Source organism: Oryctolagus cuniculus, chromosome 6, assembly GCF_964237555.1.
Source record: "Oryctolagus cuniculus chromosome 6, mOryCun1.1, whole genome shotgun sequence".
NCBI lineage: Eukaryota > Metazoa > Chordata > Mammalia > Lagomorpha > Leporidae > Oryctolagus > Oryctolagus cuniculus.
The window spans coordinates 9,332,521-9,476,699 of NC_091437.1; the positions used below are offsets into that span (position 1 = coordinate 9,332,521).

At 43.4% G+C, this 144,179-nt stretch overlaps 1 protein-coding gene and 1 pseudogene across 1 annotated transcript; both read left to right on the forward strand.

Annotated features, from left to right (window-relative positions):
- The first annotated feature begins 6,847 nt into the window (after positions 1-6,847).
- On the forward strand, positions 6,848-98,624 carry HSD17B4 (hydroxysteroid 17-beta dehydrogenase 4). Its single transcript, XM_008254935.4, has 24 exons — positions 6,848-7,005; positions 9,624-9,677; positions 22,964-23,071; positions 25,689-25,748; positions 26,969-26,990; positions 27,097-27,143; positions 28,696-28,780; positions 30,271-30,458; positions 38,467-38,558; positions 43,457-43,481; positions 46,322-46,450; positions 48,577-48,680; positions 51,053-51,289; positions 54,242-54,293; positions 58,365-58,436; positions 60,401-60,504; positions 61,172-61,237; positions 64,825-64,894; positions 67,328-67,434; positions 75,125-75,211; positions 79,381-79,467; positions 80,918-81,056; positions 90,724-90,851; positions 98,198-98,624. The coding sequence occupies exons 1-24, from the start codon at positions 6,948-6,950 to the stop codon at positions 98,285-98,287; spliced, it is 2,211 nt and encodes a 736-aa protein (XP_008253157.2). The 5' UTR covers positions 6,848-6,947; the 3' UTR covers positions 98,288-98,624.
- Positions 98,625-133,747: 35,123 nt separating this feature from the next.
- Positions 133,748-134,625, forward strand: LOC100355771 (R-spondin-2 pseudogene; annotated as a pseudogene).
- Positions 134,626-144,179: the final 9,554 nt, after the last annotated feature.

The window sequence follows — 144,179 nt, forward strand, 5'->3', positions numbered from 1 at the left end:
CCAACAGGAACCACGAGAAAACAAATAAGACAGATTATGGGGGCTGGCGCTGTGGCACAGTAGGTTAAGCCTCTGCCTGCAGCACCAGCATCCCATAGGAGCACTGGTTTGAGTCCTGGCTGCTCCACTTTCGATCCAGCTCTCTGCTAGTGGCCTGGGAAAGCATGGAAGATGGTCCAAGTGCTTGGGCCCCTGCACCTATGGGAGAGACCCGGAAGAAGCTCCCGGGACTCAAACCAGCCCAGCTCCGGGCACTGCGGCCATCTGGGGAGTAAAGCAGCAGAAGGAAGACCTCTTTTTCCTCTCTGTCTTTCCCTTTCTTTGTAACTCTTGCTCTCAAATAAATAAAATAAATCTTAAAAAAAAGGATTTTGAAGACATTTATAAAAAAATTAAAAAGATTATGAAAACAGGTTTGATTTTCCCGGTGCCCAGTGCCAGGCAGGATGAGGCTGGCTACTCCATGACTCAAGTGATCATCTGAATCTGGCTGTCATTTTGGGAATGCAAGGACAGAAAGGGGGTGGCTAGGCCTCTCAACAGCTGAGAAGCAGTCTTGTCTGGCTTGTTGATCCACGTGATAGAAGGAGGAGGAAGAAAGCACACGGTGTGGGCACAGGTAGTGTAAGAGGAATGGTGGAGGATATTTTTGGTCTACAGATCTGTTACCTGACGCTGTTAGTCTATAATGGGTAGTGATTACTATAAATCCCTCAATCATCATTATGAATAGCAGCTGATTGGTTCTTGGTTATTTTTAGCCAGATACAAAAGCCAGCATGAAAAGTCTTTGTAAGATGGGAAATGATGTGGAAGACCCTGAAGGAACATTCCTGGGCCCATCTTGTGTGCAATTAAACATGACCTGAAGTACATGGGTATTGTTTACTTTGGGAAGGAATGACAATATTTAGGCTGGCAATGTGGGCAATGCCAAGCTCTACATCTGCAGATACTTGTCTGTCTGTTGCGAGCCACTCATCTTGTGGTCATCCAGTAGTTTTAGTCATACTTGCCAGCAAATGCATCTCTACAGCGTCAGCCAGATTTCTTGGAGACTTTGGCACTTCCCCATTACATAGTATGAAAACCTTTTTCTCCTTTGGCTAGTGTGCTGCAAAAATCTAATCTGGGAATATGTTTATCCCAATGCTCTAATTCACTTAGATTACAGTAGACCTTCAAATGTTCATCATTCACGTTATTGTGTTTTCTTTTGCCAGTTGCATTCATTACTGAAAACTCATTCACTTATATTCTATCTTCAAAAGGATCTTAATTTGGCTTTTTAGGGTCTGTGATAAAGACCAAAAAGTAAGAAGTAAAAGTAAAGAAAAATTGGATTTGGAAAAATAATGATTGAAAAGTGAGTTTAGCCTCCAAAAGGCCCATCATGAAGCTTTATACCATTGTCAGAGGTGGGCCACGATTTGAGTCTTAAATCTTTGAGCAGCTGACGACAAAGAGGGGGAAGTATGACCTAAACACCCTTCATAGCACCAAACCAATGAAGTGGAACAAGTTACTTCTCAGACTGAGCAGAAGCACCACCCCTCCCAAACTCTGCTTGTGTCCTCATAGGACACTGGGAAATGTGATAAAAGGCAACTGAGATAATGTTGTTCCTATCCGACTACTGATTGCTTAAGTACCTTGTTTTCCACAAGGTTCGAGTTCTCATAATTCCCCCCCCCCCCCAAAAAAAAAAAAAAAGAGAGAGAGAGAGAAATGGTGGGGCCCAGCTCTTGTGGCCATCTCTCACACATCAACAAATAAGCTTCCGTGGATTTCTCCGACTCTTCAATCCGACTGGCCCTGTCTCCTCCTCTTGGGAAAAAGTGGGTTTGTATGAAAGACGGATAAGATAGGCCCTCTGCCCACTGTGGCCAAGGTGCAGACATGTCCCCTTCTCCCCAGGTGGTGACTGACTGCAGATAATCCCGTCCACACAATGCTCCACCCAATCACGCTTCTGCTTCAACCTCTGCGCTCCCTCCTCACCCTCGGGTCATTGTCACAGCTCACAATCCCTCTTCCTCAGTCTTTACTGTTGCCTTTTTGGGACCTGAGACTGAAGTGTGAACTCCGCCCCTTATCCCTATCCCTTCCCCTCCACATTCTGGCAAATTAATTTCATTTACTTACAAAACTTCAACTCCATCTTCATGTTGGTCTTCTGTATATTAATCTCTCATCTCTCTCTTAATTTCAAAGCCTGATTTTTCCAACTGTGTCCTGGATCGTCCTCAAAAAGTCCTCGCTTGCATCTTCATATATTTGCATCAAACTGAATTTATCAACCTCACTCCTGTTTTTTGAAATTTTCTTTTTAAAAATTTTTAACAGTTTATTTTATTTATTTGAAAGGCAGAGTTAGAGAGAGAGACAGAGAAAGAGACAGAGAGAGGGAGGTATCTTGTATCCTCTGGTTTACTCCCAAATGGCCGCAACAGCTATAGTTGGGCCTGGATGAAGCCAGAATCAGGAGCTTCTTTCTGGTCTCCCACATGGATGCAGGGGACCAAAAACTTGGTCCATCTTCCAGTTTTCCCAGGCACATTGGCAGAGAGCTGGATTAGAAGTGAGGCAGCTGGAACAGAAACTGGCACCTATATGGGATGCCGGCATCACAGGAGGCAGCTTTACCTGCTACACCACAGCGCCAGCCCAATTTTTCCATCTGCTGCTGTCAAGAGCCTCCCTCTTCCTCTGGGGCTCCCTATTTCAGTTAATGGCAATGCCTACCGAAATCCTGCAACACCAGATGTCTGCTCCTCCTATGCCACGTTGGTTAGAATTACAACCTTTTTCTTTCCACAACAAGTTACTACTTTTTCTTTTTAACATGGATTTGTGAGGGATCTGAGATTGAACCTTGGCCGGTGCCGAGGCTCACTAGGCTAATCCTCCGCCTGCGGTGCCGGCACACTGGGTTCTAGTCCCGGTTGGGGCTCCGGATTCTGTCCCGGTTGTTCCTCTTCCTGTCCAGCTCTCTGCTGTGGCCCGGGAGTGCAGTGGAGGATGGCCCAGGTGCTTGGGCCCTGCACCCATGTGGGAGACCAGGAGAAGCACCTGGCTTCTGGATTCAGTTAGCGCTATGCGCTGGCCGCAGTGGCCATTTGGGGGTGAACCAATGGAAAAAAAGAAGATCTTTCTCTCTGTCTCTCTTTCTCACTGTCCACTCTGTCAAAGAAAAAAAAAAAAAAAAAAAAGAGAGAGAGAGATTGAACCTTACTTGCATTAGCCTCACATAGATCAATGGATTCTGAAATAAGATATAAGATTCCAGAGTCAAAGGCAAATGATATAATTGCTCACAGCACAGCCGGCTCCATGAACTTTATGTTTGCCTGGGTTTTCTTTTCCCTGCCATGTTCCATGACAAAGAGGCAGAGGGACCTAGGTGGACACTGGTTAGCCAGTGATTTTGTGCTGTATCTGAAGACACCATAGCTTAGGACACTTTTATAAGAACTTGCCTGGGGCAGTTATTTGGTACACGGGTTAAGATGCATGCATCTCATATCAGTGTAACTGGGTTTGAGTGCCAGTTCTATTCCAGCTTCCTGACAATGCTCACCCTGGGAGGCAGCAGATAATGGCTCAGGGACTTGGGTTCCTGCCACCCACTTGGGAGACCAGATTGAGTTCCCAGCTCTCAGCTTCACTCTGTAGACATTCGAGGAGTAAATCAACAAGTGGAAGATCTCTGTCGCTATCTTTCAAATAGAATAAAAATAAATAAATAAAACTTTATAAAAAGGGACCTGCCTGACCTTAGTTCTAGAGGGAGAGGTTACATTTATTGTCCAAACATGAACTTTGCACTGTGAGAAAACATTGTCTCTATCTCTTAATGCATTATCTATTTATTTATGTAACCATTCTTGGACAGATAGTCTGGGATAAAAGGGCAGTTGGTGGCTCTTGTCACCTGATGAGCAGAAGCATCAGAGGTGTGTGGAGAATTCTCTGAACAGGATTCATCCAGTCATGTATGAACTATTCACATGATTTTTTCTGTATGTTCCAGATATAATTTCCTTTATGTCAGAAACTGGTTAATTCAGGAGGATTTTAAAAATTCAGATTTGTTTGAGAGGCAGAAAGGATGAGAGGGAGGGAGGAAGAAAGGCAGAAGGGGATTCCATCTACCAACCACTGGTTCACTCCCCAGAATGTCCACCACTGGCCCCTTGTTGGGGTCAAAGTTGGGAGCCAGAAATCCCGCCCAGATCTCCCTTGTGAGTGGCAGGAACTCAATTGCTTGAGCTATCGGCACTGCCCCCCAGAGTGTGCATTAGCAGGAAGCTGGAGTCTTGAGTGTAGCCAGGTGCTCTGATATGGGACCCAGGTATCCCAACTGGTGTCTTAACTGCCAGATCAGATACCTGCCCCATCTTAGGAACACTTTTGATGAAAACAATCAACCAGATTCCTCTGTGCCCAGATGAAAGCTGTTAATAGCACAAGGTGTCATTGGCAGATGCTAGGTCACTGGGACAAGGCTGGAGGAAGTGTAAAGCTTAGCATCTATTTAAAACCAAAACCATGGCTGCAGCCTGGATGAACATAAGGTAATGCTTTGGAAATGCTGCGTCACTCAGATTTCTTATTTACAGTAAAGAAAAACTGACTCTGGCTGATTCAAGTAGGGTAGGATATAGGGAAGCTGATGCTATGAGTAGGTGGAATCAAGAGTGAGGTTTACAGCTCTGTAGCCAGGAACTATGCCAAATCACGCCATGGAGCTGGTCTGATGAGAGACCACTATGCTTGCAGCAGGATCTGAGTGCTGCCACTGGCACCTCTGGGAAGACGGACTCTGAAGCCTGCCCACCCCTCCCAGAGCAGACGCCATCGTCACTCCCACAACCTCTCACCAACGTGGATTCCTGTCATCCTCGCCTTCACTAACCTGTTCCCAGCTCAAAGCCTGGGGCAGAAGTGTCGGATAGGCAGGACTTCAGTCCTGTGACGCCAGGTGGCAGCCGAGGCTGGGAAGATGACTACCTGCGTTTTCAGGTTTTTAGGTGACAAACAGGCAGCAGATTGTCTAATAAGAGGAAGTTGGCTTAATGACTGGCAGCAAGAAAGACTGTGGTTTCACTGTAACACTCCTTCATGCTCTCCCAGGTTTTCATATGCCATTTAGACTAAGCCAAACACTGTTACAGCAGGTTAAGCTGCTGCGTGCAGGGCTGGCATCCCATATGGGCACCTGTTCAGTCCTGGCTCCTCCACTTCTGATCCAGCTCCTTGCTAGTGCACCTGGGAAAGAAGCGGAAGATGGCCCAAGTGCTTGGAGCCCTATACCCAAATGGAAGACCTGGAAGAAACTCCTGGCTCCTGGCTTTGCCCTGGCCCAGTCCTGATTCTGTGGCCATCTGGGGAGTAAACCAGCAGATGCAAGATTTCTTTCTGTTTCTAGCTCTCTCTCTCTAATTCTGCCTTTCAAATAAATTAATCCTTAAAAACAACAGACTAAGCCATAAAGCCTAGTGTCTCCCTTAGAAGAAGCAACCCCTTAGAAGAAAAGTTGGAGTGGACAGAACACATTTAGGGGGAGTTCTACAGGAAAGATAAATAGAATCCTTACTGGGCAAAGGGTGGAGAACGAGGGAGGATGGACAACAGGGGGCGTGATCTGCCGCCTCAAAACCCAGCAAGGCGGCTGCTCACCCCTTACCTCAGAGGCGTCTTTTCCTTCGTCCCCTCCCTCATTCCTCCTTTCTTTTCAATCCGGGCTCTTAACTGGCTTTATCTTTCATTTCTAGTTTCAGGCAACACTGCATTCCCTGCAACAGAGCCAGTGTTCTGATGGTCAGAGCCATGGAGGCCAAGGAGGCCTTTTGCAGATCTTTTACAGGTTGTTCCCCATACTGGGGCAGAGTGGGCTTCTCCATGGTGCGCCTGTGCTCCGAGCACATAAAATGCAAAGCTCTGAGCAGCTGGCTGCGCCTGCTTCCTTCTGGGGCTTCACCCTCTCGCTCCTCCACCCGGCCTGGGACGGAGGCCCCCATCCTCAGGTCCCTCTGCTGCGCCGCCTTCTCCGCAGGGAGAGGGTTCTCTTCCGGCACCGTTTCTCTCTCTCTCTCTCTCTCTCTCTCTCTCTCTCTCCCTCCCTCTCCCTCTCTCTCTCTCTCTCTCTCTCTCTCTCACACACACACACACACACTCGCCCAAGTGCTCTCTTGCGGCTCGGTGACTGAAACCTGACCACCTTACTTTGGATAGCTCTGGAAGACCTTCCGGAAAACTTGTGCCTCAAACCCAGGAAATGCTCCGAGATTCGTAATGAACGAACGAATGAATGAATGCTGCTCCGAAATTCGTAATGAATTCGTAATGAACGAATGAATGAATGCATGAATGCTGCCCTCAGCGCACACGTGCACAACTCGTTCCCGAGCAACACTGAAATGTTTCTGTCCCTGGAGTTTCTACTCCGGCAGGTCAGAGGTGGGGGTTCAGGACTTAGCATTTTGACATTTCCTGGGTGACTTTAATGCACAGAACCCAGGAACTGCATCCTGGGGACGCGACACCGTCTCTCGGGGTCACTTTCCTGGCTTAGAGGCTGTATCTGAACGCTTTTTCTCTAGGCCAGTGCCTAAAGCCAGAAAGCGTTTGTTGAGTGAATGACCGCTCGACAGATGAATGGTGCACACAGGGTGCCAAGGCAGCCATCTTGGCACGCAGGTCCCAGCCGCTCTCCAGAAATGGCCTCTTCCAGTTAAACCAGGTTCTCCCCGCGCGTGGAGGCCGCTGGACTACGTTTCCCAGGAGCCACGGGGCGCCCCGCGCAGGCGCACTGCGAAACCACGGCGCCGGTCTTCCCCGGAACTGGCCGGCCCCGCCCCCTCTCCCGCCCCCGCCACGCCCCCTGTCCCGCAGTCCGAGCCCGGACGCGGTTCCTGGCTGTGTGTCGGTGCCAGGCCGGACTCATGGCTTCGCAGCTGAGGTTCGACGGCCGGGTGGTGCTGGTCACCGGCGCCGGGGGAGGTGAGCACGCGAAGGCCGGGGGGCGGCGAGCCTCGCTCGGGCGCGGCGGCCGCGGGGGCGCGGGCCTGGGGTGGGCGCGCAGCCGCGGCTGCGGTCCAGCGCTGCGTGGGGGCCGGCGCGGCGAGCCGGGGGCTGCACCGGGCGGTGGCGGGGCAACGGCTGTTCCTGGGGCTCTGAGGAGGCGGCCGAGGGCCTGCCCGGCCTAGCGTGGGGACAGAACCCCCCGGCCGGGCGGGCAGGTGCAGCGTCCCCGCGACCCGGTGCAGCCTGAGCGGGGAGGCAGGGGCAGGGGCAGGTTGGTGCTGACGGCGCTTGCCGGTAAACTCCGCGGGTTCCCGGGGCTGGGGCTCAGGGGGTCCCCGAGCAGGCAGGCCTTGGTGTCTGTTTCGTGAAGTGACCCAGAGACCGCCCGCCCGCCCTCGTCGGAGTTTGTGCAAAGTCCACGGGCGTCTTGGCGGAGCCGGGAGCTCTGCTGCGGCCAGGGGTCAGGCCGGCCGGTGCGCGGGGCCGAGGTGGGCGAGGGGTGGGGGCCGTGACGAGCCGTGGAGAGTTTCTGACGCCGGCCAGCGGGCGGGGATACACCTCCCCGCGTTTCAGGAGAGGCGCTGTGCAGGGCCGATGTGTGCAGTAACCCCGTTTTTGAAGGGCAGAGTGAAAGCCAGGGGTCATCCGCAGGTGGCGGCTCTGCGGCGAGGGTTTCACTCGGCCATGCACCAGCGACCTCTGTGCGGGGGCCTTGTCACCCTCTCTGGGCCCTTCACGGGTCGCGCCCCATGACAGCGACGTCTGCACGGATGAAATGGATGTCTGCCCTGCCTCTCACAGAATGCTTTTAGGATCACTGGGTGGCCAAGGATTTTATTCCCACGGCCGGCTTCACTCAGAACTGGTGCATTTTTGGGAAGTGTAAGCATTTGGTTGACTTTTGATGGGAGTATCTGATGCGCGTGGTGTTTTAAACTTCTGTCATCGACTCACAGATGCAGTCCGTGTGCATCCTGCAACGTGAGCGAGTACTCACACGTCGTTTATATTTGAAGCAAGTTCATGACACGGTGCATAGTACACGCAGTGCACTCCGAAATTTTCTGTATTCCATTGTTTTATATGGAAACTGCTGATGGCATCCCCCCAGGTTGATTTTCCGGGGTGTTCATGTGTTATGACTAGGCAGTTATGAAAATTAGCACCTCCTGTTCATCAACTGGCTATCTCCATTTAGAGTGGATCAATTTCTTTTTTTTTTTTTTTTTTTTTATTTTTTTTTTATTTTTTGACAGGCAGAGGGGACAGGGAGAGAGAGACAGAGAGAGAAAGGTCTTCCTTTGCCGTTGGATCACCCTCCAATGGCCGCCGCTGCAGCCGGCGCACCGCGCTGATCCGATGGCAGGAGCCAGGATCCAGGTGCTTTTCCTGGTCTCCCATGGGGTGCAGGGCCCAAGCACCTGGGCCATCCTCCACTGCACTCCCTGGCCACAGCAGAGAGCTGGCCTGGAAGAGGGGCAACCGGGACAGAATCCGGCGCCCCAACCGGGACTAGAACCCGGTGTGCCGGCGCCGCAAGGTGGAGGATTAGCCTATTGAGCCACGGCGCCGGCTAATTTCTAAAGTAAATTATTTGTGATACCTTCCAGTTTTGGAACACTTTCTATTTTAGTTTCTTTTTGGAAGAGTATAATAACATGCATTTCAGTTTATTTGTGTGCTTATGTATCAGCTAGCTTATATCTGTTTACCAATTAAGTTTATCAATTGATTAATGAACTTACTAGAAATGTGCTTGTTACAGAAATTTAAACCTTGTGAAAATAAGCCTCTACCCCTGATTCTAGCCACACAGGTGTTTTCCCCAATGTTATATATATATATTCTGTCTGTCTGAGATTATCTATGCTTATAAAACTTCCATATTTAGAGGGCTTTTTTGGGATATATATAAATGCACACCTTGCTGCTTTGAGCTGGAATCAATTTTTTTTTCTGTTTCATGATTGTATACTGAAGGTTTATTGCAGGGTACAGGAATCACCTAGATACTATAAGCAGGAAAGGATTCAACACAGCCAGTGAGGTTTTAGGCAGGTCCTCTTGGAATGACTTCCAGAGCAATGCAGCACGGTCCCTTAGAAGAGACCTGAGGCGGCCAGTGCCCGAGTAGGCGGAGGACGCCAGGGCCTGAAGTGGAGAAGCTGCGGCCAGGGATTAGGGAGCTGCATCACGAAGCCGCCTCTCCAGCCGCCGTCTCTCTGCGTTGAAACCTAGGAAGTGTCAAGAAAATCAGTTTCTTACCAGTGGCATCAGCCAGAGCCACAGAAAGGTGGTGTCTGCCTTATCCACCTTTAAAATTTCGCGCAGATGCATCTGTGGTAGAACCCGATTCACGTAAGGCATCGGCAGTGGGTAGAATGGCAGGAAGTGGTGGGCCAGCAGACAGGGAAATGCAGTTTGCAGCTTTCTCTCTGCAGGCGGAAGAGGCCAGGAGGAGGTTGAGAGTACCACCGGGGACTCTGCGGCTGTAATGTCATTGGCTGCCTTTTGTTTAAAATCAGGGTTGAGTTGAGTGGACCAAAAATATTATGCTGACATTTTCTCAGCTTTCCTATTTTGTTTTTGATTAGGACTGGGCCGAGCCTATGCCCTGGCTTTTGCCGAAAGAGGAGCGTCAGTTGTTGGTAAGTTGGTGTTTAATCAGTAGCTGATAATTATATTATGGTCTTCACAAGCCACGTTGGTCTTTCCGCCCCAGTTGAGCCTCACTGAGAATGTTTACTTCTGCCAACAGATCCCCTCCCTCTTCCCCAAGCCTGACTTTTTAGCTTTTTGGATTCAATTGGTTTCACAGAATTTCTAACTTGACAATTAATAAAGAGGGATAAACATACATTATAATAAAGGAAATTCTTGACTACAGAGTTGTGGACTGTAACACTGTGAGGTAGAAGGCCCTTCTTGGGGCTGGCGTTTTAGTGTAGCAGGTTAAGTCTCTGCCTGTATGAGACCTGGCTGCTCTACTTTCTAGCCAGCTAATGCTAATGGCCTGGGAGAGCATTGAGAGATGGCCTGAGTACTTGGGCCCCTGCACCCATGTCGGAGACCCGAATGAAGTTCCAGGCTCCTGGCTTCAGCCTAGCACAGCCCCGGCCGTTGCAGCCATTTGGGAAGTGAACCAGCAGATGGAAGATCAATCTCTTTCTCTCTCTCTCCCCCACCTCGCTTCCTCCCTCCCTACCCCCCACTTCCTTCTGTAATTCTGCCTTTCATAGAAATAAAAAGTAAGTATTGCAAAAAAGAAAGAAGGCTTATCTACTAGTGTAAGTTTGAAGAAGAAACCTGTAAGTTTATTGATACATGTAAGAAACAACTGAATTTTGAAAACGGGAAATTTAGAGTCTTTAATCAAAAATTTTAAATAGCAAGTTTATTTATTTATTTTTTAAAGATTTTGTTGACTTGAATGAGGTAGAGTTAGAGAGAAGGAGAGAGAGAGGTCTTCCATCCTCTGGTTCACTCCCCCAACGGCCGTAATGGCTGGAGCTGGGCCGATCCAAAGCCAGGAGCCAGGAACTTCCTCCAGGTTTCCCATGCAGGTGCAGGGGCCCAAGCTTTTGGGCCATCCTCCACTGCTTTTCCATCCCATAAGCAGAGAGCTGGAGGGGAAGAGGAGCAGCTGAGGCACGAACCGGCGCCCATATGTGATGCCGGCACTGTGGGCAGAAGCTGAGCCTACTACACCACAGCAGCGGCCCCTGGAAGTTTTTTTAAAAACCAAAAATATGTTAGTTGAGGCAGCTGTGAGTTTGAGTGTTTTTTTTTTTTTTATGATGGAAGATACTGTATTGGAGGCTCTCAAAGGTAGGAGTTTGAGTGCTCTGAATGGCCTGGACTGGCCTGATGTACTTGACAGTGGTGTGGACCCTGGAGCCAGTGTGTCCACAGCTGAGTCTTTGTGGGCAGTCACTGAATGAGTGCTAAGCGCAGGGCATATATGTAGGGCAGAAGTCGATCCAGTATTTACTGGTATCTTTCCTTCCCCGTGATGACGTTCTAATCCCAGATTTCCTATGTTATACAGGGGAACATAGAGAGGCAAATTTCCCTTAGAGACATGTGTCAGCTAAGAGTGGTAAGCAGTCAGGTTTTTTTTTTTTTTTTTTTTTTTTTTTTTTTTTTTTTAATTTGACAGAGTTAAGGAGGGAGACAGAGAGAAAGGTCTTCCTTCCGTTGGTTCACCCCCCAAATGACCGCCACAGCCGGCGCTGTGCCAATCTGAAGCCAGGAGCCAGGTGCCTCCTCCTGGTCTCCCATATGGGTGCAGGGGCCAAGCACTTGGGCCATCCTCCACTGCCCTCTGGGGCCACAGCAGAGAGCTGGACTGGAAGAGGAGCAACCGGGACAGAATCTGGCGCCCATATGGGATGCCAGCGCCTCAGGCAGAGGATTAACCAAGTGAGCCTAGGCGCTGGCCTCCAGCAGCCAAGTTTTCTAAACAAGGAAGGGGTAAACAGGACATTGAACTTGCTCTTTGGCAGTGCGGGGGCAGGTGGGAGTTGTGGCTTACATGGAAGAAGGAGCACAGAGACTTGGGATGTTCCTTGATCAGGGTCGTGGCCACTGCTGCTTTTGGCAGGGACGAATTCTGATGCGGTAGTGTTTGCACAGGGGCTGTGTATCTCAGGCCCTCTTGGCCAGATTTTCCCAAGAATCTTTCCCGTTGGGACCTGAAGACACGTGCTGCTACTGGTTTCTCTTTCGTATGTTACTCTTTAGTTCTTCATATTTTTATCTTCAGGTTTTTTTGTTTGTGACATCTTTGCAGTTTCCCAAGTGCAGTGGTCTTGCTTCGTCTCTTGTGTCTTCTAGAAGTCTTACAGTGTTGTCCTGCACTTAGGAGATGTTTTGCTTTTTGCTTTGTTTTACTGTTGACATGGTGTCTTTTGGGGGAGGGGCTGGTATGTTTGTGATTGTTATGTTTTCCTCTATTTCCCTCTTCCCTTGGGATGTGTTAAATTCAGATGAGGAGTGAACAGGGAAGGCTTGTTGTTTTTCTAGTTGTCTTGTTAGAAAGATGGTGTTAACAGCGAGCCCTGGTTAAAGTCCAACAATGCAGATAAAAATGCTTGCAAAACTTGGTGAAAGAGCCAGATGTAGTTTGGCCTGCAAGGGGAGAATTCACGCTCGGTGGACCTGCGGAGCGGTTGGTCGATGTCTTCTGCCCTTTGTGTCCTGCCTGTGATCTTTGATCTGTGTGATCTTCCCTGCCCACCTCCTCTCCTGGCCTTTGGCTTTCTCACCTGCACACAGGACACCTTGCCGCTGGTTGTGTCACGTGCACTGCTGTGTCTGCTCTGTTAGTTTTGCTCTGCTGAGCCTAATTTTCACCTGAGTATGTAAAAAAAAAAAAAAAAAAGTAGGAGTAAGAAAACCTAGGATGTAATGATGGTATCTGAATGATTTGATTTTGGGAAATTGGTCAGTCACATGCTCTGACAAGGTCAGCGGCCAGTGAGAAGTAAGACTTTAAAGTTGTGGGGCTGGCGTTGTGGTGAAGCTTGTTACGCCAGCATCCCACAGTGGAGTGCTCGTTCCTTCCTGGCTGCCCTGCTTCCAGTCCAGCTTCCTGCTAATGCTCCTGGGAAGGCAGTGGATGAAGGCCAAGTGCTTGAGCCCTCTGTTACCCATGTAGGAGACCCAGATGGAGTTCCTGTTTCCTGGATTCAGCAATACCCAGTCCTGGCTGCTGGGATCGTGTGGGGAGTGACCCAGCAAGTGGAAGATTTCTCTCACCCCATCTAACACTCCCTCTCCCCCTTCCCCTTTTTCCCCTCTCCCCTTCTCTCTCTCTCCCTCTCCCCCTCCTCCTGCTCTTCCCCTCTCCTCTCCTCTCCCCCCCCCCCCCCCCCCCGTCATTCTGCCTTTCAAATAAGTAAGCAAATCTTCAGAAAGGTCGCATGTTTCTCACATAAGCCGTTTTTTGCCAGGTTATGCAAGGTTAACGTCCTGTAAATCGCAGTGGCTTGCAGTTCTGAGGGAGTGCTGCATTGCTCCTGTGGACTTGCGATTCTGGTCGGCCGTGGGTCTGCTCTGCGTGTCTTCCTGATTGCAGGATCCCAGCTGTAGGAGTAGGTCCTGTCTGGGACATTGCTGTTAGGGGACAGAGGGAAAATGAAGAATCTACTTAGCGCCTCTATAAGCTTCACTGGGAAGTGGCAGGCCATTCCCACTCTTGTTTCATTGGTCAAAACCTTGAGTCCCAAGTTACTGGCCTCCATTGAGATACTGTCTAACTGTGTGTTAGTATGAGTGCTGTGTTTTATATTCTATAACATACGTGAAGTGGCACAAATTCTGTTCGTCTGTGTCAGATGTAAAGAAGGAGCGATTGGTTTCTGGATCCAGCCCTTGTGCTCTGGACTCAATCTCCCTCTTCATACTGTGAATTGAAAAGTTACTCACTGTTACTTTGAGGAAAGTACTTACTTTATCTGAGAGCCACATCTACTGGTTCACTCCACCAAATGCCCACAACAGCCCCTGACTAGGACCAAAGCTAACGACTGGGAACTTAGTCCATGTCTCCTACATGCGTAGCAGGGATCCAGCTCCTTGGGTCACTACTTGCTGTCTTATCTCCCTCGGTGTGTGTGAGCAGGGAGTTGGAGTTAGGAGTGGAGCTGGGACTCAAAGCCAGGTGCTCCGGTATGGGATGTGCGTCCTTATCTTTATGCCAAATGCCTGCCCACGTTGATACTTGTAAAACATGATTAGGCAGACTTTCTTTGTTTATTATTCTTTGTCTTGTTTTTCTAGAACTGTTGAGACAGGTTTAGGGACCACGGCACTGTGATTCTGCAGTGAGAGATCAGGCTCACCTTGAGTGTAGTGTGGCCTGGTGGGGCCGTCAGTGGATAGCGGATTACTAGGATATGTGAAGGGTAAGGGCAGGTTCTGGCTAGCCTGCCCTTATATGGTTTTTGCTACAGATGGCTGGGGTGATCAGACATCACCTGTGAGTTGGTGGTGGCTGAGGAATCCCAGCGGGTGTCAGAAATGATCAGAGATCAAGGTTTGGAGGGTTCCTGCCAAACTCAATTATCAGGCTTCTTGCTAATTCAAAAGGAAGTACCCAGTGGGCCTAGGAAAAATCTGGAGCTTAACAGCAGTTTGGGGAAGCCAGGAGTGTTTTATGGACTGCGGTCCTCACCTTGTTGAAGGAAGAGCAGCTGTCTCCCTCTCTGGTGATGTTGCCTGTTGTTCCTTAAGGACCAGCTGAGCCGTCTGCGGGGAATTATTAGTAGCCGCTCCTTTGGTGAATGCTGCAAGCATCGGCCTTTAACAAGGGGGTTCCTGGGGAAATAAACCCAGGTTGATTGGAATCCCAGTGTCAGAGTCCGGAGGGCAGCGGGTGAGGTGTTTAGGCTTGAGCATAAAGCCTCATTAGATGGTGGGTGAGAGTGGCACTGGTTGCTGTCCGGAATCCTCTGATGATGCCATCAGGTGTTCCAGGAAACTAAGTGGTCCACGGAGCAGCAGGCAAAAAGATCGTTTCTTTGAAGCCTGTAAAGAGTAGTCCAGCTTCAGTTTGCATGGCGTTAAGAGGGGCATAGGTTTAGTTAGAGCTGCCAGCTCAGGAAGGTGTGCACTGTATGTGGTCTTTGGAGAAGATCCTTACAGGAGGCTGGGCTGAACCACAAGAGGAGAGACAAGAAAAGCACCTTCTGAGCATACATAGCCTGTGTTCCTCCTCGGATAGAACTGACGCTCAGATGTGATGTTATTTCTCTCCACTTTTCAGTAATTTACGACTTGCAACATATAAAGAATTGGAAGCAGCTAAGATTCAGCATTACCAGTTACTGTGTGGCGGCAGAATGAGAGTCCTGTGGATCTTACGTCACAGAACTGTACTTTCCTTTTCCGAAGGAGTTACCCGAGCTCCTGTGGGCTGACGCCTGTCGGGGTTAGCTGCTGTGCAGTCCAGCAGCTGGAAGGTGAACTTCACGGGGAAAATGCATTGCCCTTGAGGTCAGGTCGGGGGTCAGATCCTGGCTTTCCTGACTAACTCATCACCTCCCTGTGTGTAGCTTCCTTATCTTCCGGGAGAAGGGTGAGGTCGAAGGACAAAAAATGACAGACTTTTGTAAGAGGTGAATATGAAGGTAGCAGTATTGGCGGCTGCTTACTGTGTACCAGAGGCTGTGCGTGAAAACCATGTGTATCAGCCTGAGCCTGAGGTGTGGTTCTCTGAGGGCGCGTCCTAGCCCCCGATAGGACATGTGCCTCCCCTGTAGATGGTGCAACCAAAAGGCTGCTTCATATTTATGTAGCTTATGTTTATGATGTGTGGTGTCTTATCTGCGTGTGTAAAAGCAGTGCTTTGCTTAGTAATCAAGAATGTGTTTTGATTCACTGAATAAGTTCGACAGTGTAAGACACAGAAAGATCGTGAGAGGAGGCATTTGAGGATTCCAGCTTAGAATGAGCAAGCACACATCTCCTCTAGATGTCTCTGTGGTTATCCCCACTGTAGGTTATGGCGGGGGGGGGGGGGGACTTCTGAATATCTCTTAGCTACTCCTCATTTTTAAAGCCCAATTTACAGTAGAGTTAAAGCTAATAGACTTAATATCAGTTGGATTTCTGAATTCAGTCCAGTATTTCTTTAATGAGTGCCTGTTAATGTAGCAAGTGCTGTTTGGGAGCTGGGAGATGATAGTGGGTAAATAATTATTGAGCATAAGCTTTTATTGAGCTTACATTCTAGTGGGGGGAGTGGAGAGACAGACACTAAACCAATACACTTGTTGAAATATAATAGATAATGGTAGGTACTAAGTAGGAAAAAAAGAATGATTGGGACAGGAAATGCTGGAACCTGCAGGAGGTGAAGGAGTGTGCCTTGAGATCTGGGGCAGAGGGAAACAGCGAGTGCCAAGGTCCTGGGGCAGGTGTAGGCTTGGTGTGCTACAGTGTTAGCAGGGCCTGTGGCTGGAATGAGTGAGGTCTTCAAGGGGAGCGAAAGGCAGACATAAGGGTAGAGAGGCCTCAGGAGGCTGTGTTAGACAGGACTTAGTTCAGAATAAGGGCTGGCTTGTGTTGGCCATTGGAGATGTGCATGGAGGAGCAACATAACATGATTTATGTATTAAATGGATCATTCTGGTTCCCATTGGAAACTGAATGGTTGAGAAGCAAGAGTGGAAGTAGGGAAGGAGGCGGATGTGTTGGAGGTTATTGCACTGCTGATTATTTTGTATATGCTGTTTGAAGCCTGGTGAGTGATTGTAGCATTCACACACACCCCCCGCACCCTTGGTCTCTGATCACCCTTGACACCTGCTGTGGATGGTGGGTGCTCGGGCTCCAGCATCCCACGGGCGATGTCTCATCCCAGGTGTCTGCAGCAAGCATCGCTGAGTCGGTCTAGTCAGGATCTCCTCTTAGCTCCGATGTATTCCTGCATATATAATTGCATCTTTTTTTTTCCTCCTTATACCCATGAACTGCTTTGTGTCTGTTCCTCAGGGATTTAATCTGTTTACTCTACATTCAAGGTTATTGATAGTTCTCTCACTGTACTAATTATTTCGGATTGTTCTGTGTATTTTTTGTTCCTTACCTCTCCTATTTATTTTTTAAAAAGATTATTTATTTATTTGAAAGTTACACAGAGAGAGAAGGAGAGGGAGAGAGAGGTCTTCCATCCACTGGTTTACTCTTCAGATGGCCACAATGGCTGGAGCTGCCCTGATCCTGCCAGGTGCCAGGAGCTTCCTCCGGGTCTCCCACCTGGGTGCAGGGGCCCAAGGACTTGCTTTCCCAGGCCATAGTAGAGAGCTGGATCAGAAGTGGAGCAGCTGGGTCTCCAACAGGTGCCCATGTGGGATGCTGGCACTGCAGGCGGCAGCTTTACCCGCTATGCCACAGCGCCGACCCCATCTTCTCTTGCTCAGTTTTTATGCTTTGGTGTTTTCTGTGGTGATGAGGTTGCTTGTTTTCTCTCTTTTGTTTATATGTCTGCTTTATCACTGAGTTTTCTTCTTTTGTGTGTTTGATGATTGTAGTTCTGATCTTTTTGCTTTCAAATGTAGGAATCCTTTTTTTTTTTTTTTTGAGATTTATTTATTTATTTGAGACAGAGTGGCACAGAGAAAAGGAGCGTCGTGATTCTTCTGTTTTCTGGTTCACTCCCCCACGTCTGCAACAACCGAGCTAGGTCAGGCTGAGTTCAGGAACCAGGAACTCCATGTGGGTGGCAGGAACTTGAGTCCTGGGGCCTTCATCTGGTACCTTCCATGCATGTTAGCAGGAAGCAGAACTGGAAGGATAGAACAGCACAGGGCAAGAGTCTCAGGTGACCACTGAGGTCATAAATAAGAGTGTTAATTGTTAAATGAACAACAGGAGTCACTGTGTACTTACTCCCCATGGAGGACCTCTGTCCTTAATGAGTTGTACTATGAGCATTAACTGCAAAACTTGGTCTCAAACTACTTTATATATATATAGTGTGTGTGTGTGTGCAAACTGTTGAAATCTGTACTTAGCATAGAGTTGATCCTCTGTATATAAAGTTACTAAAAATGAACCATAATGAAGAATGGGATGGGAGAGGGAGTAGGACATGGGACCCGAGTTGGGGTGGGAGGGCAGGTATCGGGGAAAGAACCACTATGTTCCTAAAGTTGTACCTATGAAAAATGCATTCATTAAATAAAAGCTTAAAAAAAAGAAGAAAGTATAGAGCAACCTGAACTCAAACCAAGAGCTCTGATATTTCGAAGCGTGGGTGTCCCAAATGGTGGCTTAACCTGCTGCGCCAGACCCCACATGCAGTACTCCTGTAATCGTTTCTTGTATGGCCAGACTGGTGACGATGAATTCCTGTGTCTTTCATTTGTCTTGAAAAGTTTAATTTCTCCCTTGTTTCTGCGGGATTAACATTCCTGAATGTGATATTCTTGGTTGGCAGTCTTTTTCTTTGAGAACTTTGAGTAGTCTTGTAAGGTTTGTGCTGAGAAATCTGCTGTTAGTCTAATAGGAATTCCCTTAAAAAATGACTTGGCACTTTTCTGTTAATGAGTTCAGAAATCTCTCTTTATCTTGGACTTTTGACTGTTTGACTATGATGTGCAACGGTCAGGATTTTTTTTTTTTTATTAGATCTGTTTCTGGTTCTTAGAGTTTTCTAGACCTGGATGTCCATACCTTTCTTTTTATTATTATTATTATTTTTTTTTTGACAGGCAGAGTGGACAGTGAGAGAGAGACAGAGAGAAAGGTCTTCCTTTTGCTGTTGGTTCACCCTCCAATGGCCACCGCGGCCGGCGCACTGCACTGATCCGATGGCAGGAGCCAGGTGCTTCTCCTGGTCTCCCATGGGGTGCAGGGCCCAAGCACTTGGGCCATCCTCCACTGCACTCCCTGGCCACAGCAGAGAGCTGGCCTGGAAGAGGGGCAACCGGGACAGAATCCGGCGCCCCGACCGGGACTAGAACCCGGTGTGCTGGCGCCGCTAGGCGGAGGATTAGCCTAGTGAGCCGCGGCGCCGGCCCCATACCTTTCTTAAGGGCAAATCTCCAGCTACTGTTTTATTAACTAGGATTTGTCTCCCTTCTCTTCATCTGTTGGAACTTGCACAATCTGCGTACTTTTTAATTTAATGGTGTCTCCTAAGGCTTGGAGGATTTCTTCATCTTTTTTGTTTGTCGTTTCTTGTTCTGGGATATTTCAGAAGACGTGTCTTCAAGTTCAGAAATTCTTCTGCTTGCTCTGTTATGTTGAGGCCCTTAGAAGTGTTTGGTATTTGTCTTTCCGAGATCTTCTGCTTTAAGATTTCTGATTGGTTCTTTTTCCTGATCTCTATCCTTTTGCTGAATTTATTTTGCATATTGTGAATTGTTTTGCTAAGTTCAATGAATTCTCTGCATTCTCTTGTACCTCACTAATTTTTTAAGAATCATTCTTTGGATTTTTTTATGGTGCTCTTATTCAGTATCCTTTTCCTTGGGATCTGTTGCTAAGGAGTTGTGTTGTCGTGGAGGTGTCCTGGCAGCTTGCTGTGTTGATGTTTGTGCCTCTGGAGGTTCAGTTCTGTTTGCCAGCATGTGGCTCTGGAAGTCCACGCCTTTCTGTTGCAGGTGTGTCTTAGCTCTGGTTCCATCTGGGTCAGGTAGATGTGGTCTCCCTCTAGTCAGGAGACAGGCATTCTCAACTACACGGGGCCACGTTCAGGCTTCTCGGTGCTTTTTGTTTACAGAGTCTGGCATTTTGTGTTTAGACATAGTTTTCCTACTTGCAGAATAGTTCTAATGTTTTAGAATTCTCTGGATCCCTACATTCTCAGTATAGGTATTATTTGGCGGAGTTTTGGGGATGGATTTTTTTTTTTAAAAGATTTATTTATTTGAAAGAGTCAGAGAAAAGCAGAGGCAGAGGGGCAGAGAGAGAATCTTCCATGTGCTGGTTTACTTCCCAAATGGCTGTAATGGCTGGAGCTGGGCTGTTCCAAAGCCAGGAGCCAAGAGCTTCTTCCAGGTCTCCCATGTGGGGTGCAGGGGCTGAAGGACTTGGGGCCACCTTCTGTTGCTTTCCCAGACACGTTAGCAGAGAGCTGGGGACTCGGACTGGTGCCCATTTGGGATGCTGGTGCTGCAGGCTGTGGCTTTACCTGCTATGCCAGTGTATCGCCCCCTGAGGATGGATTTTAAGGGAAAACCTTTCTGCGGTATTTAAAAGACTAAGTAATTGGCTTTTTTTTTATTTTAAATTTTAATTTATTTGAGAGATGGAGGAAGGACGAGAGAGGGAGAGACAGAGAGAAAGTTACCATCTGTTTGTTCACTTCCCAAGTGCCCACAATGGCCTTAAGCTGGGATCTGGGAACTCACTCCAGGTCTCCTTTGTGGGTGATGGGAACACAAGAACTCCGAGGGTCCATGTTAGCAGGAATCTGGAACCGGGAGCCGGAGTCAGAATTCTAACTCAGGTACTCCGAAAAGAATGGGAGTGTCCTCACCAGTGCCAGCCACTTAGCCAGATGCCCCCTCTAATGTATTTTAAATGAGAGAAATGGGAAAAAGATTTGTGTCTTAAAAAAATTTTCAGGGTTATGTGCTGGATTTTTTATGGTTAATTTACACAGGTACAACACCTTGGATATTTTGATGGTTTCAGTTGAAAGACTCTATCCTTAACTTTTTAAAGCTGTTTGAGTAGGGTTGCTGCTTTATCTTTTCCTATATGCCTTCCCCAAGAAAATTTTTTTTCTTAGTGGAAATTCTTACATTCTTTTTGGGATAAAGTAAACGTATACAGGTGCAAAAATCTCCTTGATACTGTTGATATCCAAGTATGTAACCAGTGCTTTTCTAGTTAAGACTGTAATTCCTGTAGTTTTGCTCTGGTGGTAGTGGGATGACTCCTGGGTCAGTGTTCATCTAGTGCTCTCTAGTGGAGAGACAGTTTTCAGTCAGTCTGTTTTGATTAAGTTGCCTTTGTCTCATTTGTTTTTCCAGACTTCAGGGTTTACCTCTGGTTGCATTTCACAAAATGTCCACTTGGGGGTAGTGTTTCATTGCACAATGGAACATGTCCTTAAAAAGTATTTGCCAATTTGCTTTTGAACTTCTCTGTATGTACTTAAAAAAGAGTCATAAAAACTATTAGGTGCCTGTCTGAAAACACTGATTTAAAAAAACTGGCTGTTTCCTGTCATTTGAATAATCTTATGGAAGTGAACAATTGGTAGGAATTCAGCTTTTGAGAATCTAATCCCTTTGTTGCATCTCTGTGGGAGAATGTAAGCCTGTTTTCATTATCTTGTGTCTTTGTAGCATTTTTTGTTTGTAGTAAGACTGATAATATTATCAAGAAAAAAATCCTAGGTCACATTATGAAAAAGTCATTTCCTTAAAAACAAAGAAGTGAAGTGAAAATACGTTTGCCCCAGCTGGTGAGGTGGCTTTGGTTTTGTGTCAGTGCCATCCCTCTGCTCCTTAGCCGCTGGGTCCACTGTCAGTCTTCTGCAGTCCGGAAAAGGGATTGTTCTTGGATGTTGATTGCTAGAGGCCGAGAGAGGGGAGGGAGACGGGGAGTCTGGCTTAAAAAAAAGGCAGGGGGATGGGGTGTGGTTCTTCGTGGCATATACTAATCCAAGCTGTTAATAACCAGGGAAGCTCGGGTTAGGGACATGGGCACTTTCTGTACTGTTTCACAACAGTTTTATAAATGTAAAACTGTTCTGAAATAAAATTTTTTTTTAAAAAGGGACTGTTCTAAAGAAAATCCTATATTTTTCCAGTTTCGATGATCAGCAATATTAAAAGACATTAAACTTATTAATTAGTAGTCTTTTGATAGTCTTCAAAATCTGTGATAGTAATGCTACAAAAATGATTATTTCACTGTGTAAATTGATTGTCCTGAGTGTTTTTCCTAAATTCTTTCTTTTCCCAGTTACTTGGTATTGATCGGTGTATCTTTTTATTAGTCTCTACAACTTACTTTGTTGGTTTTGCCTTAAATTATTGTGTTAATTAACTTTGTTACTTTTCCTTATTTAATTTTGTGGGCCTTCATATATACTTGGTGCTAATAGGACCTGTGTATTTCAGCACAAAGTGGTTAAGTTAAAGTATTATCACATAGCTTTCAGTAGATGATAAACTCTTTGGGGACAAGTGTCATTCTTGTGCATTTGTGTGTTTCTCTGTAGATGTTCTTGCAAATAGTGAATCATCAGTTAATGTTTGTGGCTGTAATTGGATAAGGCGAGTTGTTGTAAATGTGGTCAGTTAAGCATATGAAGATGGAATCCTGGTATAACTTAGTGACTAGACATATACTAGCTTCGTAGGTAGCTTTTGAGCTGTTTAAATGTTAAATGAGTAGTTTTTATTTCTTTAATTGTAGAGTGTGACACAGTATGTCCTATGAAAATATGAAAGTATGCTTCTCTGCCTATTAGTTTAAAATCATGCTTTTTTTTTTTTTTTTTTAAATCACTGTTCCTGTAACAAAAAGTTTTGTTGACAAGCAGAATACATGTCACGGTATGTCTTTAATCTGTACTGTTCGTTTTTTTGTGCTAAGAACGCTCAGTGTGAGATCTGCCATCCTAACAAGCTGTTAGAGACACTGCGGTGCCCTCAGGGGCACAGGTCTGTGCACCAGATCTCTAGGGTGGTTTGTTGTGCAGAGTTGAAGTGTAGGCCCACTTCCAGCCTCTCCCCAGCCCCTGGCAAGCCCCGTACGTCTCTGATTCCGAGCGTGACTGTCTGGATATCTCATGTGAGTGGAACCTTGCGGCGCTTGTCCTTTGGGGACTGATGCGTCTCACGTAGCATCTTCAGGCTCACACACCTTGTCCTGTGTGGGAGGGTTTCCTTTTTAACTTGGCTAGTGCTCCATTGCTGTTTACACCACGATTTCTGTATCTGTTCATCGGAGGGTGGGTGTTTCAGCGAGCATTGGTGTGCTACTGTGTTTTGTTGTTTGAAGAGAATTTCAGTTCTTCTTCCTTCTGATTTCAATTCTTTTGGATAAATAGTGAAAAGTGGAGTTTCTGGATAGCGTGGTAGTTTTTGCGTTTGACTTTTTGAGAAATGTCTATACCATACTTCTGTATATGTAATCCTAAAGGGGTTTTCACTTTTTTTTCTTCTTGCTAAAAAATGAGTTGAATCATGTTCTTTTTCTTCGGAAAAGAAAAAACGCATTGAAAAGTTTAAAATTCTGTGATGTGAACTTGCATTTAAGCATTTTTGCTGTTTGTTTAAATCCATATTGAAAAACAAATGTGTGTTTTCAAAAAATCTATAATCTGTGTATTTAGTGAGATGGGAAAAGGGCAGGAAGAAGCCGAGTCGATTGAAGACACACTCTACTAAGTAGAATTATGCTTCTAACTTGTGTTTCGAGGGAAAAAATTAATTGTTGTTTGCTTAATTTTGCATTGCAGTGAATGATTTAGGTGGAGACTTCAAGGGAGTTGGTAAAGGCTCTCAAGCTGCTGACAGAGTTGTTGAAGAAATAAGGAGGAGAGGTGGAAAAGCAGTGGCCAACTATGGTACGGTATTTGAGAGAACAATGCTATTTACTCTCTTTCAACTAATGCAGTTGCTCGTGCTAGTAATCTTTGAGCAGATATCTCATTGTTCCAGCATAATTTCGAAATTAGATTTTATGTAAGCCGGCTAGAGATCTTTGGTTACGTATTTTAAACCATTGATATAGATTGTTTCATAAGATCCTAACCATTTTTGTTCCTGTTTATTAATGAGCACATGATGTAACTATAGTAGATATGAATATACTCTTTCTCTTAAAACACTTGCTTTAGTTAAAAGAGCTTTTAACTAATGGTGTTAAATTTAGAGGAGTCTTAATCTTACATTTAAGAGTCAAGTAAGTGTAAGAAGTGAGATGTCCGCTTCGGTACTCAGGCTCCGTATTCCATCCTGCACAAGTGGTTCCCTGCTGTATGTAACTTTGTTTTCTTTGTAAAAACTTAAGGCTCAGAGGCATTAAATAAAACCACAGGAAGAAAACAGCAACCACTACCTTTCCGTTTGAAGTGCTGATCATAATAGTAAAATGAGTGTTTGTTTAATTCTTTTTTTGCAAACTAGGTGTTTTTGTTTGTTTGTTTGTTTTTTTTTTTTTGACAGGCAGAGTGGACAGTGAGAGAGAGACAGAGAGAAAGGTCTTCCTTTGCCATTGGTTCACCCCCCAATGGCCGCTGTGGCCGGCGCACCACACTGATCCGAAGCCAGGAGCCAGGTGCTTTTCCTGGTCTCCCATGCAGGTGCAGGGCCCAAGGACTTGGGCCATCCTCCACTGCACTCCCCGGCCACAGCGGAGAGCTGGACTGGAGGAGGAGCAACCGGGACAGAATCTGGCACCCTGACCGGGACTAGAACCCAGGGTGCTGGCGTCGTAGGTGGAGGATTAGCCTAGTGAGCCGCAAACTAGGTTGTTTTATGGACCAGGAATAAAATAGGTTGATTTCATTTTGAAACTTCAGAGGACAGGAAATAAGATATGGGTTGAGTGTTCGATGGAATAATGAGACATTTTAGGAACTTTCAGTTAGACTTTGGAAATCTAACAAAAATGTTTTCAACTTAGAAATCTCTGGAATTTGAAAAGCCTGTTTGACAGATGAAAATTCCAGGCTTCCCCCACCCCAGTGTTTTTTTTTTTAAAGATTTTATTTATTTATTTGAGAGGTAGAGTTACAGACAGTGAGAGGGAGATAGAACTAGAAAGGTCTTTCATCTGCTGGTTCTCTCCCCAAACAACCCCAATGGCCGGAGCTGAGCTGGTCTGAAGGCAGGAACTACTTCTGGGTCTCACACGTGGGTGCAGGGGTCCAAGTGCTTGGGCCATCTTCTGCTTTCCCAGGCCATAGCAGAGAGCTGGATCAGAAGTGGAACAGCTGGGACTAGAACTGGCCCTCATATGGGATGCTGGCACTGCAGGCGGAGGATTAACCCACTGGGCCACAGCACCAGCCTGGGGCATTTTCTACTGCTTTCCCGGGCTATAGCAGAGAGCTGGATTGGAAGAGGGGCAGCTGGGACTCGCCCACGTTGGAAGCCAGCGCCACAGGCTGTGGGCGTGGAGGCCTTTGCACAGCCTGACCAGCTGCTGATAACAGAGCCATGAGATTTTGTGGAACTTTACTTTTTGTGGTTAGTGGTGCCGAAACAGTAGTCATGCCTCACCGTATGTACCTATTCTGCCTTGAACATGCTTTTTCTCTTTAAAGGAATACCTCCCTTTGTCCCAAATTCTCATTTGCATCCTTGAGGGGAGGTGCCCGTGTTGTTATTTAAAAATAAACATAAATTATGTGAAATTAAATATTCAGTTTGTCTGTCATACTTAGCCATATTTTAAACATTCAAAGGCCACATGTGGTTAGTTGGTGGCTGTTGTGTGTATGGTACAGAAATAAGACGTTTCTGTCTGTCTATAGAGAAAGTCGTATTGGGCAATGCTTTTTTCCATAGTGTTTGTCAAGTACTTTTTCCCTCCCCTCTTCCTTTCCCCTCTTTTCTTTATATGCTAAGAATTGCCTAGGATTTAAATGTTTTTTTTTTTTTTATCTTTTATTTAATGAATATAAATTTCCAAAGTACGACTCATGTGTTACAATGGCTTCCCCCCCCATACCGTCCCTCCCACCCACAACCCTCCCCTTTCCCACTCCCTCTCCCCTTCCATTCACATCAAGATTCATTTTCGATTATCTTAATATACAGAAGATCAGCTTAGTATACCTTAAGTAAGTATTTCAACAGTTTGCTCCCACACAGAAACATAAAGTGAAAAATAATAGATGATTTTTTTTAAATGATGATGAAATCAGATCAGACCTATTGTCATGTTTAATCCCAGTGAGAGTCAAGTTGGGAATGGATTTAAATGTTTTGTAACATTAGATTATTTGTATTTTGATTAGTTATATGCCTGTTATGTGAATGTATTTTTCCTGGAAATGAATTTTATTGCGTGAACAGTAAAATGGAAAATGCATATTGAGAAAAAGTGTGCAAAGATCTTAAACATTTTTTACACCAAAATAAACTTGCTGTTTGATTCCCTTTTTCCTCACACTTTCTGTATGAGGAAGTGGTGTTGAGGAGGACTGACCTGGTGTCGTACTCTTCCCTCCCCAGATTCCGTGGAGGAAGGGGAGAAGCTTGTGAAGGCCGCCCTGGACGCTTTTGGAAGAATAGGTGATGTTTCTTTATGGTCCGAACAGAACACCTGCTTCACTTTTGTCCAGCAAATGTCGCTGGATAAAGGACTTTTAGATTTGTTTTGTAAATTGATTCATTATTTTGCTTATCCTGTCTTATTCCCTAAAGGACTTAGGGTTAGAGTTTTGTGGATTTGTGTGTTGAGCTTGTTTTTTTATTGCTTTGTGCACTCCAAGTTCTTTAAAAAGCTCACCCATATTTGCCAGTGCCCTTTTTACGGTAATTCAGCTGAGCCTCAGAGATGTGTATGAGATAAAATTAGTATTTAGGCAGTAGAAAGCCCTGTGTATTCTTTTGGATAATTGTAGCAACCTGCATTAGATGATCCACCATCATGCAAGTTAATTAAGATGAATTGCATACAGTAAAACATCTTCCTTTTCAAGAAGCATTTCAGATACATTGCAGAGTCCTTGTCTGTCTCATCTTCTGACTTTCCCAGTTTAGTTTTGTACACTCTTCGTACAAGGTTGTGGAGTTACTAGAGGTAAAGATTTTTGCAGATAGCTCAGCATGCATACAATCTGAAACACATGATTTTTGGTGAGTTGAATGTGCACCCTCCTTTTCTTGTCTGGTTGAGTAGTTTTGTTTTTCTGATTTTGTTTGGTTGGCTTCATCAGAGCCAGCTTCACATACTGTCTGGTAGAGGGGTAGAGTCCATGAGGCTGTGAAGTCACAGGGTGGAAGTAGCCACAAGATGGTGACTGAACCTTAAACAATAAGAATTTTTGTGATATCCAAGTATCAGGATAGGGCATTAGTTTCGAATGTGTCAAGGTAGACTATTAGTTTCTAACTTTAATGTTTCTTTTTGGGATTTTAAATGGCAAACCTTTGGGAAAGTACTTTCACCATGCAGCTTTCCAAATGAATATTGGGTTAAGGTAAAGGATGGCTTCTATTTCCAGTCTTCAGAAGCTGAGAGCTGTGCAGCGGCCCGTCTTCTGGTGGAAGGTGGAGGTGGGAGCACTTAGCGAGAGAGGAAGGTGCTGGCGGAATGCAGTACTTGTGCATTTGTGAGCTGGGTTTTCCTGCTGTAGATACTTGGTTTGGTTTTGACAGGCCTCCCTACCTCTGACATTTAGTTTTCTATGGAGAGCAGGGACCGGTTTTTAAAGAATGGTGAGTTTTAAGCAAATGCAGATTAATGTACTTGCTTTGATCTTTGTGACGTGTGTCTTCTTGTGTTGTAGATGTTGTGGTCAACAATGCTGGGTGAGTTTTTCTTTATTCCTTTTTATTAAAGTAATGTGCATGCAGCTGTCTTTTCAATTATGTAGCTTCCATCCCTTTGTAACCCCATATAATATCAATTTTTCAGAATTCTGAGAGACCGTTCCTTTGCTAGGATAAGTGATGAAGACTGGGGTAAGTTATTTTTAACGAGTCTCTGTAGAACAGACTTATCCATTTAGCCTTTTTAAATATTTGATATGTTTATACATTTGAGGAAAAGTTACCTTACTATCCTACTTGTGCTGCTGCTACTATAAGAGGTGAATAAGCTGTGTACGGAAAACAATGAATACTTGGAAGTAACCTTTTTTTCTGGCATTCGATAATTAAAAACAAAATTAATCGTTCGGCAGTCTGTCTCTACAAGGATTTTGTTTGTTTCCATTCAGGAGAAATAAATAAATGCTGGCACTGCCCAGCAGTGTTCACTTCCTTCTCCGAGCCTTTCGCTTGCTTCCCCGGCTGTGCGGCTCTTTGTTCAGAGCAAAAGCAGGAAGTGGAAGGCAGTGCAGGGCAGTAAAGATGATGGAGATCTGAGAACACGCTGGACAAAACCTAGCTTCTAGTAAGGAGGACAAGAGTCCCTCTTCCCCTGGCACATCATAGAGACTGAGTTTGGAAAGTGAACACATCACTGTTAAATTTTTTTTATTTGCTCTTTTTTCTCTTTACACTCATTGACCGTCAGAATTAAAACAAGTGCACGGAGGTGCCCGTGGCACTGGCCGGCCTGGCACCAGAGGTGCGACGCTGGCATCACTGTTTGTAGTTGTGCCTCTGGGGAGCGCCTTCAGAAGTTCTTGTGGAAGAAGCGAAGCATCTTTGTGACTTAGAATCAGACGAAGGAGAGCTCTTAGTTTCCACTTCGTTTGTAATGACTTGAATAAATAAAGAAGCAAGGAAAGATGCTGGCAAAGGCGGCCTGTGTCGCTATTTCCTGGAGCTGTGGTGGGACCGGGGGGTTTCTTTCTTGACTTTGTCCTGCTGAGTCAACCACTCCTGAGTGCCCTGTTCTGTTTTCAGTGTTTGTTTTCATTGCTACTTTCTTCTTCTATGATAAACATAAAAATATTTGTTAGAACTCCAGAGTGAAACAGAAATAAGTAAGAATGGTTAGAACAACAATAAAAACCTTGACAGTTAAATAAAAATAGATCCTGAGATGTCTGTCTGAACAGGGTTCCCTCGTGGTCTGTATTGAAACCCTGAAAGCAGGTGCTCTTCTACCTCCCAAACTCATTTGCAAACCTTAGTAAAAATAGGAATGGAGTATTTTATAAATATTTGTTGGTGACGAGCGGTGTCACTTATGATTATGCTTTGGCTGATGTTAGATTTGAGTGCCAATTATATATGTGACATTCTTGGATATTGTTGGTACCAAGTTTTTATGTAAAATAAGCATAAATCAGACATGGTATTGTACTGAGATGTAAATAAGGATCACCATAATTTTATAAATTACAGGGAAACTTGTGTTAAGTATGGATATGAACTGTTGACTGGTAACGCCTAATTGTAACAAAAGCGAAAATAGTTACTCAGAAAGGAATGAGACAATCGGCGATTTTGAATGCTGGGTATGAAATGAGCATGTTTATATTAGGAAAGCATGGGTTAAGTTGATTTTTAGACACGTGTAACTTTTGACAAGACGTGTATTAAGGCTCACTTCTCGCTTCAGATATAATCCATCGAGTTCATCTGCGGGGCTCCTTCCAGGTGACTCGGGCCGCGTGGGACCACATGAAGAAGCAGCGCTACGGAAGGTGCGGTTGCATGTTGCGTCGGGCGCTGTGGAGGATGGTGTGTGTGCTCGCTGCAGCGAGGGGTTGTACAAAGTGAGGGAGGGATTGCTTGCATTGAGGAGAACATGAGATATTTACAGGCTTTTAAAATGTTGTTTTGGTATGTGTGCTTTTCAGTAAGTTGGTGCCATTTAGTCACAGATGAGCTCAGTAGCCTTGTATTTCTTCTCATCCCCTACTTTTCATTCTTAATGATTTCCTGCTGTTCTCTAGCATTTAGAAGGTCGTGCATGGCCGGCGCCGCGGCTCACTAGGCTAATCCTCCGCCTAGCGGCGCCGGCACACCGGGTTCTAGTCCCGGTTGGGGCGCCGGATTCTGTCCCGGTTGCCCCTCTTCCAGGCCAGCCCTCTGCTGTGGCCAGGGAGTGCAGTGGAGGATGGCCCAGGTGCTTGGGCCCTGCACCCCATGGGAGACCAGGAAAAGCACCTGGCTCCTGGCTCCTGCCATCGGATCAGCGCGGTGTGCCGGCCGCAGTGCGCTGGCCGCGGCGGCCATTGGAGGGTGAACCAACGGCAAGGGAAGACCTTTCTCTCTCTGTCTCTCTCTCTCTCACTGTCTACTCTGCCTGTCAAAAAATAAAAAAAAATAAAAAAAAAAAATAAATAAAAAAATAAAAAATAAAAATAAAAAAAATAAAAAAAGAAGGTCGTGCAGCCACTGAGGATTCAGCTGTGGGTGATTCTGTAACCAAAATGTCCTTTTGTGTGTCTAGTGATCAGTTGGGAGTGGCTGTTTCTTGCTGGTTGGTAATGGCCAGGCAGGAGTTAGTCTTTGTCAACAGCCACAGAGCTGTAGGGCTTCTCGCGAGTGCTCCTGTCAGTAACTCAGGTGTGGCTGTGCTAGGGCACTTACTCCATGCGGTCTGTTGCATGGGGGTGCCGGTCATCCCTGTTAATTGAGGGTTCACATACCCGCTCTAGAATCACATTGTTTGTGCTGCTGTTCTCAGTAGAGATTTAGAGCTTGTCCTCACTCCGGCACTTCTTGAGAATAAGTGAGATGATTTATTTTCCTTGGTCTGAGTCGAGTGAGCGAGGTTGGGTCAGGCTGAGCTGGCATTGTTTTGATGAGTCACTCAGTATGATTCAGACAGAGTGGGGTGGAAGGGCGAAGCGTGAAGAGCTGGGAACGCCTGCTCTCATGTTTCATGCAGAAAGTTCAACTTACATATTGCTGGTTCGTTTTGTGTCTTTAAATGTTGCTGTTGTTGATAGATAATGAATATACCTTATTATACTTAAATTCATTTGGTTCTGATGGAAGATTCTTTTCAAAACCGTTGAATCTTGTTGAATTTGCAGAGATTACTTTTATATTCATCATGACCATGAGAAGCTAGTGACAGTACCCAGAGTTGATTTTGAGGATCTCATACTGCGGACTGGGGCGAGAGTTGCAGCGTTGTCAGAGAGTGGGAAAGTTGACCTCGAGAGACTGATTTTCATTTCAGGATCATTATGACTTCATCCGCCTCAGGAATTTACGGCAACTTTGGCCAGGCAAATTACAGCGCTGCCAAGCTGGGCACTCTGGGCCTGGCAAATACGCTTGCCATCGAAGGCAGGAAGAGCAACATTCACTGTAACACGATCGCCCCGAACGCCGGATCGCGGATGACCCAGACGGTCATGCCTGAAGGTAGGCAAGCGTACGCGTTTCTACGCGGTGACCCACGTGGCTGCAGGGGGTGGCCTTTGCAAAAGCAGTGGGTTTTCTGAGTACGTACAAAGAAAAGAAATTATTTGGTTTGTTACTTCAAGAACATTCTGTGTAACCTGTGTTATTGTGGTAAATTACAAAAAGCACAAATGAGAAAAAGACCCATTTTACCACACTGAAGTAAGCTCTTGTTTTTTCGTCTACATACAAACATGCACACGCGCGCACACACACACACATTTGAAAGTATAGAATAATAACAGTATTATTGTTTATAATGATTACCATTTTGGCCAGCGCCACGGCTCACTTAGCTAAACCTCTGCCTGTGGCACCAGCATACCGGGTTCTAGTCCCAGTTGGGGCGCCGGATTCTGTCCTGGTTGCTCCTCTTCCAGTCCAGCTCTCTGCTGTGGCCCGGGAAGGCAGTGGAGGATGGCCCAAGTGCTTGGGCCCTGCATCCGCATGGGAGACCAGGAGAAGCACCTGGCTCCTAGTTTTGGAACGGCGCAGCGCACCGGCTGTAGTGGCCATTTTGGGGGTTAACCAATGGAAGGAAGACCTTTCTGTCTGTCTCTCTCCCTCTCACTGTCTAACTCTGCCTGTCCAAAAAAAAAAATTACCATTTTGAAAATAGACTCTGTAGAGTAGTTAGATGTACAGAAAAACTGGGCAGATAATGCAGAGTTCCCATACACCGCCACCCTCCACTCAGTTTCCGCTGTTCTTTTTTTTTTTTTTTTTTTTTTTGACAGGCAGAGTGGAGGACAGTGAGAGAGACAGAGACAAAGGTCTTCCTTTGCCGTTGGTTCACCCTCCAATGGCCGCTGCGGCTGGCGCATTGCGCTGATCCGAAGGCAGGAGCCAGGTGCTTCTCCTGGTCTCCCATGGGGTGCAGGGCCCAAGCACTTGGGCCATCCTCCACTGCCCTCCTGGGCCACAGCAGAGGGCTGGCCTGGAAGAGGGGCAACCGGGACAGAATCCGGCGCCCCGACTGGGACTAGAACCCGGTGTGCCGGCGCTGCAAGGCGGAGGATTAGCCTAGTGAGACACGGCGCCGGCCAGTTTCCGCTGTTCTTAACATCTTGCTGGGGTTTGGTGTATTTCTTTTTTTTTTTTGACAGGCAGAGTGGACAGTGAGAGAGAGAGACAGAGAGAAAGGTCTTCCTTTGCCATTGGTTCACCCTCCAATGGCCGCCGCGGCCGGCGCGCTGCGGCCGGCGCACCGCACTGATCCGATGGCAGGAGCCAGGTACTTTTCCTGGTCTCCCATGGGTGCAGGGCCCAAGCACCTGGGCCATCCTCCACTGCACTCCCTGGCCACAGCAGAGAGCTGGCCTGGAAGAGGGGCAACCGGGACAGAATCCGGTGCCCCGACCGGGACTAGAACCTGGTGTGCCGGCGCCGCTAGGCGGAGGATTAGCCTAGTGAGCCGCGGCGTTGGCGGTGTATTTCTTAGACTGATGAACTGGTGTTGATCCATTCTTGTTAGCCGAAGTTTGTAGTTCATGCTTGGATTCACATTTGTATTGTGCAGTTGTGTGGCCTTTCACAAATGCACAGAAATTTCTGTTTGTGGAGAGCTTCATTATCCTCTGGGTCTCACTTGTTTCTCTCCCCTGTTCCTCTGGAGTGCCTGGGGAGGTTGGAGCGGTTTCTTGTGGTGTTCAGGAAGTCCTATGGTATGGATGTGCCACAGTTTGTTTATTGAGGAGAATCTTGATAGCTTCCAGTTTTGGGCAGTTCTGAATGAAGCTACTGTAGACGTTCATGTGCAGGCTTTCGTGTGAACATTAGGTTTTCAACTCGTTTGAGAAGGGGTTGCTGGATGGTGTGCTAAGACTTGGTGTAGCTTTCTAAGAAACTGCCAGACTCTTCCAAAGTTGGCTGCACCATTTTGCATTCCCTTGAGCGAAGCACGCGGATTCCTGTTGCGCCTCGGCTTTGGCTGCATTTGTCGTCAATGTTTGGGCGTCATTCTGGTCGGTGTGTAGTGATACCTCTTGGTTGCTTTAGTTTGCAGTTCCCGAATGATGTGGTATTAAGCATTTCCCCATGTTTGTTTGCCTTTTATCTTTGGCAAAAATGTCTCTTTAGATCTTGGGGCTGTTTTTGGCTGGTTTTTTTTTATTGTCTAGAGTTCTTTGTGTATTTCTTAAGCTAGTCTTTTATCAGGTGCTTGTTTTGCAAGTACTTTTCGCCCAGCCTGTGGCTTGCCTTCCTGTTCTCTTCATGGCCTTTGCTTTAGAAGGATAAAATCACTGGGTACAGAATTCTAGGGCGGTGGCTTTTCTCCCTGACCCTTTGCAGAGATGGGTTCGCTTCCCTGTCCTCTGTTACGCGGCTCTGAAGTGGAGTCTGGTGCAGCTCCTGTGCTTGCTCCTCTGTAGCTGAGGTTTTTATCCCTCCGCTTCTCCCGAGATTGTCTCCTTGTCGCAGCTTTTTCTGCACCTTGGATATGGCACACATAGGTGGAGATGATTGCTTGGTGACCTCTGAGTTTCCTACATCTGTGGTCTTGTTAATTTTGGATAACTCTCAGCCATCATCACTTTAGATATTGCTTCTGCTTTTCTTCTCTGGAATTCCCATTGTACACCTGTTAGGTCGTTTATTATAGCCCACAGGTCCTGGACACTCTGTTCATTTTCCTCCCTGCATTTCAGTTCAGGGATTTTGCTTTCAACGTGTCTTCAGACTGTCTTTGATCATGTTTCTTATTGCGGTTTTGATTTCTAGTGTTGGTTTTTGATTCTTTCTCTTTCCGTCTCTCTTCTCAGAGTGCCCATTCTGTTCTTATGTGTGGTCCAGTTTTTCCATCGTAGTTATTCAGGTTCTCTGTCTGCTGATTGGCAGATTTCTGCCATGTTTGGATCTGGTTCTGAGGGTTCCTTTGTCTCTCTAACCTTTTAGCATGTCTTTTAGCATGCCTTGTGTTTCTTTGTGGAAAGCTGAACGTTATATAATGTGTTGTAGGAAATGAGATAAATAGACTTTTAATATGAAGTTTTATGCTTATAGTGCTGGTTCTGTTATTTTTTAATCCTCATAGCATTGTTATGTACTGTGTTTTTGTTTGGGGAATTGCTTTTTTTTTTTCCTATGCAATCTCATGTCTACTGTGTTGCCATAATTCATTTTCACTGCCGTAAAATAGCCTGTTTGTGAATTTACTTAATCCTTGCTAATGAATGTCTGGATTTGTTTTTAGCTTACTTTTCTGAAAAGTGTTACCATTCTATTCTAGACACGACTGATCTTAAACCCACTGGTTCACTCCCCAGATGCCCACAACAGCTGGGGCTGAACCAGGCCAAAGCCAGGGGCCTGGAACGGATCGTTTTCCTGGAGCTGTGGTAGTGATGGAGAGGGAGCACCATGCTTGAGCAGTACTTCCTTTCCCTCAGGATGTGCGTTAGCAGGAAGCTGGAATGGCGAGCAGAGCTGGGGCTGGAACTCAAGCGCTCCTTTATGGGGTGTGGGCATTCCAAGCAGCATCTGGACGGCCACACCAAATGCCTGCCCCCAGTGTTGCCTTTCTGGTAATGTGTCCTGGGTCACGGGAACAGGGTTTTTTCTAGAATGTGTGCTTAGAAGTAAAACTGCTGGAGCTGGCACTGTGGCATAGCGGGTAAAACTGGTTCCTGCAGTGCCGGCATCCCATATGTGTGCCAGTTTGAGTCCTTGCTGCTCCACTTCCGATCCAGCGCTCTGCTATGGCCTAGAAAAGCAGCAGGGGAGGGCCCAAGTCCTTTGGCCCCTGCACCCATGTTGGAGAGCCAGAAGAAGCTCCTGGCTTCCGGCTTCATATCAGTCTAGCTCCTGCCATTGCAGCCATCTTGGGAGTGAACCAGTGGATGGAAGACCTCTCTTCCTGTCTATCTGCCTCTGCCTCTCTCTAACCCTGCCTGTTAAATTAAAAAAAAAAAAATTAAATTGCTGAGTCACACAGCATGAAATAGTAGGCTTAAGATAATGCTAAATTATTTTCAATTTAGTTAAACCAAGTTAACATCCAGCAGTGATTACACAGTTTTCACTCCTCAAAATTCCTTAGTACCAGTCCTTATATATTCTCTTTTATTTATCTTGAAATGTATAGAAATGTATATATTTCACCTTGGTTCTTTTATTTTTTTTAAAGATTTATTTATTTATTTGAAAGTCAGAGTTACACAGAAAGAGAGAGGCAGAGAAAAAGAGAGAGAGGTCTTCCATCCGCTGGTTCACTCTCCACATGGCCGCAATGGCCGGGGCCACACCGATCGGAAGCCAGGAGCCAGGAGCTTCTTCATCCAGTGCAGGGGCCCAAGGACTTTGGCCCTCCCCTGCTGCTTTCCCAGGCCATAGCAGAGAGCTGGATCTGAAGTGGAGCAGCCGGGACTCAAACCGGCGGCCGTATGGGATGCCAGTGCTTCAGGCCAGGGCGTTAACCTGCTGCGTTGGCCCCTGCCTTGGTTCTCGAATGCCATGACCACAGTTCCAAGGTGACAGTTATTTTTCTCAACGCTCGGTTGAAACCATTCGACTCTCACCTGGTGTCTTTGTTGAATTGTCATTTCTTTGAAGGCACTTTGTCCTCTCTGGTGCTTTATTATTTCTTTTGTGTGTGTGTGTGTGTGTGTGTGTGTATGTGTGTGTGTGTTTTCTTCTTTCATTGATTTTCTTTGGAGTATGTTTCCAGTGTGAGTGGCTCACATCGTGGTTTTTTGATGTGTGGACTCAGGGTTTGTGTTTGTAATTTTGTAAGTTTTCTAGTTTTTTACCATTCATCATGAAGTGTTACTGCGCCATTCCCTTCTTTCTTCCTCAGTGTCAGTTAGCTGCATCTTAAACTTAATTCTGCCTTCTGTTCTCTTGACTTTGCTTCTGTATTCCTGTGTCCTTGTCTCCTGTGTGCGTTCTGGGTAACTTCATCAAATACATCTTCCATTTCACTAAAGCACCGTTCAGCTGTGTCTGTCTGTATTTAATTTAACACTGATTTTTTGCTTTCAGCACCTCTTCCCTTCCTACTTTGCCAAATGTACTCTGCCTACCTGCCTGCCCCTTACAGTTCCTTGTTGTTGGCTTGCCATTGTGATTGTATTCTTTCTTAATCAATAGCTAGCTTTTCCATATTTTTAAAATTTCAAGAGAGCTGTTCCATTGTAGTTTGTTGTTTCTTTTGAATTTTATTCACACTGGCTTTCCTTCCTATGTGCTTGGGGACTTTTAATCAAGAGCCCTTTACCTGATTTTAATCTGTGTTCATTTCATTCTGTGTTTTAATTGGTGATGTTTTCAGAGATGATTTATCTGTGCTACTGCTGATAATCTGGAGTCATAACCAATCTTGGTCTACTCCAGTCTTCCATGAAAGTTGAGTTTCGTGCAACAGAATTTTAGGCTCTGTTCTTGAGACAACACTGCACTCCCTGCAGTGTGATGCTAAGTACTCTTTTTTTTTTTTTAAAGATTTATTTATTTACTTGAAAGAGTTGCACAGAGAGAGAAGGAGATGCAAAGAGAGAGAGGTCTTCCATCCGCTGGTTCACTCCCCAGATGGCTGCAACGGCCAGAGCTGTGCCGATCCGAAGCCAGGAGCCAGGAGCCTCCTCCGGGTCTCCCACACAGGTGCAGGGGTCCAAGGACTTGGACCATCTTCTACTGCTTTCCCAGGCCATAGCAGAGAGGTGGATCGGAAGTGGAGCAGCCAGGACACAAACCAGCGCCTGTATGGGATGCTGGCGCTGCAGGCTGTGGCTTTACAGGCTATGCCACGGTGCTGGCCCCTAAGTACTCTTTTTTATCACTTTTTCTTAGGGACTATCTGTTTTATCTCAGCAGTGTTTTTAAAGAATCTCATTTCTGGTAGCCATTTTGTTGCTCAGGGTACTTCGCTTACTCTAATGCTAGCTCTCCTAACATTGGATATTGTGGAAGAACTTCATTGAATGAATCAAAGTTCTAATTTTGATTTCATGTAGCTTTATGTCCTACTGGCTCTGGGACTTCTCAGACATTTTATTTATCTTTATGTATCCTCTTGAGCCTTTTTATTTATTTGTTTATAAAACTGAATTTAATAGGTGCTGGATAACATAGGAATTTGAGAATGAACTGGAAAGAAAGAACATTTGCTTATAAAATTCGTGGTAATATATGAAGCATTTTTATATGTGGCTTTTGTTCTTCAGCCTCTCCTGAGATAAATGATGCTCAGCTGGATTTTGTAGATGTATTTATTTTGCACTTATTATGATGTTGGTCATCTCAAATACTTGAATATAAATATCCTTTTACTTTCACTTTTGCCAAGTGTTATGGGAAGTGAGAAGAATGTTATATATTGAGGTGAATGGCATATAGGTTAAGGATTTGTTTTGTTGTGTAATTTGGAGTCTACCATTTGTTTCTCCTCATGTTTTTTTTTGTATTTTTGTATTTTTATTTTTTGACAGGCAGAGTGGACAGTGAGAGAGAGAGACAGAGAGAAAGGTCTTCCTTTTCCATTGGTTCACCCCCCAAATGACCGCTACGGCTGGCACACCACACTGATCCGAAGCCAGGAGCCAGGTGCTTCTCCTGGTCTCCCACGGGGTGCAGGGCCCAAGCACTTGGGCCATCCTCCACTGCACTCCCGGGCCACAGCAGAGAGCTGGACTGGAAGAGGGGCAACCGGGACAGAATCCGGCATCCCGACCAGGACTAGAACCCGGTGTGCTGGCGCCGCAATGTGGAGGATTAGCCTGTTGAGCCGCGGCGCCGGCTCTCCTCATGTTTTTAATGGAGAAGGAACAGTGTGCCTTTGGATTGCTTGCATACCTGAGAGCTTGTAGGAGCTATAAAGTGAGAAGTTTTTGAAGCTGCTGTTTAATTTCCAGGGACTGTAAAGGCATCTTTATTACTTTAGCTTCAGAATATAAAATTATATTTTGTCATTTTACAATTAAATTTTTGCATATGCTTGATGCTTTAGGTAGGATTATAAGGTATTTGAGGTATTGTAAGCTATAATTGTATGTCATCTGAGCCCTGGAACAACTTGATAGAATAGACATGGAGAGCATTTTAATTACCAGTGTCCTGATGAGGAAGACAGCAGGGGCCCAGGGGAGGTGACTTACGTGCTCAGGTTCCTGAGTTGCCTGCATGTAGGTCCAGCACTAAAACCATGTCTTCTTTCTTTGTGTGTTCTAAGCTGCTTACAGAAAGTACGCAATGAATAACTAGTTCTGGCACTTGTTCTTAAACTTGTTATTCATCAGTGAGAGTTGCAAGGTCTGTCAGTCATTGTCTGCCTTCAGGATTGTCAAGCCCGTGTTGTTAAGTAGCTGGGAGCGTGTGATAGCCCTGGGGTTGAGTGGTAGTTCAGTCTTTCCTCTTGAATGGTTTTGCTCACCAGTCTTTGCCCAGGCAGCTGTTCTTCTCCTGAATAGTATGATACCCACCTTGGCAAAGGATGTCTGATGCCTATGATTGCATTTACTTTTAAAGATTTATTTATTTGTTTGAAAAGAAGGATGACAGAAAGGTAGAGACAGAGATGGAGAGAGTTCTTCCATCTGCTGGTTCACTTCCCAAATGGCTGCCAACAGCTGGGTGTTGGCCATTCCAAAGCCAGGAGCCGGAAACTCTAGCCTGCTCTCTCTCACGGGTGACAGGTGCCCAGGTACTTGGGCCGTCATCTGCCGCTTTTCCAGTGCATGGGCAGGAAGCTGGATCAGAATTGGAGTAGCCAGGACTGGTGCTGGCACTCTTAGCTGGGGTGCGGGCAGCTCAGCCCGCTGCACTGCAGTGTCCACCTCCGTGCCAACAGTGTCAGAGCCTGGGAATGCTTCCGGATTCCTTCACTGGGGTGGAAATGTTAGAGTAGTCATACATATCTAACGCTATTCTTACAGTTAAGAATTCGGTGAACTACCTGTGTAAAAAATTTTCAGAATGTAAAGTGATTGATTAAATGTGTGTATGTTCTTCCCTTTTCTTTTTGCCTTCCTTCCAGACCTTGTTGAAGCCCTGAAGCCCGAGTATGTGGCTCCCCTGGTCCTTTGGCTTTGCCATGAGAGCTGTGAGGAGAACGGCAGCTTGTTTGAGGTATTCTACAGCTTCCTGTTTTCTTCTGAAGCAGTATTTGTATCATTAAATATAAAGACTGATTTTAAAATTAGTATTTATTTTCCAGTTACTTATATTTGTAAATGGACTCAGCAGTTGACATGACTTATATTTTGATACTCTGTGTATGTCACTGAGGAATAAGTGTTGACTAGTGTCCTTTTTGAAAATGTAGCAGCAGCTTTTTAAATTTTATTTTTCCTTAGTTTTCTAACATTCTTATCAAATAAATTCTTATCAAATAATTCTTATCAAATAAATAATCAAATAAAAAATTCTTATCAAATAAATGTGGCTGGCTTGATGTAGTCACATATAGAAAGTAAAAAAATTCATGGAAAAATATGTATTATGAATAACTGTGCATGGATTTCCATTACTTTTTTGCACCCAGATAAGCTTGTCTTTTAATTCCGTGTACCCTGTGAAGTTTTTACAGCCCCGTCTTAGGAAGTGAAGGGCGGTAGAAGGACAGAGCTGGGGCTTTCAAGTCATCTGGGCCAGATGTGAGTTCTTACTGTGACAACTGCTGGGTTGCTGCATTAGTAAATAAAGTAACCCTGAGTTTTGTTTTCCTGGGGTGCGTGGCCAAGTGTGTAGCAGTCACCCCCTCACTATGACTGATTATAACAGGAATTCAGCCCATGTGTGATAGATCGATAAATCTAACTTACTGTTTGTTTTAATTTTAAAAGTAAATTTTTCTGTTTTTCCCTATGCAAAGTTTAGATGTTGGAAAATAAAAACCACACAGTTCCACCATCCAGTGAGATTATTTGTTTATTTGAAAAAGGCAGCATTAGAGAGTAAGAGAGTAAGCAGGAGGGAGAGACAATGAGAGAGAGAGATCTTCCATTCATGGGTTCACGCCCCAGATGGCCACAATGACTAGGATTGTGCCAGCTCAAAGCCAAGAGCCAAAAACTTCTTCCTGGTCTCCGTTGTGGGCGACGGGCCCAAGCACTTGGGCCATCTTCCACTGCCTTTCCAGGCTGTTACCAGGGGGCTGGATTGAACGTGTTGCAGCTGGGACTCAAACTGGCACCCATATAGGATGCCAGCCTCACAGGTGGCGTCTTCACCGGCTATGCCACATTACTGGCCCCGAGATCGATTTTTTTTTTTAAATTTTCTCTCATCAGTTATCTTTAATCAAGCTAAATTGTTCTATCTGAAAAAAATCAGTCAAAATCAATCTTTTCATTTGTTCAATTAAACAGTATTTAGGCTCTAAATCATTTCTTTCTTTTTTTTTTTTTTAAGAAAGCTTTTATTTAATGAATACAAATTTCATAGGTATAGCTTTAGGAATATAGTGGTTCTTCCCCCCCCATACCCGCTCTCCCACCCCCACTCCCATCCCACCTCCTGCTCCCTCTACCATCCCATTCTTCATTAAGATTCATTTTTAATTAACTTTATATACAGAAGACCAACTCCATACTAAGTAAAGACTTCCACAATCTGTACTCACACACACACACGAAGTATAAAGTACTGTTTGAACACAAGTTTTACAGTTAATTCTCATAGTAGAACTCATTAAGGACACAGGTCCAACAGGGGGAGTAAGTGCACAGTGACTCCTGTTGATTTAACAGTTAAACTCTTATTTTTTTTTAAAGATTTATTTATTTATTTGGAAGGGTTACACAGAGAGAGGAGAGGCAGAGAGAGAGAGAGAGAGAGAGAGAGAGAGAGGTCTTCCACCCGATGGTTCACTCCCCAATAGGCCACAGTGCCCAGAGCTGTGCCGACCTGAAGCCAGGAGCCAGGAGCTTCCTTTGGGTCTCACATGCAGGTGCAGGGGCCCAAGGCCTTGGGCCATCTTCTACTGATTTCCCAGGCCATAGCAGAGAGCTGGATTGGAAGTGGAGTAGCCAGGGCTCTTACTGGTGCCCATATAGGATCTGGTGCTTCAGTCTAGGGCGTGAATGCGCTGTGCCACAGTGATCACCTGACTCTTGACATGAGCTGCCAAGGCTATGGAAGTCTTGAGTCCACACACTCTGTCCGTATTTAGACAGGGCCATAAGTAAAGTGGAAATTCTCTCCTCCCTTCAGAGAAAAGTACCTCCTCCTCCTCCTCCTTCTTCTTCTTCTTCTTCTTTTTTTTTTTTTACAGGCAGAGTGGACAGTGAGAGAGAGAGACAGAGAGAAAGGTCTTCCTTTGCTGTTGGTTCACCCTCCAATGGCCGCCGCAGCCAGTGCGCTGCAGCCAGCACACCGCGCTGATCCGAAGCCAGGAGCCAGGTGCTTCTCCTGGTCTCCCATGGGGTGCAGGGCCCAAGCACTTGGGCCATCCTCCACTGCACTCCCTGGCCACAGCAGAGGGCTGGCCTGGAAGAGGGGCAACCGGGACAGAATCCGGTGTTCCGACCGGGACTAGAACCTGGTGTGCCGGCGCCGCTAGGCGGAGGATTAGCCTATTGAGCCGCAGCGCCGGCCAAAGTACCTCCTTCTTTGATGGCCCCTGCTTTCCACTGTGGTCTCACTCACAGAGATCTTCATGTAGATCATTTTTTGCCAGAGTGTCTTGGCTTTCTGTGCCTGAAATGCCTGAGATCCATTGTTTACTCCAAGGGTGAAAGTTCTTTTAGACCTTTTGAAGCCTGTATGTGTGTATGTGTATGTATACATTTTTTAAATTTAAGTTTGGCCTCATCTAGCCTGAACTGTTGTATATTAGAACCCCCTCTCCCCATCTGACTCTGTGATAGTAATGAACCTGTTATATGCAAAATACTGACATGTGAAATACTACTTGACAGCTAGTGAATGTGGCTCAGTCTGAAATGAATGCCACCTTGGCCTGTTTTGTTTGAATAAAAGGCAGACGAGTAAGTTAAAGAAAAAAGTCTCCATACATTTAGCAGAAGTGCTTCCACCCTTTTGATGAAACCTTTTGAAAGTGAGTTGTGAAATTTTAGAGATGGAGAGAACTTCACAACTGTAATTTTACAGAGTAGGAAAATTCAATATGAGCAAGCCATCTAGAATTCAAACTTTTTAAACTATTAATCATCTATAATTATATTATTAATTCTGTAGACAAAATATTATATGTTGTTTTTGAAAATTTTAAGTTCATAGGAATATAAAGAGAAAAATAAAATCACCCATGTTGGCATTGTCCAGAGAGAACTACTATTAATATTTTTACGTATTTCCTTCCAGTATCTTAGAAGATAGACATATTACACAAATAGTCTTTTTTTTTTTTTAAATAGGCGTTTTATTTATGCACCCAGACACACAATTAGGACTGTGCTGGTGATGGAGTTTTATATGTTTCTTTTTCTTTCTTTGTACTGTATTGTGAACATTTTTTAGTGAGAAATACTGTGCTTGCATGATAGGTAAAATGTAACATGATATGTGTGTCGTGTCCCATCTTGAGCCTTGGAAACAAATGGTGCTTGATTCTTAAGCTCTCTTGGACGTCGAGGGGGCGGGGCAGAGTGTGTGGCTCAGCTCATACATTTGTTTCTCTCAGATGTGGGGAAAGCTGATGGCTCTGTTGCTGGTCATCAGAACTGCTTGGGTTTATGTAAACCAACAATGCCAAGGCTAACTGGATGCATCCTAAAAGGTGTGGGCTTATCATCAAAGAAGGAGGTACCTATCTCTGAAGGGAGGAGAGAACTTGAACTTGGATTATGGCCTTGTCTAACTAATGTCAGAGTTTGTGGACTTAAGAGGCTTCCATAGCCTTGGCAGCTCATGATAAGAGTCTCGGGTGATCACTGACGTCATAAATAAGAGTGTCAGTTGTTAAATCAACAACAGGAGTCACTGTGTACTTGCTCCCCATGTAGGACCTCTGTCCTTAATGTGTTGTACTATGAGAATTAATGGTAAAACTAGTCTTCAAACAGTACTTTCTACTTTGTGTATCTGTGTGGGTGCAAACTGTTGAACTCTTTACTTAGTATAGAGTTGATCTTTTGTATATAACGATAATTAAAAATGAATCTTAATGAAGAATGGGGTGGGAGAGGAAGTAGGAGGTGGGGCAGTTTGAGGGGTGGGAAGGTAAGTATGGGGGGAAGAACCACTGTAATCCAAAAGTTGTGCTTATGAAATTTATATTTATTAAATAAAATCTTTCTATTAAAGGTGTTGGCACATCAATATAGAGGAGAAAGGTGATGAAAATCCTACTGTAAGCCTAGACCCACTAGATCTGCCTTCCACTGGTTCGTTTTCTCTGTCACATATGGGTGAAATTCTGGTAAATTCCGTCACACTGAGTGTGGTGTTTGAGCACATGACAGGCAGCTTTTCTTTATATCTGACATTTTTTTCCCCTGAAGATTATCTTAAATGACCTCTAGGTAAAAACTGTAGAAATGAAAACTTTATCTTTCTGGGTAGCTGCTAGTATTTGGTCAGTTGCCTGATCTCTGTATAAAGATGTTTCATTAGTGAATATTTGTAGTTCCCTAAATCATACGCTCTTTATTTGGCTTTGATCTTTTTAAAAATTCGATAGATCTTTCTAGAGCCCGTGGTATGTGAGGCAGTGTACTATTTATATTTTTTAAACTCCCTGGTAGGCCCTTGAAGTATAAATCATGACCCTTTTATTACATCAGAGGCAGTGTGGGTTTAGGGAAGAGAAATGCTTTTGGCTGGGGTCTCACGGCCGGTCGGTAGAACTGGTCAGATCCTGGTCTCTGACCTCTGTATGTTTCTGCTCTGGTAGCATGGAGCAGTGCAAGGCTGTGCCGGCCAGTGGGCTTGCGGGAGCTGTGTCACTGTCCTCCACTGTTGTCTAGCATGCTGACACTCTCAGTAAGACAACTTTCTTTAGTTTAAAAAATGGTTGGTGATTTCAAACTGATGATACAATGTTTTTCCCCTCTTTGCTGCAGGTTGGAGCAGGATGGATTGGAAAACGTAAGTGCCTCTCTGTGGTTTGCTGTAGATTGTTTTCTTTCTTTAAACCTGCATGTCCTAGCGGAACTGGCTTAGGATGTTGCCAGAGGCCCAGGCATTGGCTGCGGCGTGTGTGTGTTCAGTCTCAACCCTTGTTAGAGCCACAGTCCATTTTATTTATTTATTTATTTTTAAGATTTTATACATTTATTTGAGAGGCAGAGTTACAGGTAGAGAGAAACAGAAAGGTCTTCTATCCACTGGTTTACTCCCCAGATGGCTGCAATGGCTGGAGCTGGGCCCATATGAAGCCAGGAGCTTCCAGCAGGTCTCTCACCTGGACCATCTTCTGTTGCTTTCCCCGGCCATAGCAGAGAGCTGGATCGAAAGGAGAAGCCGGAACACGAACGGCGCGCACAGGGGATGCTAGCACTGCAGGCGGAGGCTTAGCCCACTGTGCCACAGTGCCGGCCTGCCACAAGCACTTCACCTGCAAGAACCCGTCTCTGCTTCAGAGCTGTGGCAGCTCTTCCTGAGGACTTGCTCTGTTTTCTTCAGGACTGGCTGTGCCTTTAGACAGCACAGTCTCTGTTGACGTTTTGTCGTCCCGTGTGTCTGGAAGCCCCCCACCCCATCCCGTGTGTCTGGAAGCCCCCCGCTCGTCCATGCCAACTGAGCAGAGCAGTGAGTGGCCGGGAAACATGGGAGATCGTGGTCTAGACAGCACAGCAGGCACGTTCTCTAGTGCTCTCATGTCCCTTATTCCTTGGAGCATGAGACATCAGGGAGCAGAATCAGACTGACAGCTTTCCAGGGTAGAAATTCCAAGTGAGCTGTGGGGCTGGGTCCCCTTTAGACTAACAGTGAGCAGTGGCATCAGCCCTCACCTACCTCATTTCTCAAATGTGAGCCCCAAGTTTGATAATGGATTTATGACGTTAGAAAAAAACTGTGAAAGTTTGACTATTTCAATTTGTTTCAGTTGGCTGCAACTATCAAAATTAATTACACAATTAATTGAATTATTTAAAAGGTTGCCATCACTGGAGGGCATTTTTACACAGTAGCAGTATTTTTGGCGTTAATGGCTGTTCTGTCCAGTTGTTAAAGGGACTTACATTCCTCAAACATTTCTGGGTATCTTTTGCTATCTGTTATATATGAGAACATCGAGGGTTGCAAGCTAGGGCTGTGTCTGCCACTTTACTGCTGGATTCTCCATGGGAGCAGGCATTTCTGTAGTTCCTCAAGACAAATCTTCATTTTAACAGTTACCACAGTCTGGGCCTTACATTTAAATCAGGCTACTAGTGGTTGTTCTTCTGAATTTTTATAAAGAAAACAGTTTAAAAATTCCCCTGGTAGTGTTAGACCCTCGGAGTGAAGATGCTAACACGTCGAGAGGCACACCCCAAAGACTCAGAGTCCAGACCAGCTGATGCAAAAGCAAGAGGATTTATTCGGTGTCAGCGCAGACGGGCCTCCTGAACTCGGGAGTCCAGAGAGCCCCCAGCACAAAGCCACACGGTTTATATACCCGCAGCGACCAATCAAAAACACTATAGTGTCCATGCACACAGCAGTCCAATCCGTGAGCTGATCATGTGAAGGGCATGCGTCTTCTATCCAATCAGCTACGGGATCACATGGGAGGCATGCACCTCGTCGCCATTTTGTTGTTTACTTCTTTAGTAGTTCCTTTCCCTGCCATGGCCATCTTGTTCACCCTGAGGGGTATGACGTCTCGCTTCCTTTGTTCCCCTGGTGGGAGAGCGGCGTCCCGCTTCCCACACCATTATTTGAGTATTAGGAGGCATACAAACTGGGTTAGGTCTTAGCACAGCCAGGCACAAGTGTCGCAGCTAGCTAAGCATAGGGTCCCTTATTTTTATAGCTGCACCTGATTTTAGCTTTGGGGGAAAAAGTTTAGGGCTGTAATTTTTAAACTTTAAAAAGATAACTTCTTGTTTTTAATGGTATTGGCTTAGGTCACTCCATCTTGGTTTGATTTTTAAGGTTCTTCAGTAGAACCTGTGCAGCAGTAATGATGTGTGTGAGCAGTGTATCAGTTGATTTCTTATGCAAGTAGGAAATTAGAAAAAGAATTATTTGTGGAGACCTGATTGGTACACTTTTCGTTAACTGGAACCTTTTTTTTAAAAATTTTTATTTAAAAGGCAGAGTTACAGAGAGAGAGGGACAAATAGAGAGCAGGGTATCTTCCACCTGCTGATTCACTCCCCAAATGGCCTAAATGGCCAGGACTTGCCCAGGCCAAAACCAGGAACCTGGACCTCTATCTTGCTCTCCCACGTGGGTGTTGGGGACCCAAGCACTTGGGTTGTCATCCTTTGCTTTCCCAGGCACATGAGCAGGGAGCTGGATGGGAAACAGAGCAGGCGGGGCTTACACCCATGCTCATAGGGGATGCCAGCATCGTAGGCAGGGGATTAACCCATTGTGCCACAGTGGTGGCCACTGTCTGGAGTCTTCAACCTGTTACCACCATCAGTCCTCAGTTTGCTACCCAACAGAGCTCTTTTTCATTATCTTCATTTGGTAAATGAGGAGAGGGAACTGTATTACCTAATTCAGATTCCGCTTAACATTCTGCCTTATGTAGTGCCTGTCGTGGTCCAAAGAGAAATTTCCCCTTCAGATTCAGATACCGTTTTCCTGACGGGTTTGGTGGGAAGATGCACATTACAGCTTGCAGTACAACTCTTTAGAAGCTAGAACTGTTTTCCTGAGTTTCCTTTTTCTTGAAGTTAAAGAAAATCAATTAAAGGGCTCTGAGGCATCGTATTTTCTGTTCTCCTTAAATGAGGTGCTGAGTGTCTTGGTTTTCCGTATGTCACCAGTTCGCTGGGAGCGCAGCCTGGGAGCCATTGTGAGGAAGAGGAATCAGCCGATGACGCCGGAGGCAGTGAAGGCCCACTGGGAGAAGATCTGTGACTTCGATAATGCCAGCAAGCCTCAGAGCATCCAAGGTGAATGGGTCGCCAGTCAGGTAGCCCTGGCTGGGGTGCTGGAGCCCGCGGCTCTTCTTCTTGTTGGGAACTGTCTTCTGCCTTGCCTGTCGCCATCTGCGGCATATCTTCTGCTCTGTGAGGTGTCAGATCTCCTCACAGTTAGAGTATTTATGTTATTCCATGGTGGTTTTTTTTTTTTTTTTTTTTGCCTTTCTTTCTTTTTTTTTTTTTTTGGCTTATGTGTGGGTGGAGGACAGATGTCATTTGTACTAAATTCCCTCCCCAGATGATGGTTGAGTTTTTAAGTTTTCTATTTTCTGGCCATGTGCTGCAAGTCAGACCCAAGTATACTCTAATTTTCTTAGGGTTTCCTTAAGCCTACATTATTCATGCTTAGCTTTGTCCTGCTCAGTGCCTGGATGTGGCCTTGTTTGAAGCACTTTGTCTTCACTACACACCCTGACTTTCTCCTTTCACGTCACTGTTCTTCTTAGGTCTACTGACTGTTAGTGTGTCTTTAGAGAAACTCAAGGCCCAGGTGCTCAGTAAACCCCCCACCCCAACCCCCACGTTCTGGGGCACCTGACCATCTAATTGTAACTGCTGTCCGCAGCTTTTGTCTCATGAACACGCGGCTTCCTAACTGCGTGGTCAGTTCCTCTGGGGTAGAGACTGTCTGCTGTAACTTCCTTTGTGTTTGGTGTTAGGTTCTTGATGAACTTATACACAGGACCGCTGCTTGCTAACTTGAATTGTTAGATCGCTTGTGATATGCCGCAGGAGTAGGTAACCAACTAATCCACACTGTTTTTCTAGTGTAACTCACATGTGTGTATAATACATTCAACTTAGAATACTCTTCTGGAAAAGATCATGAGTCACAGTTATTTTACAGAAAAACTTTTTTCTTTCTTAGTAAATTTGTTTTCAAAGTTTGGCAGAATATATTTGAATAATGACTATTTTGTTTTCTTCTCCTTAATGATGTTTTTCTGTTTGTACACTCATTGTCATGTCATAAATGGTAGTGTTTTTGCTTTCTGTATTTTGATATTTGAAATAAATTTAGTGTATAGTAGTTACCTATTAATGAAAATGAGTGAAAAAAAGGAAAAAAATATATTAAAAACTTTTCTCTATCTGTTTCAAAGTACTGCTACTCCTGAAATATTAGACTGTTACTTTCAAACAGCTAACTGAGTCATATAATTGTAAGTGAAAAGATACTGTAATATTTAAAGTACAGTCAAAACAAAGGCTACCTTTTCTATGAGTTGAGCTTCCAGAATCCTTACTCCATTGTTTTCATTTCACAGATGGCAAATCCCAGCAAAACCAAACTAGCCTATGTTTGAGCCAGGAGTGTGCTTGTCCTATTCCAGAGAGCCTTCCAGTTAAATAGCCTCTCCTCTGGGTAGAGTCTGAACGGACCGCAGGGTGAGGACTCCAGGCATGAAGTCATTCTTGGAGTCCCCGGGACTGGGAGATGTCCCAGGTTGTCTCAGACGGTGGTTGTGGTCTTTGTGTGAGTGTGGGAGAAGCCCGTGTCTCTCAGGTGTGTTAGAAGGGTCTCAGAGCTTCCAGGATCTCTTCTTGTGTCCGTGGCTGCCCCATGAACCTCCTTCAGGTACCTTTTGAACACCAGAACAGCAGCTTTCAATGCCAGTCTGGAGTCACTGGTCATGGTGGTGGCCTTATCTTTGTTCCCAATCACTTGTGCAGTGCTGGGGGTGATCTTGGCAGTCTTCCATCCCGCAGGAGAGAAGGGAAATCAGCTGTCTGTCCACCCGACAGAGCCGACAAACGTCGGTGTTATAGACAAGTGTCCTGCGTTACAGGGTCATAACGTAGCTCTAGGACATTGAAATGCTCACAGCCCAGATGACCTGGAAGGGGTTATGTTATACGAGGCCTTGTGCTCTGCTGAAGGTGTCCAGTTATCTTTGGTCTGTTTTAAAATCTCCCACAGTTTTTCCTGCAGTAACCTGACACTGTACAATGAGTTCATGATGATGATGGAGACCGCTGTAGTAGGTTTGATGAATGTTAGAGGAGTTACTATCTAGCGTGTTTTAGTCTTTTCTTAGCCACTTCTTCAACAAAGCTTTGCTTTTAAATATTTGTATTATTTTTCTTAATTTCAGATTCCACTGGCAGTATACTTGAAGTTCTGAGTAAAGTAGATTCAGAAGGAGGGGTGGCAGCAAATCACACGAGTCACGCAGCCTCTGCAGCCACAGCAGGATTTGTAAGTTAACTTCCCTTCCCTCCTTCTTTAACTCTCCCTCTCTTTCCCACATCCATCCATCCATCCTCCTTCTCTCCCTCCCTCCCCCTCTCCTCTCTCTCTCTCTCTTCCCCACATCCTCTCTCCCTGTCTCTCTCTGCCCCACCTCTCTCTCCCCCTCCACCCTCTTTTTCCTCTCCTTTCCTCTGCAGTGCAGTCACTGTCTTTCAGACAGGAATAAAGGGAGAGAAGCAGTGCCACGGACAGCTGAAGACGGAGGATTTACTCAGACATGGTTGTGGCTGTAGGACAGGGAGCTCCCGACAGCTGAACGGCAGGAGGAGGCTGGGGAGAGTTCTGAAGCAGTCCAGGCTACGTTATGACTTTTCTCTACTTCTCCTTCGCTCATTGTTGGGTTTCTCCGTGCTGTACCATGCTTTTCTTTTCCCTGAGGAAGAGTGTCTGGAAGGAGATCAGGGGAACCGAGTGTCAGTGTCTAAAGCTTTTCCTAGTGTCTGAGAGGGGCCCGAGAATGGAGAGGACGTCCCTGAGTTTCTTCCCTTGGTGTCTCTTGGGGCTTGGAAACAGGTTCTGGAATCCTGTGTGTCAGTCTCAGTCTCCTTTTGGGGGGTGATGAGTCAAGTTAGTTGCTTCATTAGTTTGGCCACCTCATTTTCTTTCTGTTTCCCCTGCTCCATTGTTACTTGAGAAGAGCTCAGGGATAGAGGGAAAACAATGGGTTAATTCAACTGACAAGAAAAAGGACTTGAGGCTGAACTGATACCTACTCTTGCTGTCTCTGCTTGCCCACAGTTTCTGTTCCACATGCGGTCCTCACTCTGCCTGTGAATATCTGTGTTGTCTGTTCAAGGCCAGCTTTTCATTGCCTTGAAGTATATTTGAATTAAGCTGCAGTGGGGCGGGGAGGTTGGGTGCTGTGGCAGTGTGACTCGGGGAGGTGACCCTGCAGCTGCTTCCTCTTCCCCTTGCACACACGGGGCTTTATGCGTCCTTATGGAAAATGCGCGTTCTCGGCAAAACTTTGGATTCTGAATGATTCTGAACAGTTTTTTCACTTGCAAAAATATTTTTCATCTTAAGCTAGTAATTGGTTGTCAACTAAGTGAACACAAAACATTTTGTAAAAATGTACCAAATGTTGATAGAATTTGAATGAACATAAGCTAAAATGTTAAATGTAGCCTTTGCTTTCTCTTTTTTTCAGTAGTTAGACAAAGGTCTTTTTTTCCCTTGACTTTCATTGCTAATCCTACTGTAGTCACTATTTTTCTAACTTTCTAGAAAAGGATATTTATTTAAGCATCTCTTCTGGGTCATTTCTTTGGAGGGAAAGCATCAAGAAGTTGTGTTTTGGGAGTATTTCAACATGACTGCAAGTAAAAAGTTTCCATTATGTCAGAAATCCTAATAAAATCCTGACTGTAGCTCTGTGAAATTTGCTTATTTACTTTCTTCTGTACATATCCTGTTTTGAAAAGAAAATTATGTTGGGTAAATGGCAAGAAATAAGTAATTTGTAACCTTAGAGTCTGCTGTGTTGTGACCCGGCATAGGCATAGGGAAAAGGAAACCTGGAAATCTAATTTGAAGCTTGATAATATGACCAGGGTATAAATGTGATTTTGCTGTGGAATAGCAATAGGGGTCAGCATACTTTTTGGTAAAGGACCACAGAGTAAGTATTTTCAGCTTTGTGGGCTCCTTCTGTTGGAGATTCTTCATGTTTCTGTGTTTTAACTGTCCTTTGAAAATGTAAAAATCTCCTTAGCCCTTAGCCTGTGTCTGCTGAGTTCTGCTTTAGGATTGAAAAGTGATTTTAAACCTGGATATTGTTCTTTTATAACCTAACACACACTCTGCACACGAGAAAGGTATATCATCACTAAATAGAAGAATGCAGCAGCCAGTTAGACGAAGGAAATTCAGGTTAAATCTCATTTTAACTGAAACCATGATGAGGGAATTCACAGGCATCAGGCATTGTTTCGCGTATCATGCTGCAGTGAATTTTAGACCTTAGCAAGCAATCCATTATCTCCAATCATAACAAATTCTTCCTTTTTTCTGTCTGTGGGTGAGTGAATGGTTGCTGGATCAGTAGAGCTTTCCACCCTCCGAGACAGGAGCATTGAAAATGCGACACACTCTCTGTTAGCAAGAAGCAAGACGTTTCCATAGGTTATTTAATTGGTTTCTATTTTAAAAACCACATATACTGACAGAATTATGCCCTGAAGTTCTCTAACATCCTTTCCCCACCCCTTCAAAAGAAAGCCTATGTATATAAGCAGCTGCTATTTTTGAGGAATTAAAATTTGAAAGATTTGATGAAAATATTAATGAAAAAATCATTTTTTGCAACCATCTTATAGGCTGGAGCTGTTGGCTATAAGCTGTCTTCATTTTCTTCTACTTACACACAACTGGAAACTATTATGTACGCCCTTGGAGTGGGAGCTTCAGTCAAGGATCCGAAAGATTTGAAATTTGTTTATGAAGGAAGTTCTGACTTCTCCTGTCTGCCTACCTTTGGAGTTATCATAGCTCAGAAGTCGATGATGAATGGAGGATTAGCAGAGATCCCTGGGCTCTCAATCAACTTTGCAAAGGTAGGTCTAGTATTCGTGTGTACACATGTGTGTATATGTGTGCCTATCTTTATATACAAGAATATTCACAAAGTTCATTGAAAATACAGTTTATTTTGGTGTGAAGTTGTTTTTGAAATGCAGGCCTAGAAAGATCTTCACTAAGTTCATGAAAAACATATATTATGAGCCAACTATGTATAGAATTCGAATTATTTTACATCAGAATAAACATTTTAATTCCATATTTTTTTCAAAATTTTTGAAGTCCTGTGTGTGTGTGTGTGTGTGTGTGTGTGTGTATGTGTCTACATCTACTTATTTTAAGTTGGGGGTGATCAGGACTTGGTCTTGGGTACGTTTGAGGTTGTGCATCTCCCATTCAAGTGCATTTATGAAATGGGCAGTTGGATGTATGAGTGTAGAGTTCAGGGCAGGGATCTGACCGGATTCCTTAGCATTTAGCTAATGTGTAAAGACCTGACTGGATGGAATCACCTAGTGTGTGAGGATAAGTGGGGAAGAGGCCCAAGTTTCCCTGCCCTGCGGTGTTCGGAGGTTGAAGAGCCACAGAGGAGGTAGCGAGCAGATGGGGCAAGAATGGCCCGTGAAGAATGAGGAGCGTCAGGAGGATGTGGTATTTGAGAGGTCAAATGAAGAAGATGTTTCAAGAATATAGGGAGATGAGCGAAACTGACAGTTTGAGCGTTCATTGTTGTTTGTAGCCCTTGTCTATACTATTGAGGAACAGTGGTTTTTCTACTTACCGCTTGTTGAATTCATTCTTTAGTGGAGGGGTAAGCTTGTAATTATAAAAAAATTGAAAGCATGTCATTGTAAAAATTAAAAATATGAAGTAGGAAGGAGAGAGACAGGGAAGGAGGCGCTGGTGGAAAGTATTATGCTGTTAAAACTGTACTTAGGAAATACAAAAAAAGTTATTGCAAAAATTAAAGGAAAAAGGAAAGAAGGAGAGGGGTTTGAGGTAGGGAGGTAAGGAGGAAGCATGGTTGTCTTAGAACTGTATCTGTGGGCCAGCGCCATGGCTCACTAGGCTAATCCTCCATCTGCGGCACTGGTACCCCGGGTTCTAGTCCCGGTTGAGGCACCGGATTCTGTCCCAGTTGCTGCTCCTCTTCCAGGCCATCTCTCTGCTGTGGCCCAGAGGGCAGTGGAGGATGGGCCAAGTGCTTGGGCCCTGTACCTGCATGGGAGACCAGGAGGAAGCACCTGGCTCCTGGCTTAGGATTGGCACAGCGCCAGCTGTGGGGGCCATTTGGGGGGTGAACCAATGGAAGGAAGACCTTTCTCTCTCTTTCTCTCTGTCTCTCACTCTCTCTCACTGTCTAACTCTGCCTTGCAAAAAAACAAAAAACAAAAAACTGTATCTGTGAAATACATGAAGTCTGTTCAATTAATCAAAAGTAAAATAAACTCCATCTTTTTTATTTTTTATTTTTTATTTTTTATTTTTTTGACAGGCAGAGTGGACAGAGAGAGAGACAGAGAGAAAGGTCTTCCTTTGCTGTTGGTTCACCCTCCAATGGCCACTGCGGCCGGCGCGCTGCGGCCAGCACACTGCGCTGATCCGATGGCAGGAGCCAGGTACTTCTCCTGGTCTCCCATGGGGTGCAGGGCCCAAGTACTTGGGCCATCCTCCACTGCACTCCCTGACCACAGCAGAGAGCTGGCCTGGAAGAGGGGCAACTGGGACAGAATCCGGTGCAGGGACCGGGACTAGAACCCAGTGTGCTGGTGCTGCAAGGCGGATGATTAGCCTAGTGAGCCATGGCGCCAGCCATAAACTCCATCTTTAATGCAAAAAAAAAAAAAAAAAAAAAAAAAAAAAAACAAGAACAAGATAGGGTGAACATCTGTGAGTGATTTTGAAGTGGGTTATATTTTAATTCTTGGCATAACAATAAAGTTATAAAGCATGGCAGTAGCTGTCCAGTCTTAGAACTGTGTTTCTGTGACTGACTGGATTGAATAACCTGTGGCTGCCCTGGGTCAAAGGAAGCATATTAGAGTATTTGATTCAGTTTTCTTGATGAACTTGGGAGGAAGATGAGAATTCTGGGCTGGGCATTTTGCTATTTCAGTCACTTTCTCATGTTTTTTTCTGGATATTGTTATTTTTCTATTTGGATAACATGGGAGTGAAAATATTAGAGCGTCAGAGTTTCAGAACTTTCCGTCAGCATTGGAGATCAAAGTGGTGGTCATGGTCTGGGGCCAGGAATGGCAGAGGTTTTGGAATCTGAGTCTGTCTTTGCTACATTGAGGACAGAGTAGGGTGGCCCTCCATGATTCTTCCGATCAGTTCCTGTCCCCTCTGTGCCCCCTGGGTATCGAGGAAGACTGGGTGCTGTCCTGTTGCTGTGGAGTGTGTGTTTGGGTGTGAGGGTTACATTTTAGTTTTCCTACTTACTTCGTGTATTCTTCTTTGATATCTTGAGTTTAAATGGCTATTAAATTATACTGTGTCCTTGGTATTTACTCAGTGGATAACTTATAAGATATTATACCAAGTGAATGTTGACATCAACAGCGCTTTTCTTTGAACATGTTTGTCTTTGTGTTTTATTTGTCACTTCTATTTGATGTGTGTGACCTGAAATGACTAGCAGTGGCCTGTTTGTTCATTTTTATTCAGCGAATATTCATGGGATGCCCAGTATGTTGCAGCACTGTTATAAGCACTGGGAAGACAGCCTAGTTTAGAATCTCTATTGGCAAATAATCCGTAATTACCAGTCAACAAGGATGTATGAATGCCAAGAAAGAACACAAATGTATCTTTGCTCCAAAGGAGATGCCTTTAGACTGCAGTACAGATAGAAGTAGAAGCCAAACTAACAGATAATTTGGGGGGAGTAGTGATGTATGTGCACTGTAAAATATCACTTGCGGTTTGCAATACCTACATGGAACAAAAAGTTTACTAATAAAATTTTGCTTACACCAACATAGGTTCTTCATGGGGAGCAATACTTGGAGTTATATAAGCCACTTCCAACATCAGGTGAGTACTTGCTATACCGATTTCCAAAGAACAAAGTTTTATTTTCTGATCCACCTTCCAGAGTGTATCAATATATTAAGCTCACGTAGAGTGACATAATAATACGTATTACAAGTTGTTACGTGCCTGCAAACTATTAGAGTAGATTAATGTTATTTGGAACCTGTTTTGGAAACCCTGAACTTTTGTCCCTTAATGTCATGTAAGAAGTTATTTCACAGTAGTACCAATTTATTTCTGTTGATGTCTAGGTTATTAACAAAATAATGTGTGTGCTGTAAACTTAGTGTGTGTCTATCAGTTATGATTCCTATGATTATAGTTCTCCATTTTCTCAGCTGTTTATCTTGACACTGATCTTCATAAAACAATTACTTTTTTCTTCCTCTTTTAGAGAAAATGAAACCAAATCTGCGTTAATACTCATTTAGACTTTTATGTAATCTCTTGTTCAGTAAAGCTCCTATTCTCAGTCTTTCACTATCATTTGATGTATTATTGTTTTGCCTCTGTCCTTTGAGGTCAGAATGTTGTCTAATTCTGTACTTACTGATCAGGTGATAAAATGCAAAAAGGAGCATTTGTCCTCTCATGTTATAAAATGTAGTGGTCAGCAAGTAGCTGGAATCTTTTTTTTTCCTTAAGCCTTTAATTTTATTAAAAAAAATATGACATGTTTATTGCTTGAAGCTGAGTAGCTTTTTCCCAGTGAGTGCCATAGCATGAGTTTCCCGGCAGCTGGTTTTATGTGAGATGGTAGTAATTGGGTATTCATCCCTTATCTACTGGCTTTCTGCCATTTGCCAGGCGCAGTACTGGGTATCAGAGAATTTTCTTACCTGACTAGAATTGTTACATCTGACTGCATTACCTGTTTTGTTAGTAAAATACGGTTTCCAGACCCAACCTTGGAGAATCTGTGTGGGATTGTGTGTGCGTGGGTGTGGGGTGTGGCGATGGCTGTGGCATAATGGCTTCCTTTGGAAACCATTGTTGCGAGGGAAGCAGAACTTTTTAGAGAGGTTTTTGCTTTTAGGGATTTTAAAATATGAATAAAGAGGGAGATCAGACATATATTCTAAAACGATTACAAGTAATATAAACAGGAAAGCACGTAGAATACTTAATTTCCCTTACAGTTAGGTTTCTCATGAATGACTTCAGTAGTGTCTCTGCATTTTCTTAATGTGGTTTTCAAGTTTATGTTCCCATAAATGTGAATATTAAAAATTCAAGATTCTCGTGATTTGGAGCCTTTCTAAGCTACAGAAAACCAAGGGCGTGGCTTTGTTGATAATCTTTGCATCACACACACCATTGATGAGACATGGTCTCCAGCATCAGGAGGCTGAAGTCAGCATTTCCTGGAGGCTTATGTGCTATCTATGGTGGCACTGTCCGGGGCCGGCTTTCCCCTTGCCCTGGTTAGAAATGACCATTAGGTGGAGGGGGAGAAGCCGTCAGCAGCACTGTGTTTTCCTCCACGAGACAGAACATGGTCCAGTCCAGGATGTGCTGGTCTCTGGATTTTCTCAGTGTGAGAGTTTGATCTTGATTGTGTTTCTATTTGATGTCTTCCTTTATTAGATTTATTTATTTTTTCAAGATAATTTCTATTCTTAGTGCAACACAATACTTTATTTCATCAGGAAGCGATTGATAATGCTGTCTTGATTCTCTCACAGGGAATAAGTGATCATCACATATTTTTTTTAAAGACCATCAAATATTAGTATATGTAAAAGTGCTTGGTATCAGTTAAGCATTATGGAAATGTAATTATGCAAGATTTACAAACAAACTATCGAGCTATGTTTTTTTTTAATGTTTTTGAGATTACAAACAAACTATCGAGCTATGTTTTTTTTAATGTTTTTGAGATAACTTTTTTTTAAAATATCTTTATTTATTGGAAAGGCAGAGTTACAGAGAGGCAGAGGCAGAGAGAGAGGTCTTCCTTCTGATGGTTCACTCCCTAGATGGCCACAACGGCTCCAGCTGCACCGATCCAAAGCCAGGAACCAGGAGTGTCCTCTGGGTCTTCCATGTGGGTGCAGGGGCCCAAGGACTTGAACTTGGGGCAGGGCCCAAGGACTTTTCCTCCACTGCTTTCCCAGTCCATAACAGAGAGCTGGATTGGAAGTGGAGCAGGAATGGACCTGAACCAGTGCCAATATGGGATGCTGGCACTGCAGGCAGTGGCTTTACCTGGAATGCCACAGCGCCGGCCCCGAGTAATGTTTTTTTAATTTATATGGTAAAGGCTTAATGGCTCAAGTAAATAAAGAGTTCAACAAGTAAAAAGACCATAATGCATTAGGAAAATATGTAGGAGCTATAACCAGTCAAATGGAAAGATGTTCAACTTCTCTTATGAAGCAGTTTTTAAAATAGTCAAAAGTCATTAATACTATAGTAGTATATAATTCCTGTCGGTTAGTTTGATGATGGTATGTTTTTGATTGTCAGCATAGATTTCAGTTTTTTTTTCTCTCATGGGTGTATATCTGGTAGATTTCCACAAAATTATAAAATAGGATGTGCTCATTATAGAAAACTTGGGAATTGGAAAAGTAGCACAAGGAAATGGGAGTCTGCAATATTTTTTTTTACCTACTGAATATTTACAAGTACCTCTAATATGCCAGGCATTCTGCTATGGATTGATAATATAACCATGAAAAATATTATCCGTGCTTATACAGAGCTGTTTGTCTAAGATACAGTGGACAGTGATAAAGATTAGATAGTGCAGTGTAATGGGAGAAGCATAGGTGTGGCACAGGAGCATATAGGAAGGTCTCTAACCTGAAATTGCACTGGGAGTTGGGGAAAACTGTGGAAGTGAACCCTTAGCTTAGACCTGAAGGATAAATCAGGGATTAACTAGGTGAAGAGGAAAGGTATTTCAGGCAAAGAAAACAAGTACATGCAGCGGTTTGGAAGTAAACAGGAGCATGGTTGTTGGGGGATAAAACACCATGGAAGCTTCCTGAAGGGTGGGTTGCTGGGGTGCCATGAAGTAGGAGTAGGGAAGTAAGAAGGTCTAGGAAGGCCTTGAGAGTCAGGGCAGAAGCTTGGCTCCAGTTCATGCTAAAGGCAGTGGATAGCCACGCGAGGACTCTGAGCGGGAGAGCTGGTGAATGCATTTGGCCTTTGTCATACTTGGCTTCTCTTCCACCATCTCAGATCCGGACAGTTCCCAGGTGCTTTGCTTCTCTTCCTTAAGTAGATGTGCAATTCTGTTTCCGTCGCCTCCGTTTCCACATCTCTGCTCCTTACTTTGTCTCTTGCCTTCTTTCTCTGCCTCCATTTTGCTCCGGTGAGGCCCGTGTAACAGACTGAAACCTGCCTGTTATTTCAGCATTCTCATGTGTTTGCCACTTCCCTACATAAAGCCCCAAAATAGCTAGCCATAGACTTGGGAGGAGTTTAAAAGTTTTTGGTATGATTTAGCTTCTGTAAGTGTCTACATATGCAAGTCTTGCCATGTGCTTCCTTTCTGTTTTATGCAACAGAGATATGCTAGAGATTGTGCCTGGTGGCGGGGGAAGGGTGCCGTCCACACCTCTAGAGGACAGAAGGGAGAGGCAGATCTTGAGAGAAAGATGCTGAGTTTCTCCCATACACTGGTACTGTGTCCCCAGATCAGCAGTTAAGTCATGGGAAGAACAACCCGTCACAGAACAGGGGAATTAGAAACAGCGTCTCATGGAAACCAGGAGAGCACAGATTTGAAAAGGAGAGAGGATGTGGTGTCGTTAAGGATGTTCAACAAACTTGGTTAAGTACAAGAGTTAAAAGAGGCCAAGAGGAGTCCCTCTGAATGAAAGTGTTATTTTTAAAAATTCTAGCAAAAGTACTAGTTTTTCAAATTTAAGTGACTCTGTTATTCTGGTTGTTTTTATGTTGAATTATTTTTTCTAGTGAGTTTAGGAAAACTACTTCATAGCATAATTTTTTAGTTTTGTTGAGCTTACTGTGGAAATTACATTTAACTCTCTTCTGTCCCAATTTAGCAACTTAGAGTCTTGGAAACTGTTTATTTATGTACTTTACTTTTCATTTTAGGAACCCTGAGATGTGAAGCAGTTGTTGCTGATGTCCTAGATAAAGGATCTGGTGTCGTCATCCTTATGGATGGTAACTCACTCACAGTTCTTAGAATTCATTTTGCATGTCTCTTCCAGGTCATAAGGAAGCAAGATAAGTATTCTAAAAAGTTTGGAAATAAAGAACAGCGGGAAATTCAGTGCTGCTTGACATTAGCAATACAAGTTTATCATTTTTGTTGTAATACAGAGGTGATTATACAGATGCTCTTCACTCTGCACTAGGGTTGTGTCCCCATCAACTTACTGTATGTTGAAAATGTCTCAAGTCAGAAGTGCATGTAAGGCACTGAGCCTGGAGTGTCCGTTGAGCACTTGGCTGACCGGCAACTCTGACTCAGTGACATCGGCCACAGAGCGTCTCACTGTATGTCACCACTTGGGGGAGAGATCAAAATTCACAGTGTGGTCTCTGTTGACAGCATATTGTTTCTGCCTCATGGTAAAGCCAAATAATCCTAAATTGAACCTGTGTTCATCTGTACTCTGCATGCTGTTTTGGATACCTACCTTGTTTTCATTTAATGTACTGGGACTGTTTTAGATGTTTTTAAATATTTTTTTTTAATATATTTTTTTGACAGGCAGAGTTAGACAAGTGAGAAAGAGACAGAGAGAAAGGTCTTCCTTTTTCCGTTGGTTCACCCCCTCCAAGTGGCTGCTATGGCCGGTGTGTTGCGCCAATCCGAGCCAGGAGCCGGGTGCTTCCTCCTGGTCTCCCATGCAGGTGTAGGGCCCAAGGACTTGGGCCATCCTCCACTGCACTCCTGGGCCACAGAAGAGAGCTGGCCTGGAAGAGGAGCAACCGGGACAGAATCTGGTGCCCCGACCGGGACTAGAACCTGGTGTGCCAGCGCCACAGGCAGAGGATTAGCCTAGTGAGCTGTGGCGCTGGCCCTGGATGTTCTTAAATATTATGTGTATTCTGTCTTGTTTTTCTCCCTCTCTCTACCTCCTCCTTGTCCCTCTTCTGTTTTTAATGTTTCCTACCTCTCATCCCAAGTGCTGGCTCACGTTGGCTACGTTTCTGGCTCTCTGCTAATCTCAGCATTGTGCCAAATATAACATAGCATGAAACAAAAGTACTATAGTAACTTTGCTTTAATTCTTATTATCTCTTGATCTGTGTTATTCAGTCAACTCAAACTTGGTAATGGGTCATAGTGTATTGCATTTTATATAGGTAACGATATAAATGAGATGAGGTGTAGATGAAATGACCTAGAGATGAAATGAGGTATCCAATATCTTAGGTAGTAAAGGTAAAAATCTTATTTTAAATACAAATTTCCATGACTTTTCTTTTTTGTTCTAATTACAGTTTTCTTTAGCATGCAATTCAAAACCGTGTTCCTAGTTTTTAGAGCTATATATACAACAGATGATGCCCAAACTCTGATTAGTACATCAGGCAGTTAATTCAGTACTTGCTTACTTACTTCTTAGCTAACTTACGTATCCATGTATTATTCACCGATTCCTTAGTTAATTTGGTAACCATTTATCCGGTGTCTTTTTTGTACCAAGTACTGTTCTCATAGCTGTGACTACATTGGTCAGCAGAGCAGCCGTGATCCTGCCCCCAGCTGGCTAATCCCTTCTGTCCCACGTATTTCCTTGTTTACATCCCACACTCTTCCCGAATGCTTTGGCAGAGTGAAAGTTTGAGTATCGCTACCTAACTTTCCACTGGGATTGTTTGAAATGCTTGAGATGGAAAGATTTGGAATTTGAGTGGCAGTGTAGGAAGTTTAAGAAGAAATGAGAGGCTGCCGTTCTGTAGTTAAGGCGGGATTAGGGATGCCTCTCTTCTCTCTGGTGAATGCATTAAAATGAATTTGCTTTGTAATCCAGGTTTGGCCATCTGTAAATTATAGAACACTTGCAGTAATTGGATTTTTGCTTTTGAAGCTTTTAAAGGAGTTACTGAACATACTTTGGTTAATTCTTTGTATCTTTGGTTAATAACTCCTATTATTTTTCTTTGTGTTTCAGTCTATTCTTATTCTGGAAAGGAGCTTATTTGCTATAATCAGTTCTCTATCTTCCTTGTTGGCTCTGGAGGCTTTGGGGGGAAACGGACATCAGACAAAGTCAAGGTAGGCCACTGCCTTACAGCTGAAACTTCTGTGTGAAGGATTCAGTCTTATCATACTATCATACATGTAATTTCATAGAGACTCAGTAATCCACACCCATTTGAGTTACAGTGTTGTCTTGGATTTGAAATGTTGCTTATGTTTACATATTACTAATATTTTTATGTGTGTATATATATACACACACATATATATATAGAAAAGTCTTGTGTGGTTTAATGTATTTGAGATAATTTTGAGAACATTTGTTATTTTCTTTTGTACAATTTTTGTGGTACCCAAAAGTTTTCAGAAAAACTTGTGATCTTTTTATACATTTAAATCTTCATTCATTAAATGTCCTAAGCATTTCTCATATGTAAGGTAACTGTGGTTATTCTGTAGTTATAAAGATCTAAAAATACTTACATTTTTCTTAAAAATTTTATTTGGATTTACTCCCAATTTTTATGTGTAAGCTAAAAATAAATTTTTTTTCAAATGGATTAATTTCAGGGAAATCAATACATTTGAAGCTAGGAGTTAGGAAATTTTAAATGTCATTATGTTTCAAGCATAAAATTTTTTTTGCAAAGTTGATTATATTGAAACGTGGTTTATCAAATGTCAGAGTAAAGAGAGTAACAGTACTTTATATTTGACTCACCATAATGTCTTTTGAATGCAGGAAGCTGTAGCCTTACCTAATAGGCCTCCTGATAATGTACTTACAGATACCACCTCACTTAATCAGGTAAGATTTTGTTTTTGAAAAGTGTTTTGTTTTTTTTTTTAAAGATTTTATTTATTTATTTGAGAAGTAAAGTTACAGACAGTGGGAGGGAGAGACAGACAGAAAGGTCTTCCTTCCGTTGGTTCACTCCGCAAATAGCCACAATGGCTGGAACTGTGCTGATCTGAAGCCAGGAACCAGGTGCTTCTTCCTGGTTTCCCATGTGGGTGAGGGGCCCAAGGACTTGGGCCATCTTCTACTGCTTTCCCAGGCCACAGCAGAGAGCTGGATTGGAAGAGGAGCAGCTGGACTAGAACCAGTGCCCATATGGGATGCCAGTGCCGCAGGGGGAGGATTAACCTACTGCACCGTGGTGCCAGCCCCTGAAAAGTGATTAATCCACCTGGCTGTTGATACCTTTATAATTCTGATACCCTGTAATCTTGTGCATCCAAAAGTAGTCCCTGTGTCTTCAATATAATGAAGACATGTCTCCTGTGTTTGGAATTTATTCCTCTTAAAAGTTTAGTTGCCAATTTTTGCCCCTCTACTAGATACGAAAAGAATACTCAGGTTTTCATTAGTTTAGAAGGTGTGGTGCTTTGTTGGAACTGCAGTGCTTGTGTTGAGGGTACTGCCTACTCAGATAGCGAAGAATTCCATGGGAGCCTTAGAGAACAGGATACGAAAGCAGTTAAAAGGCAAGTGTTAGTCCTTCCTTCCTTTTCAGGAAAGAGAGCTGTGCCACATTACTTGGGAATAGACTGTCTTATGCTGACTTGAAAGTGTTGTGGGGCACACAGATTAAAGACACAGTGAGACCTTTGAGATCAAATTAGGAGTCTTTATCAGCCAGCTGGCGACTGCCCTCTCACAGAGCAAGTCCGGAGAGTTGCAGTGGTGGGGGCTTTTTAAAGGCAGAGACTACATCTTGGTGGCCGTGGCCATTGTCAAGCAAGCAAGCAAAAGTACAGAAGCCAGAGATGTGCCAGTTACAGCCGGAGGAGCAGACTGGTATCTATAACTTGTTTCTCTCAGAGGAACAGTCCCTGCTCTGAAGCAGCCAAGTAAGATAACCTATAACCACCCGGGTAGGCTGTGTCCTGTGAGAAAACCTTAAACTTAAAAGTCACCCTGTCACAAAAGAACAGGCACGATAAAGCATCTTAGTAACAAGAGGTGACTTGATTTTTGTTCATATGGCACAAAAAAATGCTTTATGATCGAGGAGGTAAATATGCCGTCAGTTCACATGACACGAGCATGCTAAAATGCATTTAAGAAACCGAAGCCATCATAAAGATGAGAAAGGCAGGTTTCTTTATGAAAGTCCTCAAGGTTCTTTTGAGGTGGCCAGAAGAGAAACCATGCAGGTTGGACCCTGAGTCCTTCACCTTCCTGTGCGACCACAGGTTGCAGCTCAAGCTCATTTGCCTTTTCGTGGTAATTTTGGTATGTTTGATGTGAGAATTCCTGCAGGATTTGTTTCCTCCCAAATAGAAGTTTCATTTTATGAGCTAGAGAAAAGTCATGTTGGTTTGTATGCATTTTGTTTTTTGTGCACTGAATGGTTGGGATGGGAAGAACACTTTATTCCTCAGGTGAGTTTCTGCCTTTAAATGTTTTCCAGTCTCTTACTGTGTCTTAGCAGTTTGATCTGAGAGGGACAGATTTCCAGTTCTGTAAAACTTAACAGGTCAGTTGATTTTGTTAGGGTTCTAAAGAAGAGAAGAAAACCCAGCAAAAGCTTCTTTATTACTCTTAGCTTACAGTGAAATAATAAAATGTATCTGTGGTAGACAGGAAAAGTGGGATAATTTCCAAGGCTTGAATTTCTGCACAGACTAAGTAGAGGAGTTTTCTTTCTCTCACTCTTTTCACATGATGAGCACTCACAGTTAGCTTTTAGCAGAGGTTAGTGTTTTGCTGTGTGACAAAGGGTGCTTTTTAAGCCAACAAATATCTTTTGTGTAAATAATGGGCACTCATCATTTGGCAGAGGTTCTTGACCGTTTTGTAACATTTGATCATTTCATAATGTGATGAGAAGTAGGTAGCAGGTTTTCAAAAACACAGTATCCCTGAGAGTTTGTGTAAATTTCACGGGGCTGTGCCATTTGAAACTAGATAAGTTCTGTAGGAAATAGCGTCAGTAACAGAAATGTCTTCCATCTTCAGAAATGGAAAAGAACACTTGGATACTCAAGAGGTAGAAAATAGGGCAAGTGTTGGAATCGTCAGTGACTAAATACAAGACTTGGGTTTTTATGTAGTGCCCTGGATGGCCAGAGAAGGGCTCCTCATTAGGGAAGGGTGTTGGGAAGGTCTGGCAGTAAAGGTGCGTAGCTAAAGTGGCCTGGGGACTTTCTCTCCTGAGCCCAGGAGGCTAGCAGGAGGCAGGGTGGGCTTGGGACGGGGTGCAGCAGGGTGCAAGAGAGGAGGAGAGGGGCATGGCATGTGTAGAGGAGTGGTGGAAGTCCATTACTGCTTAATCCTCTGATGTCTTATACAGAAACGTGCCAAGTCACTGTTACTCAGTAGTTACTGATTTGATTTCATTATGTTTAGAAGACATTTAAAGGAAAAAATTCTGAGTCATTGAAAAGTAAATAATTATAGACTATATGGAGTAATGGGAAAGGGGGAAAGAGCTTTTTAGAATTATGCAAAAACATTAAAAAAGAATTCAAGATTTCTTATGAATTATAGAAAATGTTATTCTAGAAATCAAACTTGTTATAAATGATTAATGAGTAGTTTAAAAATAATTTTAAAAATGAGTGATTAAAAAGCCAGATAAGCTGACATGGCTAATCTCAATGACATTATAATAATCTTGAAAAACAAAATTCAGCAATGGATGAGAAAGGGAGGAGGTCTTCAGACAGACAGAAAGGGTCAAGGTAATGTAACATGTACATTACGTACAAACAGTTTCTCTCCTGCAGTACTGAAAAGTACTCTCTGGCCAGTTGAACAACACACAATTTAAATGTCAGGAGGTATGGTGACGTTTCCACTCTTGTTACGCTAATCCTACCTGAACTAGGTACACTGCACTGTGGGGAGCTGAACCAAGCAGAAAAGACATCATGACACCAGGCTGTTGGTCTGCTTTCTTGCAGGGTGACCTCATGGTCACGATTTAGTGTGCCAAGGAGTGCTTCTAGGTCTAGTGTTATGTTACAGGCTTCAGTTTAAAAGACCCCATTCAGAAAGCTGGTGTAAGGTTGCATGTTTAGAAGAGGCTGTAAACACTTGCCTTCTCTTCATTGTGTGTTAATGACCAGATTGATGGATTTTTTCTTGTGAATGTCTCTGGGGCATTGGAGACACTCTGAACCACCAGATGGAATTCTTGGCTCTTTACTTTCCTTGATAGTCCCCACTGCCAGACGTGCTAATTTCACTTGCAGGTGTTAAAAAAACATTTAATTTATAGGTAATCTTTTTTGTTAGAAGTTTATTTTTTTTTTAAAATTGGAGCCTGAATTAGGTACATTGTGACACATTTCTTATACAATAACCAGCCCTATTTCCTGATTTTCATTTAATGTTTCCTCAGAAAACACTGAGTACCAGTTACAGCTGTAATTCTTTCCGTACAGGCTGCTTTGTACCGCCTCAGTGGAGACTGGAACCCCTTACACATTGATCCTAACTTTGCTAACCTTGCGGGTGAGTTGCTAATAACATGAATTAATGGAAAATATCAGCTCAGCTATCTAAATGATGTTCTTCAAGAGACGGTTAGTGGGGACTGGTACTCTGTAACTAAGAAATAGCCCTCTCCGTATGGCATCGATGCCGAAGTTATGGGGGGGCAGGAACCCGTGTCCCAGAACTGGTGAACTTGATCTCAGGTGATGGCAGAGGGAAGCTCCTGCTCCTTCAGGGGCGGGGCTTGAGGAGCGGCCTGAGGATGGGAGGCTGAGGCCTGAGACACGGAGGTACTGGAGGAGCCTGGAACAAGGAACTCAAAGGGTGGGGAGGGTCCCCTTGCTTCCTGGATATTGGAATCACCTGGATGATTTTATCACTGCAGCTAAAAGCAAACCAAAGAATTCTTTGTGTTTCTAGGTCTCTCAAGTCTCCCCTTTTTTTTTTTTTTTAAACTTTTATTTAATGCATATAATTTTCCAAAGTACGACTTATGGATTACAATGGCTTCCCCCCCATACCGTCCCTCCCACCCACAACCCTCCCCTTTCCCACTCCCTCTCCCCTTCCATTCACATCATGATTCATTTTCGATTATCTTAATATACAGAAGATCAGCTTAGCATACATTAAGTATGGATTTCAACAGTTTGCTCCCACACAGAAACATAAAGTGAAAAATAATAGATGATTTTTTTAAATGATGATGAAATCAGAGCAGACCTATTGTCATGTTTAATCCCAGTGAGAGTCAAGTTGGGAATTGATAATTTAAAGAAAAGAAAAAAAAGAAATTATCAATTCCTTTTTTTTTTTTTTTTAACTTCCTTCACTTACTTAGGTCATACTTTTCTTCCAGGAAATGTTACTTATAAAATGTTTTGCATGCTTCTTAAAGTAGGTGGTACAATTCTTGCTAATGCAGTTGAAAGACTTACTGTTGAAGCCTTGAATTAACTATTCTTTGTGTACTAGTTATGTTTGGTGCTATAACATCATAGCTGAGGCTGAATACTTATTAAAAAGAGGTTTATTCAGCTCCCACTTTTGGAGGCTGCCCTTCTGAATGGCAAAGCACAAGTTCAGCTTAGCACCTGCTGGCTGCATCACTCCTGGCAGATGGCATCATGGTGGGAGTGGGTGTGAGAGACAGATCTCTGCTGAAGACTGGAAGCTATGGCATGGGAGGGGCCGGTAAGGACCCCACTCCTGGCCCCATTATTTAACGTTCCCACTACCTCTGACATGGCCACACTGGGGACCAAGCTCCCAGCATGTGAGCCCTTGGTGGACAAACCACATGTAACCCATTGGATTCTCCTGCTCAGGCCCCCAAGGTTCCTGTTTGCCTCTCAATAAAAAGGACATTCATTCCATCCCCAGTAGTCCCAACATCTTAACTTGTTCAAGCATCACTCATAGTTTCTTTTTCTTTTTTAAATTTATTTGACAGGGTTATAGACAGTGAGAGAGAGAGAGGCAGAGAGAAAGGTCTTCCGTCCGCTGGTTCACTCCCCAAATGGCCGCTACAGCTGGTGCTGCACCGATCTGAAGCCAGGAGCCAGGTGCTTCTTCCTGGTCTCCCATGCAGGTGTAGGGGCCCAAGCACTTGGGCCATCCTCCACTGCCCTCCCGGGCCACAGCAGAGAGCTGGCCAGGAAGAGGAGCAGCTGGGACTAGAACCCGGCGCCCATTTGGGATGCCAGCGCCGCAGGTAGAGGATTAACCAAGTGAGCCACGGTGCCAGCCCCATCACTCTTTGTTTCATTTGAGACTCATGGCAGACTCTTTATTATCTGGGAGCCCTGGTAGAAATACAGGTTACATAACTGTACCAAGTTACATGCTTGAGAGAGATAATGGTGGGATGCACACAAGGAAAAAATCCCTATTGCAAAAGAGAGAGATAGGGAAGTAGGAATAATCACCCTAAAGCGAGGCCTGAGCTCAGCAGGGCAGATGCTAAATCTTAGAGCTCCAAGTCTAGTTTTCCGTGTGCAGTGTGGAGGGTGGTGGGACTTCAAGGTCTCAGGCAGCCCCATGCCATGTGGCCCATACGATTGCTCTGTGGCTGGGGCCTGGAAAAAATGGTGTTGCTGGTCGCTGTATCTTTCTGGGGTCTCCTCTGCTGCCTGATGGCATGGCTGCACCCAGACTCGTTCTGCTGGGTACAGCACACTTCCGACTGACTTCCCAGGCTTTCCTTTGAAGGCTTTGTGGATGCCCCCATGGCTCCTAACTCTTGAATTCTGCCAGACTGCAGAGTCAACACCACGTGGATGCCAAGGTCTGCTACCAGCACAGGTGATGCCTGGGCCTGCTTGAACCAAGGCTGCAGCAGCCACAGAGTTCTTAACCATAAATCCAGAATCTGGATGGCCCCGGGCAGGGAACACTTGGTTTTTAAACATGAAAGGGGCCTGTTTACAACTAAATTCTCTCTTTCTTCAGGCTTTGACAAGCCCATTCTGCATGGATTATGTACCTTTGGATTTTCTGCCAGGCACGTTCTTCGACAGTTTTCTGATAATGATGTTTCCAGATTCAAGGCAATTAAGGTATATGTATGTTACCACATAATTTGAATTTAGTTCCTTTTTCCAGCATTAGAAAAGGAGTTTTATTGACTCAATTTAAAATTGATACCATACGATAACAATACACATTTTTATTATTGGGAGTTGGTAATTAGCAGATTTTCCTTTTGTAGCTATAAATAGTTTTATTACATATATACCATTAAGGATATCATGTACAGTTCTGATTGTAACAGATTGGATGGTTTTCTAAATTAATTAGTTGTACACATATATCAGCATATATACCTTAAAAACTCAAGATTTACTTTTTTCTTTTACTGTTTTGTAATTTGCATCAATGTACCTGAAAACATTGTCTTTGAACTCTAGTAAACATGGTAACAAAGGAACAAGTTAAAAAAAGTTATTAAAATAAAGAGAACAGATTGTATGCATTCCATAGGTACATTTCCAAGAAGACAAGCACACTTCCCTCACTCTTCTGTTCCCCTTCGAACCCCTCCTCCTTCCGCTTTCTTCATCAGTTTTTGCAAAGTCATAATTTTAGTCCACTGTGTATTCACAGGGTTAATTTGACATTAATCATAATATTTAACAAAAGTAGGAATATATTTCTGTAGGAGTATATATAATTGCTAAAAATAGCAATCGTATTCCAAAGTGACCATTTAATTCCTTTACATTTTGTTGTATTCTGTATTAGCTGCCACATATCAGAGAAAATATATATTTGTGTTTTTGAGACTGGCTTATTTCCTAAGCAAAATGGTTTCTACAAAATGTATCCATTTTGTTGCAAGAGACAGGATTTCATTCATTTTATGGCTGAGTAGTGTTCCATAGTGTATATCCTATATTTTCTTTATCCATTCATCATTTGATAGACATCTGGGTTGATTGCATATATTAGCTGTTGTGAATTGAGCTGCAATAAATATGGGGTACAAATAACTCTTATGATGATTTAATTTCCTGGTAAGTTCCCAGGAATCAGATGGCCGGGTCATCTGATAGGTCTATTTTCAGACCTCTTAGGAATCTCCATGCTGTCTAAATAACAGTCATACCAGTTGACATTCCCACCAGCAGTGGGTTAGCGTACCATTTCCCCCACGTCCTTGCCAGCATGTATTGTTTTATGATTTTTGGATGATAGCCATTCTAAAAGGGGTGAAGTAAAAGCTCATTGTGTGTGCGTGTGTGTGTGTGTGTGTGTTTTAGAGATTTATTTATTTGAAAGGAAGAATTATAAAGAGGTAGAGAGAGAGAGAGAGAGAGAGAGCTTCCATCCACTGGTTTACTCCCTAAATGGCCACAATGGCTGGAGCTGGGCCAATCCAAAGCCAGGAGCCAGGAGATTTTTCTCAATCTCCCATTCTGGTTCAGGGGCCCAAGAACTTGGGCCATCTTCTACTGCTTTCCCAGGCCATAGCAGAGATCTGGATTGGAAGTAGAGCAGCCAACCAGCGCCCACATGGGATGCTGGCACTACAGGCAGCAGCTTTACCCACTATGCCACAGTGCCAGCCCCCTCATTGTGGTTCTTACTTGCATTTCCCTGATGGCTAGTGATCCTGAGCATTTCTTCATCTGTCTGTTGGCCTTTTGTATTTCATCCTTTGAAAAATGCGTGTTCACATTCTTTGCCTGTTTCTTAACTGGATTGTTTGTTTTGCTGTTGATTTTCATAAGCTGTATAGATTCTGGATATTAATCCTTTATCAGCTGTATGGTTTGCAAATATTTTCTCACATTCTGTTGGTTGCCTCTTCACTTTGTTGAGTGTTTCCTTCGCAGTGCAGAAGCTTCTTAGCTTGATATAATCCCATTTGTCTATTTTTGCTTTAGTTGCCTGTGCTTCTGGTTTTTTTTTCTGGGAAGTCTTTGCTTATGCCAATGTTTTTCAGAGTTTCCCCCATGTTTTCCTTTAGTAATTTATTGCTATCAGGTTGCAGATTTAGATGATTGATCCATTTTATGTTGATTTTGGTATAAGGTGTAAGGTTATGGGTCTAGTTTCATACTTCTGCACACATAGATCCAATTTTCCCTGCACCATTTGTTTAAGAGACTAACTTTTCTCCTAGGAATTGAGTTAAGCTTGTTTGTCAAAGATTAGTTGGTTGTAGATGCCTAGATTAATTTCTGGGGTTTCTGTTTGGTTCCATTGGTCTGCGTCTCTAGGTTTTTGACAGTACCAGGTTGTTTTAATTATAACTGTCCTGTAGTATGCCTTGAAGTCTGGTATTGTGATGGCTCCAGCTTTGTTTTTGTTATTTAAGATTGCCTTAGCTACTCAGGGTCTTCTGTGTTTCCATATGGATTTTAGCTTCATTTTTCCTCCATCTGAGAAGAAAGTTGTTAGTGCTTTGATTTGGATTGCATTGATTCTGGAAATTGCTTTCAGTAGTATGTACATTTTGATGATACTAATTTCCAGTCCACAAACATAGAAGATTTTTCCATTTTTATGTGTCTTCTATTTCTTTAATATTTTATAATTTTCACTGTGGATATCTTTCACTTCCTTGGTTAAATTTATTCCAAAATATTTAATTTTTTTCTGTAGCTATTGTGAATGGGACTGATTCACAAGTTTTTTCTCAACCATGGCATTGTGTGTATATACAAAGGCTATTGATTTTTGTGTGTTGATTTTATATTCTGCAACTTCACCAAACTTTTAAAAATTCCATTAGTCTTTCTCTATTTTATTTTTAAGATTTTATTTATTTGAGAGGTAGAGTTGCAGACAGTGAGAGGGAGAGACAGAGAGAAAGGTCTTACATTCACTGGTTCACTCCTCAAATGGCCACAATGGCTGGAGCTGGGCCAATCCAAAGGCAGTAACCCGGAGTTTCTTCTGGGTCTTCCACACAGGCACAGGGGCCAAAGGACTTGGGCCATCATCTACTGCTTTCTCAGGACTTAGCAGAAAACTGGATCCTGAGAGGAGCAGCTGGGACTAGACCTGGTGCCCATATGGGATGCTGGAGGAGTGTTAACCTATTTCACCACAGTGCTGGCCCCCTAATAGTCTTTTTTTAGACTTTTATTTAATAAATATAAATTTCCAAAGTACAGCTTTTGGATTACAGTGGCTTTCCACCTACCCATAGCTTCCCTCCCACCCGCAACCCTCCCATCTCCTGCTCCCTCTCCCATTCCATTCACATCAAGATTCATTTTCAATTATCTTTATATACAGAAGATCAATTTAGTGTATATTAAGTAAAGATTTTAACAATTTGCACCTACACAGAAACACAAAGTGTAAAGTACTGTTTGAGTACTAGTTATAGCATTAATTCACATTGTACAACACATTAAGGACAGAGATCCCACATGGGATCCCACAGGAACTCCTGTTGTTGACTTAAGAATTGACACTCTTGTTTATGATATCAGTAATCACCCGAGGCTCTTGTCATGAGCTGCCAAGGCTATGGAAGCCTTTTGAGTTCGCCAACTTCGATCTTTAGACAAGGTTATAGTCAAAGTGGAAATTCTCTCCTCCTTTCAGAGAAAGGTACCTCCTGCTTTGATCTCACTCATAGAGATCTTTCATTTAGTTTTTTTTTTTTTTCAGAGTGTCTTGGCTTTCCATGCATAAAATACCCAATAGTCTCTTATTGAAATCTTTTGCTTCCCCTAAATATAAAGCATCATATTATTTGCAAACAGTTATAATTTGACTTCCTCCTTTTCAATTTGTATCCTTTGATTTCTTTCTTTTCTTTTTTTTTTTTTTCCTAAAGGCGGTGGCTAATACTCCAGAACTATATTAAATAGCATTGGTGAAAGTGGGCACCCTTCTCTGGTTCTGGATCTTAGAGGAAATCCTTCTAAGTTTCCTACTTAATATGATGCTGGCTGTGGTGTTGTCATACATTGCCTTGATTACGTTGAAGATTGTTCCTTCTATACCCAGTTTGTTTTAGGTTTTTATAATGAAGGATGTTGTATTTTATCAAATGCTTTCTCTGCATCTGTTGAGATAATGTGCTTTTGTTGTTCAGTTTGTTAATGTGATGTATCACATTTATTGATTTGTGAATACTGAACCATCCCTGCAGATCAAGGATAAATCCCACTTGGTGTGGCTGAATGATTTTTCTCATGTGTTGTTGGATTTAAATAGTTATTGTTTTGTTGAGGATTTTTGCATCTATTTTCATCAGGGATATTGATCTATAGTTCTCTTTCTTTGTTGTACCTTCTTCTGGTTTTGAAATTGAGGTAATGCTGGCCTCACTGAAGGAGTTTGGGTGGATTCCCTCTTTTTCAAATGTTTTGAATAGTTCAAGAAGAACTCAGCCAGTTCTATCTTTTAATTGGAGAATTTAGGCCATTTACATTCAAGGTTATTATTGATACGTAATGATGTATTTTTCCATAAATATTCCTGTTGTTTGCTTTGGATTTCCTTTGTACTTTTACTAGGTTTTCTGCCTTCACATTCTTTCATAATGATTTTTTCTCTGTTTCTGTGTGTAGCACATCCTTAAGAATCATTTATAAGGCTGAACAAGTGGTGACAAATTTTTACAATTTCTGTTTGGTAGGGTCTTTATGTCACCTTCATTTATAAATGAGAGCTTTGGTGGGTACAGTGTTCTGCGTTTACAGTTTTCTTTGTTTTAGGACTGAACTGTGGGTCACCATTCTCCCTAGCCTGTAGGGTTTCTGATGAGAAATCAGGAGTGAGTGTGATTGTGGATCCTGCAGTCGTCACCTGGTGTTCTACTCGTGCGCATTTTAGAATCTCTTTATGTTTTACTGTGGGAAGTCTGACTCTCAGGTGTGGTGAAGATCTTTTACGATCCTGTCTGTTAGGAGTTCTCTGTTTCCTGTACTTGGACTCTTTCTCCCAGTTAGGGAAGTTTCTGCTGTTACTTTACTGAACAGGCCTTCTAACGCATTCTCTCTTTGCCCTCCTTCAGGAGCCCTAAGGCCTGTATGTGTGGTCGTGTGATGTTATCCCATAAATCTCTAACACTGTTTTCAGTTTTTCTTTTTTTTCGTCCTCCTTTTTGGTTGACCGTTTCCAAGGGTTTGTCTTGAGGCTGGGATATATTCTTTTCTGCCTCACCTAGTGGACTGTTGAGGCTTTCCACTGTATTTTCTGTTTGAATATTTGATTCTTCAATTCTAATATTTCAGTTTTGTTTCGCTTCAATATTTTACTCAATCTGTTGGTGAAGTTTTTTAATCCATATCATGTATGGATTTCTTTATATCATGAATTTGTTTGTGTTTCTGACAGTTTCATGATTGTGCTTGGGAATTCATTTTCAGGCCTTTCATCTGTCTCTGTGTCTTCACGTCATTCTAATATTGAAGTGTTGTTGTGTTCCTTTTGGGGTATCACATTGTGCTTCTTGTTTCTTGTATTTCTGCGTTTATTTGAGGCATTTCTGCAAACACTTGTTGGTTTTCTCCTCTGATGGGATTTTTCTTTGGATTATTCCTCAGTGGCTTAGTGGAGTGTCTGCTCCTTCGGTGGCTCTCCAGAGGTGTGAGCAGCACGGGGCCAGGGAGCTCTTGTCAGTGCTCAGGGTGGGGTGAGAATCCAGGGCGACACCCAGGTTGGGCGTGGTAGAGCTCCTGTATTGTCAGCAGAGGGAAGCTATGGTCATGCCTGTTAGCATAATCACAGTCTTACCTCCTCTCTTCCAAATTGATCAGTGCCGGGGGTTAGCCCACAGTGGGTACAGGCCCTGTCCACGCAGGAGCATGAGCTGCACAAAGGATCTGTGCAGTCCTCTGTGTGAGGCCGGAACCCCAGGCAGTCAGGGAGCGCTGAGCCTCTGCAGCCAGACACAGTGATTGCCCAGTGACCCTGCCTCATCCTGTACCCTGCTGTGCAGTCAGAGAATTCCCACAGTCGCAGCACGCAGGGCTGTACAGTCACGCGTTACCGAGGATCCACTCAGCTGCGAGCCTGCCATGTCCATAGGGAGAGCAGAGACATTCCCAGAGCCAGCCGCCTGTGGGTGCTCTGCCTTGGCGGTTTGGAGCCTATGATAGGCCTGTGAGATGCTCCCATCCCCTGTCTAAGTGGGTGCCCAGCCCCCTGCCAACCCTCCTGGCCGGACTCAGTGTCAGTGGGGAACGTGGATTTTTCCCTCTGCTAAAATCCCCTGGCCACGTGTGAGAGCCGCCACAGCCCCTGCTGGTGTTAAGATGGCCCTTTCTCACTGCTGGTTGCCTGGTGCCCTTGTCAGGGGATGGGGACAAAGAAATATGCTTTTCTGTGCTTTTTCCTTCACTGGATTAGGTAGGTACCCTGCCACCCACTAGGGCTCCAGGCCTGCCTCAAAGTCCGTGTGGTGTGCAAGGTTCTCCCTTAGGCAGTAGCACCAGTGTTGCCCTCGCCTTGCTTTCAGAGCTGTCTTCAGTGTCCCCCTGCGGGAGCTGTGGATGGTGTCCCCACTCCCCGCTGCGTGTCTGCACTTTCCATGCTGCTCCATGGTATCTGTCTGCTTTCTGTGGACTTTCCACTGCAGGCTTCTCCTCCACTGTCCCCTGGGAATGCACTGCCGCAGCATTTCTTCTGTTATCCTGTCTCCTCCCTTGGTCAAAATCAGCACGTCTTAACGCTTCTTGGCCTTTTGGCTAAGATCAAGTGTGTAAAATCAGCATGTCTTTTCCCTATTCAGCCATCTTAGAATCCCCCCATTTTTTTTTTTAATTAATTTGAAAGGCAGAGAGACAGGTGTTTGGCAGAGCAGTTAACATGGCACCTGGGACACCCCTATCCCATGTCAGCGTTCCTGAGTTTGAGTTCCGGTTCTGTTTCTGATTCTAGCTTCCTGCTTGTCTGTGTCTGCATTTCAAGTAAATGAAACACAAATAAATACATAAGGAGACAGACAGAAATCCCCTTTCTCTGGTTCACTTCCCAAATGCCTGTAGCACTTGGGTGGGAGGAACCCAGCCATTTGAGTCATTTCTGCTGCCTCCTCCCAAGGCGCACCTTAGCAGGGAGCTGGAATTGGGAGTGGAGGAAGCACTTGAACCCGGGTGCTTGTCTGATGCCCACCTTTTAGTTTTTTTTACTTTTAAGTTGATTCAAGTTTTTAACCATTATAAATTACAGGGAAAAATGTGTTTCTACAATATTTTTGCTTAATTGTAAGTCAAATGATGTACAGTTAAAAAGAAAAAAGTTTAAAGAAATTGTCAAAGAGCTTCAGAAACTTTTATTAGTGTACGTTCCGTGCTCTGCCCTTGATAATGTTGATTGTTCTCATGCCTTTCTTTTTATTGCAACTATTTTTATTGTCAAATAATATGTGCACAGAGTAAATAAAATGTGGAAAATTCTACAAAGTAGGATTATTTTTCCCTACATGTCCACCTCAGGCCTCTTTTTTCCAGATGTGATTAGGATCACTTTTTACAGTTTCTGCATTGTTTTATGGTTAGCTGTGCAACGCTGCCTAATGAGTATGGTTTTGTTTCTTGTCAAGATAAAATGTGATGTACTTATTCATTTCTTTGAAAAATGAAGAATTATCTACACGTTGTTGTATCCTTTCTCTACTGCTTTTATAATATTTTTTGATGTTTTATGAATTTAAATATATTAAGCCTCTGTTTTCTTCCTTTTATACTCTTTGAATGCCCATCTAAATTGTTTCTCCATAAGAGAGGTTTTGCTTCAAAACATTTTAAGCTCTGAAATCTTTTTTTTTTTTTTAAGGCTCGTTTTGCAAAACCAGTGTACCCAGGACAAACTCTGCAAACTGAGATGTGGAAAGAAGGAGACAGAATCCATTTTCAGACCAAGGTATGGATAACAGAGTCAGAGGCATGGCTTTGTGACCCCCTTTCCCTAAACTCTGTAATTTTGTCCCTATTAGCACAGTTTTTGGGTTAGTACTAGATGAAGTTTTACCTAGAAAACTTTTCCTTTCACCAGGGGGAACTTTTAGTTGAAAATATGTGTTGTGCACCTTACTTTTTATTTTCTGTCTTACTTTGAACTAAAATGGTTGCCTGTCTACCTAGCTATTAGGCAAGCTGCTCTGAGATTCCAGCCAACCATGTATTTTTGGCTGAACTTGTCAGCCAAGTTGTTGTCAATGTGTGATCTTCCAAAAATTAAAGATATGACTCAGATGCACAAGGAAACCATGACAGAAATTTATTTAGTGAAGGATCTTGCAACATCATAAAAGTGCTGCAAAAGAGAATACAGAAAACAGCATTCTAAAATAATTTTGTTGAGTTGGAGACAAAACTAAATACTCAACAGAACAATAAAATCATATCCATTATAGTTATCTTCTCTCTGAAGCAAAACCTTGTGCATTTGATTACACAGAAATCCACAAGTTACTGTTGTACAGCACAGAGCTTGGGCTTAATAGTAAGATACAAGTCGAAAGTATATTTCCCCATAGAATCCAGCAGGTTTTGGATGCGAGAGTCAGCATTGTCCTAGTAAAATACTAAAGAGACAGGCAGTCACTGTTGTGTTGGCAAGTCTTTCAAAGATAATGTTTATTGATACACTTGGCCACATACAGTTTCGGCCTGATCATTTTGTATTTACATAGGATAGGTTAGAGAACCTTAACAATAATAGTAACAGCTTCCTTTTATTAAAAAACTACAAGCAAGCTTTAGTTTATACTGCCCATCTTTAATAGGAACAACAACTCTGTATTTACATACAGGACAGGGAATCTGTGTATTGGAATTAATTTCTCATGGTCATGTAGCAGGTGGTTGAGTTGGAATAGAAGTCCAGGTAGCCACGTTCCAAAGCTTAAATCTCAGGGCCCTCCCTCTTTTTGCTGTATCATGTTTTGTTTCGTTTTTCTTACACATAGAGAGCTACACAATTCGTCTTAGTGGTTACCCTATTCTTGAGTCCTGCTTGCTGTTTGAAATACATTGTCCTGCTTAATCTGTGCACACTTTTTATTTTAGTTTTTAGAAAGCTTATTTAAGAGGCAGAGAGAGACCCACACAGAGACAGACAGACACATGGAGGGAGGGAGGGAGAGGGGGGTGAGGAGAGATTGCTCCATCAGCTGGTTCACTCTCCAAGTGCCTGCAGTGACAGGAACTGTGCCAAGACTGAAAGCTGGAAGTTGGAAGCTCAGTCTGGTTCTCCCACGTACGTGAGCTGTCATCTCTGCCTTCCGGGGTCTGCGTCAGAAGGAAACGGGTGTCAGGAGTCAGAGCTGGGTTGTGAATGCAGATACTGCTTGTGGGGTGCGGGCATCTTAACCCCTAGGTTATTAAATTTATTTTTTATTTTTTGACAGGCAGAGTGGACAGTGAGAGAGAGAGACAGAGAGAAAGGTCTTCCTTTTGCCGTTGGGTCACCCTCCAATGGCCGCCGCGGCTGGTGCGCTGCAGCCGGCGCACCGCGCTGATCCGATGGCAGGAGCCAGGTACTTATCCTGGTCTCCCATGGGGTGCAGGGCCCAAGTACTTGGGCCATCCTCCATTGCACTCCCTGGCCACAGCAGAGAGGTGGCCTGGAAGAGGGGCAACCGGGACAGAATCCGGTGCCTCAACCGGGACTAGAACCCCGTGTGCCGGCACCACAAGGCAGAGGATTAGCCTAGTGAGCCGCGGCGCCGGCCAACCCCTAGGTTAAACACAACCTTATTTTCCTTTGTCGGTTCCTCCTGTCTGTTAGGCTTCAGTTGAAGCTCTTCCTTGTTCTTACCGCTCCCCTCTTTCTCAACCTTGCATGTGCCTAGCACTGGCTTTCTCTGAAACACTCCTACAGTTAAGATCTGTACTGCATGTCTGTGGCCGCCTTATTTTCTAATTTGATTTTTTAAAATAAGATTAAGAACTCAAAAAGTATTGCAGACCACAGTTATACTACAGGTTTCTACTCTCCTACAATTCTAGTCATGAACAGTGCATACATAATGTCCATGGATGTAAACTAAGTGGTTGGGAAATAGTCTCTAAATACTGGTACATTCCTGTCAGTCTGATAAATTCTAAGCACACCTTCTTACCCTTTCAGTTTATTTGCTGCTTTTCTCCAGTTATTAGAGGTGTTCTTTTTAAATTACTTATAATAAAGGTACTTCAGAATATTCATGGATAGTGAAAACAAAAGATAAATTTAGTTTGTTAAAAAAATTTTGAAATCCGTGCAGGTAGTCTTCAGAAAGTTTAGGAAAAATGTGTGTGATGAAAAAACTGCATGGATATCAGAGTTCTTTTGTCCCCACATAAATTCCACTTTTCATAAACCTTTCAAAAGTGCATGAGGGCACTCCTTTCTTCTGTATGTTAAGAGACACTTAAAACCAGTCTTTCAAAATTATGTTCTTGACTTGATTAGAAGAAAGTAATTAACTAGAGAACTAGAGTGTATTTTGTTCATTAATTATCTCTTTCCATATTTTCCACCATATATAAAGTAAAATGAACAAATTGATCAAAAGAATGGTCTTGATGATTGCAAATCATAATTGTACTAATCTTCAGAGACAGTGTATTTATGGGTAGCAATACCATAATTTTTAGGAAAGAATAGCAGTTGGAATAACTTGATATGAAAGATCAGGAATAGGAATTTGTGTTCTTTAATAACTGTTAGGTATTTATGTTAAATGGACTGAATTTGAGTTCCATCTCTGTTCCTAATTCTGGTTTCCTGCGAATGTCCACCCTGGTAGGCAGCATTTGGGTCCCAGTGAGTTTCCAGCTTTGGTCTGGCCTAGCCCTGGCTGTTCCTTTTGGAAGTGAACCAATGATTGGAAAATACTGCTCTCAGTCTCTCTATCTCCTTCTCTCTCTGCCCTTCAAAAAAATGAAAAACACCATCATGGTCTGCTCCTATCGTTTTATTCTGTATTGATGAAACAAATAATTTGAATGTAATTAACTCAGATATTGTGCCATATCTTTTTTTTTTTTAAAGATTTAATTATTTATTGAAAGCCTGAATTACAGAGAGGGTAAGGCAGAGAGAGAGAGAGAGAGGTCTTAAATCCGTGGTTCACTCCCCAAGTGGCAGCAATGGCCAGAGCTGGGTCCCTTTGAAGCCAAGAACCAGGAGCTTCCTCTGGGTCTCCCAAGTAGTTGCAGGGGCCCAAGGATTTGGGTCATTTTCTGCTACTTTCTCAGGCCACAGTCGAGAGCTGGATCAGAAGTGGAGCAGCCAGTACCTGAACTGGCACTGCAGGTGGTGGCTTTACCTGCCATGCCACAGCGCCGGCCCCACCATAACTTTTATTATTTGGAATAGTTCATTACTTCTCACCCTGGTTTCCCACTAGAGATACTCTCATGTTTTTTGGGAAAAAAGTCTTCAAAGTATCATTGCCTAGGCTCCATCCCAGACTGCTAAAATTGGAATTTTGAGGGATGAGACCTGGTCAAAGATTTTTTTTTTTTAATAAGGTCTCTAGTTGATTCTACAGCCAGGGTTAATAATAATTGTATTAATTCAGAAACCCTTTGTGTTTGTTTATCTTGACACTTATTTTTTTCATTTTTATTTTATTTGGGTTATTTTCTTTTTCACACGAGACAGAATCATAGCTTTCTGGGGACAGGGCTGTGGCTTAGGAGGTTAGGCTTTGGCCTGCAGTGTCATCCCATATGGGCACCAGTTCTAGTCCTGGCTGCTCCACTTCCAATGCTGCTCCCTACCTAATGTGCCTGGGAATCAGTGGACGATGGCCCAAGTGCTTGGCCTCTTGTACCCACATGGAGACCTGGAGGAAGCTCTCAGCTCCTGGTTTCAGCCTGGTCCAGCCCTGGCTGTTGTGGCCATTTGGGGAATGAAGTAGTGACGGAAGGCCTCTCCTTCCTCTTTGCCCTTCTCTCTGTCTGCCTTTCAAATACATCTTTTTTTAAAAAAAAAAAATCAGATTTCTTTTGCTTCACAATGAGATCATGTCTCCATTGGAGTTGTTAAAGTGAGCTTTATTTATTTATTTATTTATTTTTGCTTCTGCTGTTTACAAGGTCCAAGAAACTGGTGATGTTGTTATTTCAAATGCGTATGTTGACCTTTTGCCAGCATCTGCTACCTTAGCCAAGACGCCCTCTGTGGTAAGTTAAGAAAACGGTAATCTGGGTCACTTCCTTTTTTATGAATTTCAGTGAAGATCACTTTAAGAAAGTTCAGGCTTCTTGAGAAAATTAAGAGCTATGAAAGATTCACAGTTCTTGAAGTGAAGGACATTAATTCAGATCCACTTGGCATAACAGGAATACTTTCACAACTTAGGAATTTTTAGAAAACTTTTTGCAGGAAATGGGAACATCTTCAAAGAGAAAATAATTTTCTTGCTTTACAATAACTAAATCTGTTGTTGACAGAGAAATTTTTTTTTTTTTTTTTTTTAGAAAACTTTCACTTAATAAATACAAATTTCGAAAGTACAGCTTTTGGATTATAGTGGTTTTTCCTCCCATAAACACCCTCCCACCTGCAAACCATCCCATCTCCCACTCCCTCTCCCATCCCATTCTTAAGATTCATTTTTAATTATCTTTATATACAGAAGAATAACTCTACTAAGTAAAGATTTCAACAGTTTGCACCCACACAGACACACAAGGTATAAAGTACTCTTTGGAGACTATTTTTACCATTAATTCTCATAGTACAACACATTAAAGACGGAGACCCTACATGGGGAGTAAGTGCACAGTGACTCCTGTTGTTGATTTAACAATTGACACTCTTATTTATGACGTCAGTAATCACCCGAGGCTCTTGTCATGAGCTGCCAAGGCTGTGGAAGCCTCTTGAGTTCACAAACTCCGACCTTATTTAGACAGGGCCGTAATCGAAGTGGAAGTTCTCTCTTCCCTTCAGGGAAAGGTACCTCCTTCTTGTTTACAGAGAAATTGTAAGAAAATGTTGTGGAGAAAAATAGATTAAAAGGTTAAATATCCTGTACCTTTGACTTGATCTAAAGATTTATATAAAGCTTTGTATAGAAATATAAAAACAGCATATCATCTTTATTAACACATTTATATGGTTCTCTTACTACACTGAGAATTTGATAAAAATGTTCCTATTCTCTGAAACACCGACTTTAATGTGTGTTTCATTATCCATCATAAACTGTATTACAACTGGTTAAAAATTAAAAAGCCGTAAGAATAATTTAAGATAAAAAACTTAGGAAGGTTTAGATGTAGGAGGAAATGCAGGCTTCCTGGCATTTACAGATGAGAGCACAGAAATTGATTTATTTGCCCAGTACCATCCTAAAGTCAGCAAGGGCATGCTTATGAATTTCTTAACTTACTGTAAAAATATCAATTTTGATTTCTGCTGAGAATAAAGCCCTGCTGTTGGGAGGACTGAGGTTCTGGACGGCACGCACATAAGCAAAGTGGAGAGACTAGTATGAAGTAAGAAAACTGGGATAACTGCCCTATTTATGTACAGGTTTAAAAACAATCGCTTTTCCTGCATGTCTTTTCCAATCGTTGTTCCCGAGTCCTTTCTGTAGGACTTCTCAAGTGAGCCCTGTCTCTCTAGGGTGCGGAGCTTCAGAGCGCCCTTGTGTTTGAGGAGATAGGCCGTCGCCTGAAGGATGTGGGGCGTGAGGTGGTCAAGAAGGTCAATGCTGTGTTTGAGTGGCATATCACGAAAGGCGGAGCTCCTGCAGCCAAGTGGAGTAAGTCACAGCCCCGACTTTCTAATCCTGAGGTAATGCTTACTCAGTGGAGCTGAAATAGCCTTGTAATGGAAAACTCTCTCTCTGAAGGTGGGTAGGTTTTTTTTTTCATGGGAGCCAACAAGTTTTTTTTTTTTTTTTTTTTTTCAGGGCACCCAAAGAGATGTATGTTATTTAAGACTTATTTATGTATTTGAAAGGTAGAGTTAGAGGAAGATATTTCTTATACCTGCTGGTCCACTCCACAAATGGCCACAACAGCTAGAGCTGTGCCAAGAGGAATCCAGGAGCCTGGAACTTCATCCAGGTCTCCCCCATGGGTGGCAGGGGCCCAAACACTAGGGCCGTTGTCACTGCTGCCCCAGGTACATTAGCAGGGAGCCAGATGGGAAGCAGAGTAGCCGGGCTTGACTTGACACTCATATTCAGGTGGTGGCTTAACCCAGTGCATCACAAGGTTGGCCCCGACGTGCATTCAATTTTCAAGAGATTTGAGGAATAAATTTCACTGGAGTACTTCAAATCAGTGTAGTCAGTCTCCCTTAGTGACGGGCTTGCCTCTGTAGAGTCACCAGCTGTGAATGCAAATGGAATTAGGCCTCCTGTTTTTGCATCTGTACTGAAAGTCTACAGAGGTTTTCTTTGTCATCATTTACATAGCATTTATGTTGTATTAGGTATTGTAGGTAATTCAGATACTTAAAGTATATGGGAGGGTTATGCAGGTCATATGTGAATATTATGCAGGTTTTTTATAAGACACTTCAGCACTGGTGAAATTTGGGTCCAAAGGAAGGTCCTGGCACTGCTCTGCATGCTGAAGGACTGTTGTATTTTCATTCTGTATTTTTATTTTGTAGGATCATTTGGGAGGCAGAGAGACAGATAGTACTGTCTTCTGGTCCACTCCTCAAATCCCTACAATGGGCAGGGTTGGGCCAGGCTGCAGCTGAGATTGCAGTTCAGGTCACCCACGTGGATGGCAGGTACCTAACTAGGAGAGCTAAAACCTGCTACCTCCCAGGTCCATAGTAGCAGCAAACTTGAATGGGCAGTGGGGCCAGGATTTGAATCCAAGTACTTGGACAAGGGACCCAGTCATCGTATCCACTAGGCCAAATACTGCCCACACTGTACTTGTAAACAGTCTTGTTAGCTGCATGCTGCTTTATGTTCCACTGCCTCTTAAATGTAACACAGGTTTATCCGGTTAGATGAATTATTTTTAAGTCATTATATTTGACAATTAAAAACTTTTTCTTTCAAATGATTTGGACATGATCTTAATATCAGTTTAAGATCCTAATTATTTTCCTGACATGGAGATTGCAATCAAAGATGCTTATATATCGAGTCCAGGGATCAAATGTTCTGTTAGATGGCCGTCTAGCAAGCTGACCAGGCACTGATAGGCAGCAGCTTGCTGCAGGAAGAAAGTAGTCATGTTTCCTCGCACTGATAGTCCAGAATGACCAGAGCGGCATTTCAAGAAGAAAAAGCCTGTCTGAACGTTGTGTGTGTCTGGCATAACTTGCCTCCCTAATCATGGCACAGACTTAATTGCAGCACATGCTGACTTTGTATTTTGGAGTCTTCACACCTCTAGAGTTCTTGGAGAAGTATGGGGTACAGGTGAACGTTCACTGAAACTTGAATTTTTTGTTCTTTTCTACCTGGAAGTTCCAAGGAACAGGTCCTACCTGCTGATAGGAGCAAAACTGCGTCCTGGGTAGTGGCTGGCTCCGAGAGCTTCCCCTTGCTTCGTGACTCTGAGGCACGGTGGGATACCCTGGAGCTTAGGTTGGCTGAGTGCCCTGGAGAGCTGGGAGCCTCCTGGAGCAGCCTGCGGCTGGTTCGTACTCTAGGACCACCTACGGTTTTCAGCATGGCCAAAGCCCCTGTAGTCCTCCTCTGGAGCAGCGAGCTCGTGCAGCAGATGCAGCACACGGGGTGGTGCCTCTGAAGGCCCTGCCTCGGACGGAAGGAGCCGTCGTTCCCTCGGTGCTTGTATTCCGTGACCTACCATGCGAGTAGTGTGCACACATGTTGGGCTTTCCTTGCACAGCAAGGTGCTCATTATTTTTATTCTAGAGTGCCTGTTTAAGGAACAGGCATTTAGCCTGGCAGCTGAGACTCCTGCATCCCATGTCAGGGTTCCTGGCCCAGGCTCCTGACTCCAGCCTCGTGCCAGTACAGAATCAAGCGACAGTGTTCCTGCCACCTGCCTGGGAGACATGGCTTCAGCCCAGCCCTGGCTGCTGTTGGTCCCTTTTGTTTTTTTAAAAGAGTACCTGTTTAAATGCCTTAAAAATTAGATTGCCTTATTATTATAACCAGAGAGTAACTATGAATGTTCACTTAGACCAAAAAATTAAAATATCTGAATCAATTAATTTCTTGATATAATTATCTATTACATATTCCTAGAAGACATTTTAAAGTTCTGTTCATTTGGTTTTGGTTCAGTATTAACAATTTTTAATGTAACATGTGCCATTGCTGGAGGTACTACATGCTCATTATGTGAAATTTGATCTATAGAGATGCGAAGAAGAAAATGATATATATAATTCCATACACACACACACACACACACACACACACACTGATCCTGAAAGAATCCAGATAAGGAATTGTGTACCCATTCATGTATTCAAATTTTTTTTTTTTTTTGACAGGCATAGTTAGAGAAAGGTCTTCCTTTTCTGTTGGTTCACCCCCCAAGTGGCTGCTACGGCCGGTGCGTTGTGGCCGGCGCGCTGCACCAATCTGAAGCCAGCAGCCAGGTGCTTCCTCCTAGTCTCCCATGCGGGCGCAGGGCCCAAGCACCTGGGCCATCCTCCACTGCCTTCCCGGGCCACAGCAGAGAGCTGGCCTGGAAGAACAACCGGGACAGAATCCGGCGGCGACTAGGACTAGAATCCTGTGGGCTGGTGCCACAGGTGGAGGATTAGCCTAGTGAGCTGTGGCACTGGCCTGGAGTTTTTAACTAATATAAATTTGTCTCTAATTTGTTTTTCTGGAAGACATTTTTGCTTTTGGAAGTTAATTCAGAATGGGGATCAAGGAAAGCAAAAATGTGCTAAGTATGTATTCCCCCAAACTTCAAAGGGTCTATTTTTTTTTTTTTTAAACTTCATGGATTGACAGTGTGTATATAGGGTTCATTATTGTCCTCTCTCTTTGTACTTTCCTTCCTTCTCTCCATTCATTCTGGAATTCAGCTTTTTCCTGTGGATGAAAGTATGTTAGCAGTCAAGTTTTGAAGCACAGGGCTTTTGAAGGCACTGATAAGGGAAGGAGTTGAGCTGCAAGCATGAGAAAGGGCTGGCCAGTACGCCTCTGGTGGGGATCTTAGGGTGAACGTGCCACTCACTCTGGACAAACCCCATAATTTCCTCCAGTCGTGTCAGTCACCAGCCGAGATCCTCCTGTGTCGTTCCTGATACATTTTCTAATATTATCGGCATGGAAGGTATTTACATTTGAAACTTACCTTTAGTTGCCTGGCAGAAGGTTTTTATTCTCTTGTTTCTACTTGAAAAATGAGAATATTGGGATCCTGTTCATGGCTACTTGTTACTGCTGCCTTGTGGCCTTTGTTTGTTTTCTGCTCTCTGCATCTCCTTACGTATCAAAGTAATGATCAACTGAATTAGTGTGGGTGTAGAGAGGAGAGCACTAGGAGAGTTCTGGAGTCGGTTCTGGAGGGGGAGGGGTCATGGCTGTGTACTTTCAGGTTCGTCTTCTCTGTGCTGTGTGGTTACCCAGGAGCAGGAGGGCAGCCCGGCGGGGCTGAGGTGACCTGAGAGGTGTAGGTCCCTACCTGCCAGAAAGTCAGGAGGGCCTCAGCAAGGTGTCTGTGAGAAGGTGGCCACGTCCTGCCATGCTCACCTGCACCTTCCTGGCCCTCCTTCAGAGAGGAAAGTCATTTTACAGCTGATGAATAGAAGCTTTATTATCCACAGACAGAGCTTCTTCAAGTAGTCAGAGGACAGGATTAAGCCTGCCTTCCTTATTTCACTATTAATATGTTGTAATAGCAAGAACACAGTGCATTTGTTGTCTCTATTACTCCACAATGGAGTTGAATGATGGGACATATTTGAACACTTTTGTTTTTCTGATATCATTGCCTTTAAGTATTGTACCCTTTTGGGTGAAACGCCTGTGGGTTAAGAAGGTGAAAATGGACAGCAGTTGGAGAAATAAGTCTGAATTCCCTTTGAACAGTTCACTGCTTGTCACAGTCACCTTACTGCACTGTGGTCTTTGTAACCGTTGTCTCCTCTCACTTGACCTTGGTGTAATCCTGAGAAAGGGCAGCAGTTAATTCTTCTATGAGCCTCTGGTATTACCTGCAGCACCTATTAGCCTGACTCTGTGCATGCTGAGAAAAAACAAAGCATAATTTTGGATGGAATAGAGTAACTGCTCTTTTTTTGTTAAAAAATACTGAAATTGAGCTATTACTTTCTGTTAAAATAGATTTTCTGTGTGGATAATCACATTTATTTTCTGTTACCATTAATTTCTAAAGCTAGCCAGAGGTTGGTATTGTGAGCTGCAGTACAGTTCAGGGGAAATGAGAGATGACAGGGTGAGAGGGCAAAGAATGCGCTCCTGGAAGTTAAAATGGACCTACTCCTTCCTGAAATTCCACAGCCCATAAAGCTCTAAAATTGCAAAGTTTTTTTTTTCTCCTAACTCACTGGTGGCAAAACATAATCTAAACTTACATGATGCTTTTGTTAATTGTCTCACCTAGTGTGAAATTAGTCGAGTATAGAAATAACCTGTCAGATTTTTCTGCCATTGGAGGTTTTTTCTAATACACAACGTGTGACGACTTCAAAAGTTCATGGACTAATGAAATTAAAAGCCAGGTTTTTCTTTTGGTGCAGAAAATTTTTGAAACCCACGAAGTTTTTCATAATACCCGTTTCTCATGAACTTGCGCATGTTTCATATATGAGTTCCTTCTTAAAACCTGAAAAACTTAATTGCAGTATACACACTGAGCCTGACAGAATCCAGATAAGGACTTGTGTACCCATTCAAGTATTCAAATTCTTCTTACAGAACACCGAGACACAGAAAAGCACTCTGGGCTTTCAGAAGATTGGGGGAGTGGTGCATCCCACAAATATGGAGTTTTTAACTGTGTGCCAAGTTCTCGGCTAGGATGGGGGCTACAAATATGAGAAGGCAGAGGAGGTGTGTCAGGGAAGCTGGGGAAAGAAAGGTTGCACAGTAAAGGGAAGGAAGACCTACGTAAATGGTGACAATGGAGAGGAGGAGGCATGTGTAGGATGAGTAGTGAGACGGTTGAACTCCATGGCCTGAAACTCAAGAGGCATGAGAGGGTCAGAAGTAGTGCCGCGGTCTGAGCCTGTCTGCTTGAGGATGCCGATTCTGTCTCCTCCTGCTGTCCATTATTGTCCAGTGACTGTCTCTCTTCTCCTAAAGAAATGGGAGAGGAGTGAGGTTTGCGAGAGAAGAGGAAGAGCTGTGGTGACAAAACTGTACCCAACCAAGATCTGGACTAGATTAACCAGGGGCTGGGGGCGGGGGAGGGTGGATTCTCAGCTGGCAGTCTGGAGTTGGAAACCTTGTCCAAGGAATTAGTAGTTGAGCCTGAGAACGTGAGCTTTGCCACTTGGCCTCAGGGCATCCAGGAAGATGTAAGAACACCTCTTGGTCCTGGCAGATTATCTGCTGTTCCTGTGTGTAGAACAGCTCTAGTATTTCCTCTTGTCTGTAAACGATGTGAGTGTCTTACAATTTAGCTCACACTTTAAATACGCAGTTCATTGTAACTCCAGGCACAAAGAGCCATGCAGCTCAGTGAGAATCTGTGTCCAATAGCTGTACAGCAGCCACACTACTGAACTTTGCAGATTATTTCCACGTTAAGCATACAGTGTTGCTGAGCAAGAAAGCCTGTCCGTTTTTTTTAGGATGATACTTAGCTTTCAGCTGGTGGGCATGGAGCACTTCGGTTGTTTTTCTCCTAAATTTAAATTTGCCTTCCTTTCCCACATTTGTAATTTCTACATTATGGGAGCCTAAGTGTTATGCACATTTAGATAGCAACATTCTACAAATACTATACATCAACCACGTAAAGTCTGCATATCAGGACTCAATCCAGGCAACTGTTGAGCACGAAACGGCAATGACTGGATGAGGAGGTTCTGTGACTATACAAGTTATGTATTTGAATCTCAGAAATTCGCCCTACAGAGGAAGGATGTGCCCTCCTGGCAGTGAGACCAGATAACTCTCGAGTGGTAGCATTAGATCAAGTACTGTTAAGCATATTGGTTCCACTTGCGGCGCCGGCACAACGAGTTCTAGTCCTGGTTGGGGCGCCAGATTCTGTCCCAGTTGCCCCTCTTCCAGGCCAGCTCTCTGCTGTGGCCAGGGAGTGCAGTGGAGGATGGCCCAAGTGCTTGGGCCCTGCACCCCATGGGAGACCAGGAGAAGCACCTGGCTCCTGCCTTCGGATCAGCGTGGTACGCCGGCCGCGGCGGCCATTGGAGGGTGAACCAACGGCAAAAAGGAAGACCTTTCTCTCTGTCTCTGTCTCTCACTGTCCACTCTGCCTGTCAAAAAAAAAAAAAGGATATTGGTTCCAGGTTTGGCGTTGCAATCCAACTGAGTGTCTCCTGCATTTATCAGAAGTCTTGAAAGATGGCCTTTGCAAAGAAGTGTGCTTTCCGGGGAGGGATGAGGCCCGTTTGTTGGGAGGAGCCTCCTGCAGGTTCACTTAGCGACACTGACTGCTTCCTCATCACTGTTACTCATCAGGACACACAGAAACTCACTTCATAAACAACACACAGCATTTACGGCTTTCAGTCCCCTTGTGTGTGCTTCATATAACATCTTTTTTGATTCTTTGAAATAATTTCAGACGTACAGAAAAGTTATGTAGAATGGAGAACTTAAATCTGTCTTTAGTCCAGTTTCTGCAAATTCTTAAATGTCTATTTCATTTTTATTTGTTTTCATGTTATTTTTCTGTATTATTACTTGAGAGTAACTTGCAGACATGATATGCTTTTATCCTTAAAGGAAAAAACTGTCTAGTTTCATTTCCTAAGAACAAAGACATTCTCTTACCTATTCACGGAACAGTTATCTAAATCAATGGAGAGTAACACTGACTTAGTATTAAGGTCTACAGATCATGATACTATTTCACCAGTTGTCTCCGTACATCCCTTATGGCAAAAGAGCAAAAGGAACCTTAATAGTGATAACAATAGAAATGAAACAAAAGGAAAGGACTGGCCGGTACAGCCTGGACATGCATGGTGTTTATTTCTCTGTTGTCTGCTTTCACCTGGATGATCTTCTCATGACCTTGACACATTTTTAAGAGTGGAGGACAGTTATTTTATATAATACTCCTCAGTTTGTGCTATTCCTGCCAAAAGTTCATAAACTAAGTATATGTCCTTGGTTTGATTATGTTTAAAATTTTAATTTTCAATCTAAAATTTTCATTTTTGGGTAGAAATCATTTTTTCATTTTTTTAAAAGATTTATTCTATTTGAAAGTCAGAGTTACACAGAGAGAGGAGAGGCAGAGAGAGGGAGAAGAAGAGGGAGGGAGAGGGAGAGGGAGTCCTCCATCCACTGGTTCACTCCTCAATGGCCAGGGCTGGGCCAGAATGAAGCCCAGGAGCTTCATCTGGTTCTCCCATGTGGGTGCAAGGGCCGAAGCACTTGGGTCATCTTCTGCTGTGTTTCTGAGGTCATCAGCAAGAAGTTGGATTGGAAGTGGAGCAGCTGCAATGGGAACTGGTGCCCAGCCTACCATGTCACAGCACCAGCCTCAGAAATCATTTTTTAAAGATTTATTTATTAATATGAAAGAACTACGGAGAGAGAGGTCTTCCATCCACTGGATCACTCCGCAGATGTCCACAACAGCTGGGACTGGGCCAAACCAAAGCCAAGAGCTTCTTCCTGTTGTTCATGTGGGTGGCAGGGGTCAAAGCCCTTGGGCCATCTTCCACTGCTTTTTCCAGGATTTTTTTTTTTTTTTTTGACAGTCAGAGTGGACAGTGAGAGACAGAGACAGAGAGAAAGGTCTTCCTTTGCCGTTGGTTCACCCTCCAATGGCCGCCGCAGCCGGTGCGCTGCGTCCGGTGCACCGCGCTGATCTGATGGCAGGAGCCAGGAGCCAGGTGCTTCTCCTGGTCTCCCATGGGGTGCAGGGCCCAAGCACCTGGGCCATCCTCCACTGCACTCCCTGGCCACAGCAGAGAGCTGGCCTGGAAGAGGGGCAACCGGGACAGAATCTGGCGCCCCGACCGGGACTAGAACCCGGTGTGCTGGCGCCGCTAGGCGGAGGATTAGCCTAGTGAGCCGTGGCGCCGGCCTTTTTCCAGGATATTAGCAGGGAGCTGGACTGGAAGTGAGCAGCTGTGATGGGAACTGGTGGCCACATGGGACGCTGCTGTCACAGGGAGTGGCTTCACCTGCTACAGCACAGTGCTGGCCCCGGTAGAAATCGTTCTTTTATGTGCTTTTCTAATCACCCATTTAGTGAGTAGTTTGTGTATTTTCCCTGCATTAATGGACATTGGGTATACAGATACGGCTGCGCTGAAATGCCTTTACCAAATTAAGGGAAGGAAGCACAAGCAAAAGTAGCTCCTTGTGATTAGTCATGTATGTAACCCAAGATTTCATAGATCCCCAGTCCAGATGCCACAATCTCGCTCCCTGCTAATACTCCTGGCAGGCAGCAGATGATGGCCTGGCTACCAGGGCCGCTGCCAGCCATGGGGGAGACCTGGATGGAGTTTCGGCTCCTGGCTTTGGCCTGGCCCGAACCTGGCCGTTCCAGCCTTCTGGGGAGCAGACTAATAGATTGAGAGACCTGCAAGCAGCTCCTGGTTTCCGACCTCCCCAGCTCCGGACATTATGGCCATTTGGGGAGTCAACCAGCAGATGGAAGACCTCTCTGCCTCCAACTCGGCCTTTCCAATAAATGAGTCTTTAAAAAGAAAGACTTGAAAAGCTTAATTTCTTTATAATATCTTAATTCTGCATTAATTCATGTTTAAAGTGCTTTGTCATATAAAATTGATCCAGGAGAAAACATTGTTTATAAAAAGAGCATTCAGAAAGTAAAAGGTGTTCTAACTTTTTCTTTTTTTTTTTTTTCTTTTTTTTTTTTTTTTGACAGGCAGAGTGGACAGTGAGAGAGAGAGACAGAGAGAGAAAGGTCTTCCTTTGCCGTTGGTTCACCCTCCAATGGCCGCCGCTGCAGCCGGCGCACCGCGCTGATCCTGGCAGGAGCCAGGAGCCAGGTGCTTTTCCTGGTCTCCCATGGGGTGCAGGGCCCAAGCACCTGGGCCATCCTCCACTGCACTCCCTGGCCATAGCAGAGAGCTGGCCTGGAAGAGGGGCAACCGGGACAGAATCCGGCGCCCCAACCGGGACTAGAACCCGGTGTGCCGGCGCCGCAAGGTGGAGGATTAGCCTATTGAGCCACGGCGCCGGCTTCTAACTTTTTCTAAGTGACAGATTATACATTATCTGTAGATCAAAGGGGACTCATCAGCTAGGAAACGATGAAGATGCTGCATTTTGGTTGGTTTATCTTGTGAAGAGAAATGATGCACATTGCTGTCTATTTTCCCAGCTATTGACTTGAAGAACGGCTCTGGGAAAGTATACCAAGGCCCTGCCAAAGGCTCCGCGGATACCACCATCATCATCTCCGACGAGGACTTCATGGAAGTGGTCCTGGGCAAGCTGGACCCTCAGAAGGTAACACTCAGGAGGGTCACTGAGCCAGCCTTCCTGCTGGACAAGCATAGTTTCTGAGTTGACTCCCAAGTTCTGATAGAGAAGAATCCTTACAACTCTGAAGAAGTCCCTGTTGGACCAGAATTCTGGTTGGTTGACAGATCATCCCTTTTTTTTTTTTTTTTAAAAAAAAAAAAAAAAAAAAAAACACCAGAATTTCAGCTGACACTTTCAGAAACTGAACTTGGGTGAAATTCTTTATAGTCAAATGACATAGAATTCACATTTGTACTTTGAATACATTAATTCAGAAGTGAAAGGCTACAAGCTGTTAGTATTGTGTAAAACTAGGCAGTCCTTCCTGATACACTGAGGCCCCTCAGACTTTGTGGAATGATTGGACATGCATTTTCTGAGAACTTTATGGACATTTTGCTTAGACTTGACAGGCTGAGCATCCCAAGATGTCCAGCATCGGAAACGCAGGTGTAATCTCAGTGCGCGCCATGTTGCAGATTTTGGAGTATTTCGAGTTAGGGATGCTTGCCTGTTCGGGATTAGGAATTCACTGAAATTGGGAAGTAGAAGGAGATTTTAACCTAACATTCAGTGTCTTAAAAATACATTAGAGGCATGTCAGAGGAAAATCATGATTAAGATAGGGTGTCTTTTCTGATGATTATCCGTTAATAGTAAACTGCAGCTTGTGACCTGTCCACCAGCACATACAGTAGCTGATGTAGTTTAATGGAGCAGAAATTTCTAATTTTCAGTTCGTATCATACAGCCTGAAATTCCAGGAAATCAACTGATTGATTTATAGAATGAAGGAGTTCAGATAGGTAGTAGAATACACAATTATATTTGTAAACAACTTTGACCTACCAAACTAGCCGGAAGATACATTGAAGAGGCTTTGTTTTAATTACAACCCAGTGCACCAGATTCCACCGTCTTCCCTAAGGAGAAGAGCACAGTGCTTATTTGAAGAAAATGATACAAGTTTACAAAGGATGGTATAATTTCAGTAAACAAGGAAACATTTTCTTGCAAAGACTAATTTTAAAATATTTGTAGAGTAAAAAATAGTCCGTCATCAGATAATCTAAGTTTGAGTATTGGCTCTGCCATAATCTCAAAGCCTGTTTTCTCATCAGTACAATGAATATGGTAATTATAATGATCAAAAAGGGATTATGGAGAACTAAATCCAGTCATGAATCTGTAAGGGGCTTAGTATAGAGCTTGGCCTTCATTACTTCCCAGGAATTTATGTCGTACCTATTCTGATCCCGGTTCTGGCTGTCAGCCTACACGACAGTGCCCTTGCTGGGTGGAGCTTAGTTCTAGAGTGCTCACGGGAAAGAAATACAACTTCAAGTATGAAGTAGAACGAGGTAGAGTAGCGGAAAGGGTCGCACAATGAGAACTCCAGACTCGGAGGGCAGGATGGTTTCTGCTGCAGCTGTGGGGCCCTGCCAGTGTCGTCTTAAAGTCGTCAGAGGTAATATGTCAACAGCGGGGTGTGACTGAGTTCCAGGAATCTGTAAAAGCAGGTAGCAGACTGGATCTGACTTCCAGGCCTCAGTTAGCCAGCCTGGGGTTAGAGTGTGGCAAGGTCTAGGACTGTTTTAGGAAGGGTTGTTGGAAAAGGCTTGGTAGAGACTTAAAGAGGATGAGAGAGCGAGCCATGAGCCTGAGCCGGCCAGTAAGGCTGGGAGGATGCACCGCAGGGAGAAGTGTGAGGAGGGGGGGCGCCGCAGGGGCTCGACCACCCAGGACCTGGAGGTGTGGGCAGGAGGTTAGGTCTTGCTGCATGCAGGCGGAAGCCACTGAGCAACCTGATGTGTAAAGCCTTTCTGTCCAGCGAGTGGGTTTTCACTTTAGGGCAGAGTGGGTAGTCGAGACTGCTTTCTGCATTTGTTATGATCGACATGCGTGTACTTTTAGGATTAGGGGAAAATGTGTATGATTGCTAGGAATACCATAGCTTCAAGGGTAAATGGATTATTCAGTGAGTGGTAGTGAGGCATTTGTGTAACTGTTTAGGAAAGGGTGATTTATGTCATCTGTATTCCTAGTCAGTAGTACCGCAGGGGATGGACTTAGAAAAATTCTAGTTAATATCAGGATTTTTCTGAACCTATTTGGCTCTGATACTTCATCCCCCCCTACTCCATTATCAAAAGCCACGCTGCCTGGTGTGCAATTTTTCTCTCCCAACTGTTTCCAACCTTGGTGGCTTCCTTCAAGATTCCTAAAAGTGAGCTTGCCAACAAAATGGGCTCTGTTACTTTTACTCCTTTCTGTAAAGGATGAGTCTTTATTAGGAACATAAAATGCACAGCTTCTGCTTTTCCAACACCGTCACCTGCATTTCTGTTCTTCAGCCCGGTCCGCCTTTTCACCTCCTTTGTCCTGTCCTCCTGTCTCCCTTGAAAACCCCTCACCCACCTTTCTCTCTCACACTTCACGTGCCTGGAAAACACCGCCCTGTTTCAATCCCATCCTGCGGCCTTGGTGTCTGTGCACATGGCTGGAGAAGATCCACACAACCGGACTGGCTTTCCTCTCACTTTGGGTCCCAAGGCTCACAGTCTCTGAGCCATGGCTTACGATGGCTTCCAGACAGCGTCCATTCCTGTTGATTCCTGCAGTGCCACACCCCCGCCTCTCCATTTCAGCTGAGCACATCATGCCCCGCTGGGGAAACAGCTATGAGATTCAGATGAGAATCTCCCCTTCCCATCTGCAGACCTTTCTGTCAGCAACAGCAGCCATCTGGGCTTCTTGCTGCATATTCTTCATGGAAGGAAGTCTCCCTCCTCCCTTCAAGACGGTCCCTCAATGTCCTGCTGCTTCCCTTCTTTCCCGGTTCTGCGTTCCCTCATTACACTGCCAACTCCCTGCAGCATGAGGCGAGCTAATGGCTTGCCTTTTTTTTTTTTTTTTTTTTTTTTGACATGCAGAGTGGACAGAGAGAGAGAGAGAAAGGTCTTCCTTTTTCGTTGGTTCACCACTAAATGGCTGCTACTGCCGGCGCTCTGCACTGATCCGAAGCCAGGAGCCAGGTGCTTCCTCCTGGTCTCCCTTGCGTGTGCAGGGCCCAAGCACTTGGGCCATCCTCCACTGCACTCCCGGGCCACAGCAGAGAGCTGGACTGGAAGAGGAGCAACTGGGACAGAACTGGTGCCCCAACCCGGAGTAGAACCCGGAGTACCGGCGCCGCAGGCAGAGGATTAGCCTAGTGAGCCATGGCGCCAGCCAGTGCCTTGCTTTATAGCACCCTCCCCTGATGCCAGATCCCCATCCAGCTTGCCACACCGTTTCTTGCTCCTTTTCACAGAAATAGTCTAGACCAGTACTGTCCCCAAGACCTGTGATGGGAGCCGCATGTAATTGGAACTTTTCTAGTAGTCACATTAAAAAAGTGAAGAAACTGGTGAAAATTTAAAAATGTATCTTTAACCTAATGCATTCAAGTAGTAGGATTTCAATAAGCAGTCAGTTTAATGAGATTATTTTATATGTGCTTAAAGTGCCAAGTTTTTGAACTTCCTGGGTATGTTTTACAGGGACAGCACATCTCAGCCTGGACTAACCACAGCCCAGCACTCAGCACCACATGTGTGAGCGGCTACTCTCCTGGCCCACATGTGTCTGAACACTGTCTTGACTTTGATCCTCTTCTCCCTTATCTTGATTCCACAGTTATCACTGTGGTGGTACCGTTCTTGTAAGGGTCCCTGGTAACTGTTATTGTGCCAAATCCAAGGAGCATTCAGTCCTTCAGTAGCACTCGATACAGTTAGCTGCTAACCTTTTTTTTTTCCACCCTCCCAAAGATTTATTTTACCTGATTGGGCTGTCGCTGTGGCATAGCAGGTGAAGCTGCCACTACAGCGCATGCATCCCATCTGGGCACAGGGTCGACTCCCAGCTGCTCCACTTCCAGTCTAGCTCCCTGCTAACAGCCTGGGACAGTAGTGAAAGATGGCCACGTGGGAGACCTGAATGAAGCTCCTGGGCTTGGCTTCAGCCTAGCCCAGTTCTCGCGGATGTGGCCATTTGTCGGATGAAGCAGCAAATGGAAGATTTCTTTCTCTCTGCCTCTTCCTTTCCCTCTCTGTAACTTTGCCTTTCAAATAAATGAATCTTTCAAGTAAAATAAGACAGAGTTAGAGAGGGAGAGAGAGAGAAAGATCTCCCATGTGCTGGTTCAATCCCTAAGTGGCCACAGCAGCTAGGGCTGGGCAGGGAAAATCCAGGAGCTTCATCTTGGTCCCCCTCAGGGGTGGCAGAGCCCCAAGTACTTGGCCCACTTTCCCAGGCCACACTAGCAGGGAGCGGGATCAGAAATTGAGCAACCGGAACACCAGCTGGTGCCTATATGGGATACTGATGTTGCAGGCAGCGGCTTAACCCGCTTCGCCATGTCCGCCCCAGCTGCAAACCTCTTGATGTATTTTCATCCCTTGGCTTCTGGGCATCATATTCTCCTGTTTCACTTTTCCCACCTCTGGCCACCCTTCGTCATCTCTGCCCCAGCCCTTACAGCGAGGTGTTCTGCAGGGCTTCTTCCTGTACCCTGCTCCTTCCTTATATGTGTTCTTCCATCCTGTGGCATTGGAAGTCACCTGTGTGCTAACATCTCACGGATTTAAATGTTTGACTTCATTCCTCTGCGCTCCACAGTGATACAGCACCACTCTCTGCTGACTTCTCTGATGGAAAACCTAACTGTGGTCTCAAACTAACTTGGTGCAGGATAGAACTTGGGACTTGAGTTTTCTTACCATATTTTTCTTCTCAGTAAGGGGCACCAGTTAATAAGCCCAGGAATGTAAGAGTCTGTCTAGGATGTGTCCTGAACCCATCCTCTCCTGCAGGTGGTCACCGCCATCCAGGCTCTGTGGCCTTTCACCTCAGTCTCCAGGGCAGCTCCTTCACTGGTCCTCTGGTCTTGTCTGTCCCATCCAGTCAGTTTTGCATACAGGAGCCAGGGTAATCCTTAATAATATAAGTCAGAGTATAGGTCATTCCACCTGAGAAAACATCCCAGATTTCCTCTACACTTGGATAAAATCCCTACCACCTATCACCACATCATTTCTGGCTCCATCCCGCTCACCACGTCACTTGTGATAATGCTGGTTCTCAGTACTTTGCCCTCCCTCCCTCTCAGTATCTTCCCATCAACTGTGTGGAAATTAGAAACTTCAATTCCTATCACACTGCTTAAAGTAGTCCCATAAACCTGGAGAGTGAGAGTGGAGGTTGTAATAAAGAAATGCGGCTACACAGTATGTTGTTATCACTAATTCACAGAGTAACTTTGAAAACCTCTTAAACCCTCAGTTGAGAAAGTAGACAAAAGGCAATGAATGAATCAGTAATTAAGGAAGGAAAAAGGAATGCAAAGAAATGCATATCTCGGAAAAACTATTTTCCCAGGTATCCAAATACGCTAGTCAAATCATGTCATTATGTCATTTTTGCTTCACATGTTAAGGCTGGGGTAACAGAATACAGACAGGCGCACCTGTGGGTGACAAAGTTGATTTGGTCTTTCTGGAAAGCATGATGATCCACCTGCCTAGATTCTTCCTTTCCGGCAGCTTCTTAAAGTCGTAGTACTTCTTGCTCAGCATTCCTAGGCCAAAGAGGTACCTAAGAGGTCCACAGATGAAGCAGGTAGCTCCAGACACGATGAGGGTCTGTGTCGTGTTCATCAGTCTGTTTCCCTTGAAAATGCACATTCCACACTCTGCTGTGCCTTGACTTTGGGTGCTGCAGTGTGTGTAAATGGCTTCAGGCTGCTGATACAGAACTGTGGTCAAGAGCCTTTTGTAGGAAATGTGATTTGGCAGTTCTAGTAGTCCAGCCGAGAAAGGCAGTCAGACTGGGAGAGTCCGTCTGCACCCTCCGAGGTTGGTGTGCTTACTTCCTGTCGTTAGTAGGCGCTCTTGCCCAGGTCCAGGCTGGTGTAAAAGCCGACTCCTTCCCGGCCGAGTCAGCAGCCTGTGGGTTCTGCAGGTGCATCGTGAAAGCAGTCGAAGACTGGAATTGGAAAACTATTCGGATGCTTAGCATTCAATCCTGATCGAATGAGTTCTGTTAATTCTGGGATAAAAAGTATTTGCTTTTCCTCCAGTTGATGAAGCTTTGCTTCTGAGGTTAAGATGTTAGCAACTGACAGGCAGGAGGCACGGCCAAGCAGGGAACACTTGAGTTCAAGTCCTAGCCCCGTGGCCTTGGCGGTTATTGAAGCTTTGCGAACCGCAGTTCCCTGTCAGCTGAGGTGAGACTTGCTCAGAGCCTACTTCCTGTTGATGGTGTGATTCTTAAGTGAGATTATGCAGAGAGTCTTCAAAAAGCTTGTGAAATGCATATTGTGAAAAACTATGCATAGATTTCAAAGTTCTTTGCTGCAAAGTGAGTTTATGTTTTAATTCCGTTTTCCATGAACTTTTTGAAGTCTCCTTGTGTTTCTGGAGCTGCTTTTAAATGTTAAGTGTATATGGATATTATTCTTGTTTTCCTGCCAGCTAAAAAGCTAGAGATTTCTTTCACTTCGTGTTTCCTGTGTTACTTACTCAGTGATTTATAAAAACTATATTATGTTTATTTTAGCTGTTGGGAGTTTGCACAGAAGGGGACTTGAATTTGTACCGGTGTCTGTACCAGGTCAGATGTGAGGCTGGTGCAGAAACTCCCCCTCTTCTAACAGGCCATTGCTTAACACACTCTGACCAGTGTCAAACACTAAGCCCAACACTGCACATATTATTTCATTTACCTCCCACATAGTTCAGTACTATCGCCATGCCTGTTTATAGATCAGGCACATAGGTCTTAGGAGCCCAGAGATTTTCGGTGTTTTGCTCAGGTTCACCGGATTTTAACCCAGGATTCTGATGGCTACAGCTGTGATCTACTGACCACTGCACCACACCATCCTATCTGGCCATCAGATGGCTTTCTATTTCATGAAGTTCTAGTAAATACTTTTAATCTGTTGTGAATCAAATATTTTTATGGTTACCAATACGTTAGTGCCTGGTATTCAGTCATTTCAAATTAGCAGGGAAGAATAAAGCCAGGGGCTTAGGGTGGAACAGCTCCCAGATCTGTCAGTTCAGATAAATTATTCTAAGATTTTCTAACAAACGGAGTCTCCTCTTTGCCTTTTCTTAGATATCTAAAAACATGGGTGCTATCTATAATCATTATCATTGCTACATAAAAGTTGCTTTACTGTCCAGAGTTATTAACTCAGTTGTGTTCACTCTGAACAACGGGTCTTAAAAAAACAACAACAATAAAATGCAGCATGGTTAAGGCTGGCACTCTCCCCCCCTCGCCAGGCGTTCTTCAGCGGCAGACTGAAGGCCCGAGGGAACATCATGCTGAGCCAGAAGCTCGAGATGATTCTGAAAGACTACGCCAAGCTCTGAGGGGCTTGCCGCGCTGACAACAAAACAGAATGAGTCAGCACTGTCTCCGCCCAACACGCTGGATTGTTCTGCAGAAATAATCAAAACCGAGATACAGGGAAATTGCTTAACATTTTCAGAGTCCAGGTAACTTTTCAGATTTTCATTTTTTACTAATTGTTCACATATCATTATTTTTGCAAGGAACTGTAAGCTGGCTCGTAAGACCCCTCTGTTCTTATTAGATCTTTATCTTCATTTAGAAATTGTACCCTAATCCAGTTTCCTTCTAATATCTGATGGCGTTTATAAATTACAAGGAGAATTAAATGAATAAAAGCCACTTTGATACCTTTCACACTTTGCTTCTGTTGTTTTCTGTTCTCTGGTTTTTGAAATCCCAGTGCAACGTCAATGTCCGAGTGTGTGTACACTTCCCACACTTGGCTGTAATCGCATTCTGCCTTAAGGCACGAGGACAGTGTGCTCCCAGCTAGTTTGCTTTCGTCTCCCCTCCTCTGCTAGGAATGCTTTACTTTCAAACAATGTATGCACATTGCTACAGCTCAGCCTTCTTGCGGATCAGTCATCTGACGTCATTAAGGTGCTGTCTCACCACTGCCGTCCCCACCGTGTGCTCAGGTGACACGTCGGAGGAAGCGTTTTATTGAGAGATGGGCTGCGCAGGAGGCCAAGGTCAGGGACAGAGTAAGCCTCAGGTGGGACGCTGAGGTAGGTACGGGTCCCTGGGAGACAGACTGGGAGCTGGGAGCTGATTTGGGAGCACACTCAGGGTCCACAGCTAATCTTTTCCCAAACTCTGAAGCTAGACTGGCTCTCCAGCACCGTCCTGAGGCAGCTGGTTGTTAGTGGTGGGCCCTGCAGAGCGGCCATGGCCACGGGCAATGCCACAGAACAGTTCCTGGAGTGGATTCAGGAGTGGGTCAGCTGGTGGTCTTTCCAGCGGCTGGAGGAACATGTCCTCCAGTCAGTTTCAGGGAACAAGAACGTAGATTGAGGGAACTCAGTTTAGGGATCACAGAACAAGGACTAGGAAATTGGAAATCATGATGCTTTGAACTGAAGGACCTCAAATCCTATTTTTAAAATCATTTATTCATTTTTACTTACTTGAAAGGCAGAGATACACCTTCCATACCTTGGTCCACACCCCAGGTGCCCACACTAGCCAGGGAGGAGCCCAGCCAAAGCCAGCAGCCCAGAACTCCACGTGAGTCTCTTATGTAGGTGGCAGGGACCCACGTGTCGGAACTGTTAGCTGCTGCCTTCCAGGACTGCGTTAGCAGCATGCTGCAGATAGAAGCAGCACAGTGGCCTGAACCGAAGCATTCCGGAATGGGATGCCAGCAACCCAAGCAACTTCTTAACCAGATCCCTGCCCCAATATCTTGTGGATCTAATGAATGAGTAGAAGGCAAACAAGAAAAGTTTCATGTTTTGCAATTATGCTATGGAGAGTTCATGAGACCCAACAAAATAAAATTAATTTTAATTCACAGTGAGCATTATTCTGTCAATCAAGTTTTTTTTTTTTTTAACTTTTATTTAATGAATATAAATTTCCAAAGTACGGCTTATGGATTACAATGGCTTCCCCCCCATAACATCTCTCCCACCCGCATCCCTCCCCTTTCCCACTCCCTCTCCCCTTCCATTCACATGAGGATTCATTTTCGATTTTCTTTATATACAGAAGATCAGTTTAGCATACATTAAGTAAAGATTTCAACAGTTAGCTCCCACACAAACATAAAGTGAAAAATAATAGATGATTTTTTAAATGATGATGAATGTCAATCAAGTTTTAAAAATCCAGTGGCAGGTCTTGTAGGGCTGTTCCTGTATTATACCAAACAGCTGCTCTTGCTAAGTTGAGAAAAAATTGGTGTCCAAATAAGAATATCACACTAAGATAAACCAAATGCTACCACACTTTAAATGCTGATGATCTACCTCAGGTGCTCAAAACCATGAGGAAGGACCTGATGTTTTAGTGGTCTAACCATCTTGGCCATCTCAAAGGTCAGAGAGCTACTCATGCTCAGATTGGCAACTTCCGGTCAGTCGTCATGCTCCTTAACCTTTTGGTAATCTTTAATGTCTCTGGATGCACCATCCTCTTTCCCTCCAGTGCTTGATGATGCTCTTACTCACCCTGACGTCTGCGGCTCTCTGTTAATTTCCTTTGTCCACCCGTTAAGTCTGGTGGGGACTCAGTACCCGAGTTTCTGCTGTAAGGTTGTTCACATCGGCATCCTCTTCCTGAGCACATACCCAAATCCTAGATGTCCAGAGCAAAGTAGGTGTTGCACAAACAGTTAGGACACAGGAGCTGCCCACTAAGGCAGGGGTGGGGAACGTCCAGCTCTCCAGCTGTGTAAAACCTGTGTAAGCATTTGGTCTGGCCCTGCCAAGGCAGTCTCAAGCAGTACAAAAATTTCAATAAATCTATAGCAGGCCAATTTTTAGGTTGATAATTTTATATGGTCCATGAGTGATGTTGTAACTTCCAAATGCCTGTGGCAGAAAAAAATGTTCCCAACCCCTGCAGGGAATGGCCCAAAATCTGACTTCCAAGGTGCCCACCCAGGGCAAGCCTCGGAAGTGCACCTTTCTCAGGATAAGTAGTGTTGAGGCTGGCTAGAGTCACCTTTTCTGCATATTAGGATCTGCCCTTCCCAAATCCCTGGCTTGGGAGCAGACCAGCACTGGGAAGCCAATCACAGATGTCCAACCAGATGCTCTTCAGTGCTTCTAAACGGCTCTGTTGCTTTTCACTTGGTCAACTCCCATATTTGTGTATCCTTCAGCCTTCCCAGGGACACCTGTGTGAAGCTGTTCTCAGCCACCAGTGGAGAATAATAATAATCTTGGACATCTCAGAATTTGTGTGCGTTATAGGAAAGCAAACAATCTCAGAAAGCTGATTTTTATATCGGAGAGAAGCAGATTAGAATAACACCACACAAATATTTTAACTTTGTCCTTTAGGTCAACAGACAAAGCAGCAAAAGTTAATAGTTTAGTTCCACTGAGAAATTTTGAGCTTCAGAAACCTCAAAAGCTGACAGTTACAGAAAATTATTTTCTGAAGAGTGGGACATTTTACACCAATGTGGATGTGCACTAAGTTGTTTAAAAGGAGAGGTGAAAGAAAAAACCTATTTTAAAACTAAAAAGTAGACAACACAGACTAATAACAAACTCCTAAAAATGAATCCAGGTTATATTATATGCATGTGTAATATATCGGCTTTGTGATATCCAGATATCAGGGTTAGCAGAGCTTAAGGTATGTGAGCTGCTGAAGTGACTGAGGCACTAAAATTAAAAATTTAACTCATCTAAGAACTATCTGTAACTTCATCTAGAATCTGTCTTCTACAAAGCTGGCTTATTTAACTTTTGAACCCATAGTGTCAGCATGAAAAAAGACATAAAATTAAACCGGAAAACATATGAAAAGTATCCCTGGTGTCACCTTGAGTGAGGTGGAACAGCTCCATACTCCTTTATCTCTTGAGAAGTTACAAGGTGTCTGCAAAAACGATGATGGGTTGGGTCTGAGTGGGCAAACATTCTCTCTACAAAGGCCAACAGTAAATATTTTAGGCTTTATGAGCTGCATGTGACCTCTAGCATTTCTTTTGTTTTTAAAGATATATTTATTTATTTGAGAGGCAGAGTTATAGATAGAGAGAGGTCTCCCTTCCCCTGGTTCACTCCCCAAATGGCTGCAATGGTGGGAGCTGGGCTGGTCCAGAGCCAGGAGCTTCTTCGAGGTCTCCCACATGGGTGCAGGGACCCAAGCACCTGGTGCATCTTCCAATGCCTTCCCAGGCTATTAACAGGGAGCTTGGTTAGAAATGGAGTAGCTGGGACTTGAACAAGTGCCCATATGGGATGCCAGTGCCTCAAGTGGAGACTTAACCTACTACGCCACAGCCCTGGCCCCTATAGCATTTCTTTTTAAAAAAGAAGCTCCGAAACTGCAAAATCCATTCTCAGTTTGTTAGCTGAACAAAACCTAAGCTTTATATGTGTGTATTTAGGATGTATGTAGGATTTGGCTAACAGAGTGGGACCTGACATGGGTGTTGAGAGCCACTGCTATGGAAAACAAAATTTAACATCCATTATGGATGTATGGGTACCTTTCAAGAAAATGTTCATCAATAATGATGGCAGTCAACAGAAGTAACATCAAGAAACAAGAAAAAATACTTGAAAAGTTGCTTGTTCAAAGCTTTTCATGGACCTTTACGTTGCCCTCCATTTAAATACGCACATGTGACATCATGTTAGAGGAGAACTATTTTTAAGTCATCTTGGCCATTTGTGTGTGAATAGATAGATAGATAGATAGATTTATATGGAAGTCAGTTACACAAAGAGAGAGAGGTCTTCCATCTTCTGGTTCACTCCCCAATTGGCCACAACAGCCGGAGCTGCGCCAATCCGGAGCCAGGAGCTTCTTCTGGGTCTCCTACATGGGTGCAGTGCCCCCAGAGACTTGGGCCATCTACTACTGCTTTCCCAGGCCCTAGCAGAGAGCTGAATCGAAGTGGATCAGCCAGGTCTTGAACTGGTGCCCATATGGGATGCTGGCACTTCAGGCCAGGGCGTTAACCCGCTGTGCCACAGCACTAGCCCCAATCATTTACTTTTTCTACTGTAAGGTTGCTGGCGCTGGCGCATGATGCAAGGGGTTAAGAGGCCACTTGTGATATTGGCGTCCCATATTGGAGTGGCAGTTCAAGTCCTGTCCGCTCTGCTTCTGAACCAGTTTCCTGCTAATGTACCTGGGAAGGTAGCAGGTGATGGCCCAAGTACATGGGTTCTTACCACCCATGTGGGAGACCAGGATGGAGATCCTGGCTCCTGGCTTCAGATTGGCCAAGCCCTGGTTGCTGAGTCCATCTGGGGACTGAAGCAGCAGATGGAAGATGTCTCTCTTTTTCCCTTTTTCTCCCTCTGTCTGTCTTCCAAATAAATAAATAACCCAGCGCTGTAGCGTAGTGGGTAAAGCCATCACCTGCAGTGCCAGCATCCCATATGTGTGCCGGTTTGATTCCCGGCTGCTCCACTTCTGATCCAGCTCTCTGTTATGGCCTGGGAAAGCAGAAGAAGATGGCCCAAGTCCTTGGACCCTGCAGCCATGCCGGAGACCCGGAAGAAGAAGCTCCTGGCTTCAGATCTGCGCAGCTCTGGTCATTGGAAGACCTCTCTTGCTCTCTCTGCCTCTGTGTCCCTGTAACTCTGCCTTTTAAATAAATAAATAAATTTTTTTAATAAAAGATTTCTGTCTTAAAATCTTTCTGTTAAAATCTTTAAAAAAAATAAAACTATTAGCCTGTAAACCAAATAAATGTATATAATGAAACATGAGTGGCATATAACCTTTAGCATTTTCTGTTAAGATTTTGAATTTATCATGAACATAATTAATGCCCCCTCCACGAAAACACCTGTTTTTAATATTAAAAATGGAAAATTTCTCCATTAGTATGAAGACCAACAGCCCAGTTTTTGAGATGGGCGAAAGATTTGAACAGACACTTCACAGGTGTAGATATACATAACAGCCAATAAGCATGTGGAACAACATTCAACATCATTGGTAGTAAGTAAGATGGCATTACATAGGGAGCAGAATGGCTAATGTTAAAAAACACTGACAGTAGCAAGTCTTGGTAAGCATATATACCAGTTGTAACTTAAAAACTGAGAGAGAGAATCACTTTAGAAAAGCTTACAGCAGGTTCTTAGAAAGCCAGTGCATCCCTAACCTGTGAATCTTCAGTCCAGCCTATAGCTGTTTACTCAGTAGAAATGAAAACACATTACCTAAAGGTACTTACAGTGATTTTCATGGCATATTATGATAGCCAAATGTCTATCAGTTCCAGTCTGGATAAACAGATTGTAATATATAATACAGTGTAATTCCCTTAGGAATTTTACAAATGCACTGCTTTCATACTAGATAACGTGGATAAGTCCCCAGATACTATGGGTAAGTCAAAGAAGAGTGTGTGGCATTAGAACAGGAAAACCACGTGATACCAGCCACCCCTGCATCTGACAAAACCAGCTCCAGGCTGAGAAACTCCCTCTTGCAAGATAAGGTAGGAAGACAGTGTCAAGGCCCCTGCCAACGGCATCTTTAAAAATTCCACAGTCCCCACTGACTGGGGGATGCCTGCAACCTGGGAGCTGACAGGAGTCTAAGAAATCACTTTACTCTCAAAAAGGAAGCCACATTGCCTCCCTCCCACCCCCACCAAAGTGCCAGTCTTAGTTTGCTATGGAAGAGTCACTACTGAACACTTTTGACACAGGATGCAGCAAGCAATCCTGCTATGAGAAGCCACCAGTGCCCGGGACGGCAATTTATAGCTTAGAGAGCAGAGCCCCTGTGCCCTGTGACTGTAGTAGTTCTGGGTTTAAGACCTGGAACTGAGGAAACCACAGATTGACTCTAGAAAGTAGGCAGACACTCTGAGAGTGAACAACACACTGCTGAATGAACTGTGGGTTATAAAAGAAACCAAAAGGCAAACAAAAGACATCATTGGAAACCAGTGAGGAAGATGACAATGCAATGTATCAAAACTTACAGGATACAACAAAAGCAGTGTTAGGAGAGAAGGTTAAAGCAATTAGTGCCTACATCCAGAAATGGTAAAGGTATCAAATAAATAATCAGTGCATCTCCAGGACCACAAAAACAAACCAAATTAGGAGGAGGCAATAAATAAGATTAGAGAAGAAAGAAAGTTGGAACAAAAAAATACAAAATTGCTGAAAGCTGTTTTTTTGAAAAAATGAAATTGATACACCACTGGCCCAACCAAAAACAAACAAAAAAGGGGGGGGGGTGAGAAGACTCAAATCAATAAAATCAAAGAAGAGAAAGCAGATTTAACAACAGATACCACAAAAAAGAATCATCAGGAACACTGCAAAGAAATATATGCCAACCAACTGGAATATCTAGAAGAAATGGACAGATTACTGGACAATACAGTCTACCAAAATGGAATCATAAAGACGTAGAAAACCTAAACAGACCAATTACTGAATCAGAAATAAAGGCCCTCCCAAAAAAGCAAAGCCCAGGACTGGATGGTTTCACTGCTGAGTTCTGCCAGACTTTTAAAGAAGAACTGATTCCATTTGCAAACTGTTCAAAACATTTAGAAGAGAGGGAATTGTAAACTCCTTTTATGAGACCAGCATCAACCTTAATTCTAAAACTCAGATACAACAAAAGAGAACTACAGATCAATATTCCTGATAAACATAGATAAAAAAATCTTCCAACAAAATACTGATTGAATCCAACAATACATCAGAAAGACTATTCACATGGACCAAGTGGGACATATCTGTGGTATGCAAAGACTGTTCAACCTATGGAAATCAATGAATGCAATACATTGCATTAACAAACTAAAGAGCAAAAACATGATTATCTCAGTAGTTGCAGAGAAAGCCTTTGATAAAATACAGAGCTTTGGAGAGTCAGATGAAAGCAGACTGCAGCTGCTTAAGCCGCTGGCAATAAAGCTGCACGAAGAGGCTGGTGTGAGTCTGGTTTGGAGCCATGTGGGGGACAGTGCACCTGCCAGCCTAGAGGGAAAAAAAAAGGCACAAGTTTCTCTTTCCCCAACCACCCAGCACCAGCACCCTGTAACTAGCTGAGGGGGCAGGTACCATTTTGGACATTTGTAATGGCTGCACCAGCTCATGTCCGTGCACCCAGCAACCAGCTGAGCAGAAACACCTGTCTCTGGCTGGGAGAACTGACGGGGCTGCGTGCTGTGACTGTGGGAGCCTTGTGGGCAGGGACTGTGAGTGCGGTACAGGGTGTGGCTGGGACACTGAGCAGTCACTGTGGGAGGCTCCACATGCTCAGGGCTCCCTGATTCCCTGGTGAGGGACACTGCTGCAGGATGCAAGCACAAAGATTCTTTGTGTGGTTTTCATGGCAGTGGGAATGAATATTATACCTTCTCGGGCTAGCGATCAGGCACTGGTCTCCTTGGAGGAAAGGAGAGGAGCATGAGATGACATCAACAGAGCAGATTAATCTTCCCCTCTGATTAAAAAAAAAAATACCACGCCCAATTTGGGTGTCAGCTTGGACCTCCCCTCACCCTGGAGCACTGAACAGAGCTCCTTGGCCACACCCAGCACACACCTCAGGGTATTCACTGATAGAGCAGACACTCCACTAAGCCACAGAGGCATAGTCCAAAGATAAAAGCCATCACACAGGAAAAAAACAAAAACAAAAAACCAACAAGTATCTCCACAAATGCCCAAAAATAGACACAGCAACTCAAGAAACAAGAGTAAGAAAGACAACATGACAAAGTAACACAACAACACTTCAATACTCCAGTGTGAAAATGTAGAGACTGAAGAAAAGGCAGAAACAGAATTCAAAAAATAGATCACAGGATTACTTAGAAGTAATCAGAAGCCAGCGCCTCAGCTCAATAGGCTAATCCTCTGCCTGCGGTGCTGGCACACCAGGTTCTAGTCCTGGTCCGGGTGCCGGATTCTGTCCCGGTTGCTCCTCTTCCTGTCCAGCTCTCTGTTGTGGCGCGGGAGTGCAGAGGAGGATGGCCCACACCCCTGGGCCCTGCACCTGCATGGGAGACCAGGAGAAGCAGCTGACTCCTGGCTTCGGATCTGCGCAGTGCACTGGCCGCAGTGGCCATTGGGGGGTGAACCAATGGAAAAAGGAAGACCTTTCTCTCTGTCTCTCTCACTGTCCACTCTGCCTGTCAAAAAAATAAATAAATGAAAAAGAAGTAATCAGAAGCAAATCTAGGAATTAAATCCATACATGACACAAACGTTTTCCCCATGAAATTGAGATATTAAAGAGAAATCAAAATGAAATATTAGAAATGAAGAATTCAATAGATCAATTAAAAAATGTTGTGTAAAGCCTTAAGAACAGACTTGGTGAGGCAGAAGAAAGAAATCCAAGTTAGAAGACAAATCTCTGGGAATTTTACAGTCAGATAAAAAAAGTTAGAAAACTAAAAAAAAACATTGCAGATTTATGGGATACAATCAAATAACCCAATATACATGTCGTAAGAGTTCCTGAAGGTGTGGAAAGACAGAATGGATTAGAAGGCCTTTTTAGTGAAATAATTACAGAAAACTTCCCTAATTTGGAGAAAGAAAGGGATGTCCAAGTACAGGAAGCACACAGAACAACTAATAGACATGACCAGAAGAAATCCTCATGACGACATATTGTTGTGAAATTCTCCACAGTAAAACATAAAGAAAAGATTCTAAACTGTGAACCGGAGAAACACCAGATTACTTTCAGAGGATCTCCAGTTAGACGCATAGCTGACTTCTCATCAGAAATCCTACATGCTAGGAGAGAATGGTGAGATATATTCCAAATCTTAGGGAAAAAAACCTGTCAACCAAGAATACTGTACCCTGCAAAGCTCTCATTTATGAGTGAAGGTGAAATAATGACATTCCATAACAAACAGAAATTCAAAGAATTTGTCACCACTCGTCCAGCCTGACAAAAGATGTTTATGGATGTGCTACACACTGAAACACACAAATGTGGTCGTCACCCTGAAAGAAGGTGAAGCAGAAAATCTCCTAGTAAAGGTACAAAGGAAATCCAAAGTAAACCATAGGAGCATTTATGGGAAAATGGCAGAGAAATTGAACTTTGGTTTTTCTTCTGAAGTTCTTCAGATTTCAGAATATATTGTTACTGGGAATCTAGCCACATATTAAGGCAATGTGACTGAGTCATTTTAAAAGGAAGACACTGGTTATATTGGACCATCTTTTTTTTCCTTCTCTTTTTACATACCACTTGTGTGATTATAGTATTAAGTGTTAGTTCTTATGTCTTTGGGCAGAAGAATGTATCAGTTATTTTAGATGAAATTTTCCCTGTCTTTGAAGCTCAGTCCGTAAGTGTGTTGTCACAACAGGAAACACTTGGGTTTTCAATACTTGAAAGCTGAAACTGATAAGATACATTACGTAATGAATTAGGTTTTTATTTCTGGATCAAATTAGAAATAGATTTGAACTACTTAAAGGATGAAAATAATGATAGGCCGGTGCCGTGGCTCAATAGGCTAATCCTCCGCGCCAGCACACCTGGTTCTAGTCCTGGTTGGGGTGCTGGATTCTGTCCTGGTTGCCCCTCTTCCAGGCAAGCTCTCTGCTGTGGCCCAGGAGTGCAGCGGAGGATGGCCCAAGTGCTTGGGCCCTGCACCCCATGGGAGACCAGGAGAAGCACCTGGCTCCTGGCTTCGGATCAGCGCGGTGCACCGCCGCAGCATGCTGGCCGCGGCGGCCATTGGAGGGTGAACCAACGGAAAAGGAAGACCTTTCTCTCTCTCCACTCTGTCTGTAAAAAAAAAAAAAAAAAAAAAAAAAAGAATGATAGTGCTTATAAGCAGCTTTTTATGTTTGAGGCTTCCAAAATTCAGGTGTTTCCTAGATTTTTCTTCAAAAATCCTGCTCTTCTTTTATGCTTCATGCATTTACTCCTACTATTAATGTTGTAAAACAGCAGGGTTAAAGAGTCATTATGTCTGTGTTCATTATGAATCCCATAGCTTTTCTAGTTAGGAAAAAATACTCTCAAAAATACTCTTAGTGCCATTTTTTTTGGTTACTATTTTACCCACTAATGCTATTTTAGATACCCTTAATCATTTTAATAAGGTATCTATAAAAATTTAAACATTACATATTGTATTTGAACTAGTTAGTGAAAAAAAAACTAGCTTATTGAGACTAGCTGTCCCATTAAATTTCAAAATTTTTAATAAAGAACTTTCAGAGATTGGTTGAGACCAACAGTATCCATTAAACTGGCTCCTGTGATGTGGAATGGAACGCTGGGAGGCAGGGGAGGACGTGGGAGGGCAGTTACTGGCCATGGTTGTGGTTGTGGTGTGCTTGTACTTAAATACAGGTAATGACACACTGACATTTTTGTAGCCCAGTATTCTGGAGTAGTAGCCTGCATTCATCTATACTAAAATAACCATAAATTAATAGAATCTACATGATGATTGTACTATATTTGAGAGCCTTTGTACAGCTAGGTAAAGTTTCCATGATAAAAACTATTTGGATTTTAAAATTTATTATAAGGTAGAGGAATGGCATTATTCCATATGTGTAAATGATAACGTGGTTATTGATTTTAGAACAAATATTAAATGAGTCATCATCACTGCGTTAGCTATAATATTAAATTGGCAAGTTGTAGCATAAAGCTGAAACGTCTTTCCTCAAATGTGAACCATAGTAGACTAATGCTGCTTTGCATATACTGTAAGTACTACAAATAGTCTCAGCACTGAACATGTACTGATGCTTCTTGAGTGAATGCAGCCTTTGAAGTAGGTGTTTTGATATACCTCAGAAGGTATCTGAGTATGATTTTGTTAAACTGTTTGCTACTGAAGATACTTTCTGTTCTTTTTGTTGTTCTATATTTTCTTTTTTTTTTATTTATTTATTTTTTTTTTTTTTGACAGGCAGAGTGGACAGTGAGAGAGAGAGACAGAGAGAAAGGTCTTCCTTTTGCCGTTGGTTCACCCTCCAATGGCCGCTGCAGCCAGCACGCTGCGGCCGGCGTACCGCACTGATCCGATGGCAGGAGCCAGGAGCCAGGTGCTTTTCCTGGTCTCCCATGGGGTGCAGGGCCCAAGCACTTGGGCCATCCTCCACTGCACTCCCTGGCCACAGCAGAGAGCTGGCCTGGAAGAGGGGCAACTGGGACAGAATCCGGCGCCCCCACCGGGACTAGAACCTGGTGTGCTGGCGCCGCAAGGCGGAGGATTAGCCTAGTGAGCTGCGGCGCCGGCCCATAAGCCTTTAATGATCTGAATTTCTATTTAAATATAAATGATGATGTTTAGGCTTTGTTCATGTTTAACAAGGTTTTTTACCATTGACTTACAAAATTTTAGAAAGTCATGGTCATGTGTAGCAGAGTATCATAAACAACTCAAACTCCCTTTCATTCTGGTAAAAAAATTCCTTTTACCTCTACATATCCATATACTGTACCACACAAAAATAAAATAAAATGCAACATCCTTCATGATAAAAATCTTAAGCAAATTGGGTACAGAAGGAACATTCCTCAGCACATTCAAGGCAATGTATGACAAACCCACTCAGCATCTAACTGAATGGCAAAAAGTTAGAGGGATTTCCATTAAGATATGGAATGAGACAAGGATGTCCACTTTCACCACTGCTGTTCAATCCAGTTCTTGAAGTTTTACCCAGAGCCATTAGGCAAGAAAACGAAATAAAAGACATACAAACTGGAAAGGAGGAATTCAAATTATCTCTATTTGCAAATGACATGGTCTATATATAGGGGAACCTAAAAACTCCACTGAGAGACTACTGGAGCTCATAGAAGAGTTCGGTAAAGTTGCAGGATATGAAATCAACACAAAAATCAACAGTCTGACTACACAAGAAATGCCATGCCTGAGAAGGAACTTGTAAGATCAATCTGTCACAATAGCCACAAAAATTTAACTATCTTGAGATAAATTTAACCAAGGATGTGAAGATGACACAAAAAAATGGAAAAATCTTCCTCGTTTGTTTGTAGATTGGAAGAATCAATATCATCAAAATGTCCATGAGCAATAAACAAAATCAGTGTGATTCTAATCCAAATACTATTGACATTCTTCTGTCTAGGAAAAACTATGCTAAAATTTATATGCAAGGAGTCAGCACTGTGGTGTAGCGGGTAAAGCTGCTGCCTGAAATGCTGGCACCCCATAAGGGTGCCAGTTCAAGTCATGGCTGCCCCACTTCTGATCCAGTTCCCTGCTCATGTGCCTGGGAAAGCAGTAGAGAATGGCCCAAGTGCTTGGGCCCCTACACCCAAGCAGGAGACCTGGAAGAAGCTTCTGACTTTGGCCTGACCCTGCCCTGGTCATTGAGGCCATTTGGGGTGTGAACCAGCAAATTGAAGATTTCTGTCTCCCTTTTTCTCTATATAACATTTTCAGTTTACAGTAAAACTTAAAAAAAAAAACTATATACAAACACAAGAGACCCAAAATAGCCAAAGCAACCATAAAAAGAAAACTGGAGTCATCACAATACCAAATATCAAGACATTACAGAGCAGTTACAATCAAAACAGCCTGGTACTGGCACAAAAATAGACATGTAGTGTGGGGAGCAACTCGGACTGGACTGAGTTACTGGAATTAAGACTTATTCTATGCATCTGCTCTCCCACAATATGGCGCTGGGAGAGGAGAAAACAGCTTCTACGCAGCTGCCTCTTGCCAACTTGAGTGATGACCTCCAGGAGCTGATCCTGCTCCTGATTGGAGGAGAGCAGCGTGCTCGGTGTGTGGGTAGCAGAGTTGGGATTGGTGGAAGAGGACTATAAAGGAGGAGAGAGACGGCATGCACGAGGAACATCTAAGGGGAACATCTAAGGGGAACACCTGTGCAGCCCCCTAGAGAGCCGGCCGGCGGTGTGCCGCTCCCCCGCGGAAGTGGGGAATGTGGCAGGGGGAACCGCCCTTCCACGGAGGTGGAAGGGACGGTAGCCAACCCGGGAAGAACCAGCAGCAAACCCGGGGAGGGCCGAGCAGATGAAAGAACAGCGCAGGGTCCTGTGTCGTTCCTCCACGAAGACGGGGAGCGACAATGTAGCCCATATGGGACGCCGGCACTGCAGATGGCAGCTTTACCTGCTATGCCACAGTGCTGGCCCATGGTGATATCTCTGGAGGGAGAGCCTGGCAGTCTACACTGTTTGGGTCTGGCCTGGTGCCCTAAACAGGACAGGGTACCTGCCTAACCCAGAGAAAAAAGGACATATTTCTCTCTCACAACCCCACAACTGCACAGAGCAACCAGCTAGGAGAAGATGCCATCTTGACACCAGTAGCAGCTGTGGAGGTTCTGGTGTGTGCACCCAGGAACTGGCGCCATACTGATACTAGTGGTGGCGAGAATGTGCTACACAAAAAAAACCACAGAGTCATCATTATGAAAGACTGTAAAGGCAGAAAATCTCCCAGTAAAATACCAAGGAAATCCAAAGGATACAATAGGAATATTTGTAGAAACATGGCAGGGCAAGCCATCATTTATCAGTAGTAATCTTGAATGTAAATGGCCTAAATTCTCCAATTGAAAGATACATACTGGTTGAATGGACTGAAACTCAAGACCCATTCATTTCTTGTCTATAAGAAACACACCTCACCAACAAAGATACATACAGACTGAAAGTGACAGGATAGAAATAGATATTCCATGGTAATGGAAGCCAAAAAGGAGCAGCAGGTGAAGTCATCCTAATGTCAGACAAAATAGACTAACACAAAAACTGTTAAAAGAGACATAGAAGGGCACTATGTTACTGATAACAGGATCAATTCAACAGGAACATGTGACTATATAATTAATGTACATGTACCCAATGTCAGGGTAGCTAGTCATTAAGTACAGATTAACTAGACCAAAAATCAACAAAGAAACAGCAGAGCTAATCAAGACTGTGGACAAATTGGAACCTACTGATATCTATAGAACCTTTCATTCCAGAGTTAAGGATTATACATTCTATCTGTTTGTACATGGAACTTTTTCTAGGACAGACCATATGCTAGGCCATAAAGAAAGTCTCAGCCAATTAAAAAACCCTGAAATCATACCATGCATATTTCTGGACCACAATGGAAAGAAGCTGGAAATTAACAAGTAAAGAATCTCTAGATCATATGTAAACACAAGGATACTGGACAATAAGCTCATGCATGAAAAATGGGTCATACAAGGAAATAAAAATTCCTGGAAATCAAGATGACAACTCAACGTATCAAAACTTTTGAGATATAGCAAAAGCAGTGTGAAGAGGGAAGATTATACCAATTGATGCCTCTATCAAGAAATTGGAAAGGTATCAAATAAATGAACAACGCATCTTAAGGAAATAGAAACACAACAAACCTAAAATTAGTAAGAAGAGAGAAAAAATTAGAGAATAAACAAAACGGAAACAAAAAAGAACATTCAGTGAAATGAAGAGCTGATTCTCAAATAAATAAACATTGATACACCATTGGCCCACATAACCAAAAAAAAAGAGGGAGAAGACCCAAATTAATACAATCATATATGAAAAAGGAAATGAAACAATGGACACCATAGGAAAAAAGAATCATCAGGAACACTGCAAAGAAATATAAGCCAACCAACTGGAAAATCTAGAAGAAATGGACAGATTGCCAGACAACACAGTCTACCAAAATGGAGTCATAAAGACATAGAAAAACTACACGGACCAACAACCAAGACAGAGACTGATTCAGTAATAACGACTCTCCCAATAAAGAAAAGCCCAGGACTGGAAGGCTTCATTGCTGAATTCTACCAGACTTTTAAGATGAATAATTCTAATTCTCTTCAAGCTATTTTAAAAAAAAACCGAGAGGGAGGGAATCCTCCAAAACTCCTTTTATGAGGTCAGCATCACCTTAATTTCTAAACCAGAAAAAGGTATAATAAAAGAGAGTGACAGACCAATATCCCTGATGAACACAGAGAAAATATCCTCAAAAAATACTAGCTAATTGAATCCAACAACACATCAGAAAGGTCATTCACCCAAACCAAGTGAGGTCTATCCCCAGTGTGCATGGATGGTTCAGCATTCACAAATAAATGTGATTGATACAACACATTAACAAAGTGAAAAATCAAAACCATATGATTATCTCAAAAGATGAAGAGAAAAATCATTTGATAAAATACAGCACCCTTTCATGATGAAAATTTTAGATTGCGGTATAGCAACAGGACATTCTGAGTCATGTGGGGGAAAATAGATGGTTAATAAGCAGAGGGGATATAAGCTGGTGATAGAATCGCAAGAAGTTCGTGCAGAGTAGCCCAGGAGTCCACCAGAGACTGCTCAGATCCATGCTAAGGGAGCAAAGAGGAAGGAGGAGTGGTGGAGGCGCAGGCAGCAGAGCAGCCGAATGAGGAGACTGGCATCCCCTGCCCCACCCCAGAGAACCAGGTGAGAGGTGGCGAGTCCACGGAGCTGCGGATAGCTGCGGGTGGGGAAGCTTAGTGAACTGCGTTTGAAGCTGCAAGCGGGAAGGAGGAGAAATTGTAGTGGAGAGGTTGGGCACACCATGGTCCACCTATGTCTCTCCCCTCTCCCTTCAACCGGATCTTCAGCCTGCAGGGAGAAGCCATACTGAGTGTTTACCTTTTCAAGGATAAGCAGGGGACTACCATTTTGCCTCCCATGCACATGCCCATCAACTGGGGTGGGGGACACCTCACAAGACCCCCCACCTGGGAATGAAGATCACAACATTTCAGAGTGATGTCCTCCCCAACACGCAAGCTGTACAACAAGGAGAAGTCCTAAACAGGGAAAACCCGAGCTTAGGTCATGCACCAGTGAGAGGTGTGCCTGGCCCCAGTAGGAGGGGCTTAGTGCACCAAGGCCATGGTTCCTACCTTAATCATGATCTACACATAAACAGGGCTCCAGGAGGCGGGGCTGTGTGCTTCCACTTGCAACACACAGACACACAGCAGCTCAGAGCAGAGGGAAATTGTACCACAGGGCACAAAGTCTCATTTTAAGATAAAATCAACCAGAAATGCTGGAGAACAAAGGAAAATTTTCTGAATAAGAATAAGGAAGACTATGAACTCTCCAAAGGAACAATACAACTCTTCCATAATGGAGGCTGAAGAAGAAGAGATCCAGGATATGCCAGAAAAGGAATTCAGAAAATTAATTGTCAGAGTACTTAGAAGCAATCAGAAACAAATATACAATCTAAATGAAAAGCACTCGCAAGAAACAGATTTTAAAGAGAAGCCAGAATGAAATACTGGAAATGAAGAATTCAGCAGATCAAAAAAAAATGCAGTGGAAAGTCTCAGCAATAGAATATATGAGACAGAAGAAAGAATATCAGAATTAGAAGACAAATATCCAGAAATAATACAGTCAGACCAAATACAACAAAAAGAAATTAGAAAATTAAAAATCACAGTTGGAGATTTGTAAGATTCTTTCAACAGACCCAATTTACGGATCCTAGGAATTCCAGAAAGTGTGCAACAATGGTAAGGATTAGAAGGCCTTCTTAATGAAATATTTACAGAGAACTTCTCCAGTCTGGAGAAAGAAAGAGACATCCAAGTACAAGAAGTACACAGATCTCCCAATAGACATGACCAGAAAAGAATGTCACACAACAGAACACATTTTAGCAAAACTCACCTCAGTGAAACACAAAGAACAGATCTTAAAATGTGCTCCAGAGAAACAACAAAACCCAATTAGACTCACCCTAGACTTCTCATAGCAAACTCTACAGGCAAGGAGACAATGGTGAGACATATTCCAAGTCCTAAGAGAAAAAAAAAAAAAACCTGCCAACCCAGAATACTGTACCCTGCAAAACTCTCATTTATGAATGAAGGAGAAATAAGGATCTTCCACAACAAACAGAAATTGAAAGAATTTGTGACTACTCACCCAGCCCTATAAAAGATGCTCAAGGATTTGCTACACACAGAAATAGGTAGGAACATCACTACCAAAGAAGATGAACCAGAAATAACCCAGCAAAAATACAAATGAAATCCAAAATACATAAACAGGACTGTTTAAGCAAATGTGGCCAGGCAAAGACAGTATTTAACAATAATCACACTGAATGTAAGTGGTCTCAACTCTCCAGTTAAAAGACACAGACTGGCTAAATGGATTGAAAAACCCTTCTATTTGCTGCCTACAAGAAACACATCTCACCAACAAAGACACATGCAGACTGAAAGTGAAAGAATGGAAAAAGTTAATCCATGCTAACAGAAATCCACAAAGAGCTGGTGTGGCCATCCTAATATCAGACAAGACAGACTTTAACACAAAAACTATTAAAAGAGACAAAGAAGGACACTATATAATGATTAAAGGGTCAATTCAACAGGAAGATGGGTCTATTATAAATGTATGTACACCTAATTACAGGGCACCACACTATTTAAAAGAATTGTTAAGGCATTTAAAGGGAGATACAGACTCAAAATAGTAATGGGGGACTTCAATACCCCACTTTCAGCAATGGACAGATCGAGACAGAATATCAACAAGGAAACAACAGAGTTAACATCATAGACCAAAAAGACCTAGCAGGTATCTACAGAGCCTTCCATTCTACAGCCAAGAGTGCACATGTTTCTTTCCAGTGCATGGAATTAACGATATGCTAGGCCATAGATGAATCTCAGCAAATTCAAAAAAATCAGAATCATACCATGCATCTTCTCAGACCACAATGCAATGAAGGTAGAAATCACCAACTTAAGAATCTCTACATCATTACATCATGTGCAAACACATGGCGAATGAACAACATGTTTCTGAATGAACAATGGGTCATAGGAGAAATAAAAAAATTCTGGAAACAAATGAAGAAGACAATACAACATACCAAAATTTGTGACATGCAGCAAAAGCAGTGTTAAGAGGAAAGATTATAGCAGTTGGTGCCTACATCAAGAAACTGGAACGGCACCAAATAAATGAACTATCTATGCACTGCAAGGATCTAGAAAAGCAACAGCAAACCAAACCCAAAACTAGTAGAAGAAAAGAAATAATTAAAATTATAGAAGAAATCAACAAAATTGAAAGCAAAAAATACAAAAAATCAGCAAAATGAAAACCTGCTTTTTTGAAAAAACAGAATTGACACACCATTTGCCCAACTAAACAAAAAAAGGAGAGAGAAGACCCAAATGAATAAAATTAGAGATGAAAAAGGAAATGTAACAACAGACACCACAGAAATAAAAAGAATCATCAGAAATTACTACAAAGAGCTATATACCAACACACTGGGAAGCCGAGAAGAAATGGATTGATTCCTGGACACATAAAACTGACAGTGAAACTGACACTATGAGAAGCAATGACTTGATCAGCCCTTGTCTTGACTGTTAAGAAACAGGTTACCATTTTATTCTTTTTAGTATTTTCTTTTTCTACTTTACTTAAAACAGAATTATTCTTAGGGGTTTAAACCCAAATTAAAAATTGATCCCTATTAAAAATAATAGTGGGACTAACAGAGGGAGGAGATGTTCAGTTCGGCACACATTCCCTCAGACTTACTCCTAAGGGTAAAGCTAAAAACTTGCCATGGGACTCCAAATCCTATTAAGTTGGCAGGTACCAATGCCATCCTACTAGTTAAAGTGATCAGTTTAAGTTCATACCTGATCATAAAGATAGGATTAAGAGTCAAAGGGATCACATAAATAAGACAAAGTGTTTGCTAATAATACTTGATAGAATTAAAAAGGAGACAATGATCCAACATGGGATATGGGATACACAGCAGATTCGTAGAATGACAAATGCCCTAACTAGCACTCTGGCATCAGAATCAGCCCATAAGGCATTTGGATCTGGCTAAAAAGTCCATGATAGCATTTCAGGCATGGAAAACCAAAACACTGTGGCAAAAAATGACCTCCATGAAAGATCTCCGTGAGTGAGATCCCGGTGGAAAGAAGGGGCCATCAAAGGAGGAGGTACCTTTCTCTGAAGGGAGGAGAGAACTTCCCCTTTGCTTATGGCCCTGTCTAAATAATGTCGGAGTTTTGCACTCGAAAGTCTTCCATAGCCTTGGCGACTCATGACAAGAGCTTCGCATGATCACTGACATCATAAATAAGAGTGTCAGTTGTTAAATCAACAACTGGTGTCACTGTGCACTTGCTCCTCATGCAGGACTTCTGTCCTTAAAGTTGTACTATGAGAATTAATGGTAAAACTAGTCTTCAAACACTACTTTATACTTTGTGTGTCGGTATGTGTGCAAGCTGTTGAAATCTTTACTTAGTATAGAGTTGATCTTCTGTATATAATTTAAAATGAAACTTAATGAAGAATGAGTTGGGAGAGGGAGTAGGAGGTGGGACAGGAGTGGGGATGGGAGGGCAGCTATGGCGGGGGGAGAGAACCACTATATTCCAAAAAGCTATACCTATGAAATTAATATTTATTTAATAAAAGCTTTAAAAAAAGTAACATACATGTACTGTAACAAATTCAGACAATGCAGAAATGAGTAAATAAAAAGGTAGACATCTCCCATATAGATATGGGATACATCTGTATATGATTTTTAAATGTGTTTGGTAACTTGCTTTTTTTCAGTTAATAGCTCATGGACATCTTTCTATATCAGTGAATATATACTCACCTCATTATTGTTAAAGAAAAAAAAGGATGGCGCTGAAACAGATATCAACAGACAATAAATGCTGTCAAGAATATGGGGAAAAATGTACTGTTGATGGGAATATAAACTAATAGTCATTTTGGAATACAGTATGGAGGTATCTCAGAAAGCTTAAAGTAGATATAGCATATGATACAGCAATCCCATTCTTGGGAATTTACCCAAGGGAAATGAAATCAGCATATCAAAGAGTTATCTGTACCCCCATGTTTATTGCAGTTCAATTCACAATAGCTAAGAGATACTCAATCCAGATGTCCATCAATTGATCACTGGATAAACAAGGTACCATATATACACCCTATGGGATACTACTCAGCCATAAAAAGAATGAAATCCTATCTTTTACAACAAAATGTATGAAACTAGAAACAATTATATATAATGAAATAAGCCATCCACAAAAAGACAAATACCGTATGTTTTCTCTGATCTGTGGTAACTAGTACAGTATCAAAACTGTAATGTACAGGAGTGAAATTGATATTTTCAGATTTAATGACTATTACAGCCCTTGTGTATACTGTTTAGAAACATTTTTTTTCTTCTTACTATTTGTTGAGCTCTTTACTTAGTGAAGGGTTAATCTTATGAGTATAAAGTGAACCAAGTAGATCATTACAATAATTAAAAGATGGAATAAGAAAGGAAGGAGGAGGAAGTGTGGAAGTGTGGGTGGGAAGGAGGGTAGGAAGGCAAGTATCACTATATTTCTAAATCTGTATATATGAAATACATTAAAATTGTGTATTTCAAATAAAATTTGAAAATGTTTTAAAAAAGAATGACTATCATCTAAAAATCAAAAAAAGAATAAATGCTGATGAGGATGTAGGAAAAAGGTACCCTAATCCACTCTTGCTGGGAATGTAAACTAGTCCAACCATTGTGGAAGACAGGGTGCAGATGCCTCAGAGACCTGAATGTAGATCTACCACAGACTCAGCCATCCCACTCCTGGGAACTGACCCACGTGAAATGAAATCAGCATGTGAAAGATTAATTTGTACCCCCATGTGTACTGAAGGTTTATTTACAATAGCTAAGAGAAGGAATCAACCCAGATGTCTTTCAACTGATGATGGATAAATAAAATGTGGTATACATACAGTATGGAATCCTACTCATCCATAAAAAAGAATGAACTCCTGTCTTTCACAACAAAATGGATACAAGTGGAAACCATTAGGCTTAGTGAAATAAGCCAGTCTCAAAAACACAAATATCGGGGCTGGCTCTATGGTTAGTGGGCTGGGCCTCTGTCTGCAGCACCAGCATCCCATGTGTCTACTCTGATCCAGCGCTCTGCATGTGTCCTGGGAAATCAACAGAGGATGGCCTAGGTGCTTGGGCCCCTGCACCTGCATGGGGGACACAGAAGAACCTCCTGGCTTCAGGTTAGCCCAGCTCCAGCCATTGTGGCCATTTGGGGAGTGAGCCAGCAAATGGAAAACCTCTCTATCTCTGTGATTCTGCCTCTCAAATAAATAAAAAAATCTTTATAAAAAAGATAAATATATTAATATACTTTCTCTCATATGTGGCAGCTAACCTAGAATACAAAAAAATCTATAGGAACTAAATGGTCATTTTGGGATATAACTGTCATTTTTAGCCCTTGTTTACACTCTCGTGCAACTGTGGTCTTCCTGCTTTTACTTGTTCAATGTTATGATCAGTGTTGAATTAAGCATGTGAATTAAGCATGTGAAATTACGTCTGCAAAAGCTGATGGAGATGGGGAGAGAGGGAGGGGATTTTCAGAGGGAGCAGGGAACTGAGGGAGGCATTATTGTCTTCTCAGAATTGTACCTATGGAATGCATAAAATCTGTTCTCTTTATAGTAATTTAAAAAAGCAAAGATGGAGGCATTACACCATCTGACTTCAAAACATACTACACAGATATACTGACCAAAACAGCATGACACTGGGATAAAAATGTAGAACAATGAAAAAAATACAGAACTTAAAAAAATAAATTCACATACTTATAGGCACCTAATTTTTGAAAAAGGAAGAACCGACATTGGAGAAGGAGAAGTATCATCGAGATAATGCTCCTGGGAACACTTCCATAGGCAGAAGAAAGGAATTAGACCCAGACCCCTGTCTCCCAATATATACAAAATTAGCTCAAAATGGATGAAAGACGTAAATTAAAAATCTAAAACTGTGAAACTTCTGAAGAAAATCTAGGGAAACACCTCAGGACACTGTTCTGGGCAATGATTTCTTTTGGATATGGCTGCAAAAGCACAGTCAACTAAAGCAAAAAGTGACAAAGGAGATGATATAAAACCAAGAAACTTCTGCAGAGCAAAGGAAACAATCAAGAACGAGGAGGCAGCCTTCATAATGGAAGAAAATATTCATAAACTAGTCATGTGTCAAGGGATTAATTACAGACTAAAAGGAACTCAAACAGCTCACGTCAGAAAAATAATCCAATTAAAAAATTGGCAATTGACCTGAACAGACATCTCTTGAAGGAAGATTTACAAAGGGACAAGTGCATTAAAAATTCAGTAGTACTAATCATCAGGGAAATGTAAATCAAACCCATACCTCATTGCAGTTACAAAGTCCATAACCGAAAAAGAAAGTAACACTCAGGATGTGAGCTATGGAGAGTTCTCATCACTGCTGGCAGGAACGTTAGTGAAGTCATTATAAAAAGAGAGAGGCTGTTCCTCAAACACCTAAAAACAGAACTGCTTTTATTTATTTATTTATTTTTGACAGGCGGAGTTAGTGAGAAAGAGACAGAGAGAAAGGTCTTCCTTCTGCTGGTTCACCCCCCAAATGGCCACCACGGCCAGCGTGCTGCACCGACCCGAAGCCAGGAGCCAGGTGCCTCCTCCTGGTCTCCCATGCGGGTGCAGTGCCCAAGCACTTGGGCCATCCTCCACTGCACTCCCGGGCCGCAGCAGAGAGCTGGACTGGAAGAGGAGCAGCCAGGACAGAATCCGGCGCCCTGACCGGGACTAGAACCTGGTGTGCCGGTGCCGCAGGCAGAGCATTAGCCAAGTGAGCTGTGTCACTGGCCCAGAACTGTTTTATGACCCAGCAATCTGAAGACTGAATATACATGTCAAGTAAATGAAATCAGTCAAAGAAACAGCCGCACTCCCAAGTTTACTGCAGCACTCTTCATAACAGCCAAGAAGTGCAATCAACTTAGGTATCTATCAATGGATCCATGGATAAAGACAATGTGGCATGTACACAGGAAGGAATGCTATTCAGTCATAAGAAGAATGAAGTTCTCTTATTTGCCACATCATGGGTGGCACTGGAAGACATTAACTAGGTGACGTAAGTCAGTCACAGAAAGACAAACCTCAAGTTCTCATCTGTGAAATCTACAAAATTGCTCTCTTACAAAGTTACTTCAAAAAGACGCTGAAAAGAAAAATTAAAAGGAAGTTATTTTGGTACAAAAAAACTAAAATTACTTAGAATTTTTTTTTTTTTACTTGAGAGTTGGAGTTACACAGAAAGAGGAGAGGCAGAGAGAGTAAGGTCTTCCATCTGGGGGTTCACTCCACAGATAGCTGCAATAGCCATAGTTGTGCTGATCATAAGCCAGGAGCCAGGAGCTTCTTCCGGGTGTCCCACGCAGGTGCAGGGGCCCGAGGACTTGGGCCATCCTCCGCTGCTTTCCCAGGCCATGGCAGAGAGCGAGATGGAAAGTGGAGCAGCCAGGACTAGAACCGGAGCCCATATGGGATGCCGGCGCTTCAGGCCAGGACATTAACCTGCTGCGCCACAGCGCCGGCCCCAGAAAAATGTTTCATTGTACACACTATCCTACTCTACTTTTTGTAGGGCCCCTTGTATGAATGGATTTCAAAACTTTTGGCACCAAAAGAAACTCACTTTTAGATTCCATTTTCCATCAACATATTACCTCAAATGAATAGAGACTAGAAAGGCAGTTACAAGAGCACGGGACAGGGTGGGGAGGGAGAGGGAGAGAGGATGGTTCGTGTGAATAGGGATGCATGGGTAGGAGCAGTAACTTCTTATTTTTAAGGCAGAACGGGATAGCTATGGTTCACAGCAAGTAAGTGATTATTTTGAAACAGCTAAAAGAATAGATTTTTAAAAGTTCTCACCACAAAAGAAATGATAAATGTCTGAAGTGACAGATTTGCCAATTACTCTGGTATGATTATTTTACACTTCAGCCTGTATCGCAAAGTCGCAATGTACTCAATAAATATGTACAAGTACTATCAAATTAAAGTAAAAAATAAAATATATTGAGTCAAATAATATTGAACAAGGTCACAAGAAGTCCCAAGATGTTAAGAACTGACATAGAATCTCAAAATATAATCAAAATACAAAATTAAAAATCACATAAAAATTTGTTTGTATTCCAAACCCAAACGCTTGGCAACCAAACATCTCTCAGCTAAATACTCATAATTTCAAGAGCAAATCACATGGATATACATGATTTACATATTGTGTGTGTGTGTATCTGGAGATGTAGATGTTCATACAAGCATATTCACATGTATGTATGTACAAATGATATGCCTTTAGTGATAAAAATAAAACTAGAAATACAATGACAGTCATGAAAACACAATGAATTAATTATGGCACATCTGCATCATGAAATATTAGTGAGATCTTGAGCAGAATCCACTCCCAAGGTTTATGATCAGCCATTGTCCAATGAGAAGCACAAGGTGCATTTAAATATTCATGCTTGCATTCTACTTTGAGTAAACCAATGATATTTAAATATGTGCATGGATCTTTCTCTACAGGAAAAATATATTACAACACACTATTTTGTTAGTAAAGATTACTGTCATATTTGGGATGGTGGTAACTGAGGTGGGGAGAGGGATGGGGAGAGATCCAAAACAAGAAGAAGAAAAAAGATATATCAATGAAGTTTAGATATTCCCACATTTATTTTATGAAATTATGTCTTACAGAACATACGGAAATCATGTAACACTGCAGAATGCAGCTAAAGCAATACTGAAAGAAGATTCCGTAGTTTAAAACTCTTTAACTGTAAGAAATAACAAATGAATGAATGAAGCATTAATCTCAAGAAGTTAGAAAAAATAAACCTAAGGAAATCAAGAGTCATTTGTAAATATAAAAAGAGCATAAATAACTAGATGAACCAACAGATCAATGGGATGACTCTTTATAAAATCTAAGAAACAGCTATGTCATTGTCTTCATTAATAAGAAGCATGCCAATGAATTTGAAAAGCTCTATGAAATAAATGACTTCATCACTGACCCAAAATAGAAATACAACCTACAGACATAATCTGACATAGAATTTGAGAAAATTCTGAGAACTATTCTTCCCAAATCACCAGGATCCACATGTAAAATCAGTCAAACCCTGAATGAATGGATAAAGACACGTCAATGAAGGAGAGCTGTCATGTTTGTTCACCAAGTTAATGTCGATACCAAAACTTCACAGCCGTGGTGGGATCAAAGGGAACTATGGATTGATAGCCTCTATGTCTATAAACATCTGAAGTAAAAACAAGATAGTTTCTGATAGCAAATTAAAAGTTACTACTCATGGTTCAGTATTTGAAACTCAATTAGGACGGCTGGTATTATTAATAGGTCAAAGGAGAAACATTTATATCAGCTCCAAAGGATCAGAAAATGCATTTGATGACATTAAACCACATTTCCTGAAGACATTTAATGTGATAGGAATAAATAGGTTCCCCTCTAAGCAAAGTTGAATGATTTTTCTGTCTTCTTGTTCCTTAATGGTGAAACCCAAGGAGCTTCCCACTAGAGACAGGAAGATAATTCCACCATCTCCATAACTGGTGAACATGGTCCTGGTAGCACAGCAGGTGCAGTATAAAAGAGAGAAAATGAGATATGTATTAGTGGTAGTGTCCCACAGTTAGTCAGGGGCTGGACTGAGTGAAAAGACCATGCTGGAAAGCCCGGGTGAGACAGCGTTCAGGGACTCTAAGGCTTTGACGGAGGTCTTTGCACCTCCATGAGGTTGGGTCCTTACTGACAGAATTTTAGAAGCTAGGAGGCCCGAGTTTGTACACTTTCCTATGGTGTTACAAAGAGGGTATAAAAGGGCAACAGTATGGCAAGAATATAGCGGTTTTCCTCAGTGTTTCAAGACCTCCAATCGGACCTAACTGCATTATGCATCAACTTAACAGTCCGCAGAGAGCATGCCCAAAGGCGAGTCAATTTGTGAAGAAGTTACACATCCAAGGAAAGTTGGATTCTTCTTTTGTTCTATTCCAACTACTCCCCTTAGTCGTTCCAAATATACCTATACCTTTTGTATTTGACTGGAAACAAACTACATGGACTGAAGAGACAGCAGACAGTTCCTTGCATGTCCTGTGTGTTTCAATTCTAAGATGCCCATTTTTTCACACTCTAACAGCTCTGAAATTAGTGTGTATCTTACAACTGACAGGTCTTAGATGCAGTGCCCTGAGCAACAGCCTAGGCCTGGCCGTCCCTGTATCCTGATGAACACCCATGTTTAGTGTCAGCCAAACCTTTCTCCTGATCACTGCTCCCTGCCCTACAGTTGACCTGTGTGTCCCAGGTACCTCGGAGAGAACACATTCACAGCTGCATGCACACTCACGCTCTTCCAGCTGAAGCTCCCGAGTGGGAATGGATACATGACCAGAATACGCACTGCAGCTCACAGACATTCCTAGGAGGTGGGCAGTGCTACGTGTTTAAATGATTTACATCTCAGGTTCTTGTAAGCGACTAGCTGAAATTGGAGCCCAGTGGCGAATGAACCACAGTCAAAAGTGAGTCCCCTACTTGTTCATGTCCCAAGGGAGAACAACTAGATAGTAAGTGTTTCGTCCTGGAGGTCAACTCGGAAGAACAGAGAGAAAGGAGATTGGTACCACCACCTTCTGGCCCACTGCACTCCCTAAAATAAGGCTTTCTTCTTTTTCCCGGGTCTGCTTAAGAATATATAATTTGGGCGCTGGCACTGTGGCACAGGCGGTTAGACCACTTGTTCAAGTCCCAGCTGGTCTATTTCCAATCCAGCTCCCTAATGTGCCTGAGAAAGCAGCAGATGATGGCCCATGTACTTGGGCCCATGCCACCCAGTTGGGAGACCCAGATGGAGTTCCAGACTCCTGGCTTTCAGCATAACCCAGCCCTGGCCATTGTGGTCATTTAGGGAATGAACAGTAATGGAAGGTCTCTTTCATGCTCTCTCCTCTTTCTGTAACTCTGCCTTTCAAAAAATTAGAATATTAAAGAATATAGTTTGATAGGCCCATGTGGGTAGTTCGAACAGATTGGAACTAACCATTTCCCTTGATGCTCCATCTTTCAGCTGAATTTACAGGCTATTCCAGGAAAAAAAAAAAGCCTTTTATTTCATATGATTGTACTGATTTCCGCATTGCAGGGTTCGAGACCACCAATGGTTGGTACTTAATGACTGAGTACTTTTTGAACTAATGCATGCTGGACCCTGGAGACCTGGATGTCAATGAGGAAGACAGACTCTGGCTCTAAGCACTGGATTGCATTTGATGAGTGAATTCAATTTCATTGCTACTTCCTAAGGATTATTATCATCTACACAAACTCTTATTCTTGAGCAGATGTTTGGCGGTTTCTCAGGTTTACATTGCATTTCAAACATTCAAGAATAAACATTTTCCTATGAATTAAGAAGTCTTATTTCTCCACAGGTGAGTTTCCAGTTTCTATTCTTAAGGATTTATAATTTAAAATCCCATTTGGCAAATCAAAGTCAAACTGAGAAGTGACGTGAATTGTTCCTGGTCACCCTGGGAGAGGTATCAGAACCAGACCTGGCCACAGGGTCCCCGACTCCACACTCTGTTCTACGGGGCACGGCAGGCCATACCTCCAAACATGTCTTTCCATCCCTGCCTTTCAAAGATCACTGGACTTGCCACTGAGTTGATTCCTTAGTTACAATGAATGGGGCTCTGCAGAGTGCTGTTTCTACAAAGTTAACCACACTGCACAACTTTGCACTTAGAGGGAATTCTCCCCCTACAGGTGAAATCAGACAGGACTGGGCATTGTGTGACTACTTGGACCAGAGAAGCCCCTTTATGTTTGACACTTTTAACCTCTAACTTTCCTTGCAGAGTGAGAAATGTGCCCTTTGTTTATACTTCTGTGGATCCTTTCTTTATGTATTAAGGATCCATTCTGTAAGTGCCTTTAGACAACACACTAGGGACTCATCTTTCCCAGGGTTCCACCCTCCTCCCTCATCCTTACATGTGCAAACCAATGTAACTTGTAGTTTTACAGATAAAATTTTGTAATTGACAAAGACAAATTCTCTCTTGAATTTAATAAGGCATATAACTATAGCTATAATGACAGAATCATACTTGGAGGGACATAGTCTATTAACTCTAATTTCTAAGCAATAACTCATCTTTTTTTTTTTTTTGCACATCTTTAAAGTGAAATTATGGGCCAGCATGGTGGTATAGTAGGCTAAGCCACCACCTACTATGCCAGCACCCTACATGAGCACTGGTTCGAGTCCTAGCTGCTTCACTTCTGATCCAACTCCCTGCTCAAGTGCCTGGGAAAGCAGCGGAGGACAGCCCAAGGGTATAGGCCTGTGCACCCATGTGGGAGGCCCAGATGAAGCTCCTGGATTTTGCTTTGACCTGGCCTAGTCTGGCCAATGGCCATCTGGGGACTGAGCCAGCAGATGAAAGACCTCTCTCTGTCTCTCCCTCTGTCTTTCAAATAAAAAAGTCTTTAAAAAATAAATTAAAATTATTGCAATTATAAAGACTGAGTTGCTATAGAACTATAACTTTATAATTCATCTACTTTTTATAAATTGCAAGTCCAAAATTTACAAATTAAATGTTTAATTAATTTTCATTTCATAAATTCTATCAGGATTAGTATAATCAGTCATTCAATAATTAGGCTACAATAAAAGTAAATTATTCAAAGCCTCATTCTTAATAAAGGTATTACAGTTTAAAAATTATCTATATTTATCTAGCAGAGAGAGAGAGAGAAAGAGAAAGAAAGAGACAGAGAGACAGAGAAGTATCAGCTATCCACTGGTTTACTCCCAAAATGTGAACAATAGCCAGGGCTGGAACAGCTGAGGCCAGGAGCTTGATTGAGCTCACCCTCATTAAGAGTGGCGAGAATTCAAGTATGTGGGGCATCATCCACTACCTCCCATGCACATTAGCAGGAAGCTGAGTTGGAAGTGCAGAGTAGCCAGGACTTGAACTGGCACTCCATTAGGGGATACAGGAGCCCCAAACAGCAGCTCAACCCACTGCACCACAATCCCTGCCCTGTAAATTTTTAAACTCATATCAACACAACCCACCAGAAAATCAGCTCAAGACACAGGAAAGCAAATAACATTAAACATTTTGATCATAAAAGGGAACCTATTTTTTTTTTTTTTTACAGGCAGAGTGGACAGTGAGAGAGAGAGAGAGAGAGAAAGGTCTTCCTTTGCCGTTGGTTCACCCTCCAATGGCCGCCGCAGCCGGCGCGCTGCGGCCGGCGCCCCGCACTGATCCGATGGCAGGAGCCAGGTACTTTTCCTGGTCTCCCATGGGGTGCAGGGCCCAAGCACCTGGGCCATCCTCCACTGCACTCCCTGGCCACAGCAGAGAGCTGGCCTGGAAGAGGGGCAACCAGGACAGAATCCGGTGCCCCGACTGGGACTAGAACCCGGTGTGCTGGCGCCGTGAGGCGGAGGATTAGCCTGTTGAGCCGCGGCGCCGGCCTGGGAACCTATTTTCATTTCTGTATGGCAAAGAATGAATTTCATTCTATTTTATTCTAAGGAGATTATGATTGTCATTAAAAGGTATCTGCTATAATGTACTGACATAGCTTATTGGCACAGTATAAACAGATTTTCCATTGCTGAAATACATTGCCTCAACTCAGAGACACAACTGGCAACTAGTAATAGCTCCCTAATTTTGTGAGCACTTTACCTATTCAGGTTTATATTTATTTCATTTGTCACTTCCCCCAAAATGGCCCAATGATAAACGAAGGACTGGTCTTCCGTTGGGTGAAAATTCAAGTCCATTCACTGCCTGTGCCTGGCACTGGGAACTGGGCTCTCTAGGCTTGCTTCCCATCTATTAATTTAAGACAACAGGCTAGGTCACCCCCCGAAGGTCTGTAGTTCCAAGATTTGAGGAGTCTCTGAGCATAAAAGTTCCAGCTTTGCTTTGAAATCAAGAACTCCACTTTTCCAAGTAAGAATCACACTGAGCATGTGTGCCGGATGAAAAGGGAGAACACAGTCTTAGCAGGACGCGAGCAGTGCTGGTGGGGTAAAGATGCTGGCAGCCAAGCTTTCCAGATCCATCGGTCATACCTTATTTAACATTTACATCTAGAGCTCAAGGCCCGAGTACCCAGTCCACAGTGAGAAATCCAGTGTTCTAAGATGTCCAAGTAGTCCTGGAGGTACGCAGGTGTTTACTGGCCTTCATAATGATGTCCTGAGTTCACTCAGTCTCTCATCCTACTTCATCCAGCTCGTGTCATCGCTTCACCATTGCAATGACTAAATGTGGAATAATAAAAAAGATTTCTCTTTGATGCAGTCCCCCAAGCCACATGCACTGGAGGTAATTTCATGCTAGACCCTTGCTGAAGCACTGGGGTATCAGACAGCTGTGTCCCTCAGGCTGCCTGCTGAACACACCAGAAACTCTGCTCCTCTAAACACGCAGGACACTCCCGCTGCTGAGAAATTCCCAACAGACTGACTGCTCTCCCAGCCTCACCTCCCTACTTCCTAACAGGACAGTTTGGCTGTTTCTCAGCCAGGTCACTGGGTGTTTCTTCCCACAGCTGCTGGGGGCTTCAGTGTCTATGCTTAAAAAAAAAAAAAAAAGATAGGTTTTCCCTTGAAGGAACTCTGCTTCTGGGTTACAGGTGTTTTTTGCTTTTGGACAAACAGGATGACACAGTAGGGAGGAAGGAGCAGGGGGCCGGGAAGTTGCCTGGGAAGGTGGCAGCCAGCAAACAGTGCCCACCGCCAGCAGTACCCTGTGCCAAGGACTTCACAAGCCTTACCCCAGTTAATCACTGCCACAAACCTGTGAGGCTGATACTGGAATCACCTCCATTATAAAAATTGGGACAGGGAGTTGGGGAGGTGGAGTAACTTGAAGACCAGGGATCTGAAACGAGGCAACCACTTTGCTTAATCAGCAGAGAACATTGACCTGTCATATCACTCTGGGACCCCACATTCATTCCTGTGTTTCACTCGTTCAGTTATATACCATTTTCAGCACTTTTTTCCAAAGAGGAAACTTTCCCAAAGTCACAGAGTTAGGATGTAATGGAACCAGAAGTAAAACTCAGCTCACTCGACTTCAGAGTCTATGAGAGGACTTCAAAAGGCTCATGGGAAATGTGAATTATGAAAACTCTGTGTGCATTTCAAATTTTTTGTGCCAAAGCAAACATATCTTAATTTGTTTTTCCATGAATTTTTTGAAGTACTCTCATATGTGATATCTTGTCTTGATAGATAAATATTTTAAGTGAAAAGGCTATCTATACTTTTACTTGAGTTAAACAAAAAGAATCTATAATGAGTCTATTAAAAATTTGCAAGGTTTTGTAAATATCAGAGTTGATGCCTAAGGACATTTATTTTAAAAGTTTACAATGTGAGTAACAGAACAAAAAGGAGCCGGTAGCTTCAAAGATGATTAAAGAGCCCTGACTGTTAATGAACAACTTAATACATTATCCCTCTTAGTAGTTTTTTTTTTATCTGTTCTACTTAATATGACTGGTTTAGATCTGTAATTGATGCACAGTTATTCTTAAGTGTTGAAAATTAACTGAAATGTGATCCCTGTTGAACATGGTGGTGGGAATGGGAGAGGGAAGAGATGTATAATTTGGGACATGCTCAGGCTGACTTGCCCCAAGTGGTGGAGTTGGAAGCATACCAGGGGATTCCAATTCAATCCCATCGAGGTGGCATGTACCAATGCCATCTCACTGTTCCAGGTGATCAGTTTCAGTTCACAGTTGGTCATGGTGAAGGGACTGGGAGTCAAAGGGAACACATAGACAAGTCTAGTACCTGCTAACGCTAACCGATGGAGTAAATAAAGGGGAGAGTGATCCAACATGGGAAGTGAGATACTCAGCAGACTCATAGAATGGCAGATGTCCTAAATAGCACTCTGGCCTCAGAATCAGCCCTAAAGGCATTCGGAGCTGGCTGAAAAGCTCATGAGAGTATTTCAGGCATGGAAAGCCAAGACACTCTGGCAAAAGATCTCTGTGAGTGAGATCCCAGTGGAAAGAACAGGTCATCAAAGAAGGAGGTACCTTTCTCTGAAGGGAGGAGAGAACCTCCACTTTGACTATGACCTTGTCTAAACAAGATAAGAGTCGGAGAACTCAGAGGGCTTCCATAGCCTTGGAAACTCATGACTGGAGCATAGGGAGATTACTGATGCCATAGACAGGAGTGTCAATTGGTAAAGTCAACAACGGGAGTCACTGTGCACTTACTCCTCATGTAGGATCTCTATCCTTAATGTGCTGTACATTGAGATTTAATGCTATAACGAGTACTCAAACAATATATTTCACTTTGTGTTTCTATGGGGGTGCAAACTGTTGAAATCCTTACTTAATGCATACTAAACTGATCCTCTGTAAAAAAAAAAAAAAGAAAAAAAAAAAAAAAAAAAAGAAATTATCAATTCCCAACTTGACTCTCATTGGGATTAAACATGACAATAGGTCTGCTCTGATTTCATCATCATTTAAAAAAATCATCTATTATTTTTCACTTTATGTTTCTGTGTGGGAGCAAACTGTTGAAATCCATACTTAATGTATACTAAGCTGATCTTCTGTATATTAAGATAATCGAAAATGAATCATGATGTGAATGGAAGGGGAGAGGGAGTGGGAAAGGGGAGGGTTGTGGGTGGGAGGGACGGTATGGGGGGGAAGCCATTGTAATCCATAAGTCGTACTTTGGAAAATTATATGCATTAAATAAAAGTTAAAAAAAAAAAATAAAAAAAAAAAAAGATTTAAAAAAAAAAAAAAAAAAAAAAAAAAAAGAAAACATTTCCGGATAGGAAAGATACCACTAAGCAAATAACGCACTGGTTGGGAATGTGATGTCCTTAGTAGTGTTCTAGTCACAGGAATCTATGCCCAGGGATTCTGGCACGAAATACACCTCTGTGTGCTTTAACATGTTGCAAATTGACTGGCAAGTATGAAAACCTCATTGTTTCTGTTTAATGTCGCAATTCAGGCACTGATTTACAAGGTCCGTTAAAATCACAGTGCCCACAGAGGCTTTTTACACATGAAAATTACAAAAGGGGCAGGCATTTGGAACAGCATCTGGACTCAGTTTAGGATACCCACAGCCCATATCCCAGTGCCTGGCTTCAACCTCTGATCCCAGCTCCCTGCTCATGTGCACCCTGGGAGCCAACAGGGCCCGGCTCAAGTAGTTGAGTTCTTACCACGCACAAGGGAGGTTCTGGTTGGATTCCCAGGTTCTGGCTTGGCGTGGCCTATTGGAGCTGCACTGTTGTAGTCATCTGGGGAATGAGCCAGTGAATGAGAGCTATCACTCTGTCTTTGAAACAAGCACACAAACTTAGAAATCACAGAAAACCGCAATAGGGATGTTGAGCCTGATGTTAATGAGAAATGAGAAAAATTTAGAACCAAGAGAATAAAATGTGTCAGGCCCATCCCAGTGAACGCCCGATTCCCATTTTCTGAAGTTCCTGGCGAGAGGTTGTGCTGTCTTTGCTTGATTACCTCTAGTGATGCGGAACTACCTTAGGGGAGGGCTGTGGTAGAACATTTGGTGGAATGATGTAATATTCCCTAATAAAATCCACCCCTTTTTTTTTTCCCTAATGAGGCACAGGAAATAAATTCTCTTGCTCTTGTAGAGTGGGTTCCAATCTTTTGAAAAAGTGAAGGAGGATGAGGGCCAAGATGGTGGTGTAACAACAGGACAGTCCAAGTCATGCGGGGCGAAATAGATAGTTAATAAGAAAAGAGGATACAAGCCGTTGACAGAGCTGTGAGAATTTCTTGCAGAGAAGCCCAGGAGTCCAACAGAGCCTGGACAGGTCCACGCTGAGGGAGCAAAAAAGTACGGGAAGTGGCGGAGAAGCAGAGAGAGATGCCAGGCTGTGAGTCCATGGAGCTGTGGATAGCAGTGGGCAGGGGAACCCAGTGAACGGCATTTGAAGTTTCAAGTAGCAAGAACAGGGGAACAGAGAGGTCGGGCACACCTCTGTCCATCTATGTCTCCCCCTCCCCCAAACTGGACTTGCAGCTGGCTGAGAAGTCATACTGTTTGTTTGCATCTTCGAATGTAAGCAGGGGGCTACCGCATTTGCCCCCTGTGCACATACCCATCCATTGTGGGGACTACTTCACAACATCCCCCACCCAGGAAGGAGGATCACATTTCAGAGTAATCTCCCCCACCATGCAAGCTGTACGACAAGGCAAAGTCCTAAATATCGAAATCTTGAGCTCGTTTCGCTCACCAGTGAGAAACAAGCCAGGCCCTCGCAGGCGGGGCTTAGTGCACCAGAGCTCTCCTACCTGCCCCCATCAGGATCAAGAACTGAGTGGGAATCCCAGAGGTGGGCTGTGTGCTTCTACTTACAATGCAGGGACACACAGCAGCCCATGCAGAGGGAAATCTCACAAGCAAACACATGGAGAATGAACATGTTCCTGCATGAACAGTGGGTCATAGAAGAAATCAAAAGAGAAATCACAAACTTTCTGGAAACAAATGAGGATGACAATACAACACACCAAAATTTGTGCGATACAGCAAAAGCAGTGTTAAGAGGAAAGTTTATAGCAATTCATGCCTAGATCAAGAAACTGGAAAGGCACCAAAAGGGTCTAGAAAAACTACAGCAAACCAAACCCAAACAGATGGAGAAAAGTAATAATTAACAAATGAGACTCCCCGGGGCCGTCTCCATACCCACCCACTCTGTTTCTCGCTCCTGTCTCAGGTTCTGCTCGCGCTGAACTGACGCATTCGGCCCCCGGGGTTGCGTTGACTCACCCTCGGAGTCCTCCCCAGCAGCGCGCTGGTGCCAGCCTCTTGGATGAGCCCTCCAGGTCCCCGACTTTGAGAGGCGCCTCTCCCCAGCCAACCGTCCAGATGCAGTTTCACCTCTTCTCCTTTGTGCTCATCATTCTGAACTGTATGGATTACAGCCACTGTCAAGGCAACCGATGGAGACACAATAAGCGAGCTAGTTATGTATCAAACCCTATTTGCAAAGGTTGCTTGTCTTTTTCAAAGGACAATGGGTGCAGCTGATGTCAACAGAAACTGTTCTTCCTTCGAAGAGAAGGGATGCGCCAATATGGAGAGTGCCTGCATTCCTGCCCGTCAGGGTACTATGGACACCGAGCCCCAGATATGAACAGAAGTGCAAGATGCAGAATAGAAAACTGTGATTCTTGCTTTAGCAAAGACCTTTGTACCAAGTGCAAAGTAGGCTTCTACCTGCATAGAGGCCTCTGCTTTGATGAACGTCCAGATGGTTTTGCACCATTAGATGAAACCATGGAGTGCGTGCAAGGATGTGAAGTTGGTCATTGGAGTGAATGGGGAACTTGTAGCAGAAATAATTGCACATGTGGATTTAAATGGGGCCTGGAAACCAGAATACGGCAAATTGTTAAAAAGCCTGCAAAAGAAAATACCCTGTCCAACCATTGCTGAACCTAGGAGATGTAAGATGGCCATGAGGCACTGTCCAGGAGGGAAGAGAACACCCAAAGCAAAGAAGAGGAACAAGGAGAGGAGGAAGCTGACAGAAAGGGCCCAGGAGCAACAGTGTCTTCCTCGCCACAGACAGAGCTAGTCGGTAAGGGACAAGGCACAGATGGTGGATTTGGGTTTCTGTGTTTTTTTTTTTTTTTTTTTTCCAAAAGTGCACAAAGCTACTCTCCACTCCTACATACTGGTACACAGCCTCTGTGTTGCTGTGACTGGTGCCTGTTCCTAGTAACACTGTGAAAGGAAGAGCCACAGGTGTGGTGTCTGAGTTATTTATGCTTTGACTTGAACCTGGAGATTGTGAGGAGGGAGCTTGTTAGCCTGACTCAGTGGAAGCAGGCACTTGATGGGCTCGCTGTGTGCTGAGAGACTCCCCCTGGCTCCACGGGTGCTTGCGAGGTGTGAGGCTGCCAGCCACCACCGGAGAAGGGACTCATACCTATTTATGTAACAGATGCTCGGCAGGTGAAGCATGGTTCCCCTTGACCTTTGCTTCTCCCATCATGCATTTTCAAGGATAAGTATATGTGGCTATCTGCTTAGTGTTACCCCACAGTGTCCTAGTGTCTGTGACCTTGACTGTTGAGTGATGAAACTTAGCTGGGGATGTGCTACGGAAATGCCTGCTCGGTTTCACAGCGGCTCTAATATGTACATATTCTGCTGGGGCTACAGACAAAGCTCTTATTTACTGTATACTTATGCTTCCCTAATGTAACAAGTCAGACCTGATTAATGTGATGTCACTTTGCTTCTAGTGGTTCCTAACCATTGCCTGGTAAATAACTGTTCTAGGTTTGCAAATGGAAAAGTGTTTTGTTGCCTCTTGCAACTTTTTTTGAGGGGAGGGTGGGGTGGGCTTATTTCTAAGACTAGGATAAGCTAGTTTGTACATAGTCAGTGCCCAGTGTCAAAGCTTATGGACAGACCTTCCCCACTCCATGTGTCACCCACCCAAATAAAGCAGCATGTGGCAACTGGCGCTCAGAAGCTGCAGTTTGTTTGTTTGTTTCTTTCTTTCTCTCTTTCTCTCTTTTTTGACAGGCAGAGTGGACAGTGAGAGAGAGACAGAGAGAGAGAGAAAGGTCTTCCTTTTGCCGTTGGTTCACCCTCCAATGGCCGCTGCTGCTGGCACACCGCGCTGATCCCATGGCAGGAGCCAGGTACTTACCCTGGTCTCCCATGGGGTGCAGGGCCCAAGCACTTGGGCCATCCTCCACTGCATTCCCAGGCCACAGCAGAGAGCTGGCCTGGAAGAGGGGCAACCGGGACAGAATCTGGCGCCCCGACTGGGACTAGAACCCGGTGTGCTGGCGCCACAAGGTGGAGGATTAGCCTAGTGAGCCGCGGCGACGGCTACAGTTTCCTTTGAGGTGAAGATGTGATGAGTCTACGAAACACGACTGAACCTGGAGGAATTGCATGCAGTTACTTGAAGGTACTCATGATGCCCTTTCATGGGCCATCCTGAAAATTTTTCAAATTTTTATTTGACTTTAAAAAATGTATAACATTCCCCAAGTTTCAGTGATAGGACATCTACCAGTATTCTTGAGTCCCTGAAGTGAGCTTCATTAAACTATGCATGGAATTTGGCCACAAACCAGGATGAATTCCTAAAACTGCTGGTCAATTCTTAACAGGTCTGCATCGAGTGACCTGCCCAGGTGACTTTCAGAACAACAGTTTCAAAAACAGCTGCTTGGGGCAACTGGTTCTTAGAGTGTCATGGATTGGCTTCTTCAAAAGGTATCTTTATCTTCCTGACTGATCGAGGGAAAAGTTAGAAAAAAGAAAAGTTTGCTGATTTTTGAGAAAATAACCAAAGCAAGGTAAAGCCTTTCTCTCACCTTGCATTGGCAAAGCTACCTCTTTAGCGTTTTTGTTAGACGTTTGAGTCAAAAGCATCTTTCCAATAAATATAGCTGTCATATACATCACTATGGAAATACTGTTCCTAGGAGATAAGAAGCCATATATGAATGTTGTACACAACTTTAGGGTTGGCATTTAGTCCTGAAGTGTTCACCTCTTTCATGCCTACTTACGGTATATTCCTATTGACTAAGTGGGAAGGCTCTGCTTGGTAGAGTGCTTCACTGTTAAGTCAGCACCTGTTCTGTTTCTGGGATGTTCCTTTTGTGCATTAAAAGATTTCAAAATTAAAAACAAAAACAAAAACAAAAACAAATGAGATTACATCAAATGGAAAAGCTTCCACACAGTAAAACAAACAGTCAGGAAAGTAAAAAGGTGCAACCAATAATAGATTGGGAAAAATTATTTGCAAACTATGCAACTGATAAAGCATTAATAACCAGAATATAATATAAAGTGATCAAAAAACTCAACAACAAGAAATCAAACAACTGAGTCAATAAATGGGCAATGGTCTTAAACAGACATTCCTCAAAAAGAAGAAATCCAAATGGCCAACAGACACATGAATAAATTCTCAGGACCACTAACCATCAGGGAAATGAAAATCAAAACCTCATTGAGGTTTTGCCTCACCCCAGTTAGAATGGACTTCAAACAGAAATCAACAAACAGCAAATGCTGGTGAGGATGTGGGCAAAAGGTACCCTTGGGGCCGGTGCTGTGGCGTGGTGGGTAAAATTGCTGCCTGCAGTGCTGGCATCCCATATGGGCGCCAGTTCAAGGCCTGGCTACTCCACTTCTGATCCAGCTCTCTGCTATGGCCTGGGAAAGCAGCAGCAGATCGCTCAAGCCCTTAGTCCCCTGCACCTGCGTGGGAGACCTGGAAGAAGCTCCTGGCTCCTGCCTCCTGATCAGCACGTCTCCAGCCACTGCAGCAAACTGGGGAGTAAACCAGCAGATCGAAGACCTCTCTCCCTCTCTGCCTCTCCTTCTCTCTGTGTAACTCTGACTTTCAAACAAATAAATATATCTTAAAAAAAAAGAAAAAAAAAAGACAAAGGTACCCTAATCCACTGTTGGTGGGAATGCAAACTGGTACAACTACTATGGAAGACAGTTGGGAGATACCTCAGAAATCTGAATATAATCCTACCATACGACCCAACCATCCCACTCCTAAGAATTTACCCAAAGGAAATGAAATAAGCAAAGAGTTATAGGTACCTCCATGTTTACTGCAGCTCAATTCACAATAGCTAAGACATGGAATCAACAGAAAACTGCGTAAAGAAATTATGGGATATGTACTCTATGGAAAACTATACAGTGGTAAAAAATGAACTCTAGTGATTTGCAACAAAATGGATGAATCTGAAAACATCATACTTAGTGAAGTCAGTCAGTCTCAAAGGGACAAATATTGTGTGTTCTCCCTGATCTGTGATAACTAACAGAACACCTAAAAGGGAACCTATGGAAGTGAAATCGACACTATGAGAAGCAATGACTTGCACAGCCCTTGTCTTAACTGTCGAGGAACAGTGTATTTTTTTTTAATTATTTTTTTCTACCTAATACCATTGGTTAAGATCTTTATTTAATGTAGAACTAATCATAGGTGTATTAAGTCAATTTAAAATGGATTCCAGTAAAAAAGAGTGGGAATGAGAGAGGGAGGAGCTGTACAGTTTGGTGCACATTCCCACGGACTTACAGCTAAGGGTCAAGCTAAAATCCTGCCCTGGGACTCCAAATTCCATTAAGCTGGGTGCTGTTCTGCAGAAGGCTGAGGCTGGTGTCAACTTAGCCTGATTAGACTTAAAACCTAACAAATGAATTAAGGCCAGCATTTCTGAGGCTGGCTTTCCCAGAGGGATTTGGAGCTGGTCTGGTTGACCAATAAGGTGGGTAAATATGGCAGGTGCCTTTGAGTTCAGTAGATTCTACGCCCATAGAACCAAGGAGCCAACAAGACCTGGAACAGTCGAGAAGTGTGTGGCTTGTTCATAGGCATGGAGATGCGAGTCTCAGGGCATGGAGCGGACCAAAGCCTTCTGTTTAATCCTTTTCCTCTCAGGCAAGAATCCTGCTTGTTTCCAGTTTTTAGGAGTATGAGCAAATCAGCTGTGAAGTTACTCCCAATAACACTGCACAAAGCCTTCAGACGTATCCACTGGTGTTTCCCAAGTGACAAACCAAGTCACAAGAAGCACCTTGTTCAAGGTCACACGGAATACACAGCCAGTTTTCTGAAGCTCCGCCTCCGTGAGTCTGCAAAGTGAGGTCAGCTTAGGGAGTGGGGGCAGAGGCTGGCCCACAAAGCTCGTCCTTCGGGCACTGCTGTGTTTGTGTGGAGAGTCCTTCCTCAGCCCAGAACACCTGCATTCTCTATAATTGTGCCCAAGTTTTCTACAAGCGTTTTTCTCATCTAAGAGTGTAATTGATCACTGTCAAGGTGATGAGAGAAGGCTGTCAGGAGTTTGATCGAGTCCACCTATTTTTTATTCTCCTGATATCAACTACACTTCCTGAGTCTGAACACAGATTATGTGGGTCAATTCAATTTCTTTGGCAGTGAATAATTTTATATTTAACTTGCAAGCAGATTCTTGCATTACTTACGCATTTTGATTGTAACCAAAATCTAATGCACATTTAACGACAAGCATAATTGTTGTTGTGATGTGTGGTCATTAGGGATAAATGCCAGGCCATTGAATAAATTGGTTTAATTAGTGTTATTTTACCCAGCTAAACAAATAAAGTGTTCATGGATTTTGTTTCTCTTTGATAGCTTTTCAGTATCTATAATCTGCATTAGTATAATCAATTTTTCATTAATTTTCATGCTATCCATACACAATAACATTTCTTTCCAATTCCACATAGAATACACTCTGGGTGTTAAGTGATACCACAGAATCTTATCAGCTGTGGTAATGGTATCCTATTTATATAAGAAATCATTCTTTGTTATAGAAATGCATTCTGAATTATACATTCTGATAGTTGATTATACCATTCTCTCGATTTCTGTGCATATGTGAACTTTTGTAAGGAAAATTTAGTCCCCTCATTCATGTGTAAGCTATAACACAAAGCTACTGGATCTGAGCCACCCGGACATCAGATTCCAGCTATGGATTTTTTTTTTTGATTTTTTTCTTTTATTTAATGAATATAGATTTCCAAAGTACAGCTTATGGACTACATTGGCTTCCCCCACCCCCCGATGACTTCCCTCCCACCCGCAACCCTCCCCTTTCCCGCTCTCTCTCCCCTTCCATTCATATCAAGATTCATTTTCAATTTTCTATATATATAGAAGATCAGTTTAGTATACATTAAGTAAAGATTTCAACAGTTTGCACCCACATAGAAACACAAAGTGAAATATACTGTTTGAGTACTCGTTATAGCATTAAATCACAATGTACAGCACATTAAGGACAGAGATCCTACATGAGGAGTAAGTGCACAGTGACTCCTGTTGTTGACTTTACAAATTGACACTCCTGTTTATGGCATCAGTAATCTCCCTATGCTCCAGTCATGAGTTTCCAAGGCTATGGAAGCCTTTTGAGTTCTCCGACTCTTATCTTGTTTAGACAAGGTCATAGTCAAAGTGGAGGTTCTCTCCTCCCTTCAGAGAAAGGTACCTCCTTCTTTGAAGACCTGTTCTTTCCACTGGGATCTCACTCACAGAGATCTTTCATTTAGGTTTGTTGTTGTTTTTTTTTTTGCCAGAGTGTCTTGGCTTTCCATGCCTGAAATACTCTCATGGGCTTTTTAGCCGGATCCGAATGCCTTTAGGGCTGATTCTGAGGCCAGAGTGCTGTTTAGGACATCTGTCATTCTATGAGTCTGCTGTGTATCTCGCTTCCCATGTTGGATCGCTCTCCCCTTTATTTATTCTATCGGTTAGTAATACCAGGTACTAGACTTGTTTATGTGATCCCTTTGACTCAGTCCTTTCATTATGATCAATTGTGAACTGAAATTGATCACTTCAGCATGGATTCTGTACTTAGGACAGTAACACCTGCTGATGCACTCACAGCACCTTCTCTGGAATCTGTTTTGCCCAGAGCCCCTGTTATACCTAATTTTTTTAAAAACATTTAATAAACATAAATTTCCAAAGTACAGCTTTTGGATTACAGTGGCTTCCCCCCCCCCCCCATAGCTTCCCTCCCATCCGCAACTCTCCCATCTCCCACTCCCTCTCCCATCCCATTCACATCAAGATTCATTTTCAATTATCTTTATATACAGAAGATCAATTCAGTATATATTAAGATTTCAAAAGTTTTCACCCACACCAAAACACAAAGTGTAAAGTACTGCTTGAGTACTAGTTATAGCATTAATTCACATTGTACAACACATTAAGGACAGAGATCCTACATGAGGAGTAAGTGCACAATGACTCCTGTTATTGACTTAACAATTGACACTCTTGTTTATGGCGTCAGTAATCACCCTAGGCTCTTGTCATGAGCTGCCAAGGCTACAGAAGCCTTTTGAGTTCTCCGACTCTTATCTTATTTAGACAAGGTCGTAGTCAAAGTGGAAGTTCTCTCCTCCCTTCAGAGAAAGGTACCTCCTTCTTTGATGGCCCATTCTTTCTATTGGCATCTCACAGAGATCTTTCATTTAGGTAATTTTTTTTTGCCAGAGTTTCTTGGCTTTCCATGCCTGAAATACTCTCATGGGCTTTTTAGCCAGATCTGAATGCCTTAAGGGCTGATTCTGAGGCCAGAGTGCTGTTTAGGACATCTGCCATTCTATGAGTCTGCTGTGTATCCTGCTTCCCATGTTGGATCATTTTCTCCTTTTTTTTTCTATCAGTTAGTATTAGCAGACACTAGTCTTGTTTATGTGATCCCTTTGACTCTTAATCCTATCATTCTATTCAATTATGAACTGAAACTGATCACTTTGACTAGTGAGATGGCATTGGTACATGCCTCCTTGATGGGACTGAATTAAAATCCCCTGGCGTGTTTCTAACTCTACTGTTTGAGGCAAGTCAGCTTGAGCATGTCCCAAATTGTACATCTCCTCCCTCTCTTATTCCCACTCTTATATTTAACAGGGATTACTTTTCAGTTAAATTTATACACCTAAGAATAATTGTGTGTTAATTAAAGAGTTCAACCAATAGTATTTTTTTTTTTTTGACAGGCAGAGTGGACAGTGAGAGAGAGAGAGAGAGACAGAGAGAAAGGTCTTCCTTTTGCCATTGGTTCACCCTCCAATGGCTGCCGCGGCTGGTGTGCTGCGGCCGCGCACCGCGCTGATCCGATGACAGGAGCCAGGTACTTATCCTGGTCTCCCATGGGGTGCAGGACCCAAGGACCTGGGCCATCCTCCACTGCACTCCCTGGCCACAGCAGAGAGCTGGCCTGGAAGAGGGGCAACCAGGACAGAATCCGGCACCCCGACCGGGACTAGAACCTGGTGTGCCGGTGCCGCAAGGCGGAGGATTAGCCTAGTGAGCCACGGCACCAGCCCAACCAATAGTATTAAGTAGAAGAAAAAAAAATACTAAAAGGGATAAAGTATTAAGTTATTCTTCGACAGTAAGGACAAGGGCTGATCAAGTCATTGTATCTCATAGTGTCCATTTCACTTCAACAGGTTTCCTTTTTGGTGATCTTCCATGCTCATGGATTGGAAGAATCAATATCATCAAAATGTCCATTCTCCCAAAAGCAATTTATAGATTCAATGCGATACCCATCAAAATACCAAAGACATTCTTCTCAGATCTGGAAAAAACTATGCTGAAATTCAAATGGAGGCACAGAAGACCTTGAATAGCTAAAGCAATCTTATACAACAAAAACAAAGCTGGAGGCATCACAATACCAGATTTCAGGACATACTACAGGGCAGTTATAATCAAAACAGCATGGTTCTGGTACAGAAACAGATGGATAGACCAATGGAACAGAATAGAAACACCAGAAATCAATCCACACACCTACAGCCAACTTATATTTGATCAAGGATACAAAACCAATTCCTGGAGTAAGGACAGTCTATTCAATAAATGGTGCTGGGAAAACTGGATTTCCATGTGCAGAAGCATGAAGCAAGACCCCTACCTTACACCTTACACAAAAATCCACTCAACATGGATTAAAGACCTTAATCTATGACCCGACACCATCAAATTATTAAAGAACATTTGAGAAACCCTGCAAGATATCGGCACCGGCAAAGACTTCTTGGAAAAGACCCTGGAGGTGCAGGCAGTCAAAGCCAAAATCAACTATTGGGATTGCATCAAATTGAGAAGTTTCTCTACTGCAAAAGAAACAGTCAGGAAAGTGAAGAGGCAACTGACAGAATGGGAAAAAATATTTGCAAATTATGCAACAGATAAAGGATTGATAACCAGAATCTACAAAGAGATCAAGAAACTCCACAACAACAAAACAAACAACCCACTTAAGAGATGGGCCAAGGACCTCAATAGATATTTTTCAAAAGAGGAAATCCAAATGGCCAACAGACATATGAAAAAATGTTCAGGATTACTAGCAATCAGGGAAATGCAAATCAAAACCACAATGAGGTTCCACCTCACCCCAGTTAGAATGGCTCACATGCAGAAATCTACCATTACCAGATGCTGGCGAGGATGTGGGGGAAAAGGGACACTAACCCACTGTTGGTGGGAATGCAAACTGGTAAAGCCACTATGGAAGTCAGTCTGGAGATTCCTCAGAAACCTGAATATAACTCTACCATACAACCCAGCCATCCCACTCCTTGGAATTTACCCAAAGGAAATTTAATTGGCAATTAAAAGCACTGTCTGCACCTTAATGTTTATTGCAGCTCAATTCACAATAGCTAAGACCTGGAACCAACCTAAATGCCCATTAACAGTAGACTGGATAAAGAAATTATGGGACATGTACTCTATAGAATACTATGCAGCAGTAAAAAACAATGAAATCCGGTCATTTGCAACAAAATGGAAGAATCTGGGAAACATCATGCTGAGTGGAATAAGCCAATCCCAAAGGGACAAATATCATATTTCTCCCTGATCGGTGACAATTAACAGAGCACCAAAAAGGAAACCTGTTATACCTAATTTAAAGTCACAATCTCTTTCAAAACACCCTGCCTTCTGGAACACAGGTGGGAGAATTTAGCTGCAAGATTTAGCTCCGGTCTGTACCATGGCCTCAGACCTAAGCTGTGTTTTTATATCTCTTTATCTGAAGCTCTTCACTTAGGGAAACCAGCGGATATTCGTGTGACTCCACGCAGGCCGTTCACAGAGCGTCCTGCTGTGTTCCCCCATGCTGACAAAGATGAGCAGCGAACCCAGGGACATCCTGGGGCTAGTGCCCCACCCTTGGGATGACAGCCCTTCATCTGCCTATGGGCGGCAGCGGCGGGGGTTGGGGGGAAGGTGCCAGCTGGGTGTTGCTGGGCAGGAGGGGGTGTCACTGGCTCCTCAGAGCTAAAAAGCCTCTCACATCTGTAGCCCCCATGAACAAGGAGAGGAGACCCGAGTGCAGCCTGAGGTGTTTGCAAGCTGGTCACATCTGCAGATGCAGGTCTGCTTCTCATCGTCCTGAGAAAGAGGGAGTAGCCCTGGCATGTGCCAGGCTTCCTTGCTCATCCTTGCCAGTGAGGTGGGCAGCAGTAGGCCGCACAAACATCCCATCACAGCTGGCCTGTCCCAATCAATTTCACAGCTTCACAGCACGAGGTGTTCCTGTCTCCAAAGCTGAAA

What these genes read in the sequence shown, in the direction of transcription:
- HSD17B4 (XM_008254935.4), top strand. Translation starts at nt 6,948, where the DNA reads ATGGCTTCGCAGCTGAGGTTCGACGGCCGGGTGGTGCTGGTCACCGGC. An exon ending in GTTGTGGTCAACAATGCTGG is followed by an intron (nt 26,991 to 27,096) that starts GTGAGTTTTTCT and finishes TCAATTTTTCAG; the next exon opens with AATTCTGAGAGACCGTTCCT. An exon ending in GGACATCAGACAAAGTCAAG is followed by an intron (nt 60,505 to 61,171) that starts GTAGGCCACTGC and finishes TTTTGAATGCAG; the next exon opens with GAAGCTGTAGCCTTACCTAA.